This window comes from Rhyacophila brunnea, unplaced genomic scaffold, assembly GCF_057557595.1.
Source record: "Rhyacophila brunnea isolate RB1 unplaced genomic scaffold, BYU_Rbru_1.0 scaffold_23, whole genome shotgun sequence".
Taxonomy (NCBI): Eukaryota; Metazoa; Arthropoda; class Insecta; order Trichoptera; family Rhyacophilidae; genus Rhyacophila; species Rhyacophila brunnea.
The window spans coordinates 18,436,663-18,552,341 of record NW_028232893.1 but is presented as its reverse complement, the minus strand read 5'-3'; the positions used below and the strand labels follow the sequence as shown (position 1 = coordinate 18,552,341).

General features: G+C 34.4%; 2 protein-coding genes and 1 long non-coding RNA gene across 3 annotated transcripts; all 3 read right to left on the bottom strand.

Moving 5' to 3' along the window:
• Window positions 1–13,993: 13,993 nt before the first annotated feature.
• Window positions 13,994–15,549, bottom strand: LOC147069629 (prostatic acid phosphatase-like). Its single transcript, XM_085950855.1, has one exon. The coding sequence runs from the start codon at window positions 15,302–15,304 to the stop codon at window positions 13,994–13,996; it is 1,311 nt and encodes a 436-aa protein (XP_085806981.1). The 5' UTR covers window positions 15,305–15,549.
• Window positions 15,550–17,694: 2,145 nt separating this feature from the next.
• On the bottom strand, window positions 17,695–19,674 carry LOC147069628 (uncharacterized). The gene is made up of 2 exons (XR_015071140.1): window positions 18,803–19,674; window positions 17,695–18,766 (listed from the first exon to the last, which is right to left on the bottom strand). It is a non-coding gene; the product is annotated as an uncharacterized LOC147069628 (long non-coding RNA).
• A 7,126-nt stretch (window positions 19,675–26,800) lies between these two features.
• Window positions 26,801–114,081, bottom strand: slgA (proline dehydrogenase slgA). The gene is made up of 11 exons (XM_085950153.1): window positions 113,611–114,081; window positions 55,593–55,714; window positions 53,037–53,123; window positions 48,706–48,890; window positions 43,947–44,011; window positions 43,416–43,594; window positions 32,618–32,792; window positions 31,036–31,278; window positions 29,077–29,187; window positions 27,285–27,459; window positions 26,801–27,141 (listed from the first exon to the last, which is right to left on the bottom strand). Exons 1-11 carry the CDS (start codon window positions 113,926–113,928, stop codon window positions 26,936–26,938), a joined length of 1,866 nt encoding a protein of 621 aa, XP_085806279.1. The 5' UTR covers window positions 113,929–114,081; the 3' UTR covers window positions 26,801–26,935.
• Between the last annotated feature and the right edge of the window lie 1,598 nt (window positions 114,082–115,679).

Genomic DNA, 115,679 nt, shown 5'->3' with positions numbered 1-115,679 from the left:
TAATTTACGTCATTTCTCTAACAAGAGAAAAAATATATCAATATAATATTATAAATTTTGTTATACCTATAGATTCCGTTGGGCTCTGTTAAATCGACTGCAAAATTCAATTTAAATTTGAACATTTTTAAAACAGTTTGTAATAATATAAATATTATAAATTAATTTCAATCTCACAGTTTACAATAATGATATTATAAGGACCCTATTAAGAAGAAAAAAAAAGCCTCATAATTTTAAGGTCGTAAATGTCACAATAGAAGTATAATAATATTTATTACTTATTAAAATGTTTCATATCACCACCATTATTGTGTGTACCTATTTACTTATTTAAATGATTAAGGTAAACGTGACGTAAAGGGGCGTACTCTCAATATTACGACATTAACTAATTTAAAACCATCTCTGCACATTTGCTGATGTGACATTATTTGGCTATTCTACTTGTGCCTCATGTCGAGTGAAATATGTTACACGCGACAAGTATAATATGTTTTTTTCTACCAAAAATGTAGTACCGAGGCTCTATGTAGCAGTATATTAAGTTACATATTGTGTTTAGTGAATAATAATATCGATCCATTCAACGTGTTACAGTTGAGACGAGTGTCTATGTGCCAAAAAGTAACAAATTACCAGCAGATCTATTCCAACAACGTCACAGCATAACACTGTTTTGTCATACTTCTGGATCTGAAATAACCCACGTGTACTTGAAAAAATGTTAATTTCCATTATGGCCCGCTTACGTTAACGTTAACTAAAATAACTTACTGTAAAAATTATGTCATCATACTTAATGCTATTTGAACAACAATAAAAGAACAATCCGGAGCAATCATATCGATTGGTGATTGTCTATTCAGCAGATGGAGAGGAAAATGAAGTCATACCCAATTTGTTTGTATACATGTTTTCAATAAGGGAAGAGCAGTATGCTCGGTTGAAATTTTCGAGTGAAGGTAATAAACTAGTATACAAATCTAGTAATGCACCTATGTATTAGTGCACTGAATTAAAATTACTTGGGTTTATTAAAATTTCTGGATGCCAAGACACACGCTTTAAAAAAAAATTTAAATACAGAGTAGATAATAAATCAAAAATGTTGAAGAAATCCGTTTTCTAATATGCAACATCTTTCATGTTAACTGATAATATTAAATTAGCATTCTATGACATTTCTAATTGGCATTATGATAAGGATATCTTGAGCTGATCACATTACCAATGATCTGATATGACTGGCCCAGGATACGGAGATATAATGCAATTTGATCGCCAACCAAAGAACTTGGACTCTAAATAGGAGTCTTACACGAATTTTGGTTTGTTGGCGGTGTTCTGGTTTGGAGTATATTGTTTTGTTAACATAACCTACGTATACATCAATTCTTGATGTTTAAAAAATAACGATCAATGTATTACTTTTGACTGACTACCTATATAAAATTGATAGTAACTTTCCAGTATGTATTTATGGATACAATCTATATATATATATATATAAAATAGCTGCTTTGATATGGGTAATATGTGAGAGATACATGAAATCTCAAATTGACATCGAATTGAAGTACACACTATCTAATCCTATGAATTTAAAATAATATTCAAGGCTTATTTTGCCAATATACATGCACCTCGAATCACCTATGTATGTAATTAACAAGTCATGAAGATCTGAAATGTTTCTATAATATCATAATGAACCTGAAATGCGAAAACACTTTTGTTGCTAACCAAAGCTAAGCAAGGCTATTCTAACTAGTTAACACGGTTAGTTGATCCAAAATAACACGGATAACACTTGGATCAATTCCGTATACCAGGCCGGTATCTACAATAATTATTCAATGAATAATTCATAAGATTTGAGAATGTAACACTCTATTATATTGAATATACATAATATGAAAACATCCCATACATATACTCATTAGAAAAAAAAACCATATCGTCGTTGAAACTAGAAAAATGTGTAAATCTGTTTTAATCGAAAATTGACTTTGAATGCCATCTAGTGGCCGTTGTTAAAATCTTCCCGTCTTGCAAATGATGTAATTCTAAAAAAATTATAACATTATTAAATCATGGATGTTTTAACTTCAAAACCATATGTTTGTATACGAAACCATACTGATATTTGTGTCTCCTGAAAGTAGCATTTTTTGGAGTTACACAATTTTCTAGTTTCAACGACGATATAATACCCGACGGGACTTGAACCTGTAACTGTTGGATTCGCGCCAGTGTGCTTTTCCAATTAAGCTATGGACATCCTACTTCATTATGACGATTTTAACCGGTGCAAATCCCGTCGGGTGTCATGTTTTCTTCTAAAATGCATTTTTTCTAGTTATATGCATGAGATGTTTTCAAACTATGTAGAATCAAGTATGACATATTTAAAAATATGTTGCCGTACTACTCAACGACATTTGACAGCTCACGGTAAATTCTTAAAATCACTGTATCTCACATTTGTAATTATTGTACGTTGTACGGTATCTCGCTCTAAAACAGTTAACACAGCCATAAGCGACTATGTTAAAAAACATCATGCCTGACAGTTTACATATCGAGATAATTAATTGTCTGAATACGATACGACAATATAGAGGTAATTTTTTTGCTTCAATTAAATACATTTAGGTTTCATCTCTATAGAAGAAAGTTTTTTTCAACATCTTTGTCACTAACCTTCGATAAAAGACAGCAATAAAACCGGAAGATCACCACTGTAATTTGCCACATGCTGTAACATTACTGTAGCATTGACATTGTCAAGAATAGAGTAATTATTATTGTTGTTCCGATAGTTTTACATATGGTATAATACTGTTTGTAATAATATTATTGACGTGTATAGCTCACCCCCGTAATAGCGTGTTAAAATTTTATATAATTAATAAAACGTTGATAAATATAAATGAATGACAATGTAAAAATGTTAAGACTGTTTTGTTTAAATTTTATGACAAAATCAGCTTTAATATTTCGCCATTTTGTTAACAATCAATAAAATACATTTCAATTGATATTTTGTGCTTTTATTTCACCTTCAAAATTAATTCATATTATTCACTTGGTGGTGTGGCTTTGTGTCATGCACACCAATGTAATTGCGGAAGATCTGATGAAACTTGATTTCTGTTCATGGAAATATATTTTCATCAATTATATAAGCGTCTGACCATATCCGTTTATACAGGTGGCTCTTGACTTTTGCACGTACTTGGTTCCTGAAAATGTGTCGTCGAACAAGAACTTCTTGTCCACGTGTGAAAACTGTGAACAAAAAATCCGCTCCAGTGCAGTCGTACTTCCTTTTTCAAATGAGGAATGCCCCCAAATTTATCATTTCATTTGACGCTCCCATGGTGTACGAATCTGTCAATTTACGTAATTTGACGCTTTATATAATAAAAAAGATGTCTAAAACGATCAGGAGTATTGTTAGAGTTATTATTAGTAGACTTTTGGCTTATTGTGAAGAAAAAAATGAGTCGCATCTAAAAGAAGAGCTGAGTCACAAGAAGTCTTCTACATGCGACTACAGCGACTTCCTATTATCGCCGATTTCTTGTTGTCAGACAATAGAGGGATGTAAAAAAACATCAAAAAATGTACTTTAAAATATTTATTTATCAATGGGTATAATAAAGTTTACAAGGTGTATTATAGCAAACAGGTGTTTTCTTTATAAACTTATCAAGAGATAGTTGAATATGTACCACCCTTTTACTTATTAGAGAAGATGATGGGGGGCGGAGGAGAGAGGAGCGACTGCATGGCTGCGCACAGTTTTTGCATTGTGAAAGGTAAAATACCACATTTCGGCTGTTTTTAAAATTTACTTATCTTTCTCTACACTACAGGAGCCCTAAACACAAATAAAATTACATTTCACTGATATTAACAAGAATATGTTATCAGGAGATATTATTGAACTAGGTATATTTTACCACCATACGTAACGCAAAATCGCTAAAAATTGAGATATATATGTTACTTTATGACCCTAAGGACCACGGCACACTGGAAGCAGTGTGCGTGGGTGGCGTGAGGGGCTTTTTTCAGAAGTTGTTCTGTGCTAAGAAGCCGATTTCAAGCAGGCTTAGCAGCATGGCCTCCACAAGGGTGTAAAAAAGTCACATGCAGCAGTTTCACTTAGAAATATTAACATTTTGAAATATGTGGCCGTGCGATGCAATTTGATAAGATACGATTGATATAATAGATATATGATAATTCACGTGTAGAATTTTATTTTATAATAATGTGTAATTTTATTCCTACTTACCTACTAATAAAAATGGTTGTTTATCCAATATGCAGCGAATGGTCGCATGTTACTTGGCTACCATAAAAAGGGGTTGCGATCTGTGCTTTATAATATGATGTCGAGTACGCACAACTCATTATATCAAGAAGATTTATTAAAAAATTGCTAAAAGTATACAGAACACCCTTAATTATATCTCGCAGAACAATGGAGTTCCGTGGAATACCATTTGAGGAACTCTACTGTAGAACATCAAACTGCCCTTAACCTTGGCGATAAGTATGGGGCCCAAAATGAAGTAATCGCCAGATTTATGGTTTTCAACCATGAGATCTTTCTTCTTCATTATTTTTATTGTAAACTATCAGATTTAATAACATATTTTTGGTTAGGTTTTTTTTTTAATATTTTAGTCTTAGGTACTTATATATTATTTATAACAGTTGAGCAAAATTTCTATTACGAGGCAATTTTTCTTAATTCAGACATATCCGATTTTATCTTAGTCAATAAACAAACTAGTAATTTGTAGTTATTGTTGTGAATGTGTTTACCCAACTAGGAATTCAGTATGCATTACGTCCACATGTCGATATTTTGACCTTTGGTTTTAAATATAATACAAAAAAATTAAATATGACATACTATTATTAATTATAAGCAGCCTTTCTATGGATGTTGAATTCGTGACAAAAACAACATGAATCAATATTTTTAGAGAGATATTATTATCAACATGAAATAGGACAAAATCATCTATGTGAGTACAATATTAATTTGATACAGATAAGAAAACTTTAGTCATGTAACAGATTAACATAAATTAATGTACTATACCGTGGTCTTACAGGCAGAAGTCACTAACTCCAAAAAGTTCTGAGATAATCAATGTTTTGTGTTTTTTTTCTTCTTAAAATGGTTGTACAATATTTACGTTCGTTTCTATTTTTTATATGTTCAATAATCTTAAATCGTGACTTATGCCAGTCAAGCAGCATTATTTTTTCTAAATAATGACATTAAAATCTCAATTTCGTCAAAACTGGAGTTAGTCACTTCTGCCTGTACGCCCACGATATTATATTACAGTCGAACTTGCTTATTACGAGGAAGATGGGACCGACTGAATTTGCACGTTATAAGCATTACTCGTTATATCGTTATGTAACATTTTTTGTGCCACATTCTATTTAAGCATACAACAAAAAAAATCTGAAAACCATCATAAAAATCCCCGAAACAAGCATGGCATTCATAAAGTACAAAAAAAGTTGTTTATTGTATGAGCCGCCGGCGCTGGTAGATACCTACTGAGTTCACAAAGCATGGATTTTTTACATGCAATTTCAACCAAATGCGTGGATACTTTTTCAATGTTGTCAGCGAAAACACCAATTAGGTACTTAGACACTTAACTAGTGTCATAAACGTAATCCGATCCCGGCGGCATCCTGCCCGTTCAGATTTTATTGCTTAGGGTCGAAAATGTTTTTAAACGATCGACACATTAACAGTTTAAAGAAAATTTTTGACGATATTTTTGCTCGGTATACCCGATAAGTAGCTCATTATAAAAGTGAATAAATTTATGGAGAAAATCATTAACTAAAATGTCAACGAATGTTTCATCATTACATCCGAGATCTCATTATTTCCGTGACTGTAATAACTGAGTTCGACTGTACATTGAAATAAAATATTAATTTCTAAATCTAATACATACATCCACGGAATATTTGTATGTACCTACTTAGTGAGGTTCATTATTTAGTCATTTTCGTTTGCCAGGTGGATCATTTGGACACCATGACGTGGTCCTTTGGCTTGAACTACAAGCAAGCTAGGTTAAAATTTATGTGTTCATCTCAGATGTCTTGAGGTCCTGATGGTTTCTTTTTTAACACTACAACATTCTATCAAGCCCACAGTGGCGAAGGGTGGAGGTAGGTTGTATAGATCTACCATAAATAGTGCACACTAAACTTTGTCAGTTATACTTATTTGTTTTCATTGAATAAAGAATACAAATTGCAGATGGAATTGGTAAGTTTTAAAAATTCAATTAAACCTTCCTAAACCAAACCATAATAACCAGGAGCTGCCCTTTGAGAAGCCAGTGCTTTACACCAATAATTGGACTACGAGAATCCTTCTCTTATCTCCCTTATTTCTGACAAACTTGTACTACAATAAAATTCTCTCAGCGATAAAATATAAATGGCATTTTCATATTCAACAGATAGGACTGCAGAGGTTTGTCGAATCTTAACACACTGATTTATGGATTTTGGTGTATGACATATTTACAACAAATGAAAAAAATTCATAGATATAATATGTGACATGCGATTACTGCATTGAAGGGTACAGAAGAAAAAAATAGATATTAATAAAATTAATCCCAATATTATGTAATATACATGGCATGTCGAACGCGTCAGTCGCAGGATGAATTTTGGTTGATCGCACTATTGGTCCATAGGAATTGAACCGTGAAAATGTGAAAAGCATAATATTCAGTTGTAATTTATGATTTCATTAAGATTTTGAAAGCAAAGCACTAACCGTTTCTATTTTAATATTATACTTAACGAATTTAGATGATTTCTTTTTCAAATTAACTATGAGGAAGCTCGCGTGACTAGGTTGGTTCATATTGCATCACTGTCATCTGTCATCAAAAGATGTGAATCCTCTAGGTAGGTGAATAGTTAAAGGTGATATCTGTGTAACGTTGACCAATTTGTTGAGAGAAATAATATCATTTTTTAATGAGGGGACTATGATATTCAGCTAGAAGAGAAAAATGGTTGTTTGATCTATCATTCCTCGCTGAATTGATTAGCAGTGAAAAATTTCTGTGGTGCTCCCTTTTTTTTGATACCCTAAGCACAATTAGAGTTGGGTTTCGGGAATTCGGGATTTTTTTATTATCAAATTAATATTAATTGAAAAAACGATTTTCTATAATATGATAAAAGTGTCATTTAACACAATTAAGCCAACGTCGACTCAAAATAGCGCAATTTTTGCAACATCAAGGAATTTTGTGTCTCAAAAGCGTTAGCGATTGACAGTCTGTGTTTTTTTAAATTCTATTTTAATAAGTAGATAATGTTTTGAATTATTTTTGTTTTCCTACTTATATTTTGTTTGTCTTCTTACATGAATAAAAAAAAATCGGTGTGTATACTTATGTACGCTCGTTAGAAGTTATACTTCTTTGGCGTAACAAAACAAAAACAAAACTTGTGATAACCTAGATTCTTCGACTAGCTCTTAATTATCTTGTTAAATTACACACTCAAGAAAAAGTACCGCTTATTGGAACGCCGTTGGTTTATTTCTGTACACTTTAACTTATGTTACTAAATTTTATAATTATTTATCATTGTTTTTATTCTTAAAGTAACAACTGCCACTATGACATTTATTAGTTTGTTTACGTAAGGAATTGCAAATGGACGACAATAATAAGTTCGCTGCCTAGGCAACGGAACAATTCTAAACTATAATATTATACTGTATAATCGTCACGATTGGAGTATCATACTGTGGCGTAATGGTAGTGCGTTTGGCTGATAACCGAACAATCGGTGGTTCGAATCCAATCGAGTGCGTTTATTTTTGTGTAAAAAATTAAATTATGCGTTAAATGTCACACGCCAAAAAAACGCGCCTAAAGTAATATAACTTTTTTACATATTTTTTTGGAATTTGTCTGATTTTAGGATTTTTACAGGTGTTTTTGAAATTTCCCGATATCTCGAGAATTCTCGAGAATTCTTTTCCGAAAATCTCGAGAGTTCAAAATTTCATCATTTCGGGAAATCCCGAATCTATTCTCGGGAAATACCCAACTCTAAGCACAATATGATTACTTTACATAATGGGTAATCCAGCCCTGCTGAGCATTCATACTATGTGTACAGTCTATTTGATTATAGAAATTTGTCCTGATTCCTACTTACATTATCAATAATACATAATTACTTCGTGCCAACTGTGTTTATAGGGTGAAGGTCGAATGTCTTATCAAGCAAGTAGTAATTAGTAGAAATATTATTTATCTATTGAATAAAGTTTCAACAATATTTGGTACTCTCTATATCAGTGGCGAAGGGTGGAGGTTGGTTGTTAAGATACGACATAAATAGTGCACACTAAACTTTGTCAGTCATACATATATGATTTCATTGAAGTAACACTACAAATTCCACATAGTGTTTGTTAATTGTAAATAGGTATTAAATTAAGCCCTGCTTAACCAAGCCATAATAATAGATAATAGTCAATAAATATTCATCTATCTATAAAATATTTTAAATTATGCCATTAAATCATACATAAATTTAGATTTTTAATAGATAGAAGAATATTTTTTAGCTATTATGGTATGGTTTAAGCAGAGCTTAGTGAATTTTAAAAAACTATCCATCACCATCTGTTATTTGTAATTCTTAATTCAACAAAAGCAAATAAATTTGACTGAAGAAGTGTACACTATTTTTGTCAGATCGTCTATAAAATACCTAAACTATTATGGTTTGGTTTAGGCAGTGTTTAATTTTATTTTAAAAAAATAACCAGCACCATATGAAAATTATTGTCTTATTTTTTAGTTCAATGAAAATAAATAAGTATGACTGACAAAGTTTAGTGCGCACTATTTATGTGAGATCTTAACAGCCTACCTCCACCCCTCGCCGTTGCTCTAGTCTATGTTATAATATTATGCATTAGATTCTTAATTGAATAATTATTCAATAATTTATCTAGGTCGTATTTCTCTGTGTCAATACAACCAAATTGAATCTTTTAATATACCTAGTTTATCTGTCACTAGCGCCGATTTTCTTTGACACAGATGATGCATTTGATACATCAGTTCAACACTTCAAACCAATCATACAATTATTAAATTATTATACCTACCAAAATATTAAAAATATGCACATTTCTCACAAATTGAGGAAGAAAATATTTCCCAAAACAAAATCCTTGCAACTAATATCCGATAAGGAATACACACTTGTTCATAAAAAAATATTTATATTGTTATGTGTTTCTTCTACAATAATAATTATTGGATTGGGAAAAGTTACATTGATATTTTTACTGGGTAAGTTGATCAGTCAAGGGTTGAAAATAGTCGGAGCCATGGATCTACAACAGGTCCCTAAACGCGCCACTGGCTGTCACTAATTGGTATTGACTATAAAAAATTTAAAAATATAATATTCTGTACATTAAAATGACACATTAAACATGGACATTAAAATAATTATAAAAACACAAACATGTTTTGCTCATATAATAGGTACATATACTTTATCAAGTTTATATAAGTATCACATAACCAACAAGCAGTGACGATTGGTGGAGGTAGGCTGTAAAGATCTGACATAAATAGTGCACACTAAACTTTGTCAGTCAAACGTATTTGTCTTCATTGAACCAAGACTACAATGTGTAGGTGAGTAGTGTTTGTTTGTTTTTAAAATTAAATTAAACCCTGCCAAACCTAAGGCCATAGTAGATAATAGTCAAAATATATTCGTTTATCTTTAATATATCTGAAAATATGCCATTAAACATAAAAAAGTAGATATTTTATAGATAGAAGAATATTTTTAATCGATTATGGTTTGGTTTAGGCAGGGCCTAATGAATTGAAAAAAACTAACCAACACCAGTCGTAATAATATGTATTCATAATTGAAAACAAATAAGTATGACTGAAAAGGTTTGCACCATTTTCGTTGGATCGTCCATTGCATACCAAAATTATTATGGTTTGGTGTAGGCAGGTTTTAATTGATTTTCTAAAACTAACCAACATCATCTGTAAATAATTGTAGCCTTAGCTCAATAAAAACAAATACGTATGACTAACAAAGTTTAATGTGCACTATTTATGGCGGATCTTAACAGTCTACCTCCACTCTTCGCTACTGCACATTTACGTACAGCTTATTACAGCATTTGAACGCATGAGTATTGGAGGTAAATATACAATGCAGTGTATCTACACGTAAATATATTACGACAGCTATTACACTATATTACGTATCGATGCCTCTCTTAGTGTGTTTCTGATAATATTATAATCTAATATAAATTTTATTTTTATTTAGGTAGGCGATGGGTAGGCGTCTTTGCCACCGTCTGCTGGTGGCACCTAATACTCATAGTGGGCTGTAGAAATATTTTCCTCTTCCAGCCCCAATGAATATTGAATGTGTAGGAGTCGTCAATGTGAGGGTCGATGGTGTTGTAGATGAAAGACTTGTTATTCTTCTATTCTTGATGATGGAGGAGTGAAAGTTTATTTATGGTTACATAAGTACAAGGGTACAATCGGTACAATAATATAAGTAAACTGACAGTACATAGACTGAGATAGTAACGGACCTGGTACCTACTTAGATTCGTGTGACATGTCGGATGAATTATTATTCGCTATTTATACAATCAAAATAATATCTACCCATTATAATTTAGGAAATAACTATATTAATCAATTCAGCTACTCCTCTGCAACATCTTCTTGGCTATACTTCTAGGCGCTGTTGTGTTCTAAATGGGAGGAACTTGTTAGTTTATAATGGAAGTGCGGTTAAAAATGGGCGGAGCATGTTGTATTGCATGAGGAAATAATCTTTGCCCTAAGCTATTTACTTATTGTAGTATAATTTGACACAACGGAAATGCATATTAAAGAATTTGTAATTGCGGTACAGTATTTAATATCGCAGATCAATCTGCTGACACAGGTAATGAGTTGTTTATCGCCATAAATGAATAGGGAACAACCAGTCCTAGTAGCATAAAACATGGCTACTTAGGCACATTATTTCATTCATGGTCTCTGCTTGGCGAAGAAGTGGTGGAAAAGAAAACGAATATGACAGCTCATTACTTTAAAATGAAATTTAATACAATATTATGTGATATTGTATGACACACAATAAGAAATACAGTCGAACTTGGTTATTACGAGGAAGATGGGACCGACCGAATTTGCTCGTTATATGTGTTACTCGTTATATCAGAGAATAGGTATTATTAAATGAGCGGTCACACAACACAAAAAGTCGCAATTCAAACAAAAATACACCAATTAGAATTTTTCCCAGAAACAAGCATGGCATTCATAAACTACAAAAGAAGTTGTTTATTGTAATGAACACTGGTAGGTACCTACCAACTTCACAAACCTTGGATATTTTACATGGAATTTCAACCATATGCGTGGATACTTTTTCGATATTGTTGGAGAAAACACCAATTAGGTAGGTACTTAGACACTTAACTAGTGTCATAAACGTAATCCGATCCCGGCGGCATCCTGTCCGGTCGGATTTTATTGCTTAGGGTCGAAATGTTTTTAAACGATCGACGCATTTAGTTTTAAGAAAGCATGTAGCTTGTTGTAAAAGTGAATAAATGTATGGAGAAAATCATAAACTAAAATGTCAACGAATGATTCCTCGTTACGTCTGAGATCTCGCTATATCCGTGATCGTAATAACCAAGTTCGACTGTATATGTCATTTGTATTTCTTTAACCTCAAGATCTACAGTACTTTATTATTGTTTTATATTATGTTCAGTTTTATAATGTAAATCCTGATTTTCTTATTTAACACAGATACAGAATTTCCATCTATATAAAGTCAAAATATATTTGTTTGATTTCATTTTCCTACTTGGCCTCAACTGACAGTACATAATATAAAAAATAATACAAAGTGTTTGTTCAAACTATCTTTCCTACCATTTCCAATTTTAAATTTCCATGACAGATCAAGATAATACCCCGTTCACACGTGCATGGATTTACTGCTGACATGTATTATCGCGGCCATAACAAAAAAAACCACATGTAAACACGTATTAGGTATCATGCAAATTGCAAGACTGCACACATGGCTCAAAAAAGTTCAGAAGTTGATAGTGATGAACCTGCCGGAATAAAAACAAACTACTCCGCGCAGATACTCATTTTGACGTTTATCGATTTTCACGACCTGTCAAATAGCAACGTACAATGACAACGTCAACAATGGCGTCTCGCTTCCGCTTGAAGAATGAGATTGGCGAGACAGTCAGCACTTTTACATGTAAACAGTTATTATCGCGATAGTTTAAAATACACACTATTGGTGCCAGTAAATCCATGCACGTGTACAGGCGCTATACAGTTTGCATATTTTGGATTTGATTTTAACTTGATGTTCTTGTGTTTGACTTAGCTGTTAAAATTATTTTTATTTTGACATGTTTTATGCAGTGGGGAAGGGTGGAGGGCGGCTGTTAAGATCCGACATAAATACTGCAAACTAAACTTTGTCAGTCAAACATATTTGTTTTCATTTACCTAACTGGCATATGCATATAACAGCAAACTGCATTCAAGCTATTTACTGCAAATTTGCATGCATAAACCTAATTTGAATCTGTCGAATAGTGACGTCACGTCGCTGACATAATACGCGTCATGCCGTGGCTAATGTTACCAACTTTTAGATTTAAATTTCCCGATAATTAATTTAAAATTTTGAAATTGTGAATAGGTGAAAAAATATGCAAACGGTACCATATAAATTTAATAATTATAAATGAATAATTATCATAAACTTTAAATAATCTATTTGTTATAAAATCATATTTATTTTATACTTCTTAATGCACAAAATGATAAAAGTATACCCAGTAAATATTTCCATAATATGGCAATACAGCTTCGCAGACTCATTGACAATATTACATACATCTCCATCGATCCACGATCTGTATACATTTTTACAATTTACATTTAGCATCATCATGAATCCGATTATAGCACAACGGGACGTTTCAAGTCTCCTACTATACGCTTGTTGTGATGAAGTCATTTTAGACGTATATTAAAGTGACACTGACAGCTCGCGCAGATCGCCGCCATTTTAAGTTTGGTGTGCATTCCTGTACGCATCTTCGTGACGTATGCATTTTTTATAGTTTTCTTATTTGGCCGGTAAACCACTTACTGCGTTGAATGCGGTTCAAAAGTGTATGAATACGGCAGTAAGACTACAATGGGTAGATAGTGTTTGTTAGTTTTTAAATAAAATAAAATAAACGAAAACAAATAAATATGTCTGAATAAGTGTGCATTTTTGCTATTTTTGTCGGATCGCCCATAGAATATCCAACTATTATGTCTTGGTTAGGCAGGATTTAATTGAATTTTAAAAACTAACCAGCACCATTTGAAAATTGTATTCTTAGTTCAGTGACAACAAATGAGTATGACTGACAAAGTTTAGTGTGCACTATTTATGTCGAACCGCCTACCACCACCCCTCGCCACTGGTTTTATGCCTAATATGTTGTTAATATTTTAATATTGAAGAATGTAACTTATTATTGTTTTGTTAAGTAAGATGTATAATTGATCAATGAAGCGACCTCGTGTGAAGCTAGGTACTTCACCTAGTACGTATGTTATAAATATAGCATACCTAGTATAAATGAGATTGAAAAATAATAAATCCTTATGTTTTAACACAGTTAACTAACAATAACAATTATTGGAGTTTCAATATTCATATTAATTTATTATTTAATTTTATACACAACAGTGATACTGAAACACAACAGTATACTGAAATTAAATTTATAAGTACAGTTCAGTCAATTAATTGTATAAAAAATTTATATAGTTTCACGTCTTGGGCTATTACTGCCAACTAGCGTAGTGTACGCTTCCCGTCGCTTCATATCTTTCTCCATAAGCCTCGAATACACCCTGTCATTACTCTGCCACACCCTGGAGAAGCAAATGACCACCAGAGCTCCGAGACTCGCCGCCCCGATGGCCGCAGCGGCCAGGATCAAACCGTCTCTCCTCGCGGCCGAGAACAGAGGCATTACATCCGCGTTATCGACCTCACATTCAGTCTTGATATTCTTCGGAATGATGGGCTCCAGCAACTTTTCAAACTTCACGACGTAACACGGATAGTCGCATCCCGGCACAAACAGTTCGATCGCCTCACTTGTAGAATTCTCGCGGAAGAATATTTTGAGAGTATTACCGAAAGGTGAATCACTGCTCCGTATTTCAAATATCAACGCTGCAGCAAATTGAACTGGTAATCCGTCAAAAATCTTCAGCGAATTTAGTAATCCAACTATAGTAAAATCATGTCCACTGTACAACATGAAAAGCCTATGTTTTTTATCACCGATATACGCCGTTTTTCCATGCTCGATGATTTCTTTAAGGAGTGGACCGTACCGCAAGCGTGACAAAAGCGGTGTCGCAGAACCTCTCGCTAAGAATTCTCCCGTCAACGCTCTCAATTTCTCCGGATATACTCCTTTAGTCCAACGTGGTAATGTTAAATTTCTTTGCTCTTCAATTACGAAGCACGTATATAATGATTCAGCGACTCCTAAGCCTTTGACGGTTCTACCAAGCTTACTCGTCAACCACGCGTACAGTTGCTTTCGATTCTGTTCCTTTTCTACTTCTTCCGGTGTATTTAAAAACCGTTTCAGTTCCTCGTCGTATGCCGGGCAAGATTTATAAGACGAGAATATCTTGTCACACCCTGAAGTAGCGGAGTGAATCGGTACGGCTTCGCCGGGATATAGTCCCGTCATCAACGAAAAAGCTGATGCCAATGTTCTATCAGTATCCGTGCTTCTTACAAGAACATTACCGGTGATGTATTCAGGCGGCAGAAAAGTTGAATATCGATCGTGAAGCCATTCTCCGAGCTCTTGCAGTTGACTCATACCGATCTGCGTCAGCTGCATCCATCCTTCAGGCCAGTATTTCGGAGATCTCCATGGATCGCTTGGAAACGGTTCCTTAGGAGTTCTTTGGCCGTGTCTCGTAATCACAGACACTTGTATTAAGTTATCATTATCTTGTAATTGATTCTCGTCACCGTAAGATATCGCTACCACCGTCAAAATACAACTCACAATTTTTAAAACATTCATTTTCACTTGCATTTAATGAAGTCCAACAAATTTTGTCAGAACGCTAGCTGTGATTCGGGTGCGGTGTTCATATTATGTTCCAATTGAAAGCAGTCATTGACACAGGAGAGAAGGAAATAAAATCAAACACAAGGTTCCTTCACAACCTCAATATTTACACTAATTAACTATATTATAAAGTCATCTTGATAATGTATATTTTGTAGTAAACAATAATATGAAATATCTATTGAATAATATGTCAGTATCTATAATTTAAACTAGACTGTCTAACTCAAAATAAATGACCCCACCAATAGACTGATTTGTCTGTATCAAATTTTATTATTCGTGATATTATCAAAGTTGTGGTTTACTCACAAATTATTAATCTTCTATTTGTGGGTAAACATTGCCTACGTAATCAATAATGTTATCTTACATCTTTAAATAATTAGAACTTACTAACTGCAGTGCTGCAACTGTGATAAAATTATTTTGATATAATAATAATATTGTAAAGTATCGTATCAGCCTCGATATAGTAGTTTCGGGTGTCAATAATTAGATATCCGTATATATGAGTAGAAGTTTAAGTTAATTGAGGGCCAATTGCAGACAGCTTTTAATAGCCAACTTTACTCGGTGGACACTTTGTAGGCCAGCTATTTTTGGAATACAATAAATCTCTTATAAAATATGAAATAGGAACAGAATGATAAATATTTGTGAAAACTTACCAAATCAACATGTTTCTCGAGTTTATCGTGAATATTTTTATACTAAAATCATGAATATTGTTTAGAAAATATACACAAACAGTTAATTCAGAAGTTACGACGTTTACAAGAACCCGCGAGTTAACTCGTCCGTGGCCTGACGCAACATACATGCTTTGGCGAGTTAACTCATCCGTGGCACTCAGTGGCGGCGCACCCAGGGGGGGGGGGGGGCAAGGGGCCTTGGCACCCACCAAACATGAAAATTATCAGAATGATTTTAAACATTGAAATTGAAAGCCGATAAACTATACCTTTGGGCTTAGACAAATAAAAACACGGCAAAAAAATAATTTGTAATTCTCCAGCACCCTTTTTAGAAAAATTTCTTAGATTTTAATTTCTAACACAAAAATTTCGAAACACCAATGTCTGGGTTTCTAAAAAAACCTAATCCCTAATGGAACTGTCAAAAAATTCTCGGTGTCCATTCGAATTCCGGAGTGGTGTAGGTCATGGCTGGGAAGGGCTAACAGGGCTCTAGCCTGGGGACCCGGGCTGTGGGTGGAAGTGAGATAAACACACATCATAAATTAGCGTTAATAGTAAAAAAAGTCGCCTGCGGCGCCATTATACTTCATGGCCATTTTCAATTATATAATTGTGCAATATATTTTTTGATTATTATGTGTCGATACTCGACAGCTCCTTAAAAATCGCCAATAATTCACTGTATGAGTACCCTTAATTTGAACTAAAACACAATTTGAAAAACATTAATGTAGTGTTTCACACTGCCTTTAATCTTAGCGGTAGGTAGGGGGGGCCGCCAAATATCCTAGCCTGAGGACCCGTTTCAGGATGTGGGGACCATGGTGTTGGTACACCGAGTGCAATAGACAAAAGGCCGATAAACTCTTTTATTGAATTCTCCTCCTTGGGCCGCCCCCAATATTAAATCCTGGGTGCGCCACTGGTGGCACTGATCAGGTTACAAATAAATTCTAATAAATATAACATTCTGAATTATAATGGCAAGTGACTTGGATTGAAGCATGGAAGCCCTTTATAAAGTAATCTTTAATGACATTGAAGATAATTGTGTCTTTTTTACTATCCGTGAAACGAGGTCATGAGACAAATTGTTTTTTTCTTAAATCTTTTAATGTATATTTACTCACCAAGATTGTAGTCCAAGTGATTTAGAAACTGGGATATTGGTAAGATACCTATATTTCAAGATGGCCGCTCAATGAGGTGGTTCCGATCGAAAATTGCTAATGAAAAGGGTACATATCGTTTGTGTTTTGTAAAAAGGGTGAATTAACCAAAATGCTATTTTACAGGTGGATTTTTAACTTATTTATTTGTTTATTACCTGTGGATGATTATAAAGATTCTAACAAGTTTTTAATAAAGCTTAGAAAGAATACTGTCATTATAATAGGTATCATTATATAATATTTTAAAAGGCCTAATATGTCACGTTCGCTTTTTTTTTCGTAATTTAAATTAATTTAATTTTAGTCGATTATCGTTTTTAAGTACTTTCCTGTGGAGATACAAATTCGCCGTTTTTACACAACAAAACTAGTGGGGTACATATTGTATTTTCATTAAAATCTTGATTTTGCCAAAATGGTTGATTCGCCCTTTTTACAAAACACCGACGATATGTAGCATGTAGTAAATAAAACAACCGTGTTTATTGTAATGTTACGCTAACATTTATTTTCAATTATAACACACAACTTCCTCATTAAGACCATAAAAGTATTATTGTCAGCACTTCACTTGACAATCATCAGTCGCCTCGTTCATTCGTCCAATCACAAAACAGCACAACAAAATAAATATAGTATTCAGATATTTTTCATTATAATATTATTAAAGAGACCATAAACGTGCGCCAGATTTTAATTCAATCGAAGCAATCAAACAAAGATGAGTTTGACGTGAGACATTCTCTTATGTTAATCGTAAAAGAAATCAACATTGACAATCCATAATCAAAATTCAACATATAAGATAATATCGCGGACATTCTGTCAATACAAATTATGTCTTATCTGACATTTCTGTCAAAATTAATATTTTACATGGAAACGTAACTAATTTTTGCCATACAAAAAATAGTAAATGATGCATATTGTTTTATTGTGGAAAACAAATTTGTCTATCAGAACACTTACAAATTGTAACACAAAATTTTTCCCATCATTTATTTGTATGTACTACCTATTTTAAATAGTTAAGATGAAGATTGATAGAAAAACAATTAAATCTTATCTTTTAATTAACTATTTAAAATACAGCAAATAGTGGTAAAAACAAATTTGCTTTCCGTAATAGGACATTCAACAGATTTTTTGAGCGCCTATGATCAATATTGCAATAGTTGTGTGACATCTATTGACTACACACATATCCACGGAAAACATCAATTTCAACAGAAATGTCAGATAGGATATGTTGATAGAATGGCCGTGTTATTATCTTATTTAATGAATTTTACAATACAGGGCTAGTGTGTACATGTAATTTTAACACTCTCGGCCATTGTGAAGCCAAGATAACATAGCTCCGATAGCTGATAGGTACACCACAGTTAAAATTCAATAAATAAGACATAACGATACATAGTATCTATATATTGAAGAATGACATCATACATGATTTATTAAAAATATAAGATACAATATAATATATGTCAATAAATAAGACAGTATGGTATACTATACCGTCTTATTTATTGAATTTTAATTAAGACGTACCCCTATGCTGTCAATAATGTTATTAAATTTTAATTTACATTACTTGCTGAGTAATAAATAATTAAAGAATGTACTGAAGACATATATTTTGTTTGTTGTAGGTATATAAGGGAATATCTCACTGTCAAATCGGGGCAAATAATTTTTGAATAGCTTTTATTGAGTTATGATCTACTGCACGTGTATGATCAAGTATACATTATGCGCTTACAAAAAAATGATCATCAGAATATACACAAAAAAAAAAACGCAGCCCTAAAATTAGCATAAGGGATCTCCGTTAAACAATACTTAACGGATTAATACTTTAAAAACAATAATTAACTTATGACAATCAAATAAAATTTCAAATAATTTATTCATTCATTATAATATCGTAACATTTGTATTTTTATACTTCATAATAATATTATGTTATAGTAACAATTGACCAGAAACATATTTTCAATTATATTTAATTATATTTCAAAATGTTATGATTTAAAACCCAGATAATATTTTTTTGACTTAGGTACCTACTAAAAATATTGAGACACTATTCAAAGTTAATTAAACAAAAAAAAATACTGAATTGCTAATTATTAATTATGTCATTGTGTTTTAGTAAAAACAAAATTGTACAATGTTGTGCAGAAATGAACCATCCCACGTTTTTTTGCAAAATTAGGTACTTACATTTACAGAAAAGACATATGTAACAACTTTTTGAACATTACAAAATTATAGTCCAATTATATTTGTTCGCCCACTATAGCCGAGCGGCTAATGCGTTGGCTCATAGTGTCGTGGGTACCAGGTTCGAATCCTGGGTCTGGCAAATACACATATTGTTTTTCAATGTGTCAACTCATTTCTCGTAAACACAAAAATTTGTTAGTACAAACCTTCACTCTTTGAAAGCCCATATTATGATCTTCTTAAGATCAGACATGGTCACAAAAAAAACATTTGTTCTCGTAAAATACTGACATTAAAAATTTGGAAAAATCGTGTGGGGTGGTGCCTTTCCGCATAATGTCGTTCAATAATTGGTATTAAAATTGAGTTCAAAATTTTAAATTATATTCAAAGTCAACAAACACATCCTCTGTCTTTGGATAGTAAATACTGTTTACAATAAAATTAATATTTGATAAGACCCGCAATAAACAATGTCATATTCTCATTATCTCATTACATGTTATTGAATAATATTGTAATGTAGCCATTATTCGATATATTGATAACTATTATTTATTTATGTTGTCTGTACTCAAAAATCACATTGGGCATTACGCATTGTGGATCAAGCAACGTATCTAGAAAAAAAAATCAAGGCGATTCCGTTGTTTTTTTGTTGTTTTAAACATGTATCTTAAACGCTTCCACGCTTATTTTTACAATTTCAAAAGTTTTTCACAAATACCTACCTACTTAAAAGTCAGGTCTTCAAAACATAAAGTTGATTAATAGAAATCGGTTTGCTTTAATGATGCTTAGAAGATACACGTTTTTGCCTACAAAGCGAACAATCCCCTTAACGATAACGTTAACAAAAAATGAACTGTCAAAAATATAGATTTATGTTCTTTGAGAGAGTTTTGGAATTACGCAGTTTAGTTTCCAAAAACATTGCTTGATATACAAAATAAGGGCTCTAGAAACAAAAACCGCAGTTTCTATTTTTGAAAATTGTCAGCAAGTCAATAAAAATGTATTTTTTCTCTTTTGTTTGTATAATACTTTTAAAAAAAAAATATTTTTAATGACTCACCAACATTTTATAAAAATGGAAACTGCCATTTTCGTATCTAATCCCCTGAAATACATAATGTGGTCAGTTTATTTATTATTTCAAAGGTTGATGAAGTAATCGAATAAATGCTATTTGCACAAGATATACTGCATTCATTTATAGAGAAACGGTTTAAACTATGCAATTTACATTCGGACATAGTCAATGCATTGTGACAATTTACTTATCTATATGACGTCCATAGAGTAAACAGACTTTCACAGCCAGCACACATGACAATAATTTAATTTAAATAAAAGAAAAAAATACTGCAGGGCAATTAGATATGTAATTATTGTTATGTATACGTTACATAATAATATGTACCTACTAGTAGTTTTTTAGCATAATTTTTATGTATGGGTTCAACTAAAATTCAATAAATAAGACAACAATAAATCAAAGTCCGATTTGTTACATGCACGATACAAGTCAATACTAAAAACCAATATGTCACAAAGAATTTGGACTGTAAATAGAATACGCTATTTCCGTTATGACATTTGAAATTATTTTGCAAGCATATTATGAAGCATGGTTAAGTTGGTCAACTCTACAAAAATTAAGATCGCTCAGTTTCTATTCTGATTTTTTTACATAAGCAATAGCGGCCATTTTTCATGTTCATTGTGATTACTTACTCGACTGCATTTATGTACGATACGGTTTTACACAAATTTTACAGGATTTTTTGACTAAATAATAATGGCATATTATAGTATTATTAGCTGCTTATCAACTCATCTTGACAGATTGCTTTTAACACACCCTGCAAATTGGCAAATAAAAATGTCAGCATTAGTGTGAAGTTCTCTAAAAATGTCACTCGTAGCAAATTTAATTAGTGGACCAGTGATCTTTTTTTTTTGCTTAAATTTTATATGTTTAGTATCTGTATAAAAGGATTTTTAACATCTTTCGTGTGTCTTATCTATTGAATTTTAAATACACCATAATTGTAAAGTCACGCCGGGAGAAATTTTGTAATAATTGTCACATATCTCCTGTTGCCTTAAAAACGCATTATGTGTGGAAATAAATGTTACAAATACACATTTAATGCGGGAGAAAATTGTCCTGGCATCCATTTTGTAATATCAAAAATGTAACCGACATAGAAACTACAAAATAATAATATTATTAATCTCACAAAATCTACTACATGATAAGGCCGTTAAATCTATAGTAATAATATGTAGCGTTCCATCTTACATCATTATATTTTAGTATATGAGCTTCGCCATCTTCATTGTGGCGTAGTAGCGTCTAACTATCGCATAATATAAATTATCTACACGAGGAAATTGATAAAAATAAGTCATCCATTTGAAACTAATCATTTATAATAATTATTATTAATTTGTAATAATATCATAATGAAATGACTACCAAAAAAGCGTAAAACGTTCATTCTCACTCTCACCCGAGTGGAGTAATGCCTAAGGAGATAATTGCATTTATAAACAGAATTAAGTATTTAGATGTGACATTTTTTAAACTGAAACGATAATAGGAAACTTTACCGCAGCAATCAATTCTTTAGTGTGGAGAAAAAAGGTTATAAAGTCATAAAAAACATGACATGCTAGAAACTTTTTAATAATTTAAAATAAATAATTAGTAATACAAAGACAGCCAAGAGAGTTGACAGTATTTGTGAAAATAATAGACAATAAAATAAACAAGTCATATAATTATTGGACATTAGGTTTGCGGTAACATTTAATGTATCCGTTAGAAGAAAAATCTTCTATATCCTAGATGACCACTGGGAACAGCAAAATTAATTATCTGTCTCCCTAAACATAACCCAACGAGGATTCATTCATAAAAATCGGCTCAAGGACTATTTCTCATTCAACATTATTACTTCTAATAATATATTCTGACTCTCATTCACACCGCACCTTTTCGACTAACTCTAAACTTACGCTGTCTTGAACAGTTTCAAAATTTTTTTTTTTTGTTTTTTGTTTCAACAATAATTATTTTAATAATAATATATTAAATGAAGTGGTTTTTTTTTTTTGTTACGATAGTAATTCATTTAACGTTACAATGTTACAATATAATCAACAACATGAGAAGCTAGCGTGTGCGCGGACATCTTCACATCTCGTAAGCACAGCTTTTTTAATTGATCGTGTGTTTTCTCTCCGCACCCGCTCCCCGACCCTCCCCGCCACTTAGCTATTATACATTACGCTCCCGGATTGATTCGATAAGACAGACATTAAATAAATATTAACATCGATAATAATAATTACTATTTTATAAAACAACTATGAAATACTGCATGCTTTTTGTTAATAATATAACAGATCGAATCATAGGTTTGTCACAATATTAGATTAAAAATTACATGTACCAACAAAAGTTAAAGGATACACTACGATTAAAATTTAAGAAATATGTAATCCATAATAGTATATTTTACAATTCTTTTCAATTAATATGAATCATTATTGAATATTACTTTTGAAGTATGTAGAACTTCTACCTCTGACACTACCATAATGAAATATTTTTTTACTATAATATACACAACGTTTCCTTTTATGTGTTTAAGTTTTGAGTAATTTGACAATATTTTCCTTTCAATAAAATATTGTAACACCCTTATGATATTTAATCTATGGTAGACAACGGACAGATTTCGAATACAATATTGTTTATAGACGATTTACGTCTGTGAAATTATCATTCAACACTGAAAACCAGTTAATTTCAGAAAAATTACACATTGTATGATATATATATATAATTATAATACAATATAATGTTTACAAGAGATTTGGCCAAATTATTTCATTACATCAAAGAATCTTTTGTGTTTACATGCAAAATCTTAAGGTTACGCCGTAATTAAAACTCAATAAATAATAAAATTCTGATATACTGAATCGTTATTTGTCATATTATATGAAAAGAGAAGATAAAATACATCGGTGCCTTGTTAATTAAATTTTAATCGCGGCGTAACCATAATCTTTCGCCGTAACCGCAGAAATAATATTTGCACAATCCAATATGTAATGATAGATAGACGGACCGAACCGTTGTAGATTTAAAATAATTTGTTTTAATCCATCGTCGGGATAATTCCAACGTTTATTTCAAAAGAATCGCTTACCTAACACTATGTTCATAATAATACAATATTATAAAAGAAATCACAAAGGTATACGAGAACAAAATAACAGCCAGCCTTCACTCTCAAGTGTCTTTGAAGAGGGGGCGAGCCGTTCAAAACGGCCGACCCTCGATTCGACAGTCACGTGAACGTACATTTTTTTAAAAGATGGCACCGACCGGTCACCAGAAAAAATATATTTTTTTACACGACAAACTGGATAATGGAATATGAACGTTTTAACACACAATTCATTCGTGCGAATGCTGCATTATGCTGTCTCCTGTCTAAAAGAGGATCATATTCCAAGAATTGCATTCAAAGTATAGGCCGAATACAATTAATTTTGAGATGAACAGTTGCAAGTTATATATTCAAGAATATTTAAATCTTGTATTGAGGTAATTGTAAGAATGGAATTTGCAATAGTCCAGAGTCAAGATAAATCCAGTGATTTTAAAGAAGATAAAGTTGTAATAAAGTGGCCGCGATTGTTCGCGAGACTACGCCGGCGCCATCTATGTGCATACAACCGAACCGCTGAACATTTTAACACTACTAAAATTTAATCGTAAATAGCTTCAATGAATAATAGAATCGTGATGCCACAGTACACGGTAAGTTTATAACAAGCGTTAATAATTGTATATTCGAAAATATAATATTATTCATTATATGATTCTCCATTATAATATAATAGTACACAATAATTATAGTCACGGAATCGTAAGACTCCATTGTCCATTTTTTTTATTCTTCAGTTTGAAACTAAACCAAATTAATTAATTAATTATCAATATAATGCGCAAACATAACAACATTGAACGCAGTTGCGCAACAAAGAGAGTTACATCTTTTATGTTAATTCTATAGTCATCTTGAAATAACGATAATTACATAATCAGTTTTTACAAAAGACCAAGAAAATTTTATGGGGAGGGGGTTACACCGCAATTAAAATTCAACAAATAAGACATATGTATCAAGTATATTCTACTACCCTCAATGAATTGGTAATGTAATATAAATATTGTCAAGGGTGATGTCTTATTAATTGAATTTTAGCTACGACTCAACTTAATTAAAAATGTTGGTTGTGTTTTGAAAAAAATTTCATGACAATTATAGTAATACACAGAGTATGTGGCCACTGCAAGATGATTTAAATTAACATTTAGAAAAAGACCTCTTCTCTCTGCCGACGCGTGCGCTACAATCACATAAAGGAACATGACTTTCAATTATTATTATTTAATATTAAAATCCAAATAAAAACAAAGAAAATTGAACTAACGATTGCATTCAACGGATGAAGGACGTCACCGAAAACAAAACGATTGTTTATACCCTTCATCGATTACTTAGTAATCTATAAAAATGAAATATGTATACTTTTGACATCCTTCTCCTTGCAAACAAATTTAATATAAACTAAAAAATGGACCTGCCATATTGTATATTGTTTACGATCCAATTGTCCCAACTACTTCCCAGATGTCAAATGATAGTAAAAATACATAATTATAATCGAGAAGAAAATAAACTATTGTATCTTGTTGCTAAAATATGGTATCATTACAGGAAATGTAGGATAGTGGCACCCCGTACCGTAAAATATTAACAACGGTATCTATTCATTTTCAATTTTAGTTGCAAGTGTAAGGTACCACTTAAACCTCTCTGACACTATTTTTATATTGTAGACAATTATTATTAGTATAGATAGTATGTAAAATAATACTAGATAAAATTTTTCAAGTACAACAAGATATGTCTCGTCTTCAGCGAAATTGTTCAAAACTCCTTAAAAAATGTCTTAATACTGTCCGATTTCGGTAAATCAATTGTATTATTTTATAAAAACTGTACCGTTAAAAATTACGCACAAAAATTTATTTTTAAATAAAACATGATTACAGCTGTGTAAGATTTAAAATTGTATAGGTATATCTAAGACACAATTTAAAAAAAAAACTAACTTGTGAAATCATAATAAATTTACGGGAGAAATCAATTTTTTCTTTCTTACAAAATGACAACCATTTAATGAGAATATTTTAATTATTTTTATCCCCTTTAAAAATATTTCAATTCCAAAAATTGTAAATTTTTAACTGTATTAATTTACCGTGTATACATTTATAATAGTTTCAATACAATAATTGTTAAATATTATATTATTTCTAATATTCAATTTGTTACTCTAAAATAAATAATTTAACAGTTAACCGCGTATTTTCACGCAGACCTTAAGATGATATTCAATTCTAAAATCATTAAAACAATACAGTACTTATACAATATAATTTATTTTGACTTTAGTCGGCCGTGAATGTAAAAACTACCAGAAAATTACCGAATTTCAACTGCAAAAAAAAAATGTTAGTGAATGTCTTTTAAGTATATCACAATACGTATGTAAATGTATTTTGTGCAAGGGAATTTTAACATGCCACAGTTTTAAAACCAGTGATTCAACAATCCAAACATATATTAGACTATTAATATTGTATGTATGTAATTAATAAAACATAACAATATACAGTTGGTGTTGATAAAAATACAACAATTGACCAATACTGTTGATCAACTATGTATGTATTAAAAAATACAGTTTGTTTTATTAAACTCACAATATTAGTGGTCTGTAAAATATGACACGATTTCACAAGATGGCTTTCCCGCTTTAAATATAATTTGAATTCATTTGACATCCGAAAGATAAAGACGCAGAGAAAGAAACATTAGGTACCAGAGTGAAAACGGCGAGACTTCTCTGTTTGGCTAATACTATGTGACCCTTTACACACCACACAATTAATCTATACTTAGAATCCATCGGCCTAACTTTGACCCATAATGGTTTCTCTTTATTTATACGCATAGCATGTAATAATATACTAAAGTGATACGATAGAAATGTATAGTAGTTGTTTCACATTTTTCACTTAGCTATCTCTTTCCAGTCAATACAACAGCATAGTTCTTAAAGCACGTCACGTAACTTCATGAGATATTCAACGTATCATTAATTCAAATATATTATGTAAGATAAAATGCTTTGTCCTTAACTGTAGATAAAGAGAGAACCATGTTAGATAAAGACACCACCGAAGAAAGATAAACAGATTCACAGTAATGGAAGTACGGACGAGAGTATACGTCTGCAAGAGAAGCCTCGCCAGTTCGATTCTAATAGAACGGTGGCAACCCAAAACATTGAGGGGAACCCCACGGACAAATTAATAATGGATTTGAGAGTGTTTAGACGGGGACATAGTGTCCCTTGGGCTTGTAGAAGAGTTGGCCGGAGACGAGACGGCGGAACAACTCCCGCCTGAGCAGTCTCCTCTCCTTCTTCACCTTCTGGAGGACACCCTTGTTCTCCTGGGCGCGCCTTGACAGGTAGGGTAGGACCTCGTGCACCGGGCCGTAGGGGATGTATTTGTACGCGGAGTAACCGGCTTGGCCTGGAAACAAGAAAACATATGACTTGAAACAATAAAATTGCAAATTGATAATTATTCGAAAAATATAAATCTAGGTTGGGTCGGCTGTTTTAGTATGTAATATTATATTATTATAATAATATTGAAATGAAGCAAGGACTTACCTAGGGGGAAAGTGATGTAGTCACACATTCCCAGGAGTTGTCCGAAGCAGATGACCTTGTCCTCGGGTGAGATGCCGATCTCCTTCATCTTCTCAATAGCGAAACGGACTGTGTCTTCATTGTGGGATGCCACCATGATGCCAATGCGCTTCTCTTGGCCATGATCCTTGAATACCTGTCATTAAAAAACATATCAAATTAGTATTCTGTATTTTCCTTCACCACGTCTCTACACCCGTTTACCGTGGCGTATCAAACGTTAAACACCTTTCAAAGATGTGCAGAGTGTCCCAGGACCAACTTCCCAAGATCTTGGTTGATGTGCACAAGGGTGTGCATGATTCCTATTTTGGTAAGTATAATATATTATGGTCAATCGACAGGTTCACTTTAAAATATATTTAATTTAAATTTAGAATACATAGATAGAAATTGTAGATTTTTGAATATTAATACAAGTCTACGAGCTTAGAATGTGACCAGGAGAATCTCACTATTGGATAATCAATTTTTATCTAAAACTACACCTGGCCACAAAGGCAACAAAGGACATTAGTGAAATCATTGCTGACTCAAGAGAAAGCCGAAACATTCATGACTGGTCCTACCTTTTCCGCCCCTCCCATTGTTTATGGATGACCTGTCATTGACTGTCATTGTTCTATAGAGTGCTCATACTGACGCGTCTGTGGTGTTCATTTGTCAGAGTATTTCTTAGTTTTAGATTTTTTTCAGATTATTTTAACATATCTTAGAGACCTTGGAGTTCCTCTGACTTAGTGGTTATTACAAATCGATATTTCCAGCTATCTTGACACAGGGAATGGTTTGATTTGGATAGATGAGTTACATGATAAATAATACACTAGCATTAACACACCTTCCACAAATGTAATGCATAGATCAATTCTACATATTTTTTGGAAAGCGATATTACCACCGGTTTTTGTGTGAAGGACTAGTCTGACTTTGACAACTGATGAATAACAAGAATGTATACTATTTATAAATAACACTGATAGTTAATATATTTGCTTTGAGAATTTTTCATAATTCAATTTGAAACGAGAAAGGCAGAATCAATATGTCAAGCAATCTGGGATCTGATTTTGACAGCTGAACAGTGGACCACTCGTTGCTTGTGGAAAAAGATATGCTCAGGCTTTATTAATGGATGTCGCTGGTCAAATACATCACAAAAACACTCAGGCTTGAGAGATTCACATATGATGTGACCTCACTGAGAATCAAAGCCAGAACCCCTGGTGTCAGAAGACAGTGCCTTACGCATCGGACCACAAGGGCCGCCAAATAATAAAGAACAAAAGAGGCACATTTCAATATGACATAATAGGCACATGAAAGTTGTGTACATATTATGGTAGATGCACACTTACAAACGTTTCACATTTTAGAACTTCCGTTATTTAATATTAACAATTCATTCGCTCATTAGCGGCAGGGTATCGAGGATGGTCATAATTCTGTTCTTGTTCCTCTTCTTCAAGCTAAATTCAGCGTCATGTAAAGCCGCTGAATACTATCCAAAGAGTGTATACAGCGGAATGCTGGCATGACCCCCACGTCGCAAGAAGACTGGCGAGCGACAGGGATTCTTAGAGGCGCCATGTGGTGACTATATGCTCCAAATAAGAGGCGGACATGGTCAAAGAAGAAAAAGTACATATAAGAATTTGTCATGAGCAGGCATTGCTTTTTTTACCCATGATCAACATGCTACTGCTGTCTAAATTATGACTATGTTTTCATATTGTTTTTAGTTTATACAGACCTTAATGCGTCGCAGGCATTCTGTAAGACAGGTGTGGTAGGACTCGGTGGTTGCTTCGTAGTTTGGACAGATGGGATCTTCGTAGCCTAAAGCTGCGGCACGTGCCCTTTCCTGGAAGTAATACAAAACCATTACTTAGTAACAGGTGTTATCATGATACGAATGACAGTGTATTCGAGAAATAATTTAAACTCATAAGGTTATTTTTTAGATTTTTTTTTGTATTGAATGTATTTTCATTAAATTTGAATGGTTTCAAAGTTGATTATCTCTTTCAATTGCTTTTTCTAATTATGTACAGAAATAAAATATTCTATTTGTAATCCTAAATATAATGTTCTTAACGACTTTTGGGATTATGTATCTCAAAATGGTGGAATATGGAGGTAACTGACTTAATTATAATATTATGTATAGTAAATTTAATCAAATAGTAAAGTTGTACAATTATATTGATTTGATGGTAATTCATTAATTATACATAGTCTGATAGCTTTTTAAAGAATTTGATAACTTTCATAAGATCATAATCTCATCAGTGAGCAGTCTCAAGATAGAGATTGTTTTAAGGTTAACTAACCTTCATAGCGGAGACGGCATTTAAAGAAGAAGACTTAGCAATGTTGTTTTGGCGATATAGACTCTCCGCACATTACGACAGCTAGATGTTACCACGAATCGCAAGAAGTCAAAAGTTTGTAGTATCACACACTCATTGGTCTGACGGCGGAGGAATGCATGAGGTATTCAGGGTTTATCAAACCACACGTTGTTTCTATGTACAAGTACCATGATCTGTGGTCGGCTATACTTCGCAGGTCCAAAAGTCTTGCGTATCTGGGATGTTATCACACCTGATATATTCATATCCGAACCATCTTTGTATTGAACATCAAACATGTATGTTCCTGCGCTTTGTAGTCACCTAGCTGTTGTAATATGTGGAGTCATATATATCATGATTACCACAACGGAGTATATAAGTCCACAGTATGGAGTTACCTAAAAAGTCCTTTTCCACATATTGATTCAAACCCACAACTCACAAATCAGAATCTGAAAGCGCCATCTTCAAGTCCAGGGTTTCCCAAACTTTTTCTGCAATCGAACACTTCACAAACCCGGAAACTTTAACGGAACACTTAGTTTATTTTGTAGGTTATTTATTAGCGCAGCTAACCGTTCTGCCAATTTTGGTAACTGTCGTTAAACTGACAATACTTGTCAGCCGGTCAGTTAGAAACAATATACCCCCTCTTTCATCAAAAAATGGTCCTCCGCCTGTACATCCCGAAGCGGGCCCCCAGGCTAGGACCTTTGGCGGGCCCCCTACTTATCGCTAAGGTTAAAGGCAATGTGACGATCTACAATTGCATATTCCAAATGGTGTTCGAGGTAAAATTAAAGGTTTTTTTAATACACCCACTTTTATGTTGATATGCACAATTATGGACATGTCAAATATCGACAATAATCAAAAATTGTAAGCATGGCAAAATCACATATCATTAAATGTTAGTATGCTTGAAGTGAAACAGCGCCGTAGGCGACATTTTTTTACTATTAGTGCATGTTTGTGATGTGTGATCTCACTTGGCTGGTCGATCTCTCACGCCGGACCCCAGTAAGCCGAGGCCCCCAGTCTAGAGGACTGTCAGTCCCCCCCCCCATGTGGGAGCCATGACCTATCTAGATACTTGATGTCATAAACATCAGTGGAGATTGATCATCACTCGCCTTTCAATATGAAGTAGATGCTTTAATTATTTTAATTTTACTTCTACTTAGTAGAAGATCTTTAAATGTGTTGCAGTGTATAAAACCTTTCCAATAAGTCGCGGAACACTGGTTTGGGAAACCCTGTTCTAGTCTATGGTCAGTGGGTTAACATAGTAACATTTTAACAATGTCAGTCGTCTTATCAAAACAGGTTAAAATGTCAAATAGAACAGTGGTTACCAGTTCAATATAGGCCCCCCGCACCAGCTTGGCGCCGAAATAGAATCCCTGTCTGTCAGCCTGCTCCAAGTCGGTTGTGAGTTCCGTGAAGGACTCCTTCAGGTAGGTCTGGTACGTGTTGAATACCACCGCCTTCTCTTTGTTGTACTTGCGCATCATCTCAAGGGTGATACGAGAGATGGCAGGCTGGAAGTATGTGTGCTCCGCATCCACCATCACGCGCACGTCCATCTCATGGGCCGCCTGAAACCAACAATTGATTATAATAACTAAAACTATACAACGTAGTACATTATTCACAACTCTCGTTGACAAAAATATTCCGGATAGGTAAGCTAATATATTTGGCAGGAAAAGATGCTAGAGTTAAAAAAATACTACAGCTAATTACAGGAAAATGATAGATCTTTTTTTCAGGTCTTCTAGTGAAAAACAGAGTTATTTTATTTCGAATAAAAATACTGATTACATTAAACACATATCGTCGTTGAAACTAGAAAAATGTGTAACTCCGTTTTAATCGAAAATTGACTTTGAATGCCATCTAGTGGTCGTTGTTAATATCTACCCGTCTTGCAAATGACTACTTACAACATCAAGTGAGTGCCCTGAGTCACTAATTCCCGCCATCACAAATCTAATACAGTCCATTTATTTATCCATCAATATTATTTATATTTTATGTTTCTGTACATAAATTATTTAATTTTCTGTAGGGATTCAAAAACCTGCTGAAACAATGTGTTCTGCCAGTGAGCCATTCCTGAGAAAGACGCACAGCACCTCCACCCCAAGGCCTGTCTGTCATAGTTCACATTGGGACCGGTGAATAATCGTTAGTCGGAAGCGAGCCCCTCGCCGGGTTGCGGTCTATTTTAATTTTCGAATCATGATCACCAATGTGTGGTACGCGTACCCCCTGGGGTACGGCAAGAGTTTGGTGTGGGTACACGCTGCACCGGGCTTTGGCTGTGCCTGATGCAACAAGCATTGACACGACATCAATACAACATCCATGCTAGAAGGTTTATCGCATACGGAAGAAGAGCAATTATTGTTGGAATTAGCTTCAAACGGATTCTTGAAAAATAAATATAAGGAGTGTACTTTAACATTATTCTGGTTGCAAATGAAACACGTGTATGCAGTTTTAACAGAGAAAGTCCTGAAATACATCTTGCCTTTTCCAACTTCATATCTATGTGAAGTTGCTTTTTCAGCATTTGTAGACATTAAGTCAAAAAAAAGAACAGGCTTTTGGATGTGGAACCGCATCTCAGATTAAAATTAACAACCAAATTATGATCTGTCTCAACATAAACAATTTCATCCTTCTCATTGATTATAATGAATGTTATTTATAATATAACTTTAATTTATATTTTATTATGAATGATTTTTTTTCCGTTTATTATTAATATGTTTATGTACTTACTAAGAAAGGAAAAAATAAGTATATTTTGATTGTTATTAAAGTATATTACGCAATTTTTTTTTGTCACGAGGGTACTCAGTGTTAGGAAAATTGTAGAACGGGTACACAGGTAAATAAATAACAGTGGTTAGTTCACAAAATCTTCACCTGCACAACAGTGTTAAGCCTCCTGATCATGTTTCTGAACATCTCCTCCTCTTTGGGCGGGAGTCGGCTGATGAGCCTCCGCATCTGGCCTGTGCGGGGGTCGGGAACTCGGAACGTCTCCGACAGACCGAAGTTCTCATCCATGATGCCAGACCAAGGGAACAGATGGAGAATACTGCAATCAGAAACATTGCGATAGTGATATTAGTGAGGTTAGAATGAATATAGTTTACAAATCAATGGGTTAAGCCTAGTCCAAACGAATATACATCGGTTCGGTGAACATTGAACATTAAATTTTAGTACATTTGGAATTCCATACAGATGGAAAACATTGTTTAGACATTTTTGGTTTGGACTAGGTTTTAAGTGCACAGATTTGTATATTGTCCAGTTGTATATGTTTTGAGAAAATCGAATCTTTTCTAATAGGTATGTATGTCTCTGAGGTGTTTTCAAATTATCTAGATATGTTCAATAAAGAATGTAACATGAATCGATTGAAAATCTAAGGCAAAATAGACATAATATGAGGCGTCGATTTCCAAATGTTGTTAAGTTTACAATTCCAGATATGTGGTAAACAATATACTTTTGTGTTTCAAGCATAAATGGTTGGCTTAAATTCGACGTTAGTTTGTTTTAGCAATCATTTTGTATTTTAAAACCAGAACAAATGATTTTTGAATGTTCTTTCAGTAAATCCATAGTACCCCTCCTGCATGTACGGCATGTAGCGCTGTCTTGATGAAATCACATATTCGTCAGATCAATACCTTGCAATTGAGGCCAAAAGAAATTTCAGATCGGTCACCATTAATGGTTGGTGCAGCACTCATCGTCAAACTATTCTCCTACTGTGCAAAGAGCCTAGTGCGCGACGGTAAGGGGAAACTATGCCATAATTTGAAGTACGGGGATTCACAAGTTCTTTTCCTCTCACTTCTGCAACAGGCCATGAGTGATGCAGTAAAAATCGAACAATACGACAAGGGCTTTCACATAGTTAATTTGAAAACAACTTTCACATAATCTGGTTAAGGTAATAATAGAATAATGGTTAATACTTCCCCTTAAAAACCCCAATTAAATCATAAATTGTATTATAACTGAATGCCCACGGTTCGTACAACTTAATTCCTATATGCCTATGGTGCGATCCACCAAAATCCATCCCGCGATTAGCATGTTGGACATGCCTTATTTATATCATTTAAATTAATTGATTCTGCCTAACTATAGATCATAATATAGAATACATACATATTTTTTGTTAGATTTTGATGCGTTATTATGTATTTGAATGAGACAGTGTTTTCTAAAACACCCTATTTGGACGTACAATATTTTTACAGCGTAAAGTTATGAAGCAGACGGGCATTCTGTATTTAATATCTCAATTTCGGTAAAAACTGGACATACAATAATCGTGCACCAACCCAGTTATCTACTGGTGTTCGAGAGAAAATGTTTCATATGAGTGGGTTTGGTCAGTGTCGTTGTGCCGAATTTCTCAGAGTTTAATTTAACCGAGAACCCTGGATGTTAACGAATCAACAAAAGACTGGGATCATTCGAGATTTGACTGTATTGACATACGATTACGACTTCCTAGGCTAATAGAGGTTTTTAAATGAACGAATTACGGTAGTTAATCATCGAATGTAGGATAGCTGTATAGTTTTCGCAATGACTCATAATGCAGGGAAGGGGTGATTCTCCTGTGGCTCAATATCTAAGGTATTGGCGTTATGACTGCCCCAAGATAGAGAGAGGGATTGCAATTTGGTCACCAACCTTGATAGAAGATCTAAAAGAATAAGGTTTTAACCAAAATAGTAATTTCGGATGTCTATAAAACTTCTCATACATAATGACAAATATAATGATTTAGATTCATTTTCCTGGCTGCTTATACCGTGAAACCCTGATTTTACATTCTTGAAGAGACTGACAAAAAAGAACATAAAATAAAAAAAATCATACAAATTCGTTTGGAGCATAATAATATGTCAACGTGTGCTTTCGCATTTTCAAAAATCTTCTGTTTCTCTTGAACCGGCAACGTTTTTTATTGCCAAGATGTTAATTGAACGAAAGAAAACACAACAAAAACTTATGCAATCACATTGTGTAACCTTGGTATTGGGCACTGCAGACATCTCTATAAATAAAAATGCACACATATGCACCTGTAATTCATTCCAATGCATTAAATTAAATGTGTTCAGGTTAAATTAATTTTTAATTTTAATACATCGTTTCAACTAAATTTTGAATATTTCAAATGTAAATTGCGAGAAATAAAAACTTAAAACCGGTAAATGAATGTTTTAAAATGGATTGCAGATACTACACGCAAATAGCTTTAATTCCAAGCACGTAAGATCGAGGTTCCATTAAATATTGTATATCTCATTGTAACAATTTTTACAGTTGAGTACAGAAATTCGACCCTAACTATTGTGTGAATTTTTTTTCGGTCTCACGTTTTTTACTTTTTACTCTGTCTCAACTAATCATAAACAAGACAGGTAACATAAGTAAAGTTGATAGGATCAATGTGGCTATAAAAGAATACGTGGGTATAATATAATTATATTATATGCATGTGCTACTTAATTTCGATAAGGACAACCACAAAATTATCAAACAATGAATATGGTTTTAATGTGAGAATTAGTGGTTTAGGCAGAATTTCAAAAATCGTTACAAATATAAAAGATATGAGTTGAATTGAACATACTGTTGTAATATTTATATTTGTTTTAAATTTTGTGTGTTTTTGCTATTATACAGAATTTTTATTTTGTTGTGTTTCATCAATGATTTGACATTAATTATAATCACACATCAAAACTAAAGAAAATTGAGCCTACTTTTACAAAAATCTAATACAATTAATATCTATACTAAAACACTAAGTTTTAAGCAACGAGTATTCAAAAATACTAAGTGATTTTTACACAAAAGAAAGATGACATATTACATTAATGAGCACTTATAATTTGAAGTAGTACATATAATAATATGAATATTTCCTAACACTACACTGTTTCAATCTATGTACATAATAGTTATCCAAACTTTAAAGCAAGTTTTAAATGTATGTTATGCACTACACATTGGTATAGTTTATTTCTTTTAAAACGTATCGGATATACATTTATAGATCAAGCAAAATATAGTATAAAAATAGTTGTAAATTAGTAAAACCTTTCAGTTAACCGCAGGACTTCCGTTTGAAGGTCGTAAATAAAGAATTTCTACTGGGTTGGGGGTCTAAATCACCTGTAGGAAAGTTATATTGCGTCATCTTTCCTTGCCGAAATGTTAGCTTGATTCATAAATGCATTTTTGTATTGATACTATATAACGGAATGTGTATGAACAAATTTCTCCTAAATGATTTATCTTCTAAACTGCCAAAATGAAAATAAAATTATATTATCCATTGCAAAAATTAAAACTTGATGTAGGTATTATGAATTATTGCAATGTACAAAACTAAAAACAATGTTATGTATCTACGATGTAATTAAAATGACAAGCATCTTTATAATTAAAGAAAAGTAAATAGCCAATTATGTAATACATTAATTAATAGAAGTCAAGTATTATGGTATAATTGAGAGGCTATGAGATACATTTATGTATTATATTTAAGGCAAAATAAATTGATAATATACATTTTGCAGTCAGATTTAAAAGATACACTACAATTAAAATTCAATAAATAAGACGTCTAAGAACCTTATATTGTCTTATCGAAAAGACTGTACCAGATGGCGTTACGATGAGGCTTATCATATATAGTGAACGTCAAAAAGAATGATAGATTATACTAGCATGTATTATATTATATTGAATTTTAATTGCAATGTAATTTAAAAATTACACTGGACTACCTACCATAGAAAAATGATATTATTACGATAACAAAATACTTTCAATATATTGGAGATAATATACATAATAGATATATTGTTAAAGCCACCAAGCATAGATGGTCAGCCATTTTACTTTAAAAGGCATAAAAAATACATCGACAAGCGCCAATGTTCCCTCCATTTTAAAATTCTTCACAGGCTAATCATTAGCTAGCGGGCACAGTATACAGGCGGCCCTCGACTATCGAACGTTCTACTTTTAATCAAATTGCTATTTCGTATATATCTTGAAATTTAGATTTTTGTTGATAATGCAAAATCTGTGCGCTTCCATGCAGTTGCTCCTCTCTCCTCCGCTCTATTTCTTGACAAGTTTATAAAGAAAACACCTGATTGCTAATACGCCTTTATTATACCGATTGATAAATAAATATTTTGAAGTACACTTTGTGATGTTTTTTTTACATCCCTCTACTTTCGAACACATTTTCAGGAACCAATTACGTGTGAAAGTCGAGGGCCGCCTGTATTCTATATCACTCCTGGCATGCATACCTGTCTGCGGCCTTATTCCATGTACATACCAACTGCGAAAAAATACTGCGGGAAGATCAACCGAATGTGCAATACAGTGAATTGGTTGATATTTTTGGCAAATCGTATTGTGCATGCGCACTAGGGAATAAGAAATGTCATTGGCTAATCGCAGTATTGTAAAGTATGTAACTATTTACTTTGAGTTCCAACGGTTACTTCAACTGCGAAATCATTCATGAGAAACTTTCGCGATTCGAAGATGGATAGTTTAAAGACATCATTTATCTCAGATGCAATCATGATTTGAAACACTCGCGGCAGGGTGGAATAAAGCTACTGGTATATTATATCTTCCTATTTACACTTGACGTTATGACAAGGATTATAATATAAAAAAGAAGATACAAAGACGTCTTATTTAATAAATTTTAAATATGGCGTACCCCTGAACCATACAGTCAGAGGTTATTTGTGCATAATAGGTATATATTTTTGTGATCACATCGACTTCCAGATGAACCTTCATGACTTTTTACATGTATTGGTTACTGGCCATTTGTTCAACTTACATCAGGATACGGTAATAGGAAGGTGGCAGTAGTGAAGGGTGGAGGTAGACTGTGGAGATTCAGCATAAATATTGTATACTATTTATTATTGGTTTTTATTGAACAATAATACAAATCACAGGTGGTATTGGTTAATTTTAAAAATTCAATTAAACCCTGCCTAACCAAACGGTAGTAGATATTAGATAAAAAATATTCTTCTATATATAAAATATTTTAAAATTTGTCATTAAATCATAGATAATTTTAGATATATTATAGATAGAAGAATATTTTTTATCCATTATGGTTTGCTTAGGCAGGGTTTAATCGAATTTTAAAAACAATCTGCAATTTGAAAACAAATAAGTATGACTGATAAAGTATGCATTATTTTTGTCGAATCTCCACCGATACCATCTTCAATTTGTATTCTTAGTTTAATGAAAACAAATGACTTTAATCAACAGAGTGTACACTATTTATGTTGAATCTCCACAGCCTACCTCCACTTTTAGCTGCTGGAAAGTGGAGAGAAGACATCATGGACACCAACACCGTAATATATTGATTAGACGCGGTTTTTTTTCAACTCAGCTGGGAATTAAACTCAGTTTTTCTACACTGATTGCTTTCATACATATTTTTTTATTTGCATTTTCGAGGCGGGTGCAGTTCGACTGAAATGTCGGTGAGACTTTGTCCGGTCTTAGAGGGAACATTGACAAGCGCACATAAATGGTGGATATTCGTAAAAAAAAAATAAACAATAAAAAACCATGTACCGACCGACCACCTAAATATTTTTTATAATTATTATCAGACACAATGAATGATTCAGATATTCCAAGATATTGAATTTTATGAATCCTTACAATAATAGGTACAAACGACAATGGTTTGATAACTAATTAATACATTTTATGAATGAAAGAGTAAAGCAATCTAATTAAATATGAACATACGTGTGTTCAACTAACATTACTGTGTTGATAATTTGCAGATACCATATTTCATCGATTCTAACAAGTGATTCATATGATAGGAATGTTGTTTCCCAAACTTTTAACATGCAAGTAAGTATCCATTAAGAACCTTTTTTTTAGAACTTTTGACAATTCCAAAATTATTCATCTCGACACTGGCAAATTTATTATAACGCGATAAAATTTTAATAACAATGTTTTGTACTGCATTTAGAAATAATTGTGTGATTTCACTCATTATAACTTCTGGCATGTGGCACATGTCAAAACAAGTGCGGGACCAAAAATTATTTTTAATAATCAATTACGATATAATGAATTCGCACTCACCAGGGTCACGATGAACAAGGATTAACTGTATATGACGTTTAATTCGAATAGTTTATTAATAGAGCTTTTTCATTATTTAAAATTGTTTTGCTTGTCAAATCCACCGTTGATGGCAGAATTTAGCTTATCGTGACTGTGTCCAAACGTATCCCCTGCGATCAACAGAGGGGAGGGGGGTGGTAACTTGTATATTTGAGTTCAGAGAATTGACATACGACATTCTGTAAATGAGGTCACATTCTCAAATCACCTTTTAGGATAAAGCGTATTATAAAAAAAACGATATTTCTTTAACTTGACATTTTTTTTCTGTAATACACTACCACGGCTAAAGAAGTCATCCTTCAAAAACAGCCCCTTGAATCAATGAAATATGGTGACCACTTAAAAACACGAATGTAAGCTAAACACTTTGCTTTCATCTAATCAAAAAATCTCTGTAAGTTGAGCAGGCGAGTGAGTGGTAGGTACATGGGTTCTACTGGGGTGTAAAAGGGTGCATTGCATTGCGTAGGGTTGCGGGTTCAGTAAAGCCCACCATGGTTTTACTCTCTTACGGGTGGGAATCCACCTCGACGAGCCGCGACCACGGAAACAAATGCACCACACTGCAACACATACCCACAACCACTTAGCAACATTTCGTAACATCCGGTAGCCATTTTTTGGCGGAGACATCTCTTAGCCGACGACAGACACACAAGAACATTCCGTGAGACCGCCAAATCATTCGATGAAACGCACGAAATATGTAAAGCTACACGACCGTAATTGATAGACGTACAATTTTAAACGTTAGTTAGATTTAATCGGAATGCTCGTGTGTGTCGGTACCATAATACACACTTTCAATGGTTGTATTTAAATCATATTTTAAGACGCATACTGACTAAGTAACTTATCCAATCATGTAAACAAATTGTTTAACATTAAGAAACCTAAATACATACAGAACGTTAATATTTTCAGCCGTAAATGAGATTTAACTAAAAAACTAAAAATCGTCTGCCTTTTTCCAAGATGGTGGCTGTAGTATAGAATGTATGAGTGTTGATTTTTGTTACAGTTAAACCCCCATTTTACGTTTCTGACTATTCATAAGTATTCATAATTTAAATCAGAGGTTGATTGCTAAGTCAATTATATTCATCAGCTGCCATTTTTATATTCTATGACTAGCTTTAAACATAACTTTTTTATTAATTTTGATGACGTTACGAACATTTATTTAAATATTCGCTTTTTATGATTGTTTATAGATCACCAGTATAAGTTGTCCGCCGAGTAAGGGCTATACTGTAATGAACTCAGTTCTGAATTAGAACACCAGACGATTTATGATGGTAAATAGTAATATGTTTGCAAAAAGAAAATATTTCATTTTGCAGTCCTAAATGTGCTTGACGGTAAAAATATATTGCATTAAGAAGATCGTCATGTCACTCAAACTCAAAAATTCCCTGATATTGCCGAACTGTGTTTACATAGTGCGTACACGCCTTTAACAATACAACCAATGAAAATGCATCATTCTTTATTTAATTGCAATTAATCTTTTCTTTCACAGTGAATTGAGTAGGTACTAATTATTTCATTTATAAAGAAACCTTTAATTGGTAGATGATGTTTTGTATGAGAGTTTATTTTAGAGTTACAGCAATTATTATGAGAATATACATAGAGGTACGCTACTCCACTACGTATATTCTATAAATAAGCCATTTATAATACAAGACAATATAAGTAATTATCTCCCACGATGAATAGTTCGTAAAGCGCCCACATCTGAAGCCGTACGTCGTATCTAGCAAACATTGCATGTTGTTTTCTTAGATGTGTGTTATTAACCATGCTTTGTCGGTTAATATTATAGCTCAACTCTGGCGGCCCATATGCTCTGCTTATGGAAATGTTATTTTGATATAATATAAGCCAATAATAAGGGCTGCGTGCTATCACTAACCAATCACCCGTGGTTGCAACACACTTTGGACAGCATTTCTCAATACTGTCTGTATGAGACGTGCACACACAACGAACATATGCGACTCAAAGGCACTACTAGCTCACACACAGTGACATGTCTAACCGGTCATCGTTTGATGCTGAGTGATAAGCATGTGAGTTGTGAGTTAAGCACATATGCATCACCAGTAATAGCCTCAAATGTGTCCACATTCAATTCATTTCATACAATATATTATTATCTAATTAGTATGTATAGAATTTTTTTATAATTCCCAAAACACCATCAACAAACAAAGTTCGAAATTATTATAAAAGTTACTTATAAAATAAAGAATTTAAAAAAAATATAACAATATAAATAATGTACTATTCTACTTTTATGAAAACTATACCAAAAGTTAATAAATAAAGTCAAACTCTATAATAATATCTTATAATAATTTATTATAAACACTCATAGCTTTGGAAGACCTCTCAAGATGAACTATCTTTTCCATTCCTGACCAACCACAGGTAATGTTTCATTTGAGTAGACTCAACTAGACTCAATGTATGTATTATCAAATTTCGTTTTTAGTAGATTTAATAAATTTACGGAGAAAGATTGTTTATCAAATTTTTATCATAAACCCATTATTTTTGGGATGACACAACCCAATTTCTGACAAGCTATAATACTTAAATGTTAAAACTGAGCAGCAAAAAAAAAAATTACAATACCAATCAGTGGCGAAGGGTGGAGAAAGTCTGTTACGATCCAACATAAATAATGCACACTAAACTTTGTCAGTCAAATGTATTTGTTTTCATTGAACTAAGACTACAATGTGTAGATAGTGTTTGTTAGTTTTTAAAATTTCAATTAAACCCTGCCTAATCCAAACCATATTTTTTTTTGTTTTTAGAATTATTAATAACCATGTCCTTGCTTTTTCGTACAAGGTGGTTGTTAGTAATTTTGAAACATCACAAACACCCAGGCTTTGAGAAAAACACATAATTATTGTGTCCTCACCGGGAATCGAACCCAGAACTCTCAGGTGGAAGGCCAGCCATAAAAATTATGCCATTAAGTCATGCATAATTTTAGATATTTTATAAATAAAAGAATATTTTTATCGATTATGTTTTGATATAGGCAGGGCTTAATGAATTTTCAAAAACTAATTAGCACCAATTCAACGAAAATATATGACTACATTGCCAGATCGCCCATAGCATACCTAAACTATTATGGTTTGGTTTGATTGATTTTTAAAAATTAACCGGCACCATCTGCAAATTGTATTCTTTGTTCAATGAAAACAAATAATAAGTATGATTGAAAAAGTTTAGTGTGCATTATTTAAGTTGAATCTCAACAGCCATCTTCGACGCTTTGTCACTGATACCCGTTGATCTACTATGATATAGGATAGGCTTTAGCTGAATTCGCACAGATTTGACGCGTACACAATTTTAAAAACTCATAATGCATTCCGAGAGCCATTCACGGTCAACCTATTGGTATTAGGCAGTATGCGGCCAGAGAATTATCGGCAAATTAGTATGGTGAGACAAAATTGAAAATAAGCTCTGTACGATTTATGCGCAAAAGAGTGTTTCGAACAGAGTACTGAAAAAAATTCAAACCTTCTTCAATTCAAACTTTTTTTTTTAAAGAAGTATTTCATTATATTGAAAATATTATAATTCTATTTGGCAATGTTAATCATATATCTTTCGGTATTGTCCACCTGCTACTTCCTAATTTTTGTGGCTTGGATAAATACAATTTTCTTTTTCTTTAAGTTTATTAGAATTCAACAGCCGCAGCTTAGTGATAGCGTTGACATGCGTTGACTCCAGGTTTGAATCCTAGATCTACAAAAATCATGTTCATGATCTACTTCCTTTCTTGCGCTTTATTCTGACTTTTTCGCAGAATGAAAAATTAATAACCAATTCTTGTTAAAACCTGTTGGGTTACCTCCATACTGTAGTGTCCATAATATGTCTTTGTCTAGAAATGACATGGTGTATAAGTGGTACAAAATCACGACTGTTGGTTATATCTTGGATTCGGACCCAAGAGGTAAAGTGGGTTGAACGTAAAGCGTAATTTCTTCAGTCGAGGCATGAGATTAGATTCTGTTATATTCATTTATTTATCGAAGAATATTGTTTTGCAACTTCAATTAAAACCTGATAAGATCAGGCTCACCGAAGAGCAACACCACCAGATGCCATCCGTGCAGATGGATCCAAGGATCTTTTGCAAGATATCTGTAACTTCTAGGAATCACTCTGACAGTACTAACATATCCAATATTCTGATATTTCAACACACTCTGGTTATCTTAATAGATGTATATGTCGTTACATTGCAATAATTCATTTGTTACGTGAACGAATTAGAAATATGGTGATTAGAGGTTAGGAATAGAAGAGTTAGCTCAACATATATAGGCCAGGCCGCGTGCATGGATAACTGCGTGCTTATAAAGTATATCACGGTTAAAATATGACAATAACAAGATTATGTCGGGCGCTGTCTAACCCCTGCTTGTCACTGGTGATGTTCTTCAAGAAACTGAGCACCTCGGGGTTGTTGCCGTGGTCTCCGAAGTACTTTGTCAGATCCTCGATGGTCTTGTGGTGGGTGAGGACATTACCCTTGCCTCCAGCCAGGTCCTTCATGTAGTTACGGGCCTGCATGATTACCTCGGACAATTGGAGCTGAAAGAGATATAAGACAAAATTATAAAGCTATACAATTAACTCATAGCCTTAGTAAACATTCCTTCAGTGTCACTTTGATATATTTAGGCTTTATCTATATAAAAAGATGGCCTATTTGGTAGAGCGCCTGTTTCTGAAGCCACGAGTGACGGACTCAATCCTGCGGCTTGCAAAAAAATATACGTCGGTTTCTCAATGTGTGTTTGATCCGGTGCAAGTACCCAATGGGCTGAGTAAATTGCTAATAACAATTCTTCATAAAAAATCTGTCAATACAGTGAGGGTCGCGATGATGGTAATAGTTAACTTTTGCTACTATTATTGTCTGGTAAAGCTGCATTTAACTTACCAGGAGTTGCGGCCTGCCCAGAGCTGTGACTTTGATGGCCATAATTCCGGTTCCAAAGGTGGCTCCTGAAAATAAAATAAGACCATTTTATCAAAATGTTACATTGGAAGCCGGTACCATCCCACATAATATCTTTTGAAATCATTATTTGCAATAAAATAAACACTAAACTAGAACAAAACCACCAAATCATCAAAAATTACAACATTTATTTATTTCCTTATTGAGAACAACTGGAAAAATCAGGAAATAATCACAAAAATATTGCCTAGTCATTTTTGCATAATAATCCAAAAAATAAATAACTGAAAAAAAGTTACTTAAATGACAAAATAAATATTATCACTTAGGAAGTATTTATTAATATTATAACCTAATTTCATTTTTTTATTCGATAAATACTGAATATACATAACATTTGAGAATGTACGTATCTTTATATTTAAATACAAAATTTTATAAAACCTTAGAAATTACTGCCATTTTGAAAAAATCCTAGGAAGAAAGTTGGTTTAACTGGGATTTAAACTCCCATCTTTCACTGTCCTCGATGAGTCCTCAGAACCAATAAGCTTTCGATCAGTCAATGATTCATTCAAATGACTGTCAATAACATTACTACGCTAACTGAAGTGTTTCAAATACCTTCAAGGGAAGCTACCAACTTTGTAATTTAAATCAAGATAATGATATTATTACTAACACGGTTTATAGCTGGCGTCAGGAGTTATCCAAATTTGTCAAATGAGATCTTTGCATTTAATTATAAATGACACTTTCTTTATTCAACAAATAATTCATAAGATTTGAGAATATAACATTCTTTATATTGAACATACATAATTTGAAAACACCTCAGAAAATAATATATACTTACCTACATTTTTTCATCTTGAACTTGTCAACAAATTGTGTTAATTCTTGACTTAAATTAAGGTATCAATTACATTAATTACTAACACAGGTCAGGGGTTCTCCAAATTTTAGTTTACAACATACTTGCACTTGCTAATAATTTGATAAATTATTTTTTAATCCATCGAATAATTCACAAGGTTTGAGAATGTAACATTCTTTTAATGAACAGTTCAGATGTAGGTATACCTACTAGAAAAGATATGACATTCAGTGGGATTCGAACCTGCATCCACTGGATTCACGCCAATGTGCTTTTCCAATTATTGAACCATGTGCTATATCTGAGGTGTTTTCAAATTTAAAATATATCTTCTGTATTGAATTATCCGTAAACCATACTAGGTCAATTACTCGACTAATAGGGGAAAGATTGTCTTTATATTATAAAATATGATTTTAAATGACACAAAGTTTTCCATAGCAACACCATCCTTAAAGTTATAAATAATATTATAATATAAGTGGGTAAAATATTCGACAGTGGCACTACAACTGCAAATCGCTTTTGCCACTGTAGAATGGTTTACCTCTATCTACTGAAGATTTTAAAATAAATAATTCGACAATGATATCTAACCGGGATCTTCATCAGGTACATGATTGCTGTGTCTGTCCATTGCTTTTGTCAAAAAGTACACCATAGTGAAGAGACAGGACAGGATCAGAAGAGTGGAAGGGATACATTATATGGAAAGGAAGAAGAATGATTAATAGTAAGCGTTTTGTCAATCTGTCAATCGGTCATTTCCATAAATTATTAAATATACAGATATTGTAAAGAAAAATCATGAAACATGAATTTATTATGAATGGATGTATTATGTTTTTCAAATTTCGAATATGATTCATGTTCGTTTTGTATCGGAATCAATTTATTTAAATAATACAAAATAATGTATATAAGACTGTCGGTAAAATGACAGACCTCGTCAATTATTGTAAGTGGATAGGAAGCTAAATATACCGAATCATCATTAATTAGTCAATTGAAACAATCATAAAAAAATACGTAGGTACCTACTACGTACATAATAACGAAATGTGAAAACGGACTGCTGAAGAAATAACGTTATAATTTTATAACTGCCATTTTTGGTCTACCAAAAATCACATGTTTTTTCAGCAAATTTTATTTGATCCAGACCAAGAACCAGCACTCGAAATGGAAAATTTTACGAACCGGAGTGCTCGATATAACGTTTATAATTGTATGTATATTTTATAAAAAATAAGTGTGTTAGATTCTTTGTTATATGGCTCGTCTACCTCAGACGGTCAAATTAATTTTTCCACAAAACGGCGCGATAATCTTGGGAATTTTATGAACCCGAAGGGCGCTCCCGTCCATTTCGAACCCAGCCAAGGACCCATGTGTTGGGCCAATGCCATCTATAGTTAACAAGCCAAGCACAAAGTTTGATGCCGAAATTCTGTGGTCCTATTTCATAGCTACAATGAAAATAATAGGACCCCGAGTTTTCGTGAGAAAATTTGTGCTCGACTCGTATACACTAAAGATGACATTGGTTAGGTGAATGGCTTAAAACCCATTCCTAGTAAAAAAAAGTCTCCAGTTAAGAATGAATCAAAATTCAGTGACGTCAAGTAAAAATAAGAAAAAAACATGTTAAATGACAGTCTGACAATGATTCAAACTGACAAATATGGTTGTATAACTAAAAAAAACATTTGTATATAAAGTATGTTTTGCAATGAAATAACTTGACAAATTCTCCAGTCTACCTACCTCTTTTATCTAATTAATCAGTCACAACTTGACATGTCATATTGCAGACAAGCGGTTAGGCATAACAGTAGCATAATACAATTCGAGTGTTTAAGTTATTAGTGAAATAATTAGGAACTTTTCAAATTGGCATTGCTAATAGGTAAGATCGCAAAAGAATTAGCCGTGTACGCTAATTAGTTTTTAGCACCGTGTCGCTAGATGTGATCAAGGATGCCTAAACCGAGTAATATATTTAGGGTCAAGAATATAATATCCTGGACTGATCACATTGCCAATGAGGAGGTTTTAAGGCGAGCCAATAAGACAAGATAACTAATAGCTACTCTATCAAGCGCAGAAAAGCTGCATACTTTGGCCATATTTTCCACAATAAGAAATGCGATTTACTCCAACTCATAATGAAGAAAGAAAAAGAATTTGTACATTTAAGAATTTATGGTATTGATTGACTGATGTTAAAAATGTGTTGAAATCCTTACTTTTTACAGATGCGGGCGATAACTGTGTGAAGTTTGCTACATATAAATCTGCGATGTGAATGAGATACAGTTGTTCATTACAACATAAATAATAACATATATTAGTAAGTCTTTTTTCAGTGAAGCCCTGGCAAAAGTGTAATGTGTGCTTCAAATGAATATGCAATGCGAAATTACATGTAAACTAATTTAATCGTTTTTCAGCTTCACTTTCATGTATTTAATCTCCATCTATACAAAGAATAAATTACCGTGTTCGCTCTTAAGGAGGTTGTACAAATAGACCATTTTTTACGAGAAATAGTGGTTAGACTGGTTAGCCATTCGCTCAACTCATTTGGTTCTTGCACAGGATCAATTACATATTGATAAACATGCATTTTAAGAAACCATCAGTTAGAACCCGCTGCCCACAGCTTCGTATTTATACTTCGACATCTGCTCCACCGACTAGGCAGAACTGGGTGCATATTTTCTCATTATAAAGAAAACGTAAAAACACGTTGTATTTTACCAATTAAGGCATTGTAAAAGTTATATGATGAAATAAATGATGTATTTATTATTTACTGCCTCTCTCACACATTAAAATGTTAATGTCACGCAATAATCTGGAAATTTTACATGTCACCATCAATGTTCCATTAGATTAATTTACTGTTTTGTGCGCATCCTGAGTATTAAAATTTGTAAAAAAAGAATATTTGTACAATTATTCACCATTTTGTTGCATAGATAAATGAACTTGTCAAATTATCATGCTGCAAAAAAAAATACCTAACAAGGAAATGAGGCGTCTAATTACAAAAAGCGACAGGTCCACAATTCAATATTTTCAGGAAACAACGTTTTTATGTTTCAAGCTTCAATTATTTGTTTTAACGTGAGAATATTTTTTCCGTTGTATTCTATGTCGAAATTAGAACCAAATGGCAATTTGTTTCAGCCGATAAACTCTTAAATGTAATAAATATAGGCAAAATAAAATTGGACATAGCGCTATTTGTAGCTCACTTTTTAATTTACTCTGCATAAGGCACATATTTCCGTGGCATTGTCATGAGTTTACCAGATGCTACAGCATGGGAGACACCCTTTTCAATATTGAACGTTCCCTTATTGGTTAACTTAAACATGCGTGAAATCAACCAAGCTTTAAATAATATGAAACACGAACTTGGCGCTTTTTGTAATAAACCGGACGTAAATTTTTTTTTCATAGGGTAATGTCGCGTTTTGGAATTTATAGATCAATACATATTGTGTAAAATTATACAAAGAAAATGTGCGTATTTTTTTCTTGATTTTGACCAAATGTGCGCTTTTTGGAATTAGACGCCTCAAATAATTATTTTGAGTCTGAAGAATGCGGAAAATTTAATGAGTGAATAAAATATTATAATAAATTGTTTTGTCTATTTAAATTTCAAGGCATTTAGGTAAACCAAAAATTTGATATCGCATACTACTTTTTAAAAGTTTCTGTGTGCGTAGGTTGGAAACATTTGTGTGGACAAATTCTTGTGTGTGTCACTGCTTCAGGATAAGCAATATTATTGTGAGGATGAGGAGTATTCCACATCTGATTGGGTGCACAATTTTCTTTGCTTACCAGCAACGGACTCGAGGCAGCGAATGAAGATCTCGGTGTTCCTCTCGCAAGTGGCTTCGTTAAGGTAGAAGTAGGTCCTGGCCGACTGCACTTTGTACCGACGATCGGCGAAGGATTTGTTTACTTGGTACTGGGGCAAGGCGGCGCCTTCTGCTTTGTCGGCGGTCGACTCTGACACGGAGGAACTGAATAGAATGAAAAACATCATTTTATAAATCATATTACAATATTAATTATTATCATCTTAATTATTATTACCCTGCAGCATAAAGTGAAAAAATCTTTGGATGTTTATTAAGGGTGGTTCCATTGACCAGTGGTACAAAATTATTACTTTTGTGGAAGTTGTCAACAACATAAAAACAAAATGGGCTAACAAATAAACGAGACAAAAACAAAATATATGACCGCCTTTTCTACAAGAGAAACCTCACCGAAAGAGAACATTGGTTAGGTACATCACGGGCCTGACAATCCGTAGTGGCTACTGGTTACCACAAAAACTCTCAGCTTTGGCGCGTTTAGGGACATGGAGGCCTGAGGCACTGACTGATTTTAAGACCCCTCATGATGAAAAATAAATAAATTCCAGCTACGACCACCTAAATACTACCAATGTACCTCTTTTTCTATAATCACACCGTGTAACTAAAAATAATATATATTAAAGAAGACAGCAATTTTTTTTATGTACAAGCAAATATCTACTTATCCGTTTGAGTGGTTATTTGACAGCTTTTTTTGATGTTATGGATATACCATCATAAATCATCTGGTGTTCGAATTTAGAACTAAGATCATCATTGTATAAAAAGTAATGAATGGTATGTCGAATGGTAGCATGTGGCGCCCCTAATTATTGGACAACTTATACCGGTGGCTTTGTTATGCGTTGAGCTCCTCTTTTATACAAAATTTGTGAGAAATATCTACGCATATTTTTAATGTTCCGGTATAATTTAATTTTAATAATTGTGACTGTTTTGAACTGTTTCGAGGCCCCCTTTTAGCTATTCTGACGAATCGATTGCGTCATCTGCGTCAAAGAAAATCGCCGCCGTCCCTGAGGCGATGGATGGAGCTTGCCGGAGACGGAAAGGAGTGTAGACGTTCCCTGGATGAGGCCGGGACCCACAATGGGTTGATTGCTTACATTATAAGACGGGAATGTGCCTATCTACATTATAATAAGCAACCTGTTCATCGATGTATTTATTTGACAACAACTCTGTTTGCCAGCCGGTTAGCCGATCAAGGGCGTTTTAATAACAATAAAAAAATCAACAAGTGATGTAACTTGTAAATAATAATATAATAATGTCTAAAATGGACACACCTACGTCACTGCACTACTGACGATACAACAAATTTGAACAAGACATACTTATAAATTATAATGCAGTACAATCAAAACTCTTAATTTAAGCAACGACCCATGGAACAGTATGTAGACGTTCTAACATCTAATCCAGTGATTCCAAACATTATTTTATTTTGCGGAACCGTTGACACATTTTTTAAGCTGACGTATCGCACCTCCGATAAAATAGAGTCATAACTCAAAATATAGATTTTTCAGTAGAGCCAAAAAACTAATCTAATTTAGAGCAATGCCCATGTTACATATATATAATTGGATTCGTCGTGAAAAATTTTATGTAAAAAAAAAACAAAAGAAAATCGTGAAAAATTTGAGTTGTGACACTTTTTTATATAAGTTTTGGGAATATTTCACCAAAAAATCTTCAATTCAAATTATGACAATATAGTCACTTTCCACTTTATGACTACATTAAACAATATAGTATCTCAAATTTTGAGATACGAAATACAATACGTGCACACACCGACGCGTCGTAAAGTCAAAAATGACACTGTTCGAGAATGAACACGTTCAAATTAGTCTCAATGTACCTAATACCGTCACAATTCCATCTAGTGGTTTTAATATTAAAGCTAAAATTATGACTATTTTTTAGCAGATGGAGATTTTTTGTGAATATTTCTGTATACTTAACTCAAAATTGTGTGTTTGTGACTTACGACTCTATTTTATCGGATGTGCGATATAGTATTCCAGTTATTTCGAAATACAGTAAAGTATTGGTTAAACGAGAATAATGTTCACGCAGTGCCTTTTAAATACAACATCAGGAGAGTGATGAGTGGGATCCACGACCACTTTCGGGGCTGCTACAATGTGTATACTATCGTGTCGGGTAGACGAATCACAAAAGAAATTGCGTGTCTCACATTATCCATACGAAATCGAAACGTGCGCGCGGTACACTTGAAATGCTGAGTTACCGAGGTGAGGAGTGGGAGTCACGACCACATCCGGAGCTGACATCATGACTTTTCATAATAATACACTTTCGTCTCAGGTAGACAGACGTGTCACAAAAGAAACAGCATCCTCATATTATGTATATTCAAGTCTTCTACATGGCGCAATATCTAAAATATCAAAATATATTTTTTCTTTTACCAAACTCTCAAGTTGTAAGTACTTTTTCTAGCAAGCGAATTAACGCGGAACCGGTTGGGAATCACTGATCTGATACATGGTGGGACATTATTATAATATCTGTAGTCAAGACCCAGTGTATCATAATTCATAATATGTCCAAAAAGAACACTTTGGGAAAACGCAATTTAAAATGTTATAGCAACTTATCTAGTAACAATTACTCGAATTCTCGAGATTTTCGAAATTCAGAAAATTAATTTCTCCAAATTCGCCTTCACTGATTGTTTATAGAGAATGCTTGAGACGAGATTTCTCGGTCACAAACTAACTCACGTTTTCACACTTTCGTGTAGGTACGTCATAGCCCCCTACATCTTGAAGAGGGACCCCAGGCCACGATGTTTGGACCCCCCCCCCAACCTATCGCTAAGGTTAAGGCCAGTGTAATGTTCTACAATAGTTTTCCCCAAATGGTATTCTATTAGAGCAAATATATGGTATGTGTTTATCTCACTTAACTGGTCGACCTGCCACACCGAGCCCCCAGGCTAGAGCCCTGTCAGCCCCCCTTGTGGGAACCATGAGGTAGATATCTACATTTTTTTATATTTATATAATGGTACCTGTGTATTATCCAACTGTTTTCATTGTATTATCTATGGTGATATGCCTCATAGGTACCATGTTATGGACATGAATGTATTATATTATAATGTTCGCTTATGTAAACAGATAAATAAAAATTGAAAATAAATAAAGTTGAAGGCTAAACTAACTAATGATCATTGACGGAACGAACATTGCGGCAGACATGGCACCAAATAGTCTGGACTGGAATCCGTTTCTGATTTTATTTATATTGGCTTATTGGGAAAACTTAATTTTTTGAAGGGGGAAAAAAATCGCCAAATAGAAAGAATTTCGAAAAGTAAAAATCGGCGTCTGATATGATCACCTCGTTTTCTCCATATTATGGCCTTTACTTTACGTCGTGGTGGAAACGGCTGTACACTTTGGAGACGCAGTCCTGAAGAAAGGTGCTCACAACTCCATGGGCGGCCAAGCACAATTTACGATGGTAGTGCTAGTTATTAATATTTTTATTGCAATAGCGAAACCCGTTCGCGGTAAATAAAGTTTTACGATTTTATATTTCGTTCAAATATATTTCAACGTGAAACAATCGTCTACAAGTAATATTTTACGATATTGCACTCGGAAGTATGAGCAATAACTAGCACTACAGTTTACAGAAATTTACAATTTGGTGTCACGGCCTGAATATATAATTGAAGCTGATACGGCTTTCTACATAAGACGTATTATACATCTTATCATGTTTGGCAATGTTTCCCGTAGGAGCACCGTCAAATTGGATTTGTTATCAGCAAATTAAAAATACCAAAACGCCGTCTGATTTTTAAAATTCACAGTTCTGCGTGAGATGGAGAAATCCAATTAGCCTTTATTTAGATAAAAGTGTCTTTTTTAGTATACCTTCGTCCTAACAAAATGTGTTTAGGTGCAATATAATCTAATGTAAATTCATTCCGCCATATTTTTGGGGCAATCAAATTAATTCCGTAACCCCGCGATTTAAATGGTTCCAATTAAGTATAATAAAGTTATCATAAAATTCATAGTATTAATTGTCAAATTCTCGTATAAAAATATCTGCCAGGGCGGCCGACTTTTGTTATTAGATGCACCCAATCTCTAATTACTCCTAATGGTTCTCTCGCCGTTGCGGTGAAATTTTACCGGAGGTGCCCGGGGTTTAGAGGATATACTACATCTATATTTATATAATATAGTATAAAAAATAAAAAAAGAATAATCTATGAATGTCATATGTTTATACCTGACTTCTCGCTCTTCTGCTTCCTCTTGTGTGATGTCTTCTTCAGCGGAATAATCGAGGATCGGCTTGACTCCGAACGAACGCAATCTGAAAACAAACCAATATAAAATAAGTATACATTCAAAAAAAAATACATAATAATGCACCTACATCAAATAGGAAATTAGCCAAAGACATAATATTTCATAATATATGCAGATGGATAGGTATTTGAAAAGTGAAGTTGAAAAAAGATCACTAACGCCAATTATTGCTGTAAGTTATTTAGCATTGCAGGTTCATAGGAAACACAATTCACGCTTGTGTTCTAAGATTTATTTGTCAGGTCCGCATTGATATAAAAAAGCCTCACAGTAATTAATTAGTAAAAAAAATACGACACCGACGGGGCTTGAATCTAGAACCGCTGGATTCGTGAAAGTGTTTCGGTTTTAAAAATCAAATACCGATATGTTCTGGAATGTATTTTTTGTCGGGTTACGCGATGTCTGGTTTACCTCCGTGGCCCTTCATCGTCCTTGGTGACCTGACCACCAATTACTTACACATAAAATATTAATATTTTAAAGATTTATAATATATATTGATACCTACTTCTGTTTTCATTTTCAATTATTTTACAAATACCGGTAGATATACAATAGGAAATACCGAAATACCGGTATTGGTATTTTCACCCGGTATTGCAATACCTACATTTAATACGACGTTTACGAGTGGATAGATCGCAATTCGTCGTCGCAGTGGCGAAAGTGAGACTTTTACAAAAGATACTGTTAATTAAATTTAAATTAATTATTGCGCAAAATAACAAAACTTAATTGGAATTAATTACCCATTTGCGAAAACGTTTCACTGTTATTTATGCCCGTCATTCATTATTTTCGTGAATTATTTTACGTCAACTTTTTTGCCCAATTTGACATTATTTTCAAATAGTTTAATTACTAATGACGTTCTAATTAAAATATAAATTAATTTTTACCAGATGCTGTAAACTATCATGCGAATAATTAATCAATAAAGGGAAATTAACCATATTTATAACGTACCTATTAATAATAAATTGTATATCACATAATAATGGTAGTTAAATAATATAAAAAGAAATGTGATGACACTGATGACTGATGAAACAAACAAAAAGAAGGGTGAAGAATGAGGAATAAATTATATGATTTAAAGGTAATCTAATCTTCTGATCAATATGCATGATACGGATCAAATAATCAAATAAGGTAACAATAAGAAAAGAAAACAAAAAAAACAGATGGAGTATTTTTTGTCACTCTTGTGTCACCAATAGAGACAATGATAGGAATCAGCGGGGCGTTAACTCCTAAACCAATAAAAAAGTCATAACTATTAGTTCTATCATATTATAACAGTCTTATTATCATTTATTCCGTGAAGTTTCTTAACTGTCAGACGTAATATTATATAACACGGCTGCCCATGTTAACCTCGAGCTGTCAAATGTCGTTTATATAGACTCAACGTGTACTGTGCTAACGATTATTATTGTAGTTAACCGTCTTGTTTATGGAATTGCTCCAGGTGATATCCGTGTTATTTTGGAGCAATAAAATATGTTAAATATTTAGAATGACCCTGCAAGGCTGCGCGAACAGGTGCCAGCCTAAATCTGATTCATGAAAAAGTTTAAATATTTATTTTTTGAAAAAAATACCCCTTAAAATGTTATAACTTCTGTTTCCCGACACCCTTTGCAAGCAAAGGATTACACCTATGCAAAAACCTTTTGTGCCGATTACGTTACGATAGTAACCCATTCTATTGAGACTACGAGAAAATACTTTACGGTATTTTTGTATACATCGGAGATCATAAATCAATAATCCTGATGCTATATCAGGATTATGTATTTTAAAATATGTTTTGCGTTAATTCTTCGAATGTACTTCACATATTTATACGGGAGATTCTATTGGGTGTTTTCCACCCGGTAATACCTCCCAGGTGCTGTGTACCCTCAATATTGCCCTAAAATATATTTGTATTAACACGATAGTAAAGAGCAAGCAAAAACTACAAAAAATAACGGTAATTCGTTAAAGCGATTGGGAGATAACGAAAGAAACAAGAAGAGAGAATACAATGAAGGAAGAAAAAGAATAAGCATTGTGCGAATTGCATTGATAAAAGAAGAAATTAATGGATGGGTACGGAATGAAGCATTGCGAAGTATTACCAGGATGACAGGCGTGCAATAGGTGAGAGGTGAAGAAAAATGGGACGGTAACAGGTATTCACAAACGACCGGTCGATAAGTATGCCAAGGATTCAAATAATGCAATCGAGAGATAACAATAAATAATAAATATTAAAGCAGAAGACGGGACGAAATCAGGAAAACAGGATAGTCGTGCAAGGATGGAAGGATGGGTACGTAATATAAAGACGTTAGGAAGGGTGGGTGTTAATTGGTAGATAACGGCATAGTGATGATCTGTATCACCAAAAGAGAGGATTAGATTTTAGAGGAGAGATGGAGATATGCACGACTGGATACATGCAAGAATGTGAGGAGAATACCTCTCAAGACATGGCACGATGCGGTCCCGATCCTCGCCGGCGACGAAGTGTCCGTAGAACGTCTTCTTCATCATGAGCGTGAAGAGTTTCTCGCCCATCATCGCCTTGCACAGGTTCATTATCTGAAAGGACCAAAAATGTTCCTTGCTCCATCAATCTAGTTATGACAACGAAATTATCATGTATACCTACATCTCAATTATTACAGATTCGAAAAACAATAAGTGTGAGATACGCACGTTAAAACTGTTCACTAGTCGCGAACGGATTCGTAATTCACCGTCAAAAAGTGTACGATATCGCCTGAATCAATCGCTCTTAACTTTTCGTCTTATAAATCTAAACTAATCGCGGTTACCTACCTCTCATCATCGTCAGTGACTTAAAAAGTTGTCCCCTATAATTTTTGATGTGCTGCCCATATGCAACGCGTGGCCTGCCTACCACGACGGGACGTCACTGATTATCGTTATGTTGGGACACACATTCATTAAAACGTTCTTTTTTTAGTGTATTTCAGACATGTATTTGCAATTTTACTATTATAATTACAACCAAACGCACAAAGAAATGTTATACAACGTCTTGCCTCTGAGATAAGATTCCTTAACGAAAAAATAAACAAAAAGCTATGAGTAGTCCAACCAACGTGGTATAGCGAAATACATGTTGGACATAGCGCGGAAATGCCATAAAATAAACCAATAGGTAATAATGCCGACAAGTGTCCTGACAAAAGTCCCCAAGGCAATACGACTGACATATCGCTCCAGCACACACAAACAATGGAGAACCAAACGACCACACGAGCGCCCTAACACCCGCTGAATCGGTTAGCTCATCAAGTACGTGGCAGCGTAGAGCCAGAGACCGGGAAGAGTGGACGCAGCTAGGGAAAGTCTCCATCCAGCAATAAACGACCCCCGCGGATAAACTTTTATTACAACGTTTTTATTAGGTCGTACTCTTATTTGTCCGGTGGTTGTTTATCCGGTATTTGTTCGCTACAAATCTTGCAATCGATTTTTAACCAACTTACCGACTAGCTAGACATTTGAAACTTTTAGAATAAATATCAGAACACGATGCCAATGCATTTTTTAATAATTTTAGTCATCTTTAAGTAGAATTGAATTATTTTTCAGTTAATTCTGTTTTGTATGAAAAGTTATTTCGGAAGAAATCCGTAATCCAATCCACTATTATTGGTTGCTAGGGGTCCTAGCAACTAAATTATTTATATATACGTGCGTTAGGTACTATGGAAATCAATACGAATGTAAAAATGACATTTCAGTATTATTTCTGTCAAGTACAAATTTTTATGATCGTTTAAGCTAGTCAAGTCAAGTTTATATTATTCAACAGAAAATTTAAAAACGTTGTATATAAAAAGTTCTTTTTATCTTGTAATTACTTTTAATTAAAATCGTTTAACGATTGTTATTTTGACACATTAAAATTCATGGAAACGGTCCGATAACAATGTAATTTTCGAATGAACATTGTTAGGTTAGGTTACCTGTATTCTATAATACTTGTCGTGTATTTAAAATGTACCTAGTTTAAATACGGTATATTTATCACAATCACATTTCATTTTATTCAATGGAAAACCGCGAAAGAGAAATCTCGAAACTGCACGATTCTTTGCGTTTATGTAAAGCTTCCCTTAAGAAAGAAATAAAATAAAATATACAAGAAAATCGCCGGGAAATTTTATTCAAATTCAACGCGTATTAAATTGTGGACGATTAAGGGGAGGTTTACCATCTCGTCAGCGGCACTCGCGATGGAGAGACGACATGACAAAGTGACTGGTGCGTCAAATGAAATACAAACAACTCGCTAAAGAAGTCACACGCTACGCTCCGAAAGACATAACGAGAGAAAGAAAAGAAACATTGGATAATAATGATACGTTCTGCAAGACGCCACGGTTGAGTCTAAACTCTAAAGCTTGCAGTCCACAGTAATTTTGCTAGAGATGACTGATCTATCCACGGTAAAATCAATACGCTAAACTGCTGATCAGGGAACTCAAAAATAATGGGAACCGACATACCTAACGGGTAAGGAGTAGCAGGTAACCGATCTCGAAAAAGGAATAATCCGGGATAAACTTAACCACATGTCAAGAATACGTCATACATCGAATACTGACAACTGCTCTCGGTTTATGCATTGACGCTCATTTAATATTGGTGTATTACACACACTATTGCACGTGCATAATGGGTGTTTCATCGTAGGACACTTACACATTCAAAACTCTGCATCAAAATGTAGTGTATTGAATATTGCCTAATGGAATTCTATTTATTATCTGTTCTGTGCTGCTGATCTTTTGATTATGTTTAAAACTGTTAATTCAATCTTTGACTGCCTCAAAATTTGAGCTATTACCAAGTTTCGTCTCCCCACATAGTTCCGTCTAATGACATGTTCAATGCGTCCGATTAGGCACTCAAGCATTACACTAAATAAACTTCTATCGGCTGTATTTTGTTTATTTACCTGTGTTATCTATTCTAGCGCTGATGATTCGACCTACAACTGAAGATAGTAGCCAACCACATTGGGTATTAAAGATGTGAAAAATTCGCATTAAGATTTGTGTAAGTACTTTCTAAAAAAGCGACTGCCTCATTTGCCCTGTTACTGCCAACATAGATCTCTTTTTACCACGTTTTCATTAGCTCGTATTCTTGTTTGTCCGGTACAGATTTTTTCTTGTGTGTCCAGTATAATTTTTTTCTTGTTTGTCCAGGATTTGTATTGGACGATTGAAGATTTTTAACTAAGTTCCCGACTAGCTAGACATTTGAAACTTTTAGAATATATCAGAACACGACGACAATGCATTCTTTTAATACTTTTAGCCATTTTTAAGCAGAATTGAATTCATTTTCAGTTAATTCTGTTTTGCATGGAAATTTATTATTGTTGGATGCTAAGGGGGTCCTAGCAACAAAATTATTAATATATACGTGCGTTACTATGGAAATCAATATGAAATGTCAAAATGACATTTCTGTATTCTATATTTATTCAGTATTTCTATCAAGTACAAAAAAAGTATTTATTAATACATAGAATTGTCAAGTTTATTTTCATATAACAAGTTTTTTTTATCTTGTAATTATTATAGTTTCATTTTTATCCCTTTTATTACTTTTGTTTTTCTTTCTTCTTCATAATAATGTGTTATGTCATGTCGTGAACGTCTTGAACTTATAATTTGTAATGTCCACAATATGTAAAAATAAATTTATTTTATTTTATTCAATGATACATATTTGTGAAAATTTACCGAATCAACATGTTTCTCGAGTTTATCGTGAGTATTTTCACACTAAAATGATAAATATTGTTTGGAAAATATACACGGACAGTTTATTCAGAAGTTATGACGTTTACAAGAACGCACGAGTTAACTCGTCACGTATTTTAATTAAAACAATATTAAGATTTGACAATACTAAAATATTTGTGCGCGACTAATAATAGCTCTCCATTCGGAAGATTTCACCTCGCAACATTTCATTATAAACATTAATTATTTCATAAAACATTAGTAAAGTGTTTCCAGATCGTGGTACATACAATGTGAAATAAAGCAAAATAGTACAATTAGAATTACCAATAGCAGCTGAGTTCTACACTTTGGGACAACAAACAACTGATGCTACCGCTTTCTTAGATAATAATAATAATATATATATATTCAATACATGCTCCATAATGCCGTACTACTTCAAATAAAGGAAATAACTATTATCAGGTAATAGAAATCACGAGCCTGACAAGGACGCAAATAAGTCTGTTCAAAAACAAACATTTTTTTGTGTATTCATGTCAGCGAGATAAAATTTGAATACATAATGCCGTGGAAGTCGACATTAGGCGGAGAAAATCGTAAAGACGGATCGGCGAGGGATGGGGGCGGCAAAGGAAGGCGAGCACAGCGTCGACAATGAGACGCCGATCAACTGAGAGGCTTCCCTCTACTTTCAGCGACGGCGTCGTTTCTAAAGTAAGCACGACCACTCGGGTAGAGTGAATGGAAACTTTATTATTTTCACTGTTGCGATCCTTTACTTAACAAAGGTTTATCAATATATTCATTGACAACCCACCAGGTATTCAATGAGGTGATGGTTTTTAAAATTCAATTAAATCCTGCCTAATAAACCATAATCGATAAAAATATTCTTTTAACTACGACGTATCTAAAATTACGTATGATATCTACGAGTATTATGGTTTGGTCTAGGCATTGTTTTTCTTATTTCTTCTTTCAGAGAAAAGAAGAGAAAAGAAAGAAAGAAAAGAAGAAGAATTTTATTAGAATGCCGTTTTTTTCAGATTGTCTACAAATTCGCCAGGTACCTATGTACTTATTGTGATATTTATTCTTTAAACAGATGAATACACAAAAAATTAAATTGACAAACACGGCGTCTACTGAGAATTAGAACATTTCCACGAAATATACTGTCAAAAATCGGTGGTTTTAGGTAATATGTGGAGGTGACTGTGGCACTGATAGATGTGGAGGCACCCTCGTAAAAATTTTGCCTGTGTGATAAACTACCATTATAATCATGCCCCCCCACAAGGGAGGGACTGAAAGGGCTCTAGACTGGGCCCGGGCTCAGGGGGGCCCGCGTGGCGGATCGCCAGATAAATGAGATAAATACACATCAGAAATTTTAGTTGAACGATACAATTTTTGATTACTGTGTGTCGATACGCTGAACAGCCTTAATGTTACCTCGAACACCATATATACAGCGTCACACTGCCTTTAACCTTAGTGATAAGTAGGGGGGCTGCCAAAGATCCTGGCCTGGAGGCCCGCTTCAGGATGTGGGGGCCATGATTATAATACAACATCAGTTATGATGTCAAGATTTTTTATGATTCGATTATTGTTTATACTTAGATGTCGATACTTTATTTATATGGCGCGATCGCATCTTCTGCTAAATGGAAAACCACCACTCTACCTTCTCAAAATTGTAATATTCATATTATTCGTTCGTTCATTCGCCGCCCCTGAACGACATATGGCCTGCCTGCCCCCGCGGGACGTCACTGCCAATGGAAAACAGGTCGCAATAACCGATCGGTCCAAGTGAAGGTCGTGAAGACATAAGAAGGTAGTTCAATGCAATGGGAGTTTAAAACAATTGGATGCGTATATGGGCAATAAACAAACGATAGCCACGCGCTGAGGATTGCATTTTTAATAAGAACCAGAACAGATACTTGGTGAAAATTTCCATGAACAGAAATCATAAGTTTAGTAAAGCACACGATTTAAAGCCACAGGCGGTTTCAGTCAATGTATAGTGTCTAAAACTATCATTTCGAAGTCGGTTACTACAACATACCGCAATAACAGCGCGACACTTACGTTGTGATTATATTATACTGCATGTCGCGTACTATCAGGTGACGTCACAGTAAGCTGCCGCTACGGTAAAAAAGTATTTAATGTCGTTTGGTGTTTAAAATGTTATCAGACTGATACTCCCATCCCGTACGACATTTTGAACCTTTAAACGAACATTGTCAGCTAAATCTGCCGAATCACCAGAAGAACAATGAGGTCACCTCACGTTGTACCTCACTGCACCGATTACTCAATGAACGTTTTTTTATCATTTTCTACATGCCTACACATTTTCGACTCTTGTCAAAATCGCGTGTTTTTTGTTTTTAGCGGTTGGCACTATGTATTTTCTATAAGAATGTTGTCTATTATCTATGGTCTGCAGGTTGGGTTGAAAATATTATTGAATTTACACTAGATTACTCCATCATTGAATTTACAGAGATCGTGTTCGTTCAAAATATTCTGCAAAATGTTGAAACCATAGGCTAATTTTTTCGCCGTATCATCACGACTTTATGCGGTGTTGTATTTACTAGAATAATTCCGAAGGAATGAATCTGAATGAAGGTTACCTGAGCACGTTCTCCACACAGTCTTGCACGCTTTCTCCTCCGACAAAATGCCCGAAGACAGTTCTCTTCATGATGTAATTGAACAGTCTGTTGCCAAGGATCGCATTGCTTCTCTTCAAAATCTGACGGTGCAGTGATTTTTTCATAGGAGTTGGTTCAGGGTCGGGATAATTTTGAGGACATGGAAAGGAAATAAATATAAAAGGAGATTAGTATGGTTAACTGTTAAACGAGTAGATGTCGGTTACAATCAATACCCACATTCCGAAGTTTCTATTCAAATCTCAATATTATGAATCGGTCTGATGTTTTCGCAAAATTGGCAATCGAGCAAGTGCTTTCGTAAAAACTACCTGATACTTAATGGCTGCGTAGACACGATTTTGTTATATACAAACGGAGTCCAAAATATATGTAAGTGTAACGTGTAAAGTGAGAGGACATCACAGAAACACCGAAGTTTGAGATAATCACATGTACCCACTGTCGAACAAGAACTTTTTGTCCACGTGTTAAAACTGTGAACTAACAATCCCCTCCAGTGCAGCTAATCACAATTCCGTTTTCAAATGAGGAACGCCTCCAAATTGTACGGTCTGTCAATTTACATTTTTTGAAGCTTTTTATAATAAAAATATGTCAAAATCGATCAGGAGTGATGTTAGAATTATTATTTGAAAACTTTTGTTAATTGCGAAGTAGAAAATGAGTAGCATCTAAAAGGAGGGCCGATACCTTGTTATTTGTTAAAGATAAATCTTGCAATCGATTTTTAACTAACTTCCCGACTAGCTAGACATTTGAAACTTTTAAAATATATCAGAACACGATGGGAATGCATTCTTTGAATACTTTTAGCCATCTTTAAGTAGAATTGAATTCATTTTCAGTCATTCTGTTTTGTATGAAGTTATTTCGGAAGAAATCCGAAATCCAATCCACTATTATTCTAAGGGGGTGGTCCTAGCAACAAAATTATTAATATTTATACGTGCGTTACTATGGAAATCAAAATGACATTTCAGTATTCTATATTTGTTTGTTTGTTGCAAAATAGCAAAAAATGATTTGTTGACAATTGCCTTATTTGTCCTAAATTATTAATAGGTACATAGAATTGTCAAGTTTATATTATGATTCAACAGAAAATTTAAAAACGTGGTATATAAAAAGTTCTTTTTATCTTGTATTTATTTCTCTCCAGACCAATATATTAATGTCATTGCTCCAGACTGATGGGATCTCTTCTTATTGGACAACGAGAATAGTGATAAATAATGCCAAAAAATCGCAGTCATACACACATTATAAACAATCGGCAAACTGGCCGGTAAAACATTTTGTGGTCAACATAAATGCTGTAATACAAACAACTCATATAAGACTAAAGAGCTACAGTCCTAACTCTTCGATACCTCTCCAAAGACGTGAAGCTGGCGAGGAAACAATGCCGAAATTCTAGCCCTTCAGCCAACCGAAACAATAGATAATCATAAGATATCGTGAATATTGGCACATGTCCCCTTAATGCTCACGGTCAATTGGCACCGCCTGTAGAGGGGTTATGCCAAACGTGAGTCATATATCTTCTTTCACACCGTCACAATAATATTAATATGTGCCAATTATTGTTTAAGTTCATTTTTTATTTGATAATCGTGCCTTACGTACGCTGACGTCGATTGGCACCCACCCGGGTGCGTCGCATGCATAGAATAGCGAGACTATAAGATGGCAATAAATTATATACTATATATTCTATATAATAAATAGAATTAGATATTGTGTGTAGTGTTCATGTGATATTTTGTTGTTTAGTATTTCGTGCCGCGTTGGGTCAATTTCATGATAATGTTGACTACACAGAACTCTGAGAGCCCATCGCTTCTTTCTAAATATTGGGGAGTCGCTGATGACAATATGTCACAATGTTAGAGATGTTTAGCCGTCATATGGACAGCAGTCATTTTTTTAGATAGGCTCTCGGTGATCTGTGGTCTGTTGGTATCTGTGTGATTTTGTGTGATGTTTTTAAGTTCCTGGCAATAAAAATGGCGTTATTGATCCTATGGCGAATGTTGCGTACCTATATGTTGTTCCATGGTTATATTGTGTTGTTTAGTTACATCTTCATTTACTGCGAACACTTCACCGCATTGCATTCTAAGTATAAACAATAACTAGTACTACGATCGGACCTCGTAATTTCCTGACTATAGATGGCCTTGCTACAAATACCTTGGACTGCCTAATAGAAACCAAGAGACGTAAATACGTGAAAGAAAAACCTAGTAGCCGCTAGCTATTTTTAAAGGAATTTTCTAAAAATATCACTTAACTTCCTAAAGATGCTACTTCTGTAATACGGTGATGCTATTCCGTCCACAGCTATTAGTGGATCTTCAGGAAGTATCACATCTTAATAAAAAATAGTCCAAGGAATGATTAGACAACCTTCAATACTTGTTGTCAATATCAATACCAACTTACGTATTGGCATTCGACACGTATCTCATTGGCATGACATCGTATTTATAGCAATTTGTAAAGAGGGGGGAAATGGTGCAGTCGATGATGTGTGAATTTCGCATGCGTTAAATAATACCTATGTTAAGGGCGGACATGCTCAGCGTAGGTCAAAATGGAGCTTTTATTGTATTTTCAAAGCATGATCCTGGGCAGTCCTTAAACGTTGTAGATAATCTATTTATATAATTTTGAAGCCTCATTATCCTTTATATTTATGTTAAACATTTGATGACTGCATAAAGTATTTTTATTACATAAAATAGTATTCTTTTAAACCTCTCGCTGTAATGTTTTAGAAAATAGTCATATTTCAGTACATGCATGTGCAGTGGTGTGAAGATTTTTTACATCTATTAATTTTTAAACGAATTTATAAAACAATTAGTATAATTTATGTCGACATTATTATAGTGAAATATTTACGATAAAAAATTATATTGATAATCTCTGTGATCCCAAATTTGACAAGAATTAGGCATTTTATTATTCAAAAAATGGGCAAGATTTACACATTTGAAGATAATTCTAAAGATACTAATTAAAAGCTATGTCTTTGACCATTCAAATGTGATAAACATCCTATGAATAATGATTGCTTTATAATAAATATTGACCTAAGAATAAGATAGTGTTTTTTTGAAATACGCCATTTCTTTTGGCATTCCCCAGTGGTTAAGCTACAACATACGGCCGTACCCATAAATTGACATACTAAAACTGAAGTAGGGAGTAAGATCATATTAATGCGCGTGTTTGAACATGTACCATTTAAAAAAAAGGATTTTTTTTTCGGTTAGGTCCCATGGGTGCAGGCAGACTATTCTCCAAGTACGCCACACCCGAGAAAGAGTGAAACGGTTTATAGAATTTACACGTCATATAACATTGTATATTATGGATTAAATAATAAATTCTGTTTACTGGTTGAGTACCTCTGGTTTTAAGTCTTTAATGGAAGCCAGGTGGGAACAGCGAAAACTTTTATATTTCTGATTTCGGCAAAATTCATGAATAATTCAAGAATGATAAACCTAACCTAACAAATAATCCAGTATATAGGCTATTTTCTAAATTTGTTTGCCGCTGGCTTCCATTAAACAGACAAGAACAAAATATTTTTATTTTTCCCATTGTATTTAGAGAGATTGATCGATTAATGGAAGTTATGGAAGTATGGACGCTAAACCAAGAGATGTCACGGAGACTTGAAGCTTTCGAGATGTGGCTGTAGAGACGCATCCTTAAAATTTCTTGGACTGACCGGGTGACAAATGTTGAAGTTCTCAATCGAATGTGGAAGGACCGAGAAGTTGTACGTAGTATCAAAACCAGGAAACTACAGTACCTAGGCCACATTATGAGAGGACAAAAGTACAGCGTTCCCCAACTTGTCATTCAAGGAAAGATCAACGGTAAGCGTAGCAGCCGCATTTCGTGGCTTAAGAACCTCCGTGATTGGTACGAGTACAGCTCCACTGAACTGTTCCGGGTAGCAGACGATAAAGATAAGATCGCCTTGATGGTGGCCGACCTCCGCTAGGGGATGGCACAATAAGAAGAAAAAGATCGATTAAAATATGTTTAAAGCTTCAATTTGACAATAATTTTGATACTAATTTAGAAACCAACTGGTGTGTTTTAGCTGCATTTATACATTCAAGTTTTCTGTTGCTCCGATTTGGTTGCGTTTGATACAATAGAAATAGTATTCCCCGACAAGAATTTATTACTCATTACATCAGAACCACCAATAAACAGGGGCCGAAGATGCTCGGAATCTCCTACCGATGCGGAAACGAAATAATGAACAGTACTCAAGATGGCACAGAACCAAGAAGAATGAAAAAAAAAACCAAATGTATGACGAATGTGTTATGCGGAATAATAGTCCTGTCGTACCTATGTTCAACACATTTTCTTCTGTTTTTTTTGTCTGTCTATAATTACATCGGCGATCTTGAACGCGTCGAGATATTTGGCAAGCGTCGATTTAGTGTCACTGCGCTGACGAGGGAGGTCAGTGGTACATAACATTCATAAAAAAAATCCTGACACCTATGAATAGAAATCTTACATTTGCGCGACCGAATATCGTATTATTATTTATTATTGATGACAATTAGTACGTTACAATCATATTAAGTAATAATTATAAATTAGCGAAGCAGTTAATCTTAAATAATCTATACGAGGGGTAACAAACACACTTGCTTGATGGTGTTATCGACTTTTTTCATACAAATATAGTAACCAAATTCACATAATAAATGAACATGGAACGCATCAGTTTTTCAACACTATACAGTACCTATTACATGTCTTTTAAAATCAACGAAATACAAGTTTTTAAATGAGCATACATCGCATTCATATCGTTTACAACTGTAGCATTATTAATTTCTCCATCAGCACAAACAGGACACGATTAACATCAACTTGCAAACATAATCTTCTACACACTGATCACTCGATTATGTCACACATAAATACTAGCACAATGCCACGATCCGATTATATTAAGTGTTACACTACGAGGGGGGTCCTGTAGCGTCACTGGTTCTACCGATCCATTGCAGGCCTCAGTAGAAAACACACGCATTACACAGACACGCACACAAGTACAAATTAACATTATATACAATCAAACTCTAATTTCAAAAGTGTTTTACTGATCAGTGATCACCTACCCAGCACCAAATCGTACATAACCAGTACGTTTAATTTAACCCGTTTTGAAATTCGATATGCGTGTGATGAATAAACATCGCATTTACACACAATACCTACTTATAGTTTTTCAGCAGTATGAGTCATTCAATGTTAAAAAAATGGTCAATTTCACTGAAAATGTTTCATATTTAAATCTAGTTTAGAGGGGGGATGTGTTTATAATGAATAATGAATTAGTTTTTCACGGTGTAGGTATGTATTTTTCCAATGTAGATTTGGAATATTTTTGTAAATGTAAATCTATATTTAATTGGAAAGTAATCAAGGTTGTTTTCTAGGAGGTCTTTGATCAATAATCGATAATTTTAACTTTGCTAATCTGCTAGAAACATACATGAATCTATGCTGGTCATACAAACTATCATTATTTCCTAACTAGATAACAATAAGAGCTATTATTGCATATCCGCATTCATGTCACCACAAAACTGTTATATTCTCTTAAAGTGGCTGCTGGTCGTAGAACATTGGGAAAAAAAACTGACTGGTACTGCTGTCAAATAATTGTTGGAAAAGTAAAACAAAGTTTCGGACAAAGCTAGATTTTATTAGTACCGATTATCTAAACAGACACCATCAATAGAGTAATGACTTGATCGATTAATCGATAAAAAAATGTCAATAATGTTAATGGACACACAGAGTATACTATTTCAATAACCAATAATAACAATTGGAAATGACGGTGCGTGTATTTAAGATTAAAACACAGATAAAAAAAGTCATTAAACTATTTTTAGTGTATATTTAATTTAACTACATATTCAATTTATATCATGCAGTTTTCATAATTTTACCACTGTACAATTAAAAATTATTTTAATAATTAGCGGTAGATTGTAATGCAAAAAAGGCAACACTTTGCCAACAAAAGCGACGTTGCCTTGTTATCGACTGTTTCGGTAAAATGTCATCCATGCTTATGGTTCTGTAATTAATTAGTTTTACATAAAATTGACATTCTATGGCAATATGGCGTGTTTAGAAATGTAAAGGCCAGACAAAAATTCGAGCTATTTTTTATTTGTATAAAGTCTTATTGCAATTCTTTTTCGTAAATATACAACTTTCTTTTACAGTTTAAAGATACGAAGATCGATCATCTTTGATGTTATATTACAATTATTTTATTGTGCTTTGAGTAAAATTACACATTTAACTTGTGATAGATTTTTTAAATTGTCGGTATAATTTAATAATGTTGTAAGTGGTTTTAACTGTTTTGAGGCACCTTTTGAAATTTTCTGACGAATCGATTGCGTCATTAGCTTCAAATAAAATCGCCGCAGCCCTTAAATCGCTTAAGATTTTCAAGGGGCTGAGAGATACAACCTCCACCGACTGTTTCAACACGTAAATAATTAAAAAATAAAAAATCATTTCGACATCAACCAAGGTTGGCGACCGCTGCAGCAGTCAATCAGAAATAGACGCGCATGATTTATTTTGAACTTGGACTTCGGACAATTCGCGAGCAATGCTTGTTATGGACATCCAATTATGTCAACTGACTAGGTACCATCTAGCATCGGACTCCCGAAAGCAATGCCCATTGATTATTCTGAACCTGTCTGCAACAAACAATAATTGACAGTAGTCGTCAAATATCTGGCTGTCGACTGAATAATAAACTAATACCTGATGGCCGAATATTTTTTACAAGAATTACAATATAGGGGTGCAAATGGACATGACCGTAAGTACCCTATTACCACATATACCATTGCCTTATTAATGGACACTGTTTTACATAAGTACACAATTTCAATATTGAAGTGGACAGAAAAATAATTAAGTGCCAAGTTAAATACCCAGTCCAGACTAAGATAAATCTATCAGTGAGCGAATTATAAAAATGTCAGAGCATAATCATTTTTGTTAGAAACTTACACGCCATGTTCACACATGCAAACATTACTATCAAATTAATTAATGTTGTATGGACAGTTAACAGCTCACAACTTTACATATTTTCATTACTGAAATATTGGTGAAATATTAAACATTTCCCCATTAAATGTTTGAGAGAAAACGTGGGCGGTATTAAAACATCTTAAGTATTCTTAAACATTTATAATAATAGCCAAACCTGCTATGACCCGACAGACAGATCGCATTATCTTAAGAAACAGAACATAATGGCTGGCGCAGTCATCGGTGTTTTTTTTATTTTCTTGTACGGGGTAGAATCCTGGACATTACAAACCAACTGGTGGTAGACAAGTGGTGCTGGCCACAATTGATTGCTAAAGGTATCATGGGCAGAATACAGCACCAACGCGTGGATCAGCGAAAGACTGTCCTCGATTTTGAGATTATTTGGCCATACTTACTGTAGTATGTAATACCCACGCCGTGGCCTAGAAATCCTCGAAAGATTACTTAATTATTCTGGACAACGTGTCTGGTAAAATAGGTGAAGAGCGAAACGGGATCAGGTGGAGTGATCAAGTGAAAAATTCGCTAAAAAACCAATAGCATCAGCTTCAGCCACAATTCTTGCAGAAGATATAAAAAACTGGAAGGGACAATGCCAATTCCGGAGTGGTCACAATCTTCAATCACGAGGGTTACGATGAGAAAAAAAACAGTTATTATATTATGTACAACTTTCAAACAGTCATGTTTTTTTTTTGTTCATCGACAGTGTTAGTAATTGTATTTTGGTCTGACTAGGCTAAAGATTTGAACATGCATTTCAATCAAGTATGCACCCTTATTCTAATGTAGGTAGAATTGATTTTTCATCTAGATAGGTACATACGACAAGTATGTATTATAATACGTGGTACTTTAAAGTTTAAGTTAGAACTGGTGTGACAATATTATATCGTTTGAAAGAGAAGATTTACTTATGTCAGTTTGAATTTCAGTTTGGACCGATCAGCAAGTGCGACCTGCTTTTTATTAGGTTTAGCATTTAGTAAATTTGCGGCATTATACGGAGAGAGATGTCTATTCTCGTCCAGAATTGACCAAAGTATGAATATTCAGTATTGAATTTTTTGAGACATATTATATTCCTACAAAGCCTGCAGTGTAGTAATTTTAATCAATGAAAAACAAAATAAATATATAAGACAAAGACATGCGCGCTGAGCATTCACAAACAGAGTGATAACACAAACCAATAATTTGCGGTTTCTTCAAGGAATAGACAAATAAAAATCTAAGACCAAAATAAAAAGAAACCACCTTCGCATCGATTGCCGGGAAGCCAGACAAATTCAACAAGAGATACGATATGTAACCATCGAAATAGAAACGTACTATAGCTAAATACATTATTTCATTACAACTGTGATTCACGAACATAAAAAAGATAATAACTTCATCTTATACATATACATACATACTTATTATAAATTTACGTTAAACTGTCAATAGAATTTCTTTACTTCTGACAATGCTACTTTACGGTAGCGTGTCATGTCAACTTATGTAAACTCACAACCATAGGCCAGCCGAACTTAAGAAAAAGGGGTTTAGGACAATTTGGAGGATCACAGGAGACTATCGGTTGGGCGACGCCGGACGAAGGGACAGCACCGTGCGACGGACATCGTCATACGGACAAACATAAATTTCGCTTTATACATAATTTGTATTACACTTGATTTTCTACATGCTGGTTGAAGTCGTAACGCATGTGTATTTTTTGGGCATTTTATTCTACTCTGCAGCACCCAAATGCTCGCCGTCCAGTTGTCTAGGTGTCAATCGGCGGCGCCGAATCTTCATATTTCCTCGAAAAAGATGGCCGCATGATACCGGCGCTGCTGTAGATACGGTAGAACGATATTATAAATTCTATAAATTCTGGCCACGCAGCCACTGATAGTTGAGGATACCCACCAGCATCGCAGCGAAAATTAAAATGCTGGGGGTGGTCAGCGGTCGAAACGTGATAAGGTAACGTGCGGACAAGTTACGTTGCAGTGTGTGGTTATCACCCATCGCAGCCGTGAGTGGTTGTGCAAGGCAAATACCATCTACACTCTATAGAGTATTGAAAGTTACGGGGTGCTTCCATGACCTTGAGATACTTGCGAGTCATGGATGTTTATGGGTGCACGATCGCTTCAAGGACAACTATAGCGACCAATAAACCTGCTCCAATAGCACGGAAATCCAATAGTAATGAATACATACGCCTATAGTCTACTACATAAATATTAATATTGTAAGATTAATGCAAAACAAAGTAAAATCATCATTCCATTCAAGCCCATTAAAGAGACGTCTAGTATTTTTACGACAGAAACCACAAACTAACCATCACGTTACGCGTTTTCCAATTTTCCAACATACTAAGAACAAACTAAGCACTTATGTATTGATTGATTCAGCATATAGATAACGGCGTGACGACAGGTGAATGGACAATAAGCACCTACTTAAAATGTCTACATTACAAGTTTCAATATCGACTAGGGTTGCCACGTTTAAAAAATGGAGTCCCGGATATCCTTTCAGTTATCAGTTTTCTTTCACTTCAAATCGAAAAGTTTATGATAATTTCAAAAGTAATAGCCGAAACTAAGAGTTTGAACTCTAGATAGAAGGAGTCTTAGACGCATTTGGTATTAATATTTTAAGGATAGTTCGAGCGGTTGTATTGGGGATAAGTTCATTACTTTCTTCTTCTAATGGTTGCTTCAAAAACTTCGATAGTTAGACTTCTGTCCGATAACAAAATAACATAGCCAATGCGCAATGGTGGCTAGGCATTCTCGTGCAAGCATTACCCGTTTCATATAATGACGAGACAGTATTCTCAGATTTCAAGGACAAACGCCATCAAACTTTGGATTAAACAAAGTTTTTGCTTGCATTGTTAGTAGGTATATCTATATTGTGTAGGTGGTACATATATGAATCCTAATCAGACGAATTTCTCTGTTGCTTAGAGAATAAAATTTATATATCTTTGAATTGTCTTAAGGTTATTGAAATCTACGTTTCTTAATAAGGTAGGGTTTAAATAATCGCCAAGTATGAAGTATTTACCACTGATATTAATTATGCCATGGCTCTTTGGCTATCGGTTAGCAATATTCTGTAAGTGGTAGAAGTATCCAAACATATACAGATTCCTGGTCGTTTCGAACTACTTGGTCAGCGTTAGAGCTTGCGGGAAAAGAATTCTAACCATATAGCTAATGTGTAGCACATCAGTAAAAAACTGTAATACAATATTTTTTTTAGTTGGATAAACAAAATATTTTTAAAAAATGTCACGGAGAAACCAGGACGTGTGGCAACTGGCAACCCTACAAATGTGTCATGTTACAATATGCATAAAATATAGACAACAAGTCAATTGCACGTGTAATATATCATATCGCTCTTCAAGATCATAAATATCAATATCGAGTGGTTTGACAGGGACGGAACCCTCAATGAAATCTACTGAATATTGTATACAAACTGTTCAAAAGTTATTTCAAAATATTGTTTTCGAACATATACCTACGCACATTTATAAAATTCAAGCATATTGGACATAATTGAATTATGTCCAATATGCTTGAACAAGCTAAAGTATGTCTGGAGAGAAAAGTAATATAACTAGTTTCTGTACCATGGATAACATAAAAATAATTAACAGTGGGTTGCCTTCTGGGCGAGGCTGTATCAAGGTTTAGTTTTCGAGTGTAGAGAAATATGGGAAAAACTTATACACGTGGAAAATATACCTACATTAAATTTAAGTTTGTCGAGTAAATGAAACGCGCATTTAATAATGTAATATTTGAGGACACTCCGCGCGCATTGTACTTTGAAGCGTTTTATTGTTAGACCGCCATAAAGTGATACACCAAACCTGGCTTCAAAGTCTTGATACATGGCGAATGGTTTTCTATTTCTATTTTATTAATCTGTTATGTGGTAAAATGTAAAAAATGTGAAATCGGGCATTCCGAAGCTGAAGACAGTGAATGTAAATCTGGGTTAATAATGGCAGACGTAGGTAGTTGAAAAAGCGCAGAGTCAAAATTCTATTAAAATATAGGTAATATAATTTTGTATATATAGGGAGGTGAGGTATATAATATACTAAAATAGTATATACCTGTAGGTGTTGCGATAAACAAACACCTGCATCCGTTGCTGCAGAAAATGTGTATAGCAGGTAAAGCCGATAAGAGATTTTCACAGGACGTTATGAAAAAACCGCGAAATAGAATCAACGATAGCTGAGCTACCACTCGACCGATAAAACAATGATAACTGATAACACTTACACTACTCTCTTTGGCGGGACATTTATTTATTTATAATTTATTCGTATATAATCTTTATGATTAAAATGTAATACAATGTTTGACAAGTGGCCGATATGGAAATAGGTAAGTATACAATGTATATATAGATATTGATATTGCCTCATTTTCACATATTAAGGAAATTGTTTCGACATATTGTGTTGTGTAATATACCTACAGTAAAATTCGCAGTGATTACTATATTTTCCAAATAGACATGGTCACAAATGTGACGCTAAAAAACAAACGTAGCCATCTCCATCACAAGTGAAACTGAGTAAATCAACTTTTTTGTTTTTGTGGTTAATTTGAACCCGTAAGTAAATAATTTCCTAATTTATGATTATATTTTATTTAAAAGATACGATTTAAACAATGCTCAATAATCGCGAATCTTTAACAAACAAGATATTTACGATTTTATGTTGGAGATGGCTATGTTTGTTTTGTATCATCTGGATTTGACCAGGTTTGAAATAAATACTATTGGAGATGGACAGTTTTGTTTTGTATTCGATTGGTTTGTTTTGTATTCTAACAAACAGGGTTGTGTTAAAATGGGTGCCGGACGAAATCCCGAATGCTGAAATCCCGAATGCCGACATCCCGAAAGCCGAAATCCCGAAAGCCAAAATCCCGAATGGCCGGAATCCCGAAGGCCGAAATCCCGAAAAATAAAATATAAACAGTATTAATTTTCAACCAGCGGTTCCCCAATAGGCGGCGCTTTTTCTTGGGTGTGTAATTTAACAAGATAATTAAAATAGTTATATAAAAACTGTTATTAATTATGGAATGAAGCAACAAAATAATTTTCAACCAGCGGCACCCCAAAAGGCTGCGCTTTTTCTCGATTGTATAATTTATCTAGATAATTAAAATAGTAGTATTAAAAACTATTATTAATTATGGAATGAAGCAAAAAAATAATTTTCAACCAGCGGTACCCCAATAGGCGGCGCTTTTTCTTAAATGTGTAATTTAACAAGATAATTAAAATAGTTATAATAAAAACTATTCATAATTATGGAATCAAGCAGCAAAATAATTTTCAACCAGCGGCACCCCAAAAGGCGGCGCTTTTTCTCGATTGTATAATTTATCTTGATAATTAAAATAGTGGTATTAAAAACTATTATTAATTATGGAATGAAGCAAAAAAATAATTTTCAACCAGCGGTACCCCAATAGGCGGCGCTTTTTCTCTAATGTGTAATTTAACAAGATAATTAAAATAATTATAAAAAAACTATTCATGATTATGGAATCAAGCAACAAAATAATTTTCAACCAGCGGCACCCCAAAAGGGGACGCTTTTTCTCGATTGTATAATTTAACAAGATAATCAAAATAGTTATATAAAAACTATTATTAATTATGAAATAATGCAAAAAAATAATTTTCAACCAGCGGTACCCCAATAGGCGGCTCTTTTTCTAGAGTGTGTAATTAAACAAGATAATTATTTTCTTACTTCATTCCATAATTAATAATTGTTCTTATATAACTATTTTAATTATCTTGTTTAATTATACAATCGAGGAAAAGCGCCGCCTATTGGGGTGCAGCTGGTTGAAAATTATTTTGTTGCTTCATTTCATAATTAATAACAGTTTTTATATAACTATTTTAATTATCTTGTTAAATTACTTACTCAAGAAAAAGCGCCGCCTATTGGGGTACCGCTGGTTGAAAATTATTTTCTTGCTTCATTTCATAATTAATAATAGTTTTAAATACTACTATTTTAATTATCTAGTTAAAATATACAATCGAGAAAAAGCGCCGCCTTTTGGGGTGCCGCTGGTTGAAAATTATTTTGTTGCTTTATTCCATAATTAATAATAGTTTTAAATACTACTATTTTAATTATCTAGTTAAAATATAGAATCGAGAAAAAGCGCCGCCATTTGGGGTGCCGCTGGTTGAAAATTATTTTGTTGCATCGTTCCATAATTAATAATAGTTTTTATATAACTATTCTAATTATCTTGTTAAATTACACACTCTAGAAAACGCGCCGCCTATTGGGGTGCCGCTGGTTGAAAATTATTTTCTTGCTTCATTTTATAATTAATAATAGTTTTTATATAACTATTTTAATTATCTTGTTAAATTATACAATCGAGGAAAAGCGCCGCCTATTGGGGTGTCGCTGGTTGAAAATTATTACTGTTTATATTTTTTTATTTTTCGGGATTTCGTCCGGCACCCGAAAAAAACAACAATATAAATGTATAACTTATTTCATATTTACAACTAACACTTAATAATTTGAAAATTATAATTGGGTTTATGAATTTATTTTGAGTTTTATGATATTAGAATTAAATAGGTAACTAAGAAAACATAACAATATTTTTGAATAAAAATATATATAAAAATATAGATGACTGAACCAGTTTACACGATATTATGCAGCTTTAAAACTGAACTTAAAATATGAACAGCCAAGGCACAGCCCTGAGGTTCTAAGATGCTAACTGTCGTAAAACGTTTGAAAATCAAAATTTACTTACCGTTTTTCAGTCTTCTTTGAACGTTTAATGGTATAATTTGATCTGGTAAACTTTCGTGCATTCTCTGGAGACACTATTTCAAACTTTATTTGGATTATTTTCCATTCTTAGACAATTATTTCGCTTAAAAACTTGAAGAGCACATCTTATATACAGAGAAAACTTTTTGCTGATGGGAGCCATATTGATAAAATGCCACGACATGATTGGCCATTCTGAAAAGTGCTACGTCGTGATTGGCTAAGACGAATGTGACCACGTTTGATATAAAAAGTCAATGGAGATGACTAAGTTTGAAAAAAATCACAACTTTTATTTTGATTTTTTAAGCAGAAAATAAGGAGATAGACATGTCTGAAGTGAATATTATTATATAAAACAACACAAGCAGTCATACCAACCAAAAATCTCAAAAAAGTCAGTGACTGGAGATGGCCACGTTTGTTTTTTAACGTCACAAATAATATGTTTACTAAAAAAAAGAAACTAACTGAAGGAAACTAATCGTAGTGATTTAAGAATGCCGCTGACAAAAATAGAGCCGAACATTAACAACCAGCAACCAGGTTTACTCTCTCATTAGGATTATGTTTATTCATAGTAGGTATATATTATAATTATTATGTTTCGTTACCTTAACTATATATGTTTAATGTTAAGGAAACTATGGTTGATTTTAACAAATAATTTTATAATAAAACATTACAATTACATTTCTTCATTATGTTCTGTAGGTAGAAAATGAAAGATCGTTAGAGCATCTATTTTTGTTGGCTTAAAGAAGGTAGATTTCCAGGGCGTTAAGTATTTTGTCCTCAGGAACTTTGGCCAAATAAATCTGATCTATAATTATAGAAGAAAGTTCTTCAATATCTTTGATTGTATTGATTTTTATATTAAATATGTACTGATATTCCTCGCCAGAGCTCGGCTAGAGCAACATTAAACTCGTTGCAGAATGTCTAAGAGCGCGTACCCACTAAAACGTCTGACCGTGGAGACTTGTCCCGCCATACCCCGTACAAAACTCACCCCTGACATGTTGGCACGACTATCAAGACACTGACACGTCCTCAGGGACTACTCCCCGCATTCGACCGAGCGGAGCTGTTTGCCAGGGTCCGTTCTCTAAGGTGCATGGTTGCTACATCAATCATGTGCAGCTTCTTTTCGAGACAAGAAAGTGTGGCACTAATATCTTTTCATTCTGAGACGTTTATAGCGATATGGAAGGCGGCCTTGCACAAACTGCGGCTGCATATACATGACGGATGGAGATGGGGTAACGTATATAATTGTATCCCTAACATCCTGTTGGTGGGGGTCTGTACGGGGTATAGCGGGTAGTCTCGTGGGAGAGACGTTGTAGCGGGCGCGCGTTGTATGACTCACGGCCGTACTCGGTTAAAACAAAACCAACATGTCGCCTGATTGACACTAATTGTATTCTGACTGTAGATATTGTATCTTAACGAAGGCTCAAATCAACTCTATACTGAGATTCGATAACATAAGCATGGGATGGAGAAATATGTACTGCGCGTATCGAAGGAATGACTTTAAGAACAAGCGTAGTTGAACCTGGCTTGGCCACGTGTTATCCGTAGCCGTGAGAGTCCGAACTACATTTTCATCGACCCATCCTGACTCCAGCGTCCGCTAAATACTATTCAAAAAAATGCAAGAAGATAGGCGTGCGACATGGATGTTTGTAGACGCAGTTTGGTAACCATTTGCTCTAACTTGAACCAAAGGCATTTTTTTTTTAAATCGCTCTTGTCCCGAACAATGGAATTGAGAATTCTGTACGTAATTGTGATTAAAGTCCCTAAATATTACTTACAACTAAATAAGTCATAAGACATAAGAAAATACATTAAATTTTACAGTGCCATCAATGTCTACATATCTATATGCAATTAAGCATAATAATATATCGATCGTAATAGAAAATTTCAGGAAATTTCATAAAATGACGGGGAATTTTTGTTTCGTCACAAGAAAGTATCTATACGTCACAGTAATACCTAATGATTATTGCTTTGTCACGCGGCCCATTCAAGAGCCATGGTGACGAATGGAAATGAATATTGACCTCAAAATTAGTCCAAAATTTTACAATAACTAACCCGTTTGAACAATTGCATGATATCGCATAGAAGTGCATACGATGACAGGCGCCACATAGCGGTATTGTGGAAAACGCGCCGTGAGCATAATTTTTATTAAAATTAATTGCAATTATTTCACAAATAAACAACACAATCGATATAATATTTAAACACATTTGACACCGTACAAGCGCCAGTGTCTTGGGCAAGAATTATAAAATTACTAAACCCATCGAAGAGGAATCATTGTAATTTGAATAGACAGGTGCTACAATAACGGATCACATGTAAATTTTACCTACGTATAATATTTCACAGTGAGCTATCATACTGGAAAATGACGGCCGTATAGCATTGAGTACAAAAAATAACGCGTTGTTCGTGGAGTATGACAGACGGTAATGTTCCAATTTTATTAGATTCAATAAGCACGTTAATTTTACATGTGGGTATGACTTTATACTTACGAACACCTACTTGCAAATCTACTTTTAAATGATTCAGAATTTTATATAAATATAGGTACACGATACGTATGATTGTATTTCTAATTTACTCACCTGCCTATTTTCTTCTGTCTTTCTCTTGTATTCCTATGCGTATTTTATGTGTTTTATTTAGACAAGAATCTCAATACTATACTTTCATCTATTTCCGATACAATAGCTCATGCTGAACTGAAATACGTACAAATTTACGGATACGACCATAACAATCTAAATATTAGGTATATTACTTTAAGACTTGATAACTTGGTGTTTTTCGGACATTTTGTTCCGGGTAATCTGAAGAGACAGTTGGTTTTGAGTAGCCTGCAAGGAAAACGAAGCAGAGAAAGGGCTTCGCCATGCAATGAAGGAGCTTACGTCAGCCTTCATTCTACGCTGAAATAGCAGAGGACCGTAAGGGGTGTAGAGCTTTAGTCTAACAAAAGATAGCAGCATTTCAGGGTTATTAGATCCTCAGCCATTAGGGAACCGTATGTTGCAAAGTTGGGTAAGAACACTCATAGATGACGTCTTGAATAATAAACAAAACTGAAAAATTTGCGAAGTTGATGATGTGAAGACAAAAAGGAAGATTCTGTAACGGAGACGTGGAAAGGATGATTGATACTAGGGTCCACCGGCCATCGTCCTCTCGATAGACGTCCCAAAAGATGGAAAGATAGCTAGCAGTCAATTTAAAAATTTTCACAAAATAATAAGTAGAATGAAGAAGACATTACGTAAGTGCAAGAGTTTGTCACATAACTATTAATCGCCCCTCTAATTCACCTCCTTCTTTTAAACGCGCTATCTCCAAAATTTAGTACAATATTGACACCAATCGAATTTTAAATGTAGGTAGGTACGTTTTTTCCCTTTATTTATTGTTATCTCTTACATTAGTAATATTATGTATAGATTTCAACAATACTTTACCCACATAATATGGAAGCAGGTAGGTACATATTATAATTCATTCAATATTCTTTTTCCATTTTTCTTCTCTAATTTCTTTCTATTATTTTTGTTACCACTATCTTTGTTAAGCTTTACCGTTAAAGTACTATATTATAATTTATACATATAAAATATGGAAACTATGCTGATTGCAATATCTTCTCTCTAATCTATTTGTATGTATATTTCTAATCAATTTAAATGTTTATTTTCCTTAATAAAATGAAACTAACTAAAAGCCAGACATTTTTTTGTTAATATTCCTCTTGATGTACAAAAAATGGATACTGGCATGATTTGATTTGCCAACAATGACACTGACTACTCTCACGAATTTCTTCGCAGTGTTTCAAATGCACCACCCGTTCCGTAGTGACCAGAATGCACGAAAACTCATTCATCAGGGATCTAAAAATATACAGCAATTTTATTGTCGCCACACGTTATGTACACAATAGCGTAATGTTAGATTACACTCCGCGATTAACTGGAACCATAGTTCAGTGAAATGCGAAAAGTCGCAAGGTTTCGACACTTTTTCGCATATGTAATATATTAACTAAAACTTTAACAAATTAAGAAAACTTTGAAATATTATGTGTTTCCGTGAATATAAACAAAATATTTATTCGAATTTTCGTTTAGGTAATTCTCACAGAATAATTAAAAGCCATGACAAATGAAATATCAAAATACATAACTTGACAAAAACCTCAGATATTCCTACCTATACCCACTAGAAAAAAACATATTTGAAAAAAAAACAATACGATGCCCGACGGGATTTGAACCCGTATAACCACTGGTATCGCGCCACTGTGCATTAACTAATTATGTTACGAGCCTCCTATCTAATCGCGACAATACTAGTTGGTCCTACATGAAATGCTTATCAAATTGCGTTATTATTGACAATCGGTCTCCGTGTATTAAATTAAGGTGATTCATCAGTGAAACGCCAAATAATTTTCTACCATAGGCGCGACGAAATTTTGCACTCGCTCCCATTCTGAGAGAGCATGTAGAGCTGGAAGGACGTCATTTTGCTTCGTGATGGCGACGGCCGTAATAATTCCTAAATCGTGTAAAGATGACTTAAAACGTTACCCATTTACTTTAAAAAGAAAACATGTCAATGAATATATTATTATTGTCACTGATAAAACAATAAACAGAACATTAAATGGACACATGTTGGATTTATAAGACAAATAATATTTGGTTTGACATGCCTCATTTGCACCCGCGACCCGCAAACCGCGCATCGCCTAGCGACGATCTTTTTAGACCGTGTCTCAACTAATGCATGGCCTTAAGGAATATTGACTTGAACTTTGTGAATACCCTGATTACCGGGCAAATATCGTTTTTAATCCGGTAACTTTTACCATGTACCTAATTGGCATGGTTTATCTTTTGAAAAGAAATAAAGTAATGGGTAATTCTTGGAATTGTTTTAAATTCTCTAGCAAACTATTTATAGTATTCTGCAACACAACACCATATCTGTATATTTAACTTAATCTGATGCCGATCTATTCTACAATTGCAATCGAACGGTGCTGATGTACGGTAGCGAACTATTACACCGCACAACGGCGCAGAGCAACCGTATGGGTGTACGGAATAACGAGGAGATAAGAGAGCGGCCCAAGGAGATTCTCATCACGCTGAGAGTAAGAGGCGACGCTGGACCTGGCTCGGCCACGTGGTGTGAATGCCTGAAGAGAAGTACAACCTGGCTTGCCTGTTCTTCACGCCAGCCGGATTCCGGCGTCCTGGAAGGCCGCTAAATACCATGATTCTTGCAACAGGCGATAATGATTCTTGGAGGCGCCGTGTGGTTTCCATATACTCCAGATAACGAGCGGACATGGGCAAAGAAGAAGATGACAAAGATTTCCGCCGCCTGGGCGTGCCGGATTTTTCACTACTATTAGACAGCCATACCAATATGACTATATATATTGTAGAATGCCCACGTAATAATTATTCGCAGGAAAATATTAACGTAGACACCGAGCTACTGTATTTAAACAAAGATAATTTTACATCGCGTACAGCTATGTAAGCAAAGATCCTTAACCAAACAATTGGTTGCAAGTGGTTTCATATCTCAAAGGCCTAGAAAAGTGAGATATTTCGAGATATCAAGGTGAATTCAAATTGTAATAATTTCGTATAAATAGCAAATGTTAACGGACTACGCCCAGAGTGGAGCAAAACTGTAGGGCCGTCATTCGAAAGAAAATATATCGCTACTGAAATATCGACAATTTTCAAATATTTTATAAAATTTGAGACTTAAAACATTAATTAGGTACAAAAAGTATTGATAAGATTGGGGCCCCAAATACGTATTGACCGAAGGCCCCCTTCAAGTGTAAATCCGACAGTGCGCATGAATACACTGTTGAGTCACCATCTCCACTCAAAGACGGATCACGACTAGAGTTGGGTTTCGGGAATTTCCCGACGGGAATTCTCGAGAAATTTTCGAGATTTTCAATCCCGAATCTCGAGAATTGAATTTTTTAACATTTCGGGAAATCCCGGATCTCCAGAATCTTTTCTCGGGAATCGGGATTTCTTTATCATCAAATATTAATTGAAAAACGATTCTACATGAAAAAAGTAGACAGAAAACATAAATTAAGCCAAATTCGACTCAAAATGAGTGCAATTTTTCAACGTAAGGGAATTTTGTGTCTCAAAAACGTACGCGATTGTCAGACGCATCGATTGACAGTCTGTGTTTTTTGAAATTCTATTTTAATAAGTAATGTTTTGAATTATTTTTGTTTTCCTACTTCTATTTTGTTTGTCTTCTTACATAAATAAGAAAATCATATTTTTTTCGAATTTGTCTGTTTTTACGACTTTTTACAGGTTTTTTTTTTTAATTTTCCCGATATCTCGAAAATTCTTTTCTGGAAATCCCAAATCTCGAGATTGAGATTTTCTCGGGAAATACCCAACTCTAATCGCGACTGCATCTCACTTAGACTTTGAAAATTGCAACATGAACGTTCCTGACCACGCGATCGACAAAAACCATTGTACCCGTGTTCATAAATTTCTTTCACTCTTCATGTTTACCCAAACGCATCTTTATCACTATTCGCGTAGGTTGGAAAATGGTAAAATAACTGTGGAAATTTTGTATTCATGGGTGCGTTCGTACACTAGACAGGTTATAATATACACAAACTTGATGTAGATTCCGGCTAATAATAACAATGCATCCGAATAAAATAGCTTCGCATTTTTCATGGAATTCCCCAACTCTAAAAGAGCAATATGTTTACATACAGAGACGATCTTTGGTTACCATTCTGCACTAGGATAATAAACGTATGTAGTATTTGACAGGATATCTATGGTTGGTTATTATAGCCTCAGTATAACCTCCACGTGATATCCCCAGGCAATGCAGATGATATGTCTTAAGGCGGTACAGCTCACTTATGGTTACTAATAGAGAAGAAAGACAAGTAAAACTCTAGCGTTGTAAAGACAGGCATTTTGGCTCCGTGAAAGAAAACCACACACCAATCCACGATAATACCATGATGTGCAGAGTCCAGACACCTTCTATTAAAAGAATGCAAGGAGCCATTGAGAGTAGTGGATCGACCGTAATAGTGGAACGAGACACCAACGTAGGGCCACGCTCATACGATGACCATTTGTAGATCAATACCCCAAGGACGGTTACAGCTGGACGCCAGGTGGTGGAGTCAAAACGGCCATAATTTATTTAGAGTACTAAGATTTCAGATAGCCCCCGCGTGCAATGTCTGTGTGCGCACAATGAATCCTACGTAAACGAAAGTTCAGAGCAATAAGAATAGTATATTATTCACTTCCTCCACGGCTAATATCCAATATGTCAGCGAGCCACTTATTTCGGGACGAAGTTATTTTGTTTGTCAAGACATCGTAAGATGGAGGGGCTCGCCACGCTCTCCTCCGCCAGTTGGATGTAGTCTTGGCACCACAACTGGTGCGTCCACCCACTTTGGATCCCTGCGAGAGTCCTACGCGCGGACTACGTAATGAGGGGTTCCCCAAACAGTACGGAGGGGTTCCCACTCGTGTAGGAGTGCGGTTTTTTACATTCTCTTCCCTAAAGTCTAAACCATCTTCCACATTACTTTATAAACTATGATTGCGATCACTAAACCTATTATATAGGCCATAGGGAGTACGTATTCGTGTGAAACATTGACTCTTAATATAATGTGGCAACGTGGCATGAAAAGGTGCATGTTTGGCATAACTCGGAAAGACCACAAAAGAAATCAATGGATAAAGAAGCAGACAAGAGTACGCTATGCGTTAAAGGTAGCAAAGCAGATGAAAAGAGAATGAGGTGGACGAATGCCGTTATACCGTGGTACACAAGGGGCACTAAACGACGAATAGACAAACTAATGAAGTTCAATGGATGCACGTGGCAGCGAAGAACAAAGAACCGAGAAGAGTGGCGGGAGGATATGAATATGAGTGAAAAATAACTCTAACTGCATTGTAATTGAGCAACATAGCAGTGATATGAAGAGGTCCATGATGGTCATAACGTGTAAGGACCGGAATAATTTATATAAGGGAGCAAGTAAGAAAGACAGAAATAATGAGAAAATTGATTCCTAGTTTCTAAAGTAATCATCAATGAGAATATTGAGAAATTGTCACCAGAAATAGTTAAAAAAAAAAAAAAAGAGTGAGTTTGAACAAGTGATGATGGTGATGATGATAAACAGGGGTGTGTCGTTCCATAGTTTGGGAAACGCTGAGTTGGTGTTCGAGTCTCGTGATCTTGAGCTTCCGGATACTTGTTTTTTTTTTACTTAGTCGTTTGACGTTTGCGATTTTCTAACCTTGCCAAGATTTCACGTTGCCTATATAATTTGTCCTGCACTATTATTATGAAATATTATTGTTTCTGGGCTGCCAGTTTTTTCTAAGTATTTTATTTTTGTGACATCTTTTGAAGTGACCTTTTTAAAATGCTACTTGCTTGGAAACCATCTGTCTGATCTTGAATTTTATTTACGATGGACTACTTACATAAAAAGAATCTATATTTATCCAAACGATATAAAGTCATATAATTACTGTGACCATCTGTTCTTTCACTCGGGGCATACATAATGTTTATTCCCGAATAACCCAAAACACTACGCAATGACTAGGCGATTGGCGAACCCTCGATGGACACAGGCCACAAATTTTACTTTGGAGACCAAGTATGGAATAATGGATATTAATATATAATATATAATGGACAAAACCGCCCGGACATTGCCGCCAAACCAAATCCGCCCGTACCAGTGCTCGTCAATAACGCCTAGACAAAACCGCCAGCAAAATATACAAAAATTTATAAAACAAATGATTTCTTGTTTTTTCGAATTTCATATCGATAGAAATTTACATACTTACGATAATCAGTGTAATTTTAGATTTAATAGGAAGCAGCTGTTAGTATAGTAATAACTTGAAACCATGAGCTTTTAACACTTAATAAGTACTAAAACAAAAAAAATGCCAATAATACGTGTTTAATCCGATGCTGCTGCATAGCTTATGATATACTTGGAATATCTACTCATTTTTTAATATCTTCATTCGTAAGTATGATTTTTTTTGTATTTGTGTTATAATATACATATTTTTTGGCGGCAATATCTGGGCAGCAATGTCCGGGCGGTTTTGTCGGGACCCCGGTAAAAGGATACCACGCCTCAGTTTAAAACGCGGGGATTCACATACTCTCTTTCCCTCACACCTGCGGCAGGACGTCAGTGATATAATTCGAAATAAGTGATATACTACAAGGTCACACTGGCTTCCGTACTTTCCGTAATTTGGAACGTAAGCTGGCCAAGGAAATAAAAATAAAAACGGTTAATGATTCTCCTCCAAAATCTTTGTTAAATCACACCACACCATAGTGAACCGATCTTAGCTGATTTTAATGATTTATTTTAGTTACTCAGCAGGTATTATAATTTATTTGCCAAACACTACTTAATATTATGTCAACGCATGTTACACTTAAATTAGTTGTGATCTTTATGTAGCTCTAGCTTCCTCTCTTATTTACATGTCGCATAATAAATTCGGGTCAAAAAAACACACAATGCGTGGACCCTCGCGGACCCGACCGTAAACTGGTTCAAGGCTGATGGATGCTGACACAATAACAATGTGACGTCATCTTTGATAAATAGGAGTATGTGACCCTTCATTTGATCAATAATAATATTTACGAATTTCCAAACACTTGAACCTTTTTGTTAAATCTCAGAAAAGCCTTACTTGCAAGCAATTACCTTATACCTAATATATGTACCCGAGAAGCATACGGATGCAAGTCCAAAACATGAAATGTTCAGGAGAGCCAAAAAACTATTTTATTTTATGTTAAGCTCTTATAACTTTTAGAAATATTTATACAGATTGATAAAAAAAATAAGTTATAAATATCAATTAATTTTGAATAAGAATTGTGTTTTTTTTTGATTTTTTATATGTAGAAGACATAGAAAAAAAATATTTAAAAATATAGGTATTTACTTCAGTGGACTTGAGTCCTTATGCTTGAAAATGAAATTGAAAATTTGACTGAATTGACTGGCAGTACATGACTGTTAGTAGCAGTTGTTTAACCATTTTACGATTATTTGGTGCGAAGAATTCTTGGGTGCCGATCCAGATACCAAAAAGATGAATACATTTAGAGGTAGAAAATAAAGGTGCTTAAAAATAAATATTTTTTTCGATTACATATTCTACAAAAAAAAAATATTTCTGCTTATCTGCGTCTGCGTTTGCACAAAGTATTTTATATTATAGACAACATTTGATTTTTTCTTCTACCGGAAAAATGTGCCGGGGCACAGCCAGCAACGTCTCGCGGCACACTAGTGTGCCGCGTTACAACGGTTGCGGAGCACTGATCTACAGGATCCATGTGTGTATAATACTGTTATGTTAATGAAAAGTTAGAAAGCTTTCATTATAGGTTATTAAGAACTCCGATGCAATTATAAAGTTTTTTTATTAACATTAAGAAATCAAAAAAATCATAAACAAATATTTGACTTTCAATGTCTTCATCACCCGATTGAGGATATACTCCGGCATATTATTTTTGTGAGCTAAGTTTTTGTAAAAAAAAAAGTGCAGTGGTTCTGGGATCCACTGCAACATTTTTTGCAGATCTGCAAACTAAGCGGTGTTATTCACTTCACATATTACACTTGGAGTAGTCAAAACACCTCTCTTTTTTCTTCTTACGGCAAGTTGTTTGAATTTTGCTGAAAAGTGTTTTTGTATAATAATACTCCCGGCATATTAGCGTCAGCTCGCAGCTACACCACTGTGTATAATAGGAAATCCTCAGATTCTTTTTTCGTACGACAAAATGTGATTGGGAACCAGTATAAAGTGATGCCATATTCAGTTATCAGACCAGATAATTATTTCTTCCACATCATCTCCCATGGCATCATATATCCATTTAAGGATACAAGACGCCACTTAATTTGCCTCCCTGGCACCAACTGTCTCATTCCACATACAGCAATATGCCTTTTCATTTGTGCTGTCAAGAATAGTTTTGTTCAAAACCCACAATTTTGGGCATTTGTAAAAAACGGACAGGGAAGACATTTCTGCATATCAACCATTAATATGACTTCAGAAGATATAGTCTTTGCTCGAAACTTTTTCAAATCGTATCGTAATTTTGCTTCGTTGATATGTTATTTTTTTTCTTCCTCGAGCTTTGTTTTGTCCGTCTCGTTTGCATTTTTTAATTTATGACAAATTGGTCACAGACATCACAGGTATCGTTACTTGGTGGATTAAAACTCAAGCTGAATTTTTCATTAAATTTTTTGCAGTAGAGCCATTCTTTTGCATGATTTTCAAGATGCATTTCTGTGTACAGTTGGTTAAATTCAAATCACGCTTACATTCAAATGAGTGCCCAGATATTTTTGGGAAATGATATGATATGACTGACTAAAGATTTGATAATATTATCATCCAGCTTATTTGCTGGGGGATGCCGACCCCTACCATCTGGAGGCAGAACCGAGCCCGTGCACTGAAGCTTTTTATTTATTGCGAGGGTGACTAATTTGTCACTGAGGTTAAAAGTGTTAAGAAACATTGTCTTGCATACTCTTATCTTATTTTCATTCATCCTTACAACCAAAAAATAACATCTTGTGTATTTTCTGATAATCGGCTTTAAATTATTCATTGGCCGTAATCGTTCAATGATTTCAATATCTATCAATGACACAATAAGTTGACGACGTAAATCCCAACTTTCCGTTTTCCAAAACCTCTCGTGTACATTAATTCTTTATTGGTTTGTTATCAAATTACAGTCTCTCTGACAACGCTGATTGCATCTACTTTTCAATGCTTTGGCCGGTATCCACTTACTGCTAACAGCAGACTTGTATTGAACTCCTGTAAGGTGTTTGGTTTTTGCCCGCTGTCTTTTCTATTTAGCCTGATTAATCACACGTTTTCTCCCAACTGATTTCTTTTGAGCTGATGATTCTTCCAAAATTAGATTGTCAGTCTCTTCTAAACGAATGGGGGTGGGGATTTCTTCTAAATGAACCGGGGGAATAATAAAGTGTTTATTGTCCGACTTGGTAGAGCTATTGATGGTCTATTCAGGATCTTTGTCAGAGTCAGAGTCGTATATTGGATCAACTAATGTAAGCCTTGCTGAATTTTGATCCGGGGATTTCTTCGACGTTGAAGGCAATTCAATTTCAGTCAGAATATTCTGTTCATAAATAAGAATATTTTGAGTATTGTATGGATTGAAAATTGTACGTGCTACGGATAAAACAGTATAAAGATCTAAGTACATATGGCAACATCGTTTTTTTTCCAAAATTTATAAATGAAAAATGTACTCACCCTGGTACATCATTGAAAATCCTTTATTCTTTAAGATAGGACTTGCATCTCTTTGCCACTGATAAACATGGTCATTAACTATAAGTTGTCATCATTAACTCATTTCTCCAAATTTTGGACTTGCATCCGTATGCTTCTCGGGTACAGATATAATATGTAACATATGGAAACGTGTAAAAGAGAGCGGAACAGGGAGAAGACGTACTACAAACACAAATTTAAAAAAATAAGGAATCGTTTATTTTAATCGGTTCGTGAAAAATAAACAAACAATACTCTCACAATAATTTAAAAATGGTTACAGTGGGGTGGGGTTATTGAATATCGATAGATAGGATAATCAAGGAATTAGTATGTTATCCAAGGGATTTAAGGATAGGGATATGGTGCTGTAACCTACTGTAACCTTAGGCGACATAGACAATTAATCAAGAAATTGAAATATCATGGATGAGGAATAACCATCAGCGAAACGTCGCCGCTCGGCAAAGTCAGGAGACTCGACAAAGACTCCACCAAGCTGATGCAGCAAGCTCAAAGACAAATAATTGAGTCTGAATCGACAGAACAAAATAAATAGTATGATTGGACATACACGTAAACGTACAAGAGAGAGACTGGGAGAAGTCGTATGAGAATGTTGAAAGGTGGTACTGCCACCTGGTAATATTACTTCCTAGCTATTAAAATAATAAACATGCAAATCAATAAATATACAGTGGCATACCTAGGTAAAGTGTTTCACTATACAGCCCCAAAAAGTCACCTCTTACCATATTATTTAGACTCAAATTTTAACTATCACAGAGCAGTTTACATAAATAATATTATTCATTATGTACTGACTCGTGTCTCACTAATTACAACAGCTTCCATTACCACACATTACAAACTACACATAATTAAATAATCTACTCTACATAATAATGTACAATGCAATTAAGTTAATTAAGTTAGAAGTGATGTACAAAAACAGAGCGATTGTTGCCAGTGCATAAATCATTTTTTCTTAATTAACTAAAGTGTTAGTTAATAGGCGCGTTCGCAGTGGAGCGATGCGGCGGAGAAAAGCGACGGTCGCACGCGAATCCAATCGTGCAGATTTCGTTAAGAGTGGGTATAACAGGACCCAGTGTGATTCATATTTCATTCGAAGAGAGTCCACAGAGCGAGTAGCACGTCATTTTAAATCAAATTTACAACAAAATCCCTGGTCATCGAAGATTTTATTTTAAAAACTTAATAATAATTATTGTCGCTAGAGCAATTCTTTGCAATGATTTATTAGGTGCCGTGAACGCTCTCGCCAGCCGGCGAAATGAAAACAATGTGAAAAATAATAACAGTATATGGGGTGCCTATACGATAATATTTATTTTTAGGCGTTATAAATTATTTTGTGCATTGGCTTTACTCAACCAACAAAATACAATAATGGTACCTACCTATTGTTTCACTAGTACATATTATATTATAAAAGTAATTGCGTTACTAGTTTGTAAAAGTGTCTCTAAACTCGGGTACATCACTAGATATATTGTACGTTTTTTTAAATATGCATTAGAATTAAACAATACTTACCTATTTTTTTTTAAATAATTATGTAGGTCTTACACATTAAAAATAAAAACTATTCATTAATTATGTTTTTTGGATAGCACATGAAATAAAATAATGTAGGTAGATAATGTGTTTCAAAATCCTTCGTATGTTTAGTTCTCGTACAATTTCAGGTTAAAAAGTTATTAATCTATTTCTAAGTTTCTAAACTACTAAACTAAGCTCTAAGTTTAAAAACGTCACAATATCCACCATATTGGTTGTAATACTTCCCACCAAAAAGCTGATTAACATATTGAATTTAGTAACATTTAAGTATATTAAAAGATATTATTTTTTGGTCACCCCATACTCACTAAGCTGAAGCGAGTTTGTTTGTTTTAAATTTAATTTATTGACAATTACTTTTGACCCACGTATCGGCGGCGACTTTTTAATATTACTAGTAGACCAGCTATTTCGGACCACATATAAAAATATCATATTTTCAATTCTCAAGGGCATTTCTGTAGAGCGTCCCCTTAAGGCTGGGGCACGGTCTAAAACGATCGTGACTACGCGACGCGAATATCGTGCAAACGATGCGTGCAGAACAAAACATAATTTGTCATAAAAATTCAACATACGTCCATGTAATGTTATTTTTATTTTCTATTAGTAATACTAATAATATATTCATTGACATGTTTTCTTTTTCAAGAAAATGGATAACGTTTTTTAGTCATCTTAACACGATTTAAGAATTAATTCCCCCGTCGCCATCACAAAACAAATTGACGTGTTCACAGCTCGATCTTCGCTCTCCGATTGCCAGCGAGTCCGAAATTTCATCGCACCTATAGTTGAAAATTATTTGCCGTTTCACTGAAGTATGCTCTTAAGGCCATTGGACCCGTTTTTTCCTGTCTTCTCGGAAACATGTATATTCCATGCACGATTAAAATGAATTGATAGACAATAAACTCGTTATTTATTTAAAATCTGATAAATAGTATACCAATGCAATTATTTGTTTCATTAAAATTTTACGAATCGCGTTACTTTTAATTAATTTGACGCATCGTTTCTGATACCGCAAAGAAAATATTAATAATTTTAATATCGATACGTTGGCAAACGCCACAATTGCTATGTAGGTAGAGTAAATCAGCTAACACATTATAATGTGCAGGCACATTAGCAGATTGTGATAAAAAAATCTATAAAGACGTGATCGTGGACATGCAATAATCCCCGCAATTATTATGCTAGAAACACATTACCATCACGTCACGTGAGCTCGTGTGCTATAATAATCTGAACATTCAATAATACAAACTTACGACCAACAAAAACATTCTGGCAATTGCCCGTCACGTGTAGGTAGCTCCCTTCAAAACCACTAAATAAAAAAAGTTCTAGCATGTATCATGCTGATGGTGTGGCGTGGTAGGCGTGAGGTGACATCAGTGTGGTTCTGATACATTTAGGATAATTTTCCTAATTTACACTATTCGTTATCGGTTCAAAATATGTGTACTACGGGATTGGAGCATCTGTCTGCATTTCAAATACCAAGTAAGAATAAATGACACTGCACAAATTTTTCCCATACTGCGACATTACCGTGAGTTTACGTGACTTGATGGTAATGTGTTTCTAGCATTGTAGTCTGCCGAGCATTGCCAAATTATACCATTTAGCCTCTTTATGCATAGACCAGATTATGAAACATCGGTTCGGTGATGAAACGAACATTATATACAAACTATTCGAAAGTTGTACATATGAAAAGGATTACATATATTACGAATATTTAATGTAATTTTATGTACTTAGATGTATTATTGTTTTGCCATGCGGATGGAAAACACTGTACATATACAGATGTTCTTGGTCTGGACTAGGATGGGCGCACTGACACTATCGACCAGACGCCAGGTTGTCAGCAACCAGGATGAGAAAAGAAGTCAGCATTTATGCAAGTATTTGCAGCAACCAGCAACAATTTTTGATTGCTGGCAACTATGCGTCATATTATATTATATCGACTGTCTGTTAGATAAGAATTTCTTCGACGTCTTCGCGCACGTCGCTTTCATCCGCCGCTTCGCTGCAGTGCGGCCGCGATGGCGTGGACTGACTTTCAGAAAACGGAAATCGGCCAGATACCTACCTGCTACGATGAAATCGGTGCTTAATGATCCGTTTTAAAATGTGCTTGCTTGCATCAAATTTGTCGCTGGTCGACGCTTGCTGGTCATAAAATTCAATGTAGAAATTAATAGTATTAAATTTAAACCGCAAAATAGTCGACACCGACTAGAAAAATACCTAAGCCGAGTACAGACTAATGAATGAATGAATAACTACAGAGAATGAAAAAACATATGCAAATGCACTGATAGCAGAGCAATTAATGTGGATGCGTTTGCGGAAAAATGTTTACTCTTTCACCGGAAATAATGATACGTTGTGTTCTCTTGGTTAAAGCGCCGAAAAGTTGAAGTTATAAATAAACCATCCATTTTAAAGTAACATTTTCAGGTAGGTATGGTTATTAGTTGAGTTTAAAACAACTGGTTGTGTACGGGCAAATGTTAAGTTAAATTGTTTGCGAGCAGTTATATTAAGATCTTTACTAGACGTGACGTAGTGTCACCATCGTGAATGATAATATTATAATACGTCGGTGGGACAAGTAAACAGGTGCATTGTGAATCATGATACATGCCGGGTTAAATTTTATAAAATTTAAATGTCCCGCCATTTTCGTATCGTACGCAAGGATCGAGGACCGCTCGTCCAGAGTCACGTGCCCTATCAAACGTTTGACTCGCTCTGAAAATACTCGCTGGCCTCCGCCTTCACAGTATAAGTGTAAAACCATAAGTATATATTGTTTCTTTTAATAATGTATAAGTTGTGCATAAACAATAAAAAAAACTTGAAAATCGTTCGAGAATTTCGGTTTAAAAAAAACACCACTCGCTCGAAATGAAATCACGACTAATATTTTTCTCCCATAGGTACCTATACCTATTAGAAAGAAACGCAATACACTAGGGTTACATTCAATAATATTATTATTCATGGATGCTTTGTGTAAGAACTTGTTAAAACCGATTACAAAGCTACAATACAGGAATTCCGAATCCTGGTATAATGTTATAATATCCTACACGTTTTGCCAAGTCAGACATCCCCGGATTCAAAATGCTGGAATCTAAGTTTTTATGAGTAAGTAGGTAGCTTTCATCTAAAATTATACGCACTTTCGTGTAGTCTAATATCATCCCGCCTCCAGTAAATGTCTCCACTTCCCTCTGTCTGCCGCAAGCTCCCACCACCGCCTTAGTCACAGGGATACTGTGTCTCTTTATATACAGTCCAGCCACCGCAGTCTAGGACTACCGACCCTCCTTTCCCTTCTGGTCTGTTGAAGAGAAGCCTCTTCTGTGGTTGGGTGTCTTCCATCCTTGAGACATGGCCTGCCTAACGAAGTCGCCCTACTTTCACGTGAGACTACAGGGGGATCTTCATACAACGCATATAGTTCAAGTCTAATATAACAAAGCGATTACATAGTTTCTCAATTAGATAGGTAATCCATAATGTTTAAAAGTTTCGCAAACTTTCGAACTGTATTTGACTAACCATGCTTTTATGCTTTCAGTCCATGATTTAATACGTCTTATTTGTTGAATTGTAATCACAGTGTACCTCCGAAGCTGAGTGTAAATAAACTGGCATATGACAGAGGTGCCATAAACAAATCGGAGATAGGTATCTTCTCCGGTGCAGTAACCTGTTGCATCAGCGCGCAGCAAATGCCTGATGAATCAACAATATCGCGACAGTGCGATCCAAATCTAAGGCATACCGCATACTTTAGAAGACGCCAGACACTGCAGCTGGCGATAGAAATCAGCGCAGCATTGCCAATTTAGCGTTTTTCTTACCAGCTCTAGCATTTTTGAACTTTACTGATCTAACATTGACACCTCGTATCCGACATTCAATATTTTCGATAGAGGGAATTAAAATGTTAATAAAAATCAGGTAATGAAATTAAATAAAAACACGCTTAGTGTAAAAATAATTTACTTATTATATTTTTTATAACATTTTAATTCTTTCTATCTAAAATATTAAATGTCAGATACGAGGTGTCAATGTTATAAAATTGCTTGAAAAAATAGCGTGTCTGGCGTATGGCGTTAATTTTAGTGTTTTTCGCCATCGCAAACAGCATAAGCATAGGTATCTAGGTACTTATAACTTTTCATAACAAAGCGAAATATAGTAACAGATTAGTGCAACAATATGTTAATCTTTTGTATGTACCTTATAATATCTTACTGGGAATACCTGTCATCATTCTTCGCGATACGTTCAATGTGTTCAGTGCGTAGACATAATAATATGGAGAGTGTACGTGTACCTTTGTGCTGTGTTAAATTGCGCTGCGTTACAGACAGGTAAATTTAGACATATGGGTGGTTCACAATAATTATAGATCAAGTCCATCAAAGTGGATCCTGAAGTTTAGTTAAGACTCCTTTTGTATTCAGGAATGTTTTCACTGTATATTATACTTACCATATTTTGATAGTACCTACATGGATCAATTTAAAATTTAAATAAATAGTCGGAACACAAAGTAGGTATTTATTAATATTAGCAAATTAATGTTAGCAAATACCTCTTTATACTGCTGAAGGAAGTGTCAAAATGGACATGATTCACATTCAATTTGATGTCTTATCAATACTAGTATTGTCATTTATGCGGAAAATTGTAGAGCTACGAAACAATATAGAAATCTGTTCTATCTAGCCACTGACACAGAATAAAATCGAATTTTATGAAAATTGGACTTGATCCATAATTATTATTATGGGTTAAGTAATATAGGTATTATCTTATAATTTTATTAATAAGCTAATACTTAATGTTACCTACATACAAAATGACGACTAAATTTATTACACGGTAAAAAAACTAAATTATTTTCGATGTTTATAATATTATCACACATTTTTTTGAAATGCTAGTTTTTAGACACTTTTTCATTTTTTTTAAATCTAGCATTATTTCCTGTCATCCAGCTTGTTTTCCATTTTTTTGAATGACAGTTGGCAACACTGAATCAGCGACAAGGTAATCGACTCGGAATACCACGTGCGTCGCTCGGCCACAAGATCGAAAACGGCGGCGGCGGTTTCTGAGAAAAATTTGCAACGCGATGATTTTCAATCGAAGATCGACGGCAATTCAATAAAGACCTATTCGAAGCAAGAATTACGCGGTGTACCTAGTGGCAAAGACTGAGGCATCATTAATCAAAATATTTAGATAACAATCAAAATATGTACGTAAGTGCACTATAATAAAAAAAACGAAAAGACCGCAATCTTTAAATGCGCTCATGTACAGAATATTATGTTTCCTATGGCAACTAGAGTCAACTGCACTTAAACGTTGTGGAGCCAAAAAGTACAGTATGAATTATTACTCTCACACCTTTAGATGACGGATGACGGTGGCCAACCGTCTCGACTTGGCCGGGACTGTTCAACGTCTGTGCCCCAATGTACTCAAGATAATCGTATTGTTATTACCAATTAATTGCGTATTGTGGTCAAGGTAATAAAAATTCGATAATCTCAACGCAATACATTCCACTCCGCGGCGGGTGCATTGCAATAAAAGCGGTGTATGTAAGTAATACACATACATGTCGAAGATCCCAAAAGCTTTTATCATGCATTTGTGGAAATAAAATTTTCAGTAAGTTGCCATGAAAAACTTCAAAAAAGATCGCATATCTGATTCCACAGTAAAAAGTTTCGTTTGATTGCTCAAAAGATACAAATATGGTCTTCTTTATTTGCAAGTTATTACCGAGAAGTTTGCAGTTTGGTAAAGGAACGTGAATTTTATTATAGCACAAGCAGTCAACATTGGTTTTAAGACACTTTAAACTAGTGAATTGTATTACAATCGAAATAATCATAAATTCCATAGAAATTACGTAAATGACACGGTATTTTTCGTGGCAGAATAGAATCAACTAGAAGACGTTCGACGTTCTTTTTGTCAGTTCACCGTACTTCTCTCTCCCACGGATACTTTTTCATTAGAAAGTCTCTGTAAAATTAGTCAAACCACACTTGAGTGCGTGGCGATTTCAGCCATATGTATCTGCTCCTGAGACGTTCCCAGGCGTAAAAACTGCCGATGCCTCACATCCATACATAGGGTCTCGTGATACGCACGATTAAGAACGTGTGTGGTGCAGTGCGGTTGGTTTGGAGGGGTCTATTCATATTGTATTATTTTCTCGTGCTGTGCCTAATTTAAATACGCACAAATAAATAGATTTCCATATAATTGTCGTTAATAATATTTCCTTGCATTAATCAAGGCGTCAAAACTCTAATATTCTAAATTATAGTATATTGTATTAAACTCGAAATTGTAGTAGTAGTAGTAATACTATACCGTACATAGTACGATGAACAACATTATAGTGGGTACAAATACTATAATTTTATTATAGTACGATTGGCATCTCTAAATTTACGTGTTAATGTTGTCGACAATACATTAGTTAGATTGTGAGATTAATGAATACAGAAGCGTACGTAGCCAACATATTTATTCTTTGGATTCGACGAATAAATTTATAAATACCTATGACTAGACAATTAGAATCGTTGGGTAAACCTGTTAATTTCACTTTCAATGCTCTGAAATAAATGCAATTAATAATAATAATTTTGTAGAGCACTGTTATTTTACACTTTTCAACAAGGCAGTCTACGAGAGAATGCTAAGTAAACGGAAATGAGAACGACCACGTGGTTTCCAAACATACATCGGCACATTTTTAGCGCGAACGTAAGAAACCCAGGGATTTTCAAACTTTTATTTGGGCGGAAACCTTGAAATATTTTGGGAAACGCCTTACTTGACACAATATGTCAGATTCGACAATAATTAAAATATTCTCACGGTTTGGTACGCGTAAATATGTGGAATAACATGTCGAGGTATTTAACGGGCTATGTTAAATATTTTTTTTTATCAATAATGAAGAATGAATTATCACTTAGGATAACTCGTAAATTCGTGTGCAGGAAAGACGCCGTCTGAACAAATGAATTAACAAGCGACAGCGTCAAATGACGCCTTCACTCGAGCATAATATTATGTTATCACTGTTTCAATTTCATTTCAATTTCAATTTATTTATTTTTAACATATTGTGGACATTACAAATTATAAGTTTAAGACGTTCAGAACATGACATTTAGAAACAAAGAAATATAAAACAGTGAGTATTACATAAAAAAGAGATAGATCAGTATTATAGAGATAGATAGGTACCCCGACCAATGGCGGTGTTAGGTATGTACTAGTTTTACGAGCTGACAAGTTTGGAGGCACCATTGCGAAAATACATAGTCTATTCGATAAACTTCAATTGAATGTTAAAATATTCCAGCAATGTGGACAGGATGATTTTATGATTTGATTCATTGGTATTGTGATACTCTCTGAGGAAGTGACTAACTAACACATCACTGCTTCATGAAAAACCGCCACTGTTCCCCGCTACGATCTAGCTGACGCGCCCGTTGTACGTACAAAACAATCACTTGCCAGCTGGCTTAGGCATAAAGCCCACCAAAAAAGCGCTTGATACGCTCACTACTGAGTAGGCCCCCTCCCACCCGCGCATTACCCTTCACCTATGTAATAAAGGGCCCAAGAAGCACAAAATAATTATTATTATCAGCGTCTCTCATAACAAAGCAATAAAAATATTACATTATTTCGGGGCTTGTAATTAATATTCACGATGACATTATTCTACCAGCGAAATATCGGACACGCAATAAAATTAAACAATGAGTTCTCTGTTATTAAATAATGGCTTCTCGCCCGTCGATCGACGACGCTTCCAGAGCGTCATTTTGCTCGCCGTGTTCAATGAATGGACTACGTTGTATTTTCGTTCATTCGTATCGCCGAGAAGCCAAAAAACGATGACGCATGGGGCAGGCGGGCATAATGTGTCGTCAAATCTAGTTTGCGTATTTGATTACGTTGTATTTTCGATGATTTACGCGCCACTTGTGAAATTTTGCGCGAGAGCCCCAATTGCTGCGTTAAGTGGGTTTTACGCCTTACTGGTAAAAAAACTAACATTGTGCAAGCACCAACATAAAACAGAATTGCGAATCGTATACCTATAACAATATAATTAATATATTGATGTTTTTCATTCAATTACAACCATTTGTACTTTTCTTTGAAAGCCTCGCGGAACCTCGTTGGGAATCACTGACGCAGACGATAATAATAAAAAAATGCAATCGGGGTCACGATATAAAACACCGCTGGTTTAAAACGCAATAAAAAAGCGAATTTGAAACTACATATTATTATGTACCTACTTACAATGCTATAAAGGAATCTAAGAATAATAATATTAAGTATGCCTTTTTTACAATGAAATCGGCGATCCTACAGTTGTTAAAATCACATCATAATCATTATTAACCAAAAAAATTAAATTATATAAGTAGGACGTACATTTCAGTTTAAATTAATCAGAGCGTTAGAGCGGATCACGGAGCAGTGGAGCAATGGGGTTTTACCCAGAACAGGAGCGGAGCTGGAGCACCGAAAATTTGTAGTGCTCCACTGCTCCGGATGTTTTTATTATTAAAGTTTCGTCCTAAAATGCAATGAAAATATTATATTTGACACTTTGCAACACTGGAATTATTTGAAATATGTACGGCAACACAGCCGAGTGATAAATAACTTCACGCATATAATGAATGACGATTTGCTGTCGTTTGTTTAATATAATTAATAATGAAAAGGACGAATAATAAACCTTATTTCAAAACTACTTATTTTTTTTAAATTTTAATATGTATCTATGTATCTATTATCTGTCTTACATATAATACCTACTTAAAAAATTACCCGGAGCGAAGCAGACCCTGGAGAGGAGATAGTATTAGGTCCCGGAGCGGAGCAACAGCAAAGAAGGCTCCGCTCCAACCCTCTGGTTTAAATAATTATAGATTCTATCTTTTCTTTTTACAGACAATGCCTAAGTACCATTCCATCCCAGACATATTGCAGACGCTTCTGCAGCTTTTTGACTTTTATTCGTCGCGGACCAGATAACCTGGAAAGACCAGTGATTTTGGGTAGCATTCAGGAAAGGCGAAGCAGAGGAAGAATGTCAGCGCGCTGGAGTGTAAGAGGTCTTCACTCTGCCATAATAGATGCACAGGACAGTGAGGAGTGGAAAGTCTTGGTCGCTGAGAAGATGACTACATTTTAAGGTGGTCACCACGATCCTCAGACATGGTAAAATGACCGAAAATAAATATTACATCATAATCAAGGGGGCAACACTCCGGACCCATAGACTCTGTTTGGGACAGATATAGGATTTTTTTTTTTTAGTGAGGTGCAGTCTTCGTAGTTTATACACACCTCAAGAGAACCTTGCAATTAATTTAGAACACAATATATACATATAGGAAGAAATAACTAAATCTCGCTATTAAGCCACGTGCTTACGGTGAATACAACATAGGATATTTAATTACATTACAAGATAGAGATATTGTACACATAGAGGTATCATGCCCCAAATTTGAGCGGCACGGCGTAGACGTCAGTTAGTCAACCCTCTGCGATGTTTAAATCTCTGACTCGGCCGATGACTATCCGTCAGTAAGTACTCTTTTGAACTATTTGTTCAAGCGATGCAAATTAGCGCGAAATATGAATTTAAAAAAAAGAACAAATTAATCCCAAACACAATATTATCGAATTATATGCCTTGATAATGCAGTATTGTGATGGTTACGATAGTGACCCACCTACGTAAATGTATCAAATTAATATACTACATACAATAGAATTAGAAACAAAAGAAGACATTAATAACTAAATACATAATTATAAGTAACTTCGGTTAAAAGATCGGTTTAAGTATTAAAAATGTATGGCATTAAAAATGCACCACCAATTAGTTTCCAGAAATAGACATTCCCGATACTCAATAAAACTGTCAGTATTAAGGGCCCGTGTGCCGTGTGAAGGTAGAGAATGAAGAATTTTGACCATATTTGCGAGCTAAGTCTGAATAATTTATGAATCGTACCGATTTCATTGTAGCCTCTAAACATGCTAAAATATAATTTAACGTAGATCAACTTACTTTCAAATTTAAATTTATTCATTTACATATAGTGCATAACATTACAAATTACACATTCAAGACGTTCACAGCATGAAAAACCAAAGAAATAGTGTTAAATTAGTATTAATAAAGAATTAGAAGCAGTATTATTACTCTATTTCATAGAGAATATGTATAAGGAATAAATACATAAATTATTAAGTAGGTGCGACGAATGGGTTAAGATTTAAGAAGATGCACTTTTAGGAATTTATAAAACAACGTTCACCTGAACTCATCTCACTTAAGTGGAATATATCGATATCCGAAGAGATTTGGTTTGATAAGAGTTATTGTTTTTTAAATATCATGGGAATATTCATACGTCTCATAACATTATGCACTCAAACCTTTTATTTAAAATTTCAGTTCGGCTGTCTGATCTAATGTATGTAGTGAATTGCAGATGGTGGACGTTGCCGATTTTGTTTATACATTAGGTACTCAAATCAACCAACAAATTATTTTACGATCTGTCCATAAATCACGAGATTTTTTGCATCCATATTTGTTTTTCATTGGCACAATACGATAATTACCAATAGCAAGCTTATGAAAATTGGTGTTTTAATTTCTGTATTTTATAGAGATAAAAAATAACATCGCGGGTTATTGCAATAGAATCAACAATTATAGGTAACTAAATATGGTGTTATCACTCTAAAATGAATAAAGAAGTTAGACCTCCAATAGAAAAAATAAATAAAAAATGGTCGTCTCATACTTTTGTGTGGTCACCCGAGTCATCCTTTTTTTTCATGTTGATGAAGAAAGACATCATGTTGGAAAATTCTCTTTATTTATACTCATGTCTATGAAACATGTCTATATGCCCCCGTGGCGAAGGGTGGAAGTAGGCTGTTAAGATACGCCATAAACAGTGCACGTTAAACTTTATTAACCAGACGTATTTGTTTATATTGAACTAAGACTGCAATTTACAGATAGTGCTTTAAAATCAATTAAACCCTGCCTAAACCAAATCATAATATTTTTGGTATATTTTAGGCGATACAACAAAAATGTGCATTTATTTTGTTTTCGTTGGATTAAGAATACATATTACACGTCATATTATTGGTTCATTTTTTGTAATTCATTAAGCCCTATCTAAACCAAACTATAATAGATAAAAAATATTAATCTATCTATAAAATATCCAAAGTTATGTATGATTAATTGCATTATTTTAGATATTTTATAGATGGACGATTATTTTTTGACTATTATCTATTATGGCTTGGTTTTCGTAGGGTTTAATTGAATTTTAAAAACTAACCAACACCATGTGTAAATAAATTGTAGTCTCATTTCAATGAAAACAAATACGTATGACTGACAAAGTTTAGTATGCAATATTTATGCGCGGATTTTAACAGGCTACCTCCACCCCTCGCCACTGATGTGCCCATCCCTAAGTAAAGCTTGGCCGCCATTCAGAAAGGTTTCTTACCAGATTTGATATTATTGTTTTTACAATATTTTACATAAGTAAGTACCTATTTAAAATATTTCTTACGCTAGGTAATTTTGTATCGAATTTGAGTTGGTGTAGGTATACCACCGATTTTGCTTCTTCATGACTCATACAGAATCTCCTAATTAAAATAAAATACTTACGATAAAATTTTCAATTAAAACGGTAGAAAAAGACAAAATTCAGCTGTCTACGATACAAAAGTGCCATTTTATTCAACAGCTGTTAATATTATATTTGCTAGATAAGTATGCTAATTTGCATTAATTTTTATGACGTGATTCGATGGTACGTAATAATAATTTTAAAATGCAGTAAAAATTTACATACTAGACCGAAATACCAGCACACGTCACTATCGTAATTATAAATAAATTAGAATTTACATTATGCAGATTGCACATGTGCAAAAAAATATAAAATTATATATTGGCAGACATTAAATTTGGCATACCATATTATAGAAGTATAAAATTATAGCTTAGAATAGATACTGACTGATAGGTACCTACTGATTATTAATTGTGACGAAACTGTGTCCAGTTCTTTGAGCTGTATTTTTTTAGCAATATGAAAATGATTAAGTGTTGTGGGTTGTAGGCGGTGTTTAAAATGTGGCCCGTGCTCTTTATGAGCAGGCTTAATTTATTTAATTCATAATTTCATAATCATATATTTAGTCATAAACAATTAATAGCAAGAAACACAAAGGGGGCCGAGTGCCCTACAATTTTACAAATATTGAATGCATCTTTTGTTTACGTAAGGCGATACTTCAGTGAAACGGCAAATAATTTTCAACTATAGGCGCGACGAAATTTTGGACTTGCTGGCAATCGGAGAGCGAACGTCGAGCTGGGAACACGTCAATTTGTTTCGTGATGGCGACGGGGGTATTAATTCTTAAATCGTGTAAAGATGACTAAAAACGTTACCCATTTACTTGAAAAAGAAAACATGTCAATGAATATATTACTATTGTTACTAATAGAACAATAAACAGAACACTAAATGGACGCATGTTGGATTTATATGACAAATTATATTTCGTTCGGCATGTGTCATTTGCACCCGCGACCCGCAATCCGCGCATCGCCTAGCCACGATCTTTTTAGAGTTTTAAACCATGCCTCAACTGAGGTATAGCCTTAATGTATATTGTATTGTTATGACTCAAACCTTGTTACTACCACACCCAGAAGGTAACACACTTCCCATTATTTTCGTGTTCTCTGTTTACACTACTACGTGACTGATTTTTGTTATCAAGTTCCTTTCCTACATAAGATTTTACTCAAATAAAGATGTTTAAAAATAACATTGAAAAAATAATCACCGGGCAAAGAATCAAAATATTTGACAAGTGCCGGCTCGGTGTCACGCTGGTTTGGTACAACCGTTTGGTACAGGCAAATATTATTATTATTTTTTAGCCTAGATTAAATACACCTACTCTCGCAAGTGCGCCTAAATGCGAATGTCAGAAAAAAGTTGTATAAAAATGTTATTTGTCACGCTATAAAAAAAATCAATACACATGCCCACACTAATTTTTATACAGAAATAATAAATGTTATCTGCCGGTGGTGCATGCACATTGAACGTCATATTATTATCGTCGTGATGTAAGAAGCGTCATAACAGGGTGTGTAAACTGAGTTTTAAATTAATTTCCATCATATTTTAACCCATCGGCATTATAGGATTATGCAACGTTATACTATGCAAGCCTTTCACCTACAAAACACCCAATTTGGCTGCGATTACAGAACATAATATTAATAAGATAGATATGCGAAAGCCAGTCGTCATAATATACAAAGAATTTAAATGCCATTTCGGTCACTTAATGCTGGAAAAATTCCGATATACTGTAAAGTTGAAACGAAAACTGGACATAGTTATGCAGAAATTAGCCAGTCCACAAAAAATAAAAAAATGAGATATTATATAGATCAGATGAGAGAAAGTTTCTCTACGTTCTGCTGAAAATAGCCAAGCCGCAAACAAATTATTCTTGAAATAAAATACTTACTATTTAAAATTATACATACATTTTTACTATCATGTTGTTGTTAAAGTGCCATTATCTCAGCTTGACATTATTGTGGACTGGCTACATTCTGCATTACTACGTTCAACTTCAAGTTGGACATGAAGACATGAGTCACTGCGAGGCAGTAACGTCCCGTGAGGGTAGGCAAGTCATGCGTTGCTTAGAGGCGGCAAATGAAGGAACCGTCAAGATCATTACAACTTTTGGAAGCAGTGGCGGTTTCCCACGAAGCGAACGATGCGAAGTACCGACGTCCTAGTTTAAAAACACCATAAGGGTGCCTCATACCTCCACGCACCACTGTTTGCGAGTAGGTTTCGTGGAAATTCTCCAATCCTCAGTATACTGTGTGTGCACGTATTTTTTTTTTAAAGAGTTTTGTTGAATTATTGCTTATTTAGTTTAAGATGATAACATAACATAGGTAGGCATGCATCCAACAATGTTATGCAATATAATATAGCAATATAAAATTTGAGGCTAAAAATGAAAGTCTGTCTAAGGGCGGCACTCTGCCTAGGGACGTCGCTGGTGAGGGGAAGATTGCCAAATGCAGCCCTGGGATGTAGCGCCGAGAAAAATAAGAGAGATTGATTTAATGCTTTTTTATAAACGGATATTATAATTAAAAATAAAGTCTGGACGAAATACACCGCACCCTGTGATTACCGTCGCAATAATATATTGCCGCTCGCAAACAAGTTGGCATCGATCGAGACTCGTCTTCCTAATGGAAAAGATCGGGTTAAAAAAAAATCAACGAAAATCTCGCTTCATACAGTCGGAATTTTTTCTTTGTTTTTTTTTTCGTTTAGCGAACTGTAGAGCGAGCAGCCGTCCCGAGCATTGTTACGAGCTAGACGTGGCATTAGGCCAAAAATAGTGGTGGTACAGTGTAATAATAAAATGTATATAGGTATTCTACATTGGTTGCCAACGCGTCCAATGGACCAATGAAATATTATGTAGGAAGTTCTGAATTGTCACCCATTAACATAGCAATAAAAAAACATTGTTTCAATCAGTGTTTCCCAAAGTGAAGGGCACTGGAGCAATCCAGGGGGTGGTAGTAGCATCGGAGGCGATATGGGGGCGTTGAATATAAATAAGATTGCGGTGAAAGTGAAGAAAAATTTGAATTTTGTTCTCTGGTTTTCTGGACTGGTGTCATACTGCAATTTGGTCAGCATCCTTAGATATAAGACTGCACCAAAATATGAGTGTATTTACCAGTTTACCACAGCCAGTGAAATCCGTGGGGGTGGGCAGGTCATTCGTTGGATAGGGTCGGCACATTATAAAGGGAGGCGAACGACTACGAATATTACAACTTTTGAAAGCAGTGGCGGTTTTCTATAAAGCAGACGATGAGGTAGCTTCAATAGAAGTATCGACAGATTAGTATAAAAAAATAGTCGAAACATAACAAAATAGTTATGTTGTACTGTTTTACCCACTGTAATATAGTGTAATAGCGGTTTATCACACATGATTTTTTAACAAGGGTGCCTCCAAACCTGTCAGCGCTACAGACCTCAACGTACTTAAAAACCACCACTGTTTGAGAGTTGGTTTCGTAGAAATGCTTTAATTCTCAGTAGGTAGATTGTGTGTATGTCATTAAAATATATTTTGAGTATTTGTCTGCTTAAGATAACATAAACTAAATAATAAAATAAGTAAGATGTACACATACTTAGCTACCGAACGAATTTTTAAATAAATAGAAACTAAAAATGAAAGGAGGCGGCATTGTAAGTCTGCTTGAGAGCGGCGCTTTGCCTGGGGACGTCCCTGGCAACGATGCGATTCACAATTTAAAAAAATAGATAATATTAATCTAATTTAATTGAGTATCAGATCAACAAAGAGAAAGCATGGCTGTGTTGTCAGGCGCCTTGCTGCAACGCTACTGATCCAAGTCAATACGTTAGCAAATTTTCGGCTGCGTTTACGATGTCGACTTATTAGCCATTTCTAACATCGGACCACGGATCTGGACCTCATAATATTGTTTTAAACCGCCACTGCTTACAATGGAAACCAATATTAAAATTCGAAAGAATTTAATAATCACAACTGTGGAAAATCACAGTTTTGCCAATAATTGACACCCCACTAAGATATTTTAGCACGCAAAGACATTGACATTGCGTATATATTATAATAATTAGCAACAGCTGTTGAAATGTGGGAAGTTGGACATAATACAAGATTTTTATTAAGAGGCGAGATTTCGCAATTTTTTACAACGTTTTTCTTAGCTCGTATTCTTATTTGTCCGGTACAAATCTTGCAATCGATTTTTAACTAACTTCCCGACTAGCTAGACATTTGAAACTTTTAGAATACATCAGAACACAATGCCAATGCATTTTTTAAATACTTTTAGCCATCTTTAAGTAGAATTGAATTCATTTTCAGTTATTTCTGTTTTGTATGAAAAGTTATTCCGACACCATTATTGGTTGATAGCAACTAGCAAAAGCAAGGGGTCCTAGCAACTAAATTATTAATATATACTTGCGTTACTATGGAAATCAATATGACATGTCAAAATGACATTTACGTATTATTTCTATCAAATACAATTTTTTTTGATCGTTTAAGCTATTCAAGTCAAGTTTATATGATTCAACAGAAAATTTTAAAAAGTTGTATTTAAAAAGTTCTTTTTATCTTGTAATTATATTCCATAATCTTCAAAAAATATTCTAATAAATTGAGGATCTCAATAGAGTAAATTTAATCGTCTTCAAAGACTAAATAAATGTGTTTATAAATTACTCTATGCAACAATAACTGTTTGAAATATTCAATATCAATGGCCCCACTAAATTACAGCCGGTCTTAATCGTGCATATAGAACCATACGTTTGGAGTAAGTAAAGCATACTTTTTTTATGACTGGAAATGTTTAAGGAGCAGTTACCCAAGATTAATGTCATGCCATGCAGTAAAATGTGCTTTGACTGAATTTACATGACTAAGTTAAGGTACACATGAGAGAGATGAGAACGTAATGGCAATATTAAAAATTCCTAGTAAGTAACAAATTAAATTAATTACAGTGTTAATGGTCTGATTTTGTGCAATAATCTCACACATAGTGTTTTCGCTACAGTGTATAATATACATAGTATGTCTCTTTTGTCTTTGACAAACCGCCTCCATATGATTTACATTTTACTGTGTACATAATGATGTGCGACAGCGATTCATATTGAATATCGGTAGTCAACCACGTGAGTTTTATAATAATGTATTCCATCCACACTTGTCTTGAATAGGTGCTCAGTTAATCAACTCCAGAATTGAGGACTTCCAGTGTTGCAGGCCTAGTAAAAAGTTTTCATTTTTTTTTTCAATCAAAACCAAAATGATTCTATCGTATCTTTGATCACTGAGTATCGTATCTGGTTAGACGTCTAACACATACTTAGAAAAATAATATGATATTAGAATATCTAATAACAACGACAAACACATCGTAATAGATGAGGTCTTTTCTTTACTCTTTGCATCAGTATCGTCTTAATGTGATTAAAAGTATTGTATATTTTTAATTTTGAATTTATTGCATCTAATATCACGATAGACAAGCAATTACCGCGTTGGCTTATAATGTCGAGTAGGTAAATGTAGGCATCTCGGGGAAAACCCTGACACACCTCACGGTTCCGTGGAACCCTGCTAGGAATCATTGAACTAAGCATCTGGACCGAAGTAAATCGTGGGATTACTGCCAAAAGTTGGTAAGTCGATGTATTTTGAGTTTATGATCAATTATGTGCATTCTGCATCTGATTCGACCACGTGAAGGTACTTTTTCAGATACCTAGTCAAGATTGTTAACGAAAGCTTGGAACTGCTGATTTTCGAATATATGGTCAGGGAAAAGTTTGTAAGTCGACATAATTACCAATATCTTTAGATACAGCAAAGGGTTTGTAAAACAAATAAAGTGTATGAAACTTGGTGTCAAAATATTACAGCATTCTTATTCAAAAATCATTATGCCAAAAGTTTGTAAATATACTTACAAGTGTTTTAATGTAATACATGATACTTTTCAATGTTTCAATTTTGTAAAAGTTGAATTTATTCATAATGGAAAATATGTTTTTGAGACTTACAAACTTTTGGCAGTAATGCCAAGATATAAATAATAATGTAACAGAGAGACTTTTTAAGAGCCATAACTGTAAGATGCCCTAAAATAGTAAAATAATAATCTGGCAACATCTTCTCCAAAGTTATGCAACTTTGGCGAAGATAAATCATATTATTATCATTACGAAGAGGAACAGCTGTCACTCAGAACGAGATTCCACTCGCCATTGGAGATCCGTTAACACGGCAAAAATAAAAAAATAAAAAAAGTACTAAAAATAATTTGACATTCATTGCGGCGACCAATTAATATTAACGTATGCAAACACGTTGTGCAGGGGGATCACAACGTGTTACCAGGGAAACTGAATTAAATTAATATCTACAATCCTAATCAAGTTTGTCTACCGTCGATCGCAGGTTGATTAATACCAATACAACGAGAATAAAAAATCAAGTAGGTATTGTAAGCGCAAAACGGTGTTTTAGTGGTCGATATGGGCAACCCAAATTCCGTATAATTAATCATTGTTAGAACCAGTATTATACCACGGTTGGATACCACAGTTAGCACGCTGCAGCCCGATTTCCTAACTATCGTCTCGTGTAGCACCAGACGACATGACGTAATTGTGACGTCAGCCAATACACGCTCGAGCGGGCGGCATGTATTGGCAGAAGTCACAATTACGTCATGTCGTCTGGTGTCACACGAGACGATAGTTAGGAAATCGGGCCCCTGGACGTCTACGTCATTAAACGCGCCACTGGCTGTGATTCACCTTTCTCGGGATTTTTAATCGATAAAATTTCGAGACGCTCACATCTCAATAAATTGTAAAGGAGATCCTAGAAAATATGACAATATTACCACCATATACCTACTTACGTTCATTCAAAATAGAAATACCAAATATTTTAATCAATTTTGGAAACACATTTTGCACATTATTTTCAGAAAAAAACGAGACAATTTAGGCTCATATCTCGTCTGTCACATAGTTTATCCGAGGGTTTAATGCAAATAAACCCTATGTTGATATACAATCATCAATTTCATGTAAATTCAATTAAAGTGTGTTACTACATGAATTTATTAGAATTGAATAAGTACAGTAACCAAGTGTTGCAACTTTTGGGTAAGTACGTGGGCGTAGCCGGATAATACATAACAATTTCTCTTGGACAGTTTATATTATTTTGTTGGTTTTGTGACGTCACAGTTTCTACAACCCCCACCCCCCGCGCATCATCACTGACGTAACACATTCTATCGGATGCCATTCCCCCTAGGACGTGACGTCAAGTATGGACGACCCTCCTACTCACTTGTACATTGAATGAAATAATTAACAATCGCTGTGTGGCATTCATTATAAATCCATAACATTTAATTATGTAGACACCGCTTTGTTTCACCACAAATGAGGCTATTGGAAGCAAATGTTTGATAATAACAGAGACGTTAAATACATTATAAGGAAAAGTTTGGTGAGAAGGTAGGTACATTGCAATGATGGACTGCATAATAGGTAGGAGGTAGCAAGGATCCACGACTCCGTGTACCTAAAAATGCTCCGACTGAGAACAGTGGATCACCTGTGTAAAGCGTCAATTACATTGAGCTTTTTTATGAGCTGATTATTGGCAAATTTAAAAGCGGGCGGTTCAGCTACTGCGATTTCATGATTACACACAAAATTTTCCATTCGCTGATAAGCCACAAGCCAGCGAGCGATTTTGACGGAACGTAGTTCGTTTTTTTGCCGGGAGGTCGCTACGCTCCATAATAATGTTTCCATTAAACGTCAAAAAGGTAAATTTCAAAATGAGTAGTTCGTTTTTCCACCACCACGCTCTACTGCGCAGACGCGATACGCCCACAAGCCGGCGTGTAGCTTATAAAGTTGACCGGCTTTCAACTTTTCTCGGTGGAGTGTTTACAACCTGCTTATTAGCTTGTTCGATGATTACACTGGGCGAATTTACAGGCAGATTATAAATTTGCCAATAATCAGCTCGTAAAAAAGCTCAATGTAATTGACGCTTTAGACGAATGTCTCTCGAATCTAAAAGAAAATGCTTAATGGATGCCCAGGGTGGCATACACCCGTTGGAATGTGAGGGTAGATACCAAAAAGCTGCTGGCAAACTATTGGAGTTGGAGATACGATAGGATCAATTATTATGAATACAGTAGACAGAAAATTGAGAAGTGGCTTCCACGATTTTTACGCTATCCTAGAAGAATACGTAATACATTTTTCGAGAGATTCAACGGATTCATCACTATATTATTATAAGACCAATTTGAGCACTTTATGTGGTGTGGTGTGGTGGGGATGGAGCGACCCAGGACGTTTTTCCAGACCGGAGCTCGTTCCGGCACTTCTTCAAAGAGTTCTCATCAATTTCATGTCAAATACATACGATAATTTTGAATGACACGAATATAGAATCTACTTATTGTGATGTTTTTTTTAGGTTAGGAAGAAAATCGAATTTATTCATTTATAAAGAAAACTGTGAGTAAAAATGCGAAAGAAGCGATTAGTCAGTCTAATTCCGACAAATAGTGCAAATTTGATCCGTTGCATCCCATAACTCCGATTCATTAGCCATAACTTACTTAAATATGGATTGTTGGATAAAAATATATCATGAGGGATGGGTTATTATGATTTAAAAAAACAGCGAACCGGTATTAACTTTATTTAGAACTATACCACTGTTTACATCATATTAAATGAGTTACTTACTTATATTAATAATATGTTTCCTCTTTTTATCCACCCTGAATAAAATAATCACGGAAATGGGAAGTAAATCAAAATATAATGAATGTATACTAATATCGTACCTACAAAGACAATTTTCTTTTAACGACCGATGCCTTGTTGGAATGATAATAATATGAAATGCGTTAAATTAGCTATGTAGCTGGTAGGTATAGGTACACACAATGTTTGACACGCCAGTCACGTAATTTGGGTTCGTCCTTCGTCCCTCCAGACATTTCCCAGACGGAAATCACGCTCGGCTGTATTTTATCCAAGCTTTAACAAAACCGTGAGAAAAACAGATTTTTACGACATTATAACCATTGTGCTATTTCTACATTAACTAAGTAATTTTAAATTATTGCATCAATATGCTGTAGCTGTTTTTTTTCCATTTATAATAAATATTTTATAATAATATATTTTCCTTAGTCATTTAATCAAGGGATCTGAAGAAGCGCGTTCTACCAAGGAATACCCAATAAATCGGAATTTTCCTCCTTTTTTTTTCTGAATTTTCCTGAAGTACCTACTTGAAGCGTGTTTGTTTATCTTCAACAAGAAAAAATAGTACGCATTACGAGTGTGTACATACACAAGTAAACGTAGTTCGGGTACATATCAAGTTTAATAATAAAAATAACTATTGTATGACTCGAAATAACATTTTTATATACCTACCTAGTAATTGAATTATCTATGAACCGTTTCGTTTCATTTATTCACCTAGAAATTATTAAGTAATGAACGACATACCTACATTATTACGATTTGCCGGGACTAGAGTTGGGTTTCGGGAATTTCCCGAAGGGGATTCTCGAGAAATTTTCGAGATTTTCCATCCCGAATCTGGAGAATTGAAATTTTTAACATTTCGGGAAATCCCGGATTTCGAGAATCTTTTCTCGGGATTCGGGATTTCTTTATTATCAAATTAACAACGATTTTCCATATGAAAAAAAGTGGATACAAAACACAAAACGTTCAGAGACTGATTGGGGCATTAAAACACAATTAAGCCAACGTCGACTCAAAATGACCGCAATTTTTGCAACATCAGGGAATTTTGTGTTTCAAAATCATATAGGTACGGGATTGTCAGACGCAGCGATTGACAGTCTGTGTTTTTTTTTAATTCTATTTTAATAAGTAATGTTTTGAGTTATTTTTGTTTTCCTATATCTATTTTGTTTGTCTTCTTCCTATATAAATAATATTTTTTTGGAATTTATCTGTTTTTACACTTTTTTTAGGATTTTTACAGGTTTTTTTTTAAATTTCCCGATATCTCAAGAAATATTTTCTGGAAATCCCGAATCTCGAGAATTCAAAATTTTATCATTTCGGGAAATCCCGAATCTCGAGATTGAGATTTTCTCGGGAAATACCCAACTCTAGCCGGGACTATTTTCATGATGTCAGACCAAAGGTTATTGCTCCGCAAAGTCGGGGTGTTTCCACATCCGTCTCACAAAACTGCGAAAACGTGCGTGAAACCATTCCAGTTAATTCTTGTCCCAATACAACGATAAGAAACCGCGATTAGTTTGATTTAGTAGACGAAAAATCGTCGATGTAATTAAATATTGCGCATTCTTACATTCCAGTCGGCAGCTGATGTTGGCAACGATTGGATACATCTTTCATTACATTATTATTTGCCTTGAATTTATCGCTGCGCCTGTCTATAACGCATAAGCTCTCTCTCTCTCTCTGACGCACGTAAATCTACATGCGAAAGAGTCTGCGTCTTTGTTGCGCGATCGCATAAATAGAACACCCACGTACACCCCTTAGTTACGTATATGCATTTCACACGCATTGGTATTCCAATCGACGCGTTATTAGCTATGAATATCGTTACCCCATATTGCTTTGCTTGTGATACATATAAAAAATATAATTAAGTAGTTAGCTAAATAGCGCATCTAGAACGACAGTGTCACTCCCACCTCGTATTTTTTTCTAGTTATCTAAGAAAAGACCACACGTTTAATGATACTGTACCACCGGCACATAATGATGTACAATAAATAAGTACCTACCTAATAATTGGACCGCATTATGCATCTGCAGAAAACGATGATTTTGTATAGATACCTAACTGAGAAAATAATCTTATTTTTTGTCTTGACTTATGTTATGGTAATTTTCAATATTTGATAAATTATTATGATTTTACTTACACATAGGGCATTCTTTAATAATTGTGTGTACCCATTTAGGATCACTAAATTTATATGAAAATAATGTAGGTAGGTACCTAACTCCAATAAGATTATACTCAGAAACCAATAAGAATTATTATATCTCAAGATTGCAGAGTGTTCACTTAGTAAAAGTACGTAATTATTAACAAAAAATGTTATGTTGCATTAAATATTCTAGGATAGTAAGACGTGTCTACTAACAGTTTTGACTGTGTTTATTTATAATTTATTTGTAATTAGTATTAGTTAGTTCATGTAAACTTTTAATTGATAATTTAATGAATATAATATTCATAAAATTTGTGTATTATGCAATGTTAAATGGTCGAGTAAATAATTCAAATTGCTTTGTAGTGGAATTCTGTGAAGATTTTCCTGCTTATTACATAACTGTAATGGTACAGAGGTAGAATCAATGTACATTTTTGTCATAATAGGCATGTAGACTGTCCTGTTATAATATTATTTGGTTAGATAATATGACATAACCTAAAAGCAGACGAATATGAGGGTAACTTTGTTAGGGTTTCTTTCTTCAGATAATGAATTGAATTGTGTAGAGATATCTCCGGTTGCACGGCCGGCTTGAAAGTTACCATCTTCAGCGTGACATTTTACAAATTTTGTTTGAGGCCGGAGCCAGATCGATGGTTGAGACTTGGCTGCGCGCGCACCGGCCCATCATGGCCGACCCAATTATACACAATTCGCGGACACGGTCATGCTACACCACCGCTTTTCTGTGATATAATGACTGACGGGCCACGATTTAGCGGCCGCTGCAAGTCCCTATAGCATCCCGAAACGTCCGTCAATCACGCTGCCGACTCGTAAATTCAATTAAAAATAACAGAGGCGTCCGCGAGCGAGCGGCGTTTCGCCTCTGGACAATTCATTTATTTTGCAATCCTGCTAGTTCAATTGCCTGACAGGATCGCTGGCTATTCGTTACAAAATGATCGATTGGTTATGTGACGTAACTATAACCGGCCTCGTTATGCAACTAATTTCTCTTACCTTCATGTTATTTTCTACGAGATACTCGATCGAGCACATCTGATAGACGAAATAGGCGCGGATCAGCTCGGAGGTGGTCTTGCTCTTGAAGGCGGCTACGTGGTTGTCAAAGCTGAGATCCAAGGGATCCTTGGGGGGAACCGCCGACGTAGAGCTGGCTCTGGCATTTTTCTCCGACGAAGAAGTCGATTTAAAGGAACACTGATCGGCGCGGGCCAGGATAGCACTGCACAATCTGGCATCGTTGAGCACACGATTGTATCTAGCCGGCGATTGCTTCGAGAGGCCGAGGCGGATCAGCGACTGCAGGATCGCCATGTTTGATTGCGATAAAACGGGGGGTAATTATTATCGAGGTTTCAAATTCCCTGCTTGACGGGCAGGGTGCGAGTTGCGGCTCGCGAAACTCGGACGCGGACCGGTGCGAGCTGTCGCGACACAAACGAACCACGAGACCGACGAAGCGCGACTGCCGGAAATTCACGAAAATATTCACGAATCCGACGGCGCAGCCAGCGCCGCAAAATCGAACTACTTCTCCTAAAATAATAAATTAAAGATAGGTATGTAACTACAATAATATATCCCATATAAGTATCAATTTCAGCAAAAATATATATGTTATGTATTATTATCTCGTCCGTTTAATTTGTAACGATTTTCCGGTCGATAGTAGTATTCCAATTATCGGCGTTCGTTTATAGATAAGGCGCCCTCGGAAAAGTCGATGACAGCTGTGACGTTTTATCGGGAAACAAATCTGGAAAATTTTAAATCGGAAATCAAAATTTTGGAACATTACTTTGATTGGTCGATTCAAAGGTGTGTCCATTAGAGCAGTTTTGATTGGGTGAATCGTTTAAATGTCAGAAGTAAACTTTTATAGGGAATGTAATTTTGTTATGTAAGGTACAAAGGATCAGTCATACATAATTTTTCTATTGTGAAGTAATAGGAAATATTTAATAGATAGAAATAATATAAATAACTCAATAGGTATGTAGATGTTATATTGAAGAAAATCAGCAAGGATATAGTGATTCCTGTTGATTCCTTTTATTATTAATTTTATAATATTACTGAATAATTATTGGTCACAGGAATTTTATCTACCTTATACTCGCAAAACGTACAATATAATAAAAATAGATTAGTGACATAATGGTTTGATTTAGGAGCGGGATATCCAGTAAAACCTAATATGACATTAAGTTTTCTTTGTGAAATTTTCACATGGAATTTATAGGTACATGCATAATAATATGTTTTCTATTGATAATAATACCTACAATAAAATACACACTTATAGCGCCTGTAAACGTGCATCGATTTACTGGCAGCAATCGTGAGTATTTTAAACTATCTTGACAATAACTGTTAACACGTAAAAGTGCTGACTGTCTCTCCAATTTATTCTTTAAGAGAGCGAGACGCGATGCTGTCATTTTATGGTACTATTTCAGAGGTAGTGTAAATCGGTCAACCACAAAATAAGTATAGTTCGTTTTTTTGCCGGCAGGTTCGCCACTAGCGTTCTACTGCGCAGGCGCAGATCGAAACACCCACGGTGGCCGCGCGGCTTAAGCGTTGGACTATAACGCCGTGGGTCCCAGGTTCGAATCCTGGGTCTGGCAAGTACACAAATATTGTTTTTCAATTTGTGTCTGTCAGGGTATGGACCTAATAGGTTGAGCAAGACGTGGCTGACATCCATTTCTCGTAAAAAACAAAATCTGTTAATACAAACCTCTACTCTGTGGAGGCCCATATGATCCTATTAGGATCGGACATGGTCGAAAGAAAAATAAAGAAGAATACAATGTATTGTGTAAATGTTAGTGTTGTCAACTGACTCGGTCGGCCCCGTGTGAAACGTAGATATAAATTTTAATCCACATTCATTAAAAATCCAAATGGAGATTTTCAAAAACAAAAAATCGATTTTAAAAAATGAAAAATTATTTTCCCAGAAAAGTACCTATTATAATAAAATATGTCTACATGTCCATGCATTTGGGGTATCGCGGTACTTTTGAAATGTATTTGCAAACTAAAATTATTAACATAAT

Coding starts and splice junctions, on each gene's coding strand:
- slgA (XM_085950153.1), bottom strand. CDS start 113,928: ATGGCGATCCTGCAGTCGCTGATCCGCCTCGGCCTCTCGAAGCAATCG. Junction 43,595..43,946: donor TGGGCAGGCCGCAACTCCTG/GTAAGTTAAATG, acceptor TATCTCTTTCAG/CTCCAATTGTCCGAGGTAAT. Junction 32,793..43,415: donor ATCACCAGTGACAAGCAGGG/GTTAGACAGCGC, acceptor TTCTGATTGCAG/TATTCTCCATCTGTTCCCTT.
- LOC147069629 (XM_085950855.1), bottom strand. CDS start 15,304: ATGCAAGTGAAAATGAATGTTTTAAAAATTGTGAGTTGTATTTTGACG.